General features: G+C 39.2%; 1 protein-coding gene across 2 annotated transcripts; it reads right to left on the reverse strand.

Moving 5' to 3' along the window:
- Window positions 1-6,814: 6,814 nt before the first annotated feature.
- ADGRL4 (adhesion G protein-coupled receptor L4) lies at window positions 6,815-82,576 on the reverse strand. Of its 2 annotated transcripts, XM_009565431.2 has the most exons (17): window positions 82,428-82,576; window positions 81,865-81,925; window positions 80,154-80,303; window positions 43,609-43,761; window positions 37,189-37,344; window positions 36,602-36,672; window positions 34,989-35,162; window positions 34,717-34,900; window positions 32,542-32,658; window positions 31,221-31,414; window positions 29,485-29,655; window positions 27,765-27,968; window positions 26,527-26,747; window positions 26,366-26,432; window positions 10,755-10,846; window positions 9,028-9,196; window positions 6,815-8,500 (listed from the first exon to the last, which is right to left on the reverse strand). In XM_009565431.2, exons 2-17 carry the CDS (start codon window positions 81,884-81,886, stop codon window positions 8,438-8,440), a joined length of 2,208 nt encoding a protein of 735 aa, XP_009563726.2. In that variant the 5' UTR covers window positions 81,887-81,925; window positions 82,428-82,576; the 3' UTR covers window positions 6,815-8,437. The 2 variants fall into 2 exon arrangements, with proteins under 2 accessions (XP_009563726.2, XP_053928708.1); XM_054072733.1 differs by lacking the exon at window positions 81,865-81,925 and having other exon boundaries at window positions 82,428-82,547.
- Between the last annotated feature and the right edge of the window lie 61,603 nt (window positions 82,577-144,179).

Below are 144,179 nucleotides of genomic sequence, written 5' to 3' on the forward strand. Positions count from 1 at the left end.
GTCTGCAACACACACAAAGAGACAATGAAGGCTTTGTGGGCTTCTCTTATGATTATGCTTTAAGGGCCCTGGGCTAATAAAGAAGGCATGCTGTACTGAAAACACTTGCAGTAAGGCTTTCTGTGTACAGACTCATCTGTTTAGTAACATTAACTGGCTTTCCTGCTTTCCCATCAGCACTGGGGGGGTTAATACCTTCCTCTTGGGCTGGCCTCCAGAGATTTTGCTCTTTGTGGCTCCAGATGGCTTTCAGAAATCTCTAAAGTTTTGCTGCCCTCATTAGTGACAGATGGGGGAGTTATAATTTGAAATTTAGGCTCACTAAAGTAAAGCATTTTGATATCCCAGGAACTCACAGAAGCACTCTTAAGTGTGCCAGTGGTACAGATCACAGAAAACATGCTCTCACATAATGCTAAACAAGAGAGTTTATTACCAACAACATCACTTTCTTTTCCCCTCCACTTTATCTCAGACTTCCACCGCAGCCTTCCCTGGGAGCCTCCTGCTTGGCTTTTTGCTGCTTCCCTACTGCCCAGCCCCCGGAATTCCACAGCTGGGCAGCTCACCGTGGTGGGCACGCTGGTAACAGACCTGGCAGTGCTTTCTCCTGGGCTCAGTCTTGTATGCCTCCCACCACCCCCAACGGCACAGCGCTGGCCTCCTGCCTCAGATGCTCACTTCCTTGTACAGCTGAAGATGTGCACTAATTCCATGCTGGCATCAGCCCTGCTAGTTCAGTAAATTTAGTTCAACTGGCACCTGCATAAGCTGAACTAGAACTTATCTCAACTGCTGCTTTTGTCATGAAAGCAGAGACTTTTTTGTTAGCTCCATGCAGCATGCTTGAAGAGCACATCCAGAGCCTGATTTCGTTACAAATTCCCTTCCTTTCTTCCTGCTATGGAAAGGAGAGTTCTGAAATGTGGCCATGCTCCTGGAGAGGATGTTTGCTTTGGCATCCAGCCCCTAACACTCATCTGCAGAACTTGACAGGTGATACCTCCAAGTTCAGCCTGCGTTGGCACTGCTCAAAGCCTGGAGAAGACACCTTTGCTTTATTGTCATTACTTAAAGCCCTTCCCTGGAAGCTCTTGTGTGCAGAAGAGATGTGGTACAACTGTCGCTTGTAGCGTTCTCCGTTAGTATTGCTTGAACTTGAATCTGGGGCAGGAGGCTCAATATAACTTGGAACATGTTATCATTTCCAAATGGGCTTGAAGTAGATGATATATATTTGACAGAATCTAATTTTCTGGTCGTTCAAGCCACTAAGATAAGGTTGACCACTTGGAAGCACAACTAACTTTAAAAACTGGTTTTATGTAACTATTGTACGCTATGTATAACTATATTCCTGTTGGTCCTTCTCAGCACAGAGATACAACACATGCAGAATATCTCTGAGCTGGATGGACTCAGAGGCTTTCAGATCCAGAGTGGTGCCACTTTTTGTGTCTTACAGCACATATGTTCCATGCACAAGTCTTTCTGAAGCAAGCAATACTTTTAAAGGAAGAAAACCACAAACAAACAGGACCAAGCCATGTGACAGCATAAGCAAGACTCAAACTTACACGATTTAATGTAAGCTGAGCAGAAACACAGGATCTTTCTCTTTTCCTCTCTTACTGTAAACTTTTTCCTGCTGTTACTGTAGAATTATGCTGATTCGCTGTTCTGTAATATTTTTAGCCTAGAAGTGTTGCACACAAATCATTCATTAAAAAGCTAGCATGTAGGGTATCATTGCCAGTTACTTTACAATTCAGCTGTTTTTTTTCGAAGTTTGTTTAGCTTCAGGGGAGACATCCTTGCAAACTGTAACTGTTTGATGCTTCTCTCATTTTCCACAATCTCTAAATCTGGTTGTTTCCCCACACACTCTTTCCTCCCCCCTCCCCTTTTAAATGCCATCATCTTCTCTTCCCCATCACTATTCTTCTTTTCTTTTGTCAAGTTCAGTTATTCAGACAGAAATGCATGTGTTTCTCTAGATGATAGCTCTCAACTATCCATTTTGTTCCAGAATTTATTCTTCTATTCCACCACCCTCCTGCCTTTGAAAACTGCATATTTGGGTTAGGAGACACTCATGCCTGTGTTTCATTACCCACCAAGTATCACCATTTTTACCCTTGTATCCCAGTTCTCTCTACCTCCCTGTCGCAGCACTAAGATACCTTATTCACTGCAAAGCCAACATTGCTCTCCAGCCCCCTCAACTTTGCGGTTAGTCTAGAGACAACTGCAAGTAGGTTGTGGATACTGGATACACCAAGGAGGTGAAGGTCTCTGGATAGGTACATCCTCATCAGTACCTGCCAGAGCAGGATGGATACACAGCTCTGCCCCACTCAGAGAGGGGCTGTATGCACCACTGCTTCCAAGAACAGCGATTCAAACCCTGAAGACTTTAGAAGTTCTATTATAAGCACTAAGTGCCGATTGTAACAATGACAAACCGGAGATGAGAGTAAGAAGGAAGGTTATCCTTCACTACCATCTGCACTGCAATTTCATTGAGGATATACTCTGCTTTTCTCTGCTTCCATGTGACCCAGCTGCTGAAGTGGTGTATGAGCTGTCTCCTCATTAGCTGGCATCTCTACTAAATGGGTTACAGCTGCTACTAATTTCATTTAGGGCCTTACCCCTTGATGACAGAAGCCATGACTTGTGCACAGTGGTTTGATAAGTCCTAGCTGGGTATTTGCACGTGGTATTTCTGCAGCCCTCTTATGCAACAAAGAACATATTTTCAGCTTAAGAAGTGCGACCCAATCTTTCATCACTAACATAAATGAGCTGATAGTAACATGGTTAAGGTGGGCATTTGTAAGTACGCCAACAGAAGGGAAAACCCCACATGCATTAAACAGGGACGAAATCAACAATGGCTCAAGAGTGGCAAGAGGACAACTTTAAATTTTGCTTAAAAAAATGAAAAAGGCTCATAACATCAGTGAATGAAAACCAGCTAAATGAATTTCACTATTAGTAATAAGCAGGAAACCCAGTGCTTGGGACCGTGAGTTTATGCAAATCTGTTATTACTGCAAATTGGCATCCTAAGACTCTGATCATGCAACACTTGCACATATGCTTAGCTTTATGCACATGAGCAGTCTCATTAATGCCAAAGACTTAGTCGTGCATAAAACCGAGCAAATGCATGAGTGTTTGTAAGACTGGGGTTTGAACACAGGGAATAGAAAACAAATTTACTATATCATCAACAATTATTTCTGAAACCTGTCAGAAGCCAAAGTGGTGCCAGAAGTCTACTTAGCATAGAAACATTCAAAGAGAGAGAGGAGTGGGATTTTGAAGATTGCTTACTTTAACTCAATCCATTAGACCCCATAATGGTGGGCCAAATACAGGAGGACATCATCCCTGCCCAGATTAAAATATAAGTGATTATAGGTATTGGAGACATAGTATTTCCCATCACATTTTACAAGATAAACTGGATTGCCTCTTAAAAACACAGATTTCAAAACTTAGTTATTGCAAAGAAAAGTTGGTTATAATCAACTTGGATTTGGCTAAGTTATTCAGCAGTATCTCACAAAAGTCTTCCAAAATTAATTTAAATTGTGTGAGGTTTATGTGGATTCAGAGCTGACTGCAGCATTTATACGGATAATTACAATAAATACAAAGACTTACATTGGAAGGAGGTGCCTTTTGCACTGCAATAAAAACTGGTGGCTAGTCTTAGAGCTAGTTTTAATTAGAATATTCAACAGTGCTTCAGAAAACAGAAGAGCTCCCTTATGTTATGAAACCTGACGAAAATATGCTATTTCCTTAGGAATCCAAAAGAGTAAATATAATAAAATTTAAGGACTTACCAGCAAGACAAGAGAAAACAAAGAGCTGTAAAACAACCTCTGTAGAAGCAAAGCTTCTGGCAAATTTAAAGGGATAGCTCTGGAAAAGGAATTCTGGGAAAAGTGAGACCTGTATTGTGAAGATGTAAAAATAAGGCCTCTACAAAGAAATAAAACCTTGTTATCACAAGTAGTGTCAGTCAGAAGTCTTATTTATGTTGCATGATAATTTCTGTATGCTTTTTAAACATTTTTTTGTTCCAGATTGAAAAAATGAGTACATTCTCAGCAGGTAGTTTTACCACTCCATTCTTTTGTTATGGGGTTGGCTTTTTTTTCTTACTTTTTGTTCTTTTCACCCAGTAGAATCACTGCTGTCAGCATTACTGTGTAACAACAATTATGGTACATCACATCTTGCAGCTTGCTTCACAGCAGCAGTTCCAGGACCTCCAGGTATGACGTGTGGCTATATTATCTGACTCCTGATAAAATCTGGATATTGCTAGGGCTCTTGGTTCTCAGTTGGGTTTGTTCGGGAGTGTTGCCATGGAGATAGAGGGTCTGAAAAAGGCAGTATGGTCTTTCACGTGGCTGCGGTCTATATGGATGGGCTGCCCACAGCCGTGGCCACGAGATCTGAGCTGGCAAGGAGCCAGGTGACTTGTGAAAATACTTTAGCACGTTGGTACTTGGTGTTTTGGTTGCAGTTAAAAGGAGTATCGGTGCGTTGATGACCAGCTGTTTTCAAGTCTGAATCCATCTCAGAGGCTTAATTTTATATAAAAATAACTTTGGGGGATGACTTTGGTGAGGTAACATCTTCACTCCTGCAATCTCACAGCACAGTAGGGCTGAGTGTCCTAAATGTACAAGAATACAGTGAGAAGAGTAGCGCAGGCTGGATCAGGTTGTTGAGTAGGAGCCCTCCTCCCACTGGCTCTTTCACAAAGGAAAGGAAGTTTTAAATTTTTTTCATGGGTTAAGTTTTGGCTACTTTTCTCTCATATATAAATGTTTCAAAGAAGGAGGTAGGACTTCTGTGATTAACTGGTATCTGGCAAGAGTGTGATTCTGAACTGGACTTCGAAGGATTGTTATGACAATGATTTAGAAAGTGGTATTACTGGTGAGAAGAGAAATGATGGAAGTGCACAAGCCAGAGGAATCAGCCCTGCAAATATTTGTTCATTCTGCTTAATGTCACCACGTGCACTATTGCTTTATTATGGCTGGTCCAATAAGATGCATGAGTTTGCAAGTTCCTGGCTTTAGGGCACCATCATGTTCTGAGAAGGACTGTAACAAATGGAGAGCAGAGAAGAGTCTGACATGAATTCCACAAGTACTTCTGGTTTCAATGCCTACCTGCTTCATTCCAGTAGGTCAAAAGCATATATGATGTGTTCATCACAGAATCGCAGAATCATTTGGGTTGAGAAAGACCTTTAAGATTGTTGCATCCAACTGCAAATCTAACACTGCCAAGTCCACCATGTCCCTAAGTCCCAAATCTACATGTCTTTTAAATACCTCTGCATCAGCAGAGCTCTGGCAGACTGAGCCTCCCAAAGGCTATGGTGATAATTAACTCCTAAATGTTGCGGTTTCTTTGAAGTACACTTCCAATTCTTTGAGGAAATAATTATTTCAGAATGAACGAGTCTTTCTTAACCCAGACCTTATTTATTATATTCTGAAGCACACCTTGAAATGCAACACTGAACACAAATTTCTCTTTGATTAGTTTAATGGAAACAATTTCTCTCTTCAGCAAGCACTTGCTTTCAGAGTGAAACCTGAACATTTTACTTTTATCTGTCTTGTCAATCATTGATTTTTTCTTTTCCTCTGCTGGCCTCACTTGGAGATGTCATATACCTCTCAAAAGCGTGTAATCTGAAAAGATGCCGAACAAAGTTTTTATTTTTCAAACCAGTCAACTAGTTACCAGCTGATCTGACAAATGTGTCACACAAATTTATTTTTGGAAAAAAATATTTGTTTAGCTGATTCACTGTACTGGAGTGCAAGTTTCCTTAACAAAATCATAACTAATGCCCAAACGTTATTTTTCAGATTTGATATTTCATATAATAGACTCATAGAATAATTCAGGCTGAGGCTGGAAGGCACCTCAGAGGGTCATCTCATCCACCTTCCTGCTCAAAGCAGGGTCAGGTATAAGATCAGGTTGCTGGGGGCATTATCCAGTCTTAAAAGCCTCCAAAGATTTTAACACAACCACACATTCTCTCTGGGCAGCCATTTCCAATGCCTGACTATCCTCACGGGGAAAAGGTTTTTCCTCATGTCTTGCTGAAACCTCTCTTTTTTTTTTTCATTTTACATCCATTGTCTCGCCTTCTCTCTCTCTGCTGGGCTGGGGCTCGTGTTACTAAGGGCTGTGACAAATAAACGCTTTTATTTGTTGTCAGTATTTCTGCATGCATTAGGGATGACAATTACAATATCCTTCAGGCTCTAAGGCAATGAATCTAAAGAAAATTTTTCTGCTCCTTGTGTGCTGTGCTAAAGATGAAAACTCATCCTTGCATGTAGGGAAAACAGAGTTACAACAAAGATCTGACCCAGAGACTGGAGAGCACAGTTTTCCTATAAAAGATATTCTTTCATTAAAAAGGTTGTTGTAACATAAACATTTTAGCACATAATTTCCTTCCATGGAACTTTTTCAATCTCACTGAGCATGCTGAAGTCATTATACATTTACTAGGGATGCTTCTTTGTCCAGACAGGCTTACTATAGGTTGCATTTATACAGGAGATTAAAAATGATTTATTAGTAGTTATCCTTCTAAAAATACTCCTGTAAGTAATATGCATCTGTATCTTCCCAAACCTGGAAGAACATATACAACAGGAAAAAAAATACAGCAAATAATTCAGGGCAAATAATATACAACTGTGAGAACTTTTACTACTGTATTTATTTAAATGAAGGGACAGATATGGAGATGTGAAAGCTAAACGCTTTAGTTTATTCACATATTTTACATTCAAAGGATCAATAGAAATATGTGGTTTTTTAAAAAAAAAGTCTCTCTTGTGGTTTCCAAAATTTTGACAGAGGCATGGAGTGTACTTTATGAAGCATGTCACTGCGGTGCCTACAATGAAAGCCTTGTGTATATGGAAAAGAGATAAAAACCAAACAAATTTGACCATTACCAAAAAAAAGGTTTCCTTTAATATAAATAAAATTCAGAGCATCCTTTATTTTAGCAGACAACACAACAACAAGATTTATTAACAACTATGTATTTACAGTGCCTCACTGGTGAAAATACTGGGCTTCATCTGAGATCGTAGGCACCTCCTGAGAAGGCAACATGGACCGAGGAATGCTCAGCACTTCAGATAAGCTAGGTGCTAAAAGGGTGAAATTAAAGCATACATTTAAATCTAGCAAGATGGCAAAGGTGGAACTGCTGATGCATCGTGTTTATGTCCTGATCCTGCAAAATGTGCACCTCAAATACTCCCTTTGATTTCAGGAGATCTATGTATGCTCCTAAGGTTAAACACAGGATAAGTCTTTCAAAACCGGAACCCTCAGAGGAGGACAACTGCTTGACTCAAAGATGCTATGAGTAGCAAAAACTGCTGTAATTACAATTTTATGTGGTGTGGAGGCACGTGACCTTGAATTTAAATCCATATTCTTCTGCATGGGTGATTTCTCCTACTTGACTTTTAATTTGGTCCTGCAAGGCCTGGATTCCAAGTATCTCTTATCAAGCGATGAACTTGTGAAAGCCTCTTCTCCACAGCCTCCAAAATCATAGTGCCGGTTTAGCAGATCTCAGTCTTTTTGGCAATTAAATAAAACAAGAACCAGATCTTTTTCAAAGTATTCACAAGATAATCTTTCACTTATAAAATGGCTGTCCCACCATTCTTGTATCAGACCTGACCTCAGCTCTTTAGATCTAAACAGTTCTTTAAAAGTTATAAAAATAAAGAATTGGTTAATATACAAATGCATATTTCAGAGTGATAAGATAATAATATTAAACAAATTCCTTTTTTAATCCACTTTAAATTAAAAGAAATGTTTTCAAAAGTCTGGGCTGCAGCAGATCTTTATCTATTGACTCTTTAATGGAACCCATTCCCTGCAGATGGCAATATAAAACTTAATGTAAGAAGCTCGTTACTACAAAAGGACAATGAACATTTTTCTGCTAGCAAAGCATTTCTTAAAATCTGCTGTGACAGTTGATTTTCGGTATCTTGCTTTCAAGAACTGCAGATATTTCTAATACCAGAAACAAAACTTAAGTCATGAAAAGTCTTGAGCTTATTTAGAATTTTGCTTCTTTCCCTGGTCTTCATTGGTATTTGTTTTGCAATAATCAGTTTATTTTGTATACAGTTTGTATACGGCATAATATAAATGCTCTGCATGAATACACAGGTATGTACAAAACCAGTCAGTAATTGAGTTGAGAGATATGCCTGCTCACTGGGTCATTTCCTACTTTCATGATACCGTATTTTTCTGTAATATCCATAACGACATTATCTAGATTGCTCCCTTCTTCCACTGAGATGCTCACACATTTTCCTTCTGTTTATCTCAAGCAGCCAAAACAGCACGGAACATTTTTGAACAACCTGTAATATTCTTCCTGAATCTGAAATAAAAATATTGAATTAAAATTTGAAATAGGTTCATCGGTAGATCTTTATGTCTTGTAACTAATTTTGTATTGCTCCCATCACTAGAAGTTTTATGGTGCTTTTGACTTTAGGACAGGATAACTGAAGAAATTATCATCTCAGGGTAGTGTGGGTAGCATGAGTCCTGATGCAAACTGGAAAGACTGGAAGTGATTTCTATTGCACGCATTGTGTTGTTTCAACAGGTTAATGGTGCTATAACCAGTTTTAGAGCCTTAAAAACCATTTTTACTTCTTTTCATACATGGGGTTTAAAACTGGGAGGAAACATGAAGGTAAAAATTGGGCAGAAGTTCTACCTCCAGTGAAGGCAACAGCAATATTTCCCCTCTTCCCTCCTCTCCCTGATCAATGGCACAAAGATTTCCTCCCTTGATCTAATAAAATGTTTGCACCACAGCTCCACTGCAGGGCTGCGTGCCTTCCTGTGTAGGTACACAAGACTGCCTGAGTCAGTCCCCACAAGGAATGAGACCCTTACCTTCCTAGAAAACACGCAAAGAAATATGAAGATGAACATCCCCTGGAATGCATTGAAGATTGTAAAAAGATACGCAGTAACTACAGATCCTTGTACGACGTGGAGGACCCCGAAGATCCAGGTAGCTCCGAGGAGGAACAGGAGAGCAAGAGCGCCTCGGGCACAGGATCTAGATAGGAAAGAAACATTGGGAACAACATGCGGGTGCATGCTTTTTTGCTTCCTTCACAGCTTTGGGCAGTGAATGCTGCCTAAACAATTTTTTCTCAGCTGCAAAGGCCTGAGAAGTGCAAATGCATGGGCTGCTCTTTAGGGTGTGCTGCAACACTGTGCCACGAATATGCTCACATAATCACTGCAGAAGAGCAAAGGAGTAAAACTGGAGGACCTTAAAACACTGGCTTCTTTAATCATCAGATATGTTTTCTCTGGTGTACTGCAGCACCATATGATTTGATTTAAATCCACTGTTAGTGTAATTCCCCAAGGAAAAACATATGTCTGTTATGAAGCACCCCCCTCTTCCCCCAAATCCTCCTCAAAAATAGCCCAGAAAAATGTACAGTATGCTCTTAGGTCAGTACACGTGCATGACATCAAAGGGTTCTCAGGCTGCCTCTCAGGTTCACTGCAGAAGACAGTGCCAGTTGTAAAACTAGACTTTCATTCTTTCTCTTTCAAACAATTTTTTTTTTTTTTTTATTTCAGAACACCAATACTCTCAAATAATTCCTGGGTCCGCATATTGATGCTTCCAAATTATAGGAACTGATTTGCTATGAGATTTTTTTTCTCAACGGGCCGTAAAGCCGTGCTCACAGACTTGAGCAAATTACAGCACGTTGCCTCAAAAAAGAAGCCACTGATTACTTTCTTTTTAATTCTCAGCCTTGTCTTTGCAGGACTTCCTTTGAACAACAGACATTTTTAGCACTGTTCCTCTGAAAATGAATAATTTTCAACTTCATTAAAACCAGCTCACAACATGAAGCTACAAAGGTTGACGAATAAGAGAAAGTAATCAATCAAACAATTGCTAAATCCTAACTATAAATCTAGTGCAATGCGTTGAAACTGCAGGAGTGTTCCTAAGCAACACAAACAGTAAGTTGTTTTCAATGTTCCCTGTAGTACACTTCAGCTTTTCCTGCACAAACGGTTTTCAAGGTCCCTATAAATCAGTTTTAAAGAGAGTGAGTTGATGGAAAAATCATAGCAGCATGCAAAGTAAAAATCCTGGAGAGAACCCTCTCCACCCCTCCCACGCGAAAGAAGCACAATGTCCTACTGTAGACTTTTTACAAATAACATGAATGGCTCGATTCTCTTATCACTGAATTACTTGTTACTTCAAGGCAAATATTTTGGTCCCAATTCAGACATAAGTTTTGAAATCTGGTTTGGCTTGCGTAGAGGCTGTTGAAAGTACTTAAGAAAAAATGGACAATTACTTTTTTAACCATGCCATCGAGCTTTACCCTCTGCTTGATATGGGCTACTCATTGTGTTCCTCCTACACCTCTCACACAACCCCAGTGTTACTGTAGAAGGTGTTGCTCAATAGGAATAAAGGTTGCAAAATCGATATGAGAAGCTAACAGAAAAAAAAAGTGTTTATTTTTCTACAAATCCAGAAGATTCAGCTGTTATTTTTTGAACACTCACTTTCATCTCTGTCTGAATTTAAACCTATAGAAGGTAGAATTTGTATTGAATGGCAAACTTACCTTATATTTTCATAACAACTAACTTCTGGCTTTAACATTGCAGTGTGTCGAAATACTTTATAAATAATCACTCCAAAAGCCAACAAATTAACCTGAGGGGAATGAAGAAAGAAAATTTTAGTTCAACCGGGATGCTTTTGAATTTCAGTAACTGTTACACATTTAAATGAAACAAGTCAGATAAAGTTTCTGTACATATGAAACCTACAGAATACAGTGCCGGAAGGGAAACCTCCCACCCCCACCCTTTTCTGAGCCACTTGTGCTAAAAAAATATAAGCCCTGTAATAAATATTCATCAAAAAATGCTGTAACTCTGCCTTATCTCAACAGTATCACTATCAACAGTCTGCAAATGTTTATTGATTTTATTGGTAAAACTCTTTGATTTCTTGCTGAGATGTTTTTTGTCTAAGTAGGAATGCTAAGAGAGGAGAGAAGAGGAGAGGAGAGGAGAGGAGAGGAGAGGAGAGGAGAGGAGAGGAGAGGAGAGGAGAGGAGAGGAGAGGAGAGGAGAGGAGAGGAGAGGAGAGGAGAGGAGAGGAGAGGAGAGGAGAGGAGAGGAGAGGAGAGGAGAGGAGAGGAGAGGAGAGGAGAGGAGAGGAGAGGAGAGGAGAGGAGAGGAGAGGAGAGGAGAGGAGAGGAGAGATGACCAAGAAAGCCCCCCCCTCCCCGGTATTTCTATTATACTGTTTCGTGTAGACCTTGACAAAATGTACGTCTTTTGTTGCTGAATAACATTAGTTCTGAGGTTTTTGGGGTGGGAAAACTTTCAAGTGGCACAGAAAAACTTTGAGGCTTACACAAAGACTTTTTAAGAAACTAACGTTGGTTGAAAGGCTCCTTGCTGCGTATTCTCTCTTATGTTTTATGTTTCTTTCATAGGTGAATAATTTCAGTGTGTTTCTTTCTTGCCTTCTTTATAATGGCATCACTTTATTTGAGTTTGAAACAGAAAAAAGCAAATAAAAGAAGCAGGTTTGCAAATGGTGCTCAATTATTGTTCTGAACCGCTGCTTGCTTGGCTAGGCTTCACTGATCTTTCATTTAAATTTATGCTGCATTCCTTTAAGAATGTGACTGGATTTGCTTTTTTAAAAAATCTTATTTTTCTTTGCAGAATTCAACATCAAAATCTATTGAAATGTTTGTAAATAAACCAGATTTTAGCTGGATGCTATCCTGATACTGTTTGTAGGTCCGTGGTTGTAATCCCTTGGTTGGTTCCTGTGGGTTTCCAGTTATAGAATGAATAGAATTAATGTCTTCTCCAACTTGTTCCTCCAGGAAGACTGTGTGGTTTGCCACAGTTTTTCTCCCTCCTTCTTTATCTTAGAAAAAATAATCCTCCAAGATGAAAACAAAAGGCTGCTTTAGGAGTACAGCATCACTGTAAAAAGAATCACTTTCATTTGTTAACACTTGTTATGTATGTGCTTAGAACATTTTTGTTGTGTCGGGAGGGGGAACCTGTTATTAAATGCAGGCTCTGCTTTAATTAGCTACATGCTCATATTTTAATACAGCATAATGTATTTACAATTTGATAAGACAGGAGACAGACTTGATTAGCAGTTTAGGGAATTAATCCTTCACTGAATATCTTGTACTTGCACTGATCGTGAAAGCTATTCTGAAGCTCCTTATATTTAAAATTGTAATCTATAATATCTCCTAAACCAGCAATTTTTCAAAGTTAATTATAAGTCAGTCAGCAGTTGTGGGTAATTATATGCATACTTACTTTTTATCTTATATTTGTTGGCGAATAATGTTTCATATAACTTGGAGTACACACTGTAATCTGCATAACCCACCTAATGTATTAATTAGTCTGAAAAAGGTAGGGTGAAATGTGATCAAAGTACCACGAGAACAGAGAATACACACTGTTACTTCTTTAGAAGCTGTTATCAAGATCGCAAGCACAAACCACACAACCAACCTTCCTCTCTGCTGGCCCATCACCAAGATCACTAATGTCAATGAGAGCCTTCCAACTGCCATTAAAAGGCTCTGTAAGAAGCTCTGTGGACCATTATCCTTTGGACACATAAACCAGCTGCAGAACTGGAGAGGTTTTGCTGAGCAAGGATGGGGCGGGCAATGGGCAGACGTGGGGCCTTGCGGCAGTGGGCTCCATTTCTCTTTGTCCCAGCGGGGCTTCTTTACACAAATACTATTTACACTGTCTGTTGCACAGGATAATAGGATTTGGCCCTCTGCATTAAAGTAATACCTATTAACTATGATCTTTTCATTCATCAATCCATTCTAATGGGAATAATCTGTATGTATCTGGGGAGCAGGAGAGGTTAACGCCGGCTTCTTGGAGTCAGATGCCAGAACACAATTATTGTACAATACGTCTCAGCCTTGCAGGAGGTAGTGTTACAGGGTAATGAGGGTGAGCTTAACTTCTGAAAAACTCAGTCATTTCCAAGATTTATTGAAGTCTTAAGTCAGTTTTTGCCCCGTTTTGAAACACTCCATTAATAAAAAATATCTATAGCAAAGTGTGTAGACTGCTTTTATATAATGTTCAGCCTCTCAAAAAAAAAAAGTAGCTTTTAGGCAAAATACTTGTTTTTTCTTTCTTTTCATCCTAAGTTAGAGCCATCTGGCCATGAACTTCATCCTTTCGGGGGCAAAATTTTGAACAACAAAGTAGTTGTAGCTGTCCTCTGATACAGAAATCCAGCAAAACTTGAAGGAAAAAAATAACGTGACTTGGGTAAATCCAGGAGGAAAAAAATAGGTAATGTTAATAGTGTGTCAAGTGCAGCCTAGAGAAAACTTGTAATCCAACAGGTATCCTAAGCTTAGCATGTTCTGCTTTGACCTGATACTCTGCACGTTCTTTCCTATGAACATACTGGTCGCCTCAGCTTTTTCCAGGATATATAAAGTTACAAGTTCCCATTTGATGGTGGGAGTGAGGAGGACTGAAGGGAAAATGGCTTAAATAGAACTAGTGTCCCTGAACAGCCATAGATATTTCAACAAATGGCAGGGGAAGTCAAATCACCCAAATGCCATGCCAAAGATTCAATGATTGAGGACATTTGATTTTGTATCCGAAACTGATCTTCAAATGAGCACAAGTGAAAGTAGCAAGCTGTAAAAGTCACCCAAAATAAGGACAGGCAAGAAATCAGCCTAAAGAATAGAGAAGGTACTGGGGAGACCTCAGAGCAGCCTTCCAGTACTGAAAGGGGACCTCCAGGAAAGATGGGGAGAGGCTCTTTATCAGGGAGTGCAGGGGTAAGGGAAGCGGGAATGACTTTAAACTGATAGAGGGGAAATTCAGATTAGATATTAGGAAGAAATGTTTTTAAGTGAGGGTAGTGAGGCATTAACACAGGTTGCCCAGAGCAGTGGTGGCTGCCCCATCCTTGGAGGTGTTCAAGGTCAGGTTGGATGAGCAGCCTGATCCAGGGGGAGGTGTCCCTGCCCATGGCAGAGGGGTTGGAACTGGGTGATGTTTAAGGTCCATTCCAGCCCACACCATTCTATAATTCTATGATTCTGTGAAACCTGGACCCCTGAACCTTCCCACTGGGGCACACTGAGGGACTTCTGGATGAGAGGCACTGAAACAGCTAAAAAGGTTTCAGCTGCTACTTATAGCCAAATACTGTGTTTTATGCTTACTTTGGTTGTAATTGCATGTTTTCATTTTTGTAATTAAAGCACAATCTTCAGCTCTTGTTGAATAAACCTTTGATGACGTTATAATTAAAGCTGCCTTAAGGTGCCAGGCAAGGTGAATGAGAATGAAATGGCAAACAGAAGGCATGCTGTCTCCGGAGAGGCAGCAAACTGGAGTAAAGCAAGATGTGCAGACAACTGTGAAACCGAGCTCAGGACAGGCTTTGCACAGGCCTGGAAAGGGCCAGCCTGGGGACCGCTGTTGCCACACATCGGCTTTGGGGACAAGTTACCTGTCTAATGAGCAGAGCTCCTCCACAGCTTTGGGCAAACCCAGAGTGTGAAATGTTGTGTGGTATGGCCACAGTTTTATCAAGTGAATAACGACGTTACAGTGTGACACGGTGAGTTCTTGTGCCTTTGTTTTCAGTGTTATTACATGGCTGAGCAGTCAGAGAAACTGCTGCGTGTCCTGAGAGGGGCTTCTCAGCAAGTCTAATAGGCTGAAAGGGAATTGCATTGATTCCAAGCCCAGAACTGAATTCTTTTATTTCACAAACCACCCCAAACTGCTATTGGGCAAACAGTGCACTCAGTCTCTACTATTTCACAAAGGAAACCTCTGACTTTACCTCTGCAAACCTAATTCTGTGAGGTGCTGAGCATCCTCAGCCACCCCCCATCCCCTTCCTCTGCCCTGTTCCCCAAGTGGGAATCAGATTTCACTCAGCACGCTCAGGTGCACTACAGGACTAATTTTAATAATTAATCTATTCCTTTTTATTTAAGTGGTTAATGAAAGACAAGGGCTGATTTAGGAACAGCTTCCACTTATAGCATCTTCAGGGAATTGTTTCTCCTGAAAGGTATTTGTAAAGGTATTTTTAGCTTTCTTAAATTCTAGAAACGCTGTGGCATATTTATGAACAAATGGTAGGGAAATTGAAATATGTTTATTTGAAATAGACATTAAAAAAGGGCAGTTATTAGGATCTCATGAAATTGGGATTCTGTAGGTACGGGCAACTGCATTTATGTATCTGTATAATCCAGGATAATCTTCTAGGAGCTACAAATCTGTATCAGCTAGGTTTTATTGTACACCCATGACTGAGTTGAAAGGGAGGGTGGTAAATGTTTGGTACATCTCTCTCAGAGAGGTCACACGTGTGAAGAGTCACAAGGATTTAGGACTTCAGAGTGACTTCTGGCACATTAAAGTAATGGCAGAGCTCCTGTTAAATGGTGAAACTCCTGTTGCCTCCAGTGTTTTCAAGACTTTCCCTCTACGCACCCAAGAGTTTGACAGTCTTGAGGGATTCAACAGCGGACACTGCCGTGGGTTTCACTCTGCAGATAAGCACTTGCATGTATCATGGATGCACACCGATAGATCAGGAGAGTGAAATTTTCCTGCAGCTGTGCTTTGGGAAATGTTCATTGCACAGTTCCCATGTTCACGGCTGTGATGTTGGTGGGTAAGATAAAGCAGGCGTGCAAGGAAGAGTTCAGAGTTGCCTGGAGAGGTACAAATCCTAGGATCAGTTCTGACCCACAGCCACAGCATCCCTCTGGATAATTTCCTCTTGTAAAAAAATTCACAGGAGAGAAAAAACAATTGCAAATTCAAAGAAATTTCCTGGCGCTTTCCTAATCATCTTGTCAACAATAAGGAGGTTTTGCCAAAGAAATTAGCCTGGGGATGTCTGTTCTGTTAATCACACATATTTTAAGATAGGGTGGGAAAAACTGTGTGTGGTGTTGACCTGTGCCCATCTAGAGCTAGGATGGCTCTGCAAATCTGTTTGCAGATTTGCACCCCTTCTTTTGTCTCAACACTACCATAGCTAACTGAACAGCGTACTTCTGCGTAGGTAACAAAGGGAAACTGTCCAGTGGTGGGCGGAGGTAGAGCAAGATGCTGCTGCTGCTTTGGCTTCTACTCCTGATGGATCTGGAACAACCACAGCAGAATTTCACCCATCCTTTGTTTGTACAAGAAAATAATAGGTTGTATGCATTATCAAGACATAATAATATTTACTTGGCTCTTTTTCCTAAGATAAGGATCTAGAAGAGTGCTGAGAAACAATCTCATCTATTGTCTAAGCAAATTACAAACTTCTCTGTTGATCACTAACTGTATTTTGCAAACTAAATAATAATATAAAAATGGGCATGTAGGTCCTAAAATGCTAAATGTTCCAAGCAGTTGGAGTTCTGCTAATAGCATATTGCTTAGCAACTGCTATATTTAAAATAGGTCCTTAATTTCACTGTTAAATGTACGTATTTTACATACTGGAAGAGTAACATAATGTTCTATCCTCAAGTAAATGAGATGTTAGTGCTTCGCACCACATGAAAATTTCTGTGTAGGTACAGAATGATAGTTATTTTTAGTCGAGGACTGAATAGTATCAAATACACAAAATCTAATAAAGCATGTAAAACATCCGCCTGCGAATAAAAATATTTGCACTCATGTTGAAGAGTTGTAGTTTTTTTCATAATTAATTAAATTGTAAGATACCAAGTGAAGTGACATATCATCATTTTGCCCCATCAAGGTAGCTGACAGCTGTCAAATTTGGCAACTACGAAATCTTTTTTTTCCTTCCTCCCTGCCTCCAGTTTTTTAAGCAATACAAAAAAGCACTTGAAAGCTCAGAGGGAAACGGTCCGTCTTTCATGGCGGTAGCTCAGTTAGCACCTGGACATCTGGTAAAATGAAACGGATCAGGATGAGAGGCTCTCAAGAAAATTTTGTCCAACATTTTTTTTTTTTGTGTGTGTTGAAAAACGTCAGTTCATTAGCACTAAAAGTCATTTTCTGTTTTAGTCCATACTTTCACCAGGAAAGTCTTCCTGACTTGGATAGCTTTACTGATTAAAACCAGAAAGGACACACCTGAACAATGAAAATCCCTGCTGACAGGGCATTTATCCAGGATGTAAGAGACATGGCACAGTTGTCTGTTGTACTTAATATTCATACTAGGCTATGACTCTTAGTTTCTGTAGCCTCCGGACCAACTATTCACTCCTATTGCTCCATCAGCCCTGCTGGATCTATTCCATGCCATATAAATAATTAAATATTCACTGGAGCAGGGAGACCTGGATCTCCCACATCCCCCAGTTACTCATCCAGGACTATCTAAAGATAGTTAAAGTTCTTTTTTTATATAACAGTGGAGAGATTGTTTAATATGAGAATGAGTTTTTGAGGCTATTTCCAATACATGTGTATTTATAGAACAAAAAAGCACTGGTAATTTCATATGTGATATCTTTGTGTAAAAGATACACTCCAGCCTTTCAAAAGTTATTAAAACACTTTAAATACCAGCCTTTTAAGGCTCTCTAGCGTTACAAAAAAAAAAAGAGAGGGTATAAGAAAGAGGCAGCTAATTCTAAAGATTCAGACATAGTAGTTCTGAATCAGTCTGAGCACTTTACATTCAAACTTCAAAAACGAACCCCCCAAATCATTCCCTTTTCCTTTCTTAGTCTCTGTCTCAATAATTGATGAAACCATCTATATGCTGATGTCAGATCTCACAAAAAAGAATGAGAAAATTTCTCCTGCTGCTCTCTTAGGCATATGCTTGAATTTTTTACATATATCACATTGAATTTGGCTCTTTCAAAAAATGTCTGAAGTTCAGAGATGGTGTAGCTGTATCAGTCTTTACTGTGACCCTCATTATGAGTGTTTGAATTAATGAGCTTGTGATGGTCTGAATTCTGCACAGAGAGAGCAATATATTTCTGTCTCTCTGGCTGTATGGCTAATGGCTGGGTAAAATGACAACATTCAGTGGGTCATCGTTATTTCAGTCAGGGGAGAACGGAATTAAGCTATTAACAATACAACAGTTTAAGCTTCAAAATGAAAATGTATGCCATAGTAATTGCATGAAATTGGACACAAGCTGGCAGTCAAACAGTCTGGGTTTGTCTCCTGACTGATTTATCTCATTATCATGTCCTCAGTGAATATACCTTGTTGAATACTTTAGGTATACAACAGCAGTCTTATTTGGGAGTAGAAAATGTAACAAAAACATTAACAAAGCCCCTTTAGGCTATATTTTGGAGAAATATTTTCAATAATGGAAGATTAGAATTTTATGATTCTAAGATTTTAATAATTTCACTTGGTTTATAAGTTAAAACATAGTTAAATGAGTATATTACAAACCGCGTCTCAGGAAATACATAATTTTTACATTTTCTTTATATCTGAATACTTCAAAGTTGTTCTTTTACATATCCTAAAAGCTGTTGATTTAGACTCAATTAAATGTTTAGTTTATACCTTTAAAACACATATAGCAAGCTCTAAATAAATTAATAAATAAATAGAGGGGATTTCTATATTTTTCATGAGCGTAAACAGCTTCTTAGACTTCAGGATTCAATGTTGTTTCTTGTTAGATTGCAAAGCTAAACACATATTGACCTAAATATGTTTGACTTAATCTCAGCTCTTCATCCAAGGGCACAAGGGATGAACCAATAGAGCTGTATCTGACCTCTGCCATAAAAATTAGTCCAGAAAGATCCAGTGGTAGGACTGGGGTCTATCTTGCTCTCAGTTTCATTAATGACTCAATTTAATCTTCTCCTTTTCCAAGAAGCTTTTGAGAAGGTGTATTTACTTGGGAATGCATAAATCAGGCTGCATCTTGCACCAATCCCAGGTGCATCAAAGACTTCAGACCACACATTACAACTGCCCTATGGTTTCTTTGCATAAATGCAAAACTATCTCAGCCTACGTCTGGAGTACTCTGCAAGCGTTCTGCAAAAACACTTCTACCTGACAAAGAGGAGTAAAATAGTTACATATTATCTTCTAACACATCTAGCTTCAGTGAACGGATGAGGTACCAGGAGGGAGGTACCATCAGGAGCACAACTGAGATGTCAAGTCTGACAACAGGCTATATTTGCGATTTTGGTGGTGTAAATAGTTGGCAGAAAGCTGGCCGTGCCTTCCACAGCTTGTCAAATACTCTAGAAGATTTGGCCCTTTGCTTTTTTGAAATATGCACAAATCTGCTGTGGATTTGGTCATGAAATCCCTTGCTGTAGCTTATGATTTTACTTAAAGTCACAAAGCTCTTCCAATGATCAAGTGAGATTTCCAAACAGAGTATTTACATGAAAGTACTACCGTGAATTTAAATTTGTTTCTCTAAATGCCTGTGAGTGATGAATCAAAGGGGCAGTAGAAAAGTAGAAGAAAATGTGCTTTGAGTGAGAAAACATGTAGTGTGGACGTAGTCATTATTTAATTGCTAAGAAAGTCCAAAAGTTGTCATCAATCTATATTAATTACCTAAAGAAAACCAATGATTCCCTTTCAATGACCAATGTAGGGTAAGCTACGGTTTATAGTAATTGTGCTTAGAGCAAGACAATGTAAAGAATCACAAAGAGCTTATTAGGCAATTAAAAAAAAAAGAGATTGGTTCAGATGGCTGTGTGGCTTTCCTGGAAAAAAAAATGAAAAATAAATCCAGAGGTTTAAAATAAAGTTTATCTTGCTAGAAAAGAAGGATGACTGGAACACTGACCTGCACCGAGGCTGTGGGATGTCTCAGGAAACCTGCACAGCCAGCTGGCACCTGCGGGTGCTCTTCCTTCTCCTTCCCTTGGCATCCACCTGTACTCCCTCACCTGCTGTTTCTGCGTGCTTCACTCTTGACAACAGAGGACACGCTGGACTTTTCAAGTCTAATGACCTTTCAGTGAAACTGAGAGAGAACCACTTCCTGCGCTTTTTTCTTATGACACAACTGGCTAAGTTGATTTTATCAAAAAAAAAAATAAAGCCCTTTTTATAAGGAACACCCTTCAAGGATCTTTGAGCCTTATTCGATGAGTTTGTTCCTATGTAACAACATGAGTAATTTTCCTAATGGCCAGAGCCTCTTTTTCTGAGTATTTCCAGGGACTTGAAGGAAGGAAGGAAGGAAGGAAGGAAGGAAGGAAGGAAGGAAGGAAGGAAGGAAGGAAGGAAGGAAGAAAGGAAGGAAGGAGGGAAGGAAGGAGGGAAGGAAGGAAAAAACCTTTATTTCACATGAAAGACTGCATCCATTGGTTCTGGCAGTATGGAAGCTGTGGTTTGGAGACTAAAATTGGTCCCGTCCACTGAAGAGGGCAAGTACTTTCTGACTCAGTGACTATTTAGCACAGCAGGTATTGTTGTCGCTGGACAACATTGCAGTGTGAACTAATATGTTTCAACCAAAGTTGGAGACTCAGTCTTTAATGCCACTGTATAATTAATTATCTCCACTTTATCCACAATGGCATAAGAAATGCAATGGAGATACCTTTAACAGAAACCACAGAGGGTCTAACGAGAAGTGGACTGCTATTCTTTCATAAAGAATAATAAAGTCATTGCCAGTCCCTGTAGGAAATTTATTTCCACTAAAAAGGCAGACTGAGGAACAAAAGTAGATATAAAAAAAACCATTTAAAACAGCTGTTTTCTGAAAAATGTACAGTAAACAGTACAGAGTGTATGTTTCTTAGATAGATGAGAAAAGTAACTGGGCATTTATCACAAATAACCCTTTGAAAAAATAAATCACAGAATTTTCCAAAGCATAAATATTCACTAAAAAATCTGAGATGGTGCTATGGTTTCTTGTGATGGAGGTCAGAGGACAAACAACTTTTTCAACAGTAATCCTTTGAATATCAAGAAATATCAGGAGTAATGAACATGAGCTGCTTCACTGAAGAACAGAAATGATAAAGAGAAGCCTAAGGAGGCAGTGTACTTGATTACACCAGTGTGATTTGATTTTTCTTTCCCTCTTTTCCTCTTTTTAAATGGGAGCAATAGACTCTCAGATCATGCTCAACATCGAAGTCTGGGAAAACATAAAACTTTAAACTTTTAGAATATTTACTTTTCCACAAGAAAGATGCTCATTTGAATAGACTAGATTAGAGTATTAAGTACATGAAATTTGTGAGCATATGACAAAACAGCAGAGGAATGGATTTGCCAGGAAATTTTTCTGCATTGATTGCAGCAGTATTACTAATCCTGAATCAACCTAAATGTACAGAACTGAGTAAGTATTAGAGCCATCCAATAAGATTTGATGAATGCACTATTCCATTAATTTTACCTTTTTTTTTGTTGAATAAATTATTTGACAAATAATGGTAAAATTCATCAAATAAATTATCTGAGGAATATATTTTTTAAGTAATCGACTAGCTCTAATGAATATGCAGGCAGTTCCTTAATGAAAAGCATTACTCTACTGTTAGCCTGCTTTCATCACTCAGATGTCACTTTTTTTTTTTGTATTTTGCCACTGCAATCTGTATATTTTATTCATTTACCCATTCATTTATACATGGGAAGTTCAAAACAGTATGGTTAATCAATCACGGCAATTCTTAGAATATTTTTGTTTTACTGTTGATTATTCATTACATTTATTGCATACAGGAATGCTTAATAAAAAGAACTTGGCTTTTCTGAGGACACCTTTCCAAAAATTATTCTTGGCTTCTATGTTCCAAGTCAAGTTTACAAGAATGTTCTGAAAATTGCAGGGCCCATTTATAAGCCATTTTTCTAGCTGCAAACACTACAATTACCAATTGTTTCAAGAAACCAAAGCTTGAAGCCAAGCCAGACACCTTCAAGATCCCTGAAAACACACACTAGAGGAAGAAAACAAGGAAAAGCGTAAAGGAGCCACCTCCTCACTGCACAGCTTTAGGATGTTTGGATAAAAGCCACAGAGAGAATTATTTGGATGGTGTTCAATTTTGGAAGCGTTCCAACCTCAAAGAGCAAGTCTGTATTTTTTTATTAGAGAGGTGATCTCAGCAAATGATACTGAAAAATTTATACTCTTTAATGGGAAATTGCACCTGTTAATGGTACAGTATGTCATACTTCGGAGTCCTGGTTCCTCACAGACGTGTGTCAATTTATTGTGGCAGTGACAGTGGGTACAATAGTCAAGCCTGCATGACTGTTAATACTGCAAAGCCGTAAAACAAATTATCATGGGTGGCTTTGAACTCGCTGCACAAAGCTCAACAGAACAGAGAATAGGAGAAGGCTGTGGGAGAGAGGTATATTGCCTATAGCTGCACTTGGAGTAGCAGTGATTGTCTTCCAAATTGTCCTTTTAATGGCATGTAGACTTTCATTAGTACAGTGTTCATAGTCTTTTCCCCTTCCAAATGAGGTCATTTCTACTGTCAGTTGGACAAATAAATAGCTGTCTCTCACAACAGGTACAAGTGGAGGGTCTTCTCCTGCATCCACAGAATTTAAATGGTGTTTAAAATGGTGTTTCCAAAGACGTAAGTGATACAGAGCAAAACCCTTCCATAGGTCTGTTTCCGCTGAACAGACAGTGAGCTGTCGTACCAGAGGTGGAGAAAGCCATGTAGAAGTCCTTAAATATGGGAAAGAATTTATTCTTATCTGATATAACATGCTAATCAAAACTGCAGCCACATCACCCTGCAGACAAACGGTTATTTCCATTCTACACACTTATTACAAGGACATTATTATTTTATGAGCGTATCACGAAAAAAAGGAAATGTTCTAGAGATTTTTCTTTTCATACCTTTTATCTCTAGAACTTGTATTTGCTTCAATCAGGCATGGGTTGTGGTGTGCGAATGTTTGTCTCTTAAAGCTTGTGATAAACTCACTTTTCCATTAAAAAGTTTAAATACTTGTTATAAATAATTTCTCCGTACTTGTATGCTTTGATCTAATCTACTGCATAGTTTTAACTAAAATGGTTGTGGTTCTAAAGATTACAAGTATTAGGAGGGAAAAATAAGTTGTAGAAATTATCTTCAGCTTGCAGCTTGCTTTACAAAGGTTTAAAAGCCCCTTTCTTTGCTAACTCCATCTAAAGAGCTTCTGACCCACTCCTTTTCATGTATAGTCACCAATACAATAATAATAATTTTTAGATGGGATCAATAAGACCATTGCTTTGCATTTAAGAAGTCTAATAGAACCTTAATATTAATAAGCAAACACCTTCAGAAGTAGTGTTACTGCTTAGGCAATCAGAGGAGAACATAGTTTATATTCGCGATAAACACATGACCTCCCTATGCTTCACTATTACCACAGATTTCAAGTCCAAGGATGTGTTTGAAACAATGTGTCCTGAGACAGAAAATCCATTGGTACAGAACCAGTTCTGTTCTTCATCAGTTATATGCTCTCAAAGGCGTATTACAGCATAATCCAAACCACAAATCTCAAGGGTCCCCATTCACAGAAACTGAAAGCACCATTTCGGTATGTGGGCATTTGTGCTGACAACAAATTTAATGTTTCTGTGCAAGAATCAGATTTACAGTGAGTGGCTCTCCAGAGACTTGGAATCCAAACTCTCCAGGCTACCTTGGAAAAACTGCGAGCTAATGCTATTAGTTGACAAAGTTCGGGATTAAAGGTAAGCCTGAAGCTGTCCGATTTTACAGCTTTCTGTAAGAGGGTTGTGGTGCCCTTTCTGGTTATCCCAGAACAAAAATAACATTTCCTTTTCAGAGTCCTTAAGTAATAATTTCTTTTTCTTTAATTAGCTGTGGGCAGACTGAAAATATTAGAAAGAGATTGACTTCTGTAATTAAAAGCACTTCCTGAGTGGCACTACTTTGGAAAGTGTTTAATCTTTGTTATGGTCCTACCCATGTTCAACAGGAAGAGTGGACAATGGGAAACAGAATTACTGCCACCAACGTGCCTTCCACAGAGCAGACATCTAACACCAGCCTAATCTTCTAGAGTCAGTGCCTGTTTTCATAAGATTTTCCATATTTTCCTTAGACAATAACCTGGATAGAGAGTGAGGAAATTACCCAGCTCCCTGTACCCTTTGAAAACATCGCTCTTGCAGTTCAGGCTTCAATTTGCTATCACCCTATCAAAACAAGCTGTCCAAATGCTCAAAAAAATAAGTCATACAGTAAATGAAGCAGATTGCTGAAAACAGGTTGCCTTTCATCCCAGGTGCCGTAGTGCATGGTTATGCAGAGACAATAATAAAGTTATGCAAATGTTGTGAAAGCAAGTTATTACAGAATAATTCCATCAAGCACAAAAAGTAGCAAACCAACCACAGAGCTCTTTGCTGTCTTTGCAGCTCTTTTGTGTGGCTTTGCTTAGCAAATAAGCAGGAGGAAAAAAAGAAATGATCTGGCTGCGATCCTCATCCCTAGGAGGACTCACTGGTGCATAGGGCCCCTGACAACTTCTGTCACCTTCCCTTTCTCTTTTAATTCACAGGGATTGCTGGAAGACCTGGAGTGCTCAAAGAATGGCTATGGGCTTCAGCCCAGCTTGCAGGATTTGCCTCTGCAACCAGCTAGACTTATATCAAAGATACTGCAGACCTGCTCTGCCTCTGCAACGTGTACCTAAGATCCTGTGTTAGGCGCAGCTCAGCTGGGTCTGAAAACAAAGTTACAGACAGACAAATTCAGGATGTTTTGTACATTTTGATAATTCAGTTTTCCTGTGCTAACAGTGCAGTGATACATCACCGTCCATAAATCTTCACCTGAAGGCAGATGAGGAACAGGAGTGAGAGTGACAACAGAAAAAAATCCCAACCCTGCTGCCTTCATGGAAGAAAGAGATAAGATCCAAAGAGGAAATAGGAAACTGTCAACTTAACTTTAAGAACTGTAAGAATTTCCTAGAAAAGGACGGTCTCTCCCCATGATTTTGTTTTATCATAGTAACCCGTAGGTTGTCAGGGCCATCTGACCCCAGAAGCACCCAGCCAAGGAAGGTTACGGTGCCCTGCCTCTTGAGGTCACCTGTGTGTCAAGAGGGTGAGACGGATAGGCATCATCCTGCAGTTGCATCTGGCAGGTTGCTCCCAGCCTGTCCCCAATCTACAGCAGGAATTTTGGGTGGAATTTGACCAGAATTCTACCTGATAGTTTATTCACCTTTGAAATGGCTAATGAGTTGAAATAAAACTGTTCTACTATCATCTCTTATGTGTTAGGCTCTGCCGCTTCTTCCTCTTTACAAATCCTCACATTTAGCACTGAAGAGCTTAAAAAACAACAAAGGATTATAACTGACTTGACCACAGATGTCACAAGGCCTCACCATTGTACCTTCTCCTCCTGTTAGCTCCAGCTATTGCCAGATCACTGTCAACCCAGTCAGACAATAATGCCCCATTACAATTGGAATGGTTTGTTAAACTTTATAGCACTTAGAAACGCTCCCGAGGCACCAAAAACATCTCGATTCAGAATTGAACATATAATACCTGCCAAATTTGCAGGTTTGAAACCACTTCCAATAAGAATTAAAAAGGCCCTCTTCACAGCTGAAATAGGGCTATCAATACTTGACTTGTCTGCCCATGTGAAATAGTGGGTTCTTTTCTCTGACGTCGCAATTTAGTTTAAAATAGCTTTGATGATGACAGGGTACATGCGAGTGATAAAACCATAAAGATGACAGTCTAATCTTACAAAGATGACTGATCGCTGATAAGAGATTAAGTCACAGAACATTTGAAAAAAACAGATTATCTGTCTGCTAGGATAGTGTCTGTGTACACCTCCTGCCGAGCTATGCTGAGATGCCAACGACATACAAAGATACCAGAAATGCTTCACAGAATTTCTCAAACCATTGTGTTAAAAGCAAGCAAGCAAAAAAAAAAAAAGCTCTAATCTTATATTGAGCTTTTTTTTTGTCAAATGGTCATTATTCAGGCTAGTAAAGTATTTAGATGCACAGCATATAAATAATTTAGAGGCACTATAAAAAGGTCTAAATTAGCCAATTCTGCCCTATAATTAGCACTCACAGCTATGTTGGCAATGGGTGGGTGATTATTAAACACCTTTTATTATCGTTTTTATGCACTACAATAAAAAATGAAAATTATACTTACGAGAATTATTAGACATGCTGGTCCTATAAAGCTCCATATAAAGTTATTCTTTGTGCTGAGCCAACATCTGAAAAGCAAACAGCAGAAAATGCCTTGAAATGTGCTATTGTGACTACTGCATCCTTAGGTATGTTGATTTGGACACAGAAACTGCAACTTACACTTCTGTAGTGCCATAGTACTTGTATCCCAGTGCAGCCGAGATTCCAACAACCACAGCTGGGCTGACATAGCCAAAGACATAGAAATTCTTGTGCAAGAAACCCTTGTTGTAGATGACTCCCACAACGATAAGGTAGAGGTGAATACCTTCAATGCACATCCATGCAAAAGCAGCTAGAAGGAAATAATGGAGTAATCCAGCAGTAATTGAACAGAAGAGCTAGAAATTCAATCAGAGAAAGCAAGAGTCATAATTCTATTAGTATGTCTTATAGTAAAATAACAGCATATGCACAGCAACGGTGGTCCAGCTGCCCAGGTGTAGTGCTGATTGACTAGAACTTGCTCGACACTCGCAAGCACACTTGCTCCTTCGTGTCTTCTGTAGCAATTAGTGAAATAAAGAGACGACGTTCAACATTTAAAATTGGTGCACGTCTTCCCAGAAAAACTACATAAACAAATTGACAAGATTGGTCCCGTAGTTACAGCCGAGTAGACTGTATGTTTTCCTGGTCTAGACAAAGTTCTTTTCTATAATTTTCATAACAATGTCATTACGCATCGCAAGGAATTATTTCTGAAATAGCTTTTGTCACTACAAAGTGTTTTCAGAACTATGTTTCTCAATCAATCAGTACTGGAGTGTTACATGAGGGATAGCAGCTCATATTTTTTCAAGTAGTTTTAAATCCTATGCAGCTGCTTAGAATAAGGGTATTTGGATGATTTATGCATAATTTAATTTCCTAAAAATAATCTGGGAGGCAAAACCCAAGAGCCCAGCTTTTACAACATATAACGGTGAGAGATTAAGACCTCACATATAGAAGTGAAAAGGGTCCTCTAGTCAATGCCTGAAATGCCAGCTCGGGATTGCAGCTCTGGCCTTGGCTTTTAGGGAAAATTGTCACCCAAAGAGCCACCTCTGTGGATTTGTACAGCATCCGAATTCATGGGAAAAGTGAAAACGCTTAAACGCATTGAGGCCACAGCCTCAGTTAAGGTGATAAAGTTTAAAAGAAGCCCTAAGAGCACAGTTAATATCCACCAGCTCAGATAAAGGTCCTACTTTTTTAATGACCATTTAATATTTCCTGTTCTTGGACTGGGAAGCCAGTGTCACTAGAATCTTCATACCAATACTAGGAAACACTGGAAGCAGATGGAAGAGCATAACGTATACTGCCTATTTACTTTACAACACAAAATCAAGGTACAAGTGAAAACTACCCACCTTATTACTGTTCATATTAATTCCAATGAGAAAAATAAGTTCTGCCAGGAAAAGGCTGCAGCAGAGGTTTTTGTGAATAGTCGTTCTAGTGCTCTGTATTTCACTGAAGAACCAGAAGGTAAAAATGCACATGGAGAGGCAAATCAACGAAATAATTATTCCAAGCTGAGTGATTCTTGTAAGAATGTTATAATTTGTAACACCCTGGGGGAAAATTATAATATAATATTTAAAAAAATAGCTTTGTACCCACTTAAGAAATACCTCATTCTATAAGACAGTCCTGTTATTTTCTACAAAATATTAATCAAAACTGTTTGTAGAGTTTCACTGCAAATGTACGTTTTGGATAATCGAAAAAGTATTGGGTTTTTTTGTGAGACAGATACAATTCTAGGGAAAATTAGTAATGAATTATAAACATTTTTGCTCTTGCATTTTCTGGTATTTCTTAACAAATATTTTTATTAACATCAGTATCTCCTAATATGATTTTAAAAATCAGATCATTTTAGTGAATAACAAATACACTGGCAGTAGGACATATATTAGTGACATGAACATTTTATAATGCAAAAGAACTTATCACATCAGTGAGTTAGATAAGCAAAATCGAATAACCGTCTTGCTGAATTTCCAACATGATTATAACAAGACTCTGAAATAACAATCATTTCAGATGCTATTCCAGACATGCAACGTGAACGTTCTCCAAAGAAACACAGGCTATTTTAATATTGGATGTGAATATTTTCTGTATAAGGACACAGTTACATTTCCTGCTTGGTATTTGCACAAAGAATCTCAAATACAAATACACAAGTGAGCGTCAGCATAAGAATAGTATTCAGCTGACCATAAAATGTATCAAGTAGGTGTTTTTTTTCCTAAATAAAGGACCAGAGATTTATCTCCTCCCAGCTTTCCTTTTCAAAATAACTATATAACTGCCTGCAAAGGTTTTAAATTTGAACTGAAGACTTAGGATGCTATTTAGCAACCAGGAAACAGCCTCTATCAGCGTGAAACTCACAGTGTGAGAGAACTGTCTCAATACAGTATATTCATGCTAATATTCTGCTTACTGTCTGTTCTGATACCTTATAAAGCTGCCTCCTGAGGCAGGATCCGAGCTCCTGCAAACCCCCGCATAGACCCTGGAGACCTATGGGGCCTCTTAATATAAGAAGGACATAAACTGAGTGGTCATTCTCATGATTTTGTGCTAGCCACGAACATCCACATTTAATAGTCATAAACTCCAAATTGACTATGCTGTTGCAAACTCTTCGGAGAGAATTTAAAGCAGATTTGTAGATGCCAAGGTTAGACAAATGGGTGGCAAAGTTTTGTGCGAGAGAAATTCAGGGCCATATGGTTACTGACCACCAATGAATGCCAGTTAAATCCCACAGCAGCCTTAAAATGGGATTTAAAATTAAAAGCAATGCACCAAAAATAAGCACAACAGACTGTGCGTTTGGAACAAGATACTTTGCTGCATCAGTGCTCTGTAATACTGCAGAAAGGACATAAGGAAATTCAAACACATATGGGAGGAATTTTGTTTGCTCTGTGCACAATAAATTGTGTGTTTGCTGAACAAAAACAAGAGACAACCGAAAGGGGGAAAAGTACAGAAGTTGCACCAAAATAAAAACATAAGGAATGAAGACGGGAGAATGTATTAGGTAAAACACTAAATTAAAATAGCACTTACAACAGAGCCACCTGAGGACATCAAAACAGCAAAATGAGTCAGATGATTACATTTGCATGAGATATGAGTGGAGTTGGAATGCGTCAGCTCACAGCCTTCTGTAGCCCAGTTGCCGTTCATTGTGTCTGCTGAGTAGTTCCAAAATGCACATTTAATATCTTTATCTGCAGTCTGGAACAGAAACAAGATGTTTTACTGATGGCAAAGGACAGGCTATTTCCCATCAAGAGACCTTTCTTACGTTAGCCAGCACAATTCATTATAATTTTTTTGTTACCTTTGGAAGGTTGGGAAACAAAAAGGACACTCTTCAAGGCCAGTTCCAAGCAATTAAAACATAGCTAGGATAGAAGCATTTTATCCACACAGCTAACACCCCACCAAACATGTAAACTAATCAGATTACTGAACCCTTCTGGCACTTGCAAAGGTGTTGAATTTTTACCTACTGAAAACATTATTAAATATACCCCCGCACCTGCTGAACATGGACTAAACCCCAAGGTTACAGCCACATTGCTTGTCCTGCTCATAGTCCCTTCCAAATGAGCAGTTTAAAAATTGAGACTTATTCTGTGCGTTTTACAGAGCAATCTGGGAGAAAGCCAGGGTCATCTCACACCTGCTACATCAGGTGCGACGACGGCGACGAATAAGACCATTAGCATTATTTATTACAGCTAGTGCTCACTAACACCAGTCACAGATAAGGTCCCTGCTGTACTGGATGCGGTATAAATATATGCAAATTTATATAACATTGATCTCTAGCTCAAATATTAGAAGGCAAATAATGAATGTAAAAGCTGCATAACACCTATCCCCACTGCCCACCTCCCTACAGAGTCTCGTTTTGTTATGATTCTGATAATTCTTTTTGGCATGGAAGATGATTCTTCATATATAAGTGAAGTCAGCAAAACATATAGAATCATAGAATCACCAGGTTGGAAAGGACCCACCGGATCATCGAGTCCAACCATTCCTAACACTCCCTAAACCATGTCCCTCAGCACTTCATCCACCCGTTCCTTAAACACCTCCAGGGAAGGTGACTCGACCCCCTCCCTGGGCAGCTGTTGCAGTGCCTGATCACTCTTTCCCTTAAATTTTTTTTTATGATATCCAGCCTGAACCTCCCCTGGCTGAGCTCCAGACCATTCCCCCTTGTCCTGTCCTCAGTCACTTGGGAGAAGAGCCCAGCTCCCTCCTCTCCTCAACCTTCTTTCAGGTGGTTGTATACAGTAATAAGGTCTCATACGTATACTGGTAATAAAACTCTGTTTTATATTAACGCATTCAGATTTCAGAAATAATAAAGTTGCAAACCTTTAGCTTCTGCTATTAACTCCTCGCTGCTACTTTTTGCAGGAATTTGGAAGCATTTCCTTTTTAACCATCCGATAAACTTTCAAAAAAACCCCTCCCAACTACAGAATCTTCGGGATCCTGTAATAGCCTCTGGTTCAGACACCTACATTTTATTCATACCGCAACCCATCAAAGATGGTGATGTTGCACTTGTATGAGTCTCATAACACTTTTCAGCTGCATCATGTTTAGTACATCGCACTCAGGATGAGACTGTCATCTCGTTCTCTAACAAGATTACATTCACATCAGCAGACAATAGAATCACGTCTCCATATATCACACAGCGCAGGCATGGTTACATCACAGAAAATAATTAGCTATCGTTTTGTTTTATTTGAAGTTTAGAATAAAAAGCCCCTTACCTTAGTATACTTTAAGGTAAATGTTATTTTCTCAAGCTCATAGAGTGTAGGTGGATTTGAGCTAATTGCAACAGCTATGACTGATGAGCTTACTGTCTGTCTCTGCTCTGAAGTATCTTTCGAGGAGTGGTTTTTAGGTGATGAAAGCAAAGAGCCAATATTGCTATACCGCAGAAAGACAACTGCAACTGTGCCTATCAATCAAACAGACCATGTTTAGTAGCTTGTTGGTTTCTTTTAGAAAAGAACTAAATTGAAGACATTTAAGGAAACAATAAACAATAGACGTTATTACTGCTGTGGCATAAAATATGCAAAACGTACGGAATCTTTGTGGAATTCTTATAAAAATGTTTTAGAGACAATGAAATATAGCTTTATTTAAAACAATGTAACTGCCATTAGAAATAAAAATGTGTGTTCGCATTTGAAATTCTAATTAGGTATATACATATATATTTTTTCAAGAGTAATATATACTTCTTGCTGTTCTGCAATTGGCTACACAAGTGGTGCCAAGCCTCAAACTAAAATGAGTCAGACTTGAGGTAAATACTGGACCTCTGTGAAATACCTGGCTTGCTTTGATTTCCATTACAGTGGAGAAGACACGTAGGGAAAAAAGAAATCAAACAGGATATTAAGAGCAGTACACTGCTTACCAAAAAAAGTAATGCTTTTTCTCCCTACCAGGTATCTCCATGGCACTGAGATAAACACATTTTTAGGCACTGATAGATGGCGAGATTCATATTAGCTGGAAGATTAAGACTTAAAACATCTTTTCTATGTTTATTAGGCTAGGAGGTTTAATTCCAGAGCTGTTTAAACACATTTATTTATTTTCAGTGATGGCAGTAGTTGTAAACCATTTTTGTAGCATTTTGAGGTCCAAACCAAGATCTAGGCTTTGCTGGTTTTGGTACTGAAGAACAAATGTTCTTCTTCCAGTGAGCTACTCTCTAAATAGAAAAGTGCAGTGATTTTTTGGAAATGGAGTAACACATTCAAAGAGCTGAAGAGGTCAGTCCAAAGTCACACAGCAGATCTACAGCTGAGAAAAGGATAAAACTCAGGTCTCTGGTACCAATATCCAGTGTTAAAACTGTCCAGATACTCCCTGTGCCTTTGGAAGCGTTAGAAATATCAGTCTTGAGACACTAAAGTGGTGGGAGAGATGGTGATTAAAATACCTTGACTATTCTGTAGTGAGCAGGGTTGAAGCTCAGTCTTGATAAAACACGTATTTTGTTATTTACTAGTCACTAAAATCTATCCAATGTGCTTATTAACCACTTAATATGTAAACTTTGTATCTTACCATTGGGATGAAATTCCTCTCTCTTCTTTGGAGAGATCTTTATGTAATCTCCCCCTGTGTATACATGAGGGTGAATGTGTTTCATGTGATGTGCATCAAAAGCAAAAACCTTGAGCGCTGCAAAATAAATAAAAAATACTGTACAAATCACAGATCCATTACCATAACTTACAGTTGGGTTAATAAATGTGCTACTGGATTTCATAATTACTGTGAATTTTAAGAATATATCATTGTGCCAAATATTTCAAGAAAAATGCTATTAATATAGCATGTTTGCTCAAACCTCTATGTTTTGTATTTTCATGCGTACATTTTGCTTTCATACTTTTTACCCTTTCCATGAGAAATATAGTCTTTTATTTACCTTGCATTAAATTAGGCACTGGAAAGAATAATGTAGGTTACTTTAGGAAGAGCTATTGCTTTATTAAAAATGCATTTCTGAAAGGGACCACAAATCACAATTATAAAAAGCAAAGCATAAAATTCTCTACTGAATAGTAACATTTGATAAAAGCCAATTTTTGAAAAGTATATATTTTATAGTTATCTATCCATGCTACCAAATGCACATTGCACCATGAAATAATGATGTGTCTTGTCAAAAAACAAACAAACAAGCGTCACCCCTCGGGACAAAAACTACATTAGAGGACATTGAGCTCTTTACTTGGTTCATTATGCTGCTGAGTTTCAATCACCCAGGATGGAAACAAAAAAAAAAGTCAATCAGGCCTTTTTTTAAAAACAAAACAACAAATCTGAAACTTGACTGATGGAGGAATATCACTAAGCTAGACCATCTGCATTGCTTATAGCGCAGCACACAAAAATAATATGAGCTATTCAATAGACCAGCTGTCAGAAAATGTTTGTCAGGGCGTAAGAAATAGTTTTCTGTGGCTGGAGTTTTGAAAAGCTTGTGGTTCAAGGGCTTGCACCGTAAAAAGCAGCGGAGAGACAGTGGTAATATTGCATGTCTTAACCCAAAATAGATGTATGGGGCACATGACCCCTGTGAAAAAAATATTCATGTTCAAACACAATAATAAAAATCTTAGTATTTGGGGTCAATTTGGAAAAAAAGCTCTTACAGTTTCCCGTTTTAGAACAAAAGCAAGACAAAAATTCAGTGACCTTTCAACAAGGAAATTCCTCCCATTCTCTCCATCAGCTTTTTTTTGTCACCGTGGTCTGACACTGCCACCAAAGGCTGTCCCCAAATCCTCTCTCTTCTTCAGTTTCATAGCCTCAGCTCCTCGGCCACAAATCCCTCCCTAATTTGTCATTACTCTTGCTAAGTTAGTTCCAGAAAGGTGACGGATGAACAGGTGGTTTGACCTGCCCCGGGACCAAAGGAGGAATCTTTGTCATCAGCTTATCTTATAAAACTATATACCAGAAAGAGGCACTGAAAGACTGTATGGAATCTAAAATAAGAAATCAGGCCATATGCAGTTCGAGTGCATTCAGAAAAAACAAAATGAAAGTGGTCTTTGCCGAAGGAATCTGCAATGATTTCTTAGAATTTTCAGAAGCAGCTGGTATTAGCCTTACTCTGCTCCCATTGAAGAAATGGTAAAACTATTATTACCAGAAGAAAATCAGGAAGAATTGTTGTGAAGATACCAGCAGACAGGGGTAAGGTAGGAGAGCAAAGTGGTGTAGTTGGGACTAACCAATTCTCCTTCTCTGAAATTCCTCTGAAAATGAGAACTTTGAAAAGAAAGCCATGCAAGATTGAACTCACCAGGTGCAATCCTTATTCCAAGTTAATTTATGATACCTTCACTGAACAAAAGAAGAGTAAAAAAAAATCTGTATAAAGCAAATTTGTCTAAACCAATTTTCATTCCACTGGTGGTTTTGTGCTTATAAGATGCATGGGATAATTTTGAGCATATAAGGTATATCCAGACTCAGTGTGACTATAACGAGAGATTGAAAGAGATTCTAAAAGACAACTTCTCACAGCTACTCACATTTTTTCTGGGTTCAATCTTCGAAAATTATGATACCTACACTGGAATTTAGGTGTTAGTTATGAAACTTGTACAAATTAACACCTGTGTGTTTCACATGACACCGTTTCTAATCTTCATAAATGTGGCGAAAACGCCTTACTGTAAATCACATCTAAAGTAAACCCTAGATTAATTTTCTTTATCTTACCTATGTCACTTGCGTTAGCATCTAGCTGGGTTGTCTTCTTGAAGTTCTGCGACACGAGAAGTGTCGCTTGCTCTGCTGTATGCAGCAGCTTAGTCAGGCTCTGTCTTTGGTTATCTACGGGAAGAGCTTCCCAGACTGTAATTTTGTCTTTTTGTAAGAAATTATTCACGGTGTTAACCAAAACCTGTAAATAAAAGAATATTTTTAAAAAGTAGTGTCATAAGCTATTTGCAGAGGCAGAAAATCCCCACTTTAAGGTTTGATCCCCTCACATTAATGGTTGTATTACGAAGCGCTTCATCGTCAGAAACAGAGGAATGCATGGTATTCAGCGATGAGTAAGACAGTGCTTCTACATATGAAATCACATCTACAGGTAAAAGCGGTCCCAAAGTATTCTTATTAATTTCTTGCAGCATCTCCAGGGGTGTTTTTAAATGACTCATCTGAAAAAGACAAGAATTTGTGTCTTAATGAAACGGGCAAAGTCACATTTCTGTAAGTAAAAGTAAATCCAATGCCAATGACTGGTTTCTGTGAATTGACATACTGGCTTTTAAGATGCTTGTGCATAAAATGAGGCACTATTTAAATCAACAGGTTCACCTATAAAGTGAAGATGCTACTCATGTGGTATAACCCTAACAAGCAACTATGATTAAAAACAAAGTCATGTACTATCATTACACTTTTCTTTTTTTTTTTTTTTAACTACTGCAGCTCAGTTTTCTTTATCCTAATGCTCCAAAATGAACTGGTAAATGTTCTTCAAAAATAATTAAATATCAGTGATATCGTTACTCTGTGGACTCTTCTGTTAAATTTTAGCTGAAGAGATGGGAGCAGATGGGCAGTACACGGTTGCTTTTTCCAAATGCAGATTATAAAGCATGTAGTTTAGTGAAAGTGTACTGCCTGTTTCACCTTCAACGCTTCAGTTTATGAACTGCTAAATGCACTTACATAAAACAATTAGTTTAAAAGGTAATAATCTAGGGAAGATGAGATGGTGATGAAGATTGCAAGTTTCAATCTCACAGCTGAATAAGAAAAGAATTCTTACTTCATGATACTGAACGCTAATGAGATTTTATCCATTAAAAAACCACCCCAACACCTGATTTTATAAGATGCATAGTTTCTGCTGCTGACCAACTCTTATGGATCCTGTTTTGACTTCGAATGCAACTAAATAGAACTAGAACACAGGCTAAAAACTAGGCTAAAATGTAGACATATGGTATTGGTTTTAATTTGTTTATGGTTATGTTTCATTTATCCTTCTAAATTAGACAATACTTTAGCTGTAGACTACTGAATACTGAAATCATTGATATTTCTAAAATTTCCTTTAGGAATTGCTGCTTCTGGTGAAAAAAAAATCGAGTCCAGAGTTGTTGAGTCTATAAATTCTATATGACTTTACATACTATGCTTTGAGGAGTAAATACACCAGCATCCCAGAATGCTATTGCTCCATTTTCTATTTTGTCATTTGTTGACATTACTTTTGTAAGCTATCTTGCTGCCTTTCACTCTGAACAAGCAAATAATTGCACATCAGTAAATGCAGCAACGTGTAACTTCAGAAATTACAGAAACAGCTGAGTGATTACCACACTTCTGAATTTTTCATGCATCATGACTCACTTGGCTGGAAACAGAACACACAGATTCCCAGCAAGTTATTATCATGATTTGAACATACAACCCAGTTCAAATAATATGAAATTATTAAAAGGACTTCTGTAAACATGCTTAAGTTCAATTGTATGCTTCAAGCATTTGTTAAAAGCTCCTTAAGAAACATTATAATTGAAATCACAGTTTCAAACAGAAACAATTAAAGGATTTGGAAATTAATCTAAAAAACGATGCTACTTACTCCAGCTAAAGTTCTATTAATATGTTCAGTTATACAGTCTTTGTATAACTCGCACTTGGCCTTCGGATTTTCTGTAGAAATTAAAAAGAATCTAATTATATATTGTAATTTAATCAACGCTCAATATACACTCATTGTAAAAGCTCTCGTCTAAGCAATTCCCCAAACCACCAGCATTCTGAATTTATGCATATAAGACAAAGCATGCCATTCCCAAACTGTAAAACATTATCTTGGCCAAAGTTACAGCACTGGAGCGGACTCTTAGCTTTTGTTTTACTCCCAGAAAGAATTTGGCCCCTTTCCTTAGGTCTTCCATAGATGAAGTTAAGAGACAGCTCAACTTTAGAGAGAAGCACGAATCTGACAACTATGAGGGGGTACCCATTATTTCAAAGGGATCTCATCACACTGTTTAGCAAAAATACATTCACAAAATGATTCTATTCTCCAGAAATGTAGACGCCACTGCCTTTCCTCTTTTTGATGTCTCGCTGATTAAGCTAACTGAAGATAAAGAGGCACTGGTGGGTTTCTCAGAAGACATAGCTCTGTAATAACACATAAACCTTTATAATATCATGTACCTTGGCAGGAAGTGCCATCATTTGGCTTAAACTGCAATTTTCCTGTGGATGGTTGATAACCTTCCTTACAGGAGCAGTTAAACCCTCCATCCACGTTTTCACATTTTGCATGATCTCCACAGGCAACAGTTCCTTCATTGCTGCACTCATCTACATCTGCAAATATCGTGAGAAATTGAATTCTTTATTAAGTATTTACAGACTAACACCTTGCTGCTTTGTTGATAATAGCCCTGCACACTGCAAGCGGTTTCACAATAAAATTTCATGGAATAAAAAAAAGCAAAAACTAAGAAAGCAAACTTCATGACAAAGCCCCTGCCAATTATAATACTTAAGGATTAGAAGAACAAATCATAATTGATCATATTTTTATATCACCACTTTTATTACTATATAGCACTGAATTGTTCATGTTTTGAAACGAGTTAAAATACTAATTCTATCACAACAAAATGCTCAGCATGATGCAAATCATCCGAAATCCATTTTCCAGAGATTAGACTAAATAGATTTTCTCAGCCTTATGATTCAGTCAGAAAAGAGAAAGAAAAATGCAGCCTTTTCTTTTAAGTCACAGCTTTAAAAAGATGCTACAAAAGATCCGAAATCCATCTCGTTAATCTAAGATTTAAGCTCTGTGCCCTTTAAAGTGCTTGGCATGTCTTTTTTTTTAGTTTTTTTTAATCCACATTTAAATTGCATTTGCCTAAAACGGCTTTTGTGCTTCTAAATAATTTGCCATTAGGTAGACGTGTTCAGTAACTGAGTGGGGCAGGGTCCAAGAGTAAAACTGATAAATTCCGGTAAGGGAATCCATGAACCGATCAATTTAGGAGAGCTAGGTACTAACTCTCTAGCTGGAATAGGGATTATTTTGCATTATTTGGTTGGCTGAGGATAAAGATCAAATAACTCATGGGAGAAAGCAAACTGGGAACAATACCAAATAATTCTGAAGAATGAAATAATGGACTGTGAAATGCTGTACTGGAAGGGAGAAAAGAGCAAAGAGCTTTGGGACAGGTATATATGAAGAAAAGAGTTGAATAGTGAAGAAGTGATACATGAGCAGATTTAAAGAGAACTGAATGGGTGAACTGCAGAGGAAGGCAACCTAAGTTTCAAACTGGCATGACGCTGAATTTGGGAAAGAAATCAGTGAAGACAGAGAACTGATTTACCAACGAGCGGAAGAGAATAGCCTTTCTTTGATTTGATAGAAGGCCTCTGTGCAGCCAGGTGGCTGTTAAGGACAGATAGAAAGAAGATACAGTGGTGTTGGAAATGCACCATTAGAATACAGGAAATATTTTTGCACTCTTAACACACAATTGTTGGTGGTTTTCGAAAAGTATTTTAACAAAAAAGAACAATAATATACGTGAAAGAGGAACAGAGTCGTGGAAGAGTAGAAAGGTGCTTTGGGTGCCTGTGGATATATCTAGGAAATGCAGAAAGAAGTCTGAAGGATACCTAGGAGCTATCTGCCTAGTTGGACAGCATTTTTGGTAACGTCATAGAACATTCTTTATTAATGGAAATGGAGCCTCTATAAATGATCATATAAATGATTTGGTTTGTCTGTTTGTTTTTTCGTTTTTATACAGGGCAACTGTAAAATGCATATCAACTTTTAAGAGACTATCCAAACAGTTTCTGAATCCTCACATTTTTTTGCTGTTTTGTGCTTAATTCCTCAGCCCCCTTTCCTCTGCTTGTAATTCTACAAGTCTTCCTGGGATTCAAGGAGATAGTAGAGATTCCATCTCACTTTCCCTTACTGAGCAGGGCCTCTGATTTGCACTTGAAATACTGTGTTTTAAGCCTGGAGTTTAAAGGCTCACAATGAAAGACATTCAGACTCCTGCATGGTCCAGGCAGGAAGATGAGGTGGGTCTGGAAGTGCATTCACCTTCCATGGTGCAACCACCTCAGTTCTTCAGTGAGCCACCAAGGAGGCTGTATTTGAATAGACGGGCGCAAGCATTGACGTTTACAGTACAAGGAAAAATTATCATTATCTTCATTAGGGCAATAGTTTGTTTCCATATTTAACGTCCTAAACGTTTCTCTTGAATGAGTTGAGTTTTACATTGTCTGTATTTGTACGGTTACTGTGACCTCAGTATTCATAGTCACAGAGCTGACGATGTCATACAACAATGAATCTGGCAAAAGTGAAGAAGAGGACAGGGGGGAAAAAAGCATGATATCGTGCTACACACAGGCTGCCTTATAATTAAATTCTGTCATTTAAAGACATAAGGCTAAAGTTCTTACTCATGGCATTCAAATAACCCCTCACATCAGGAAATTATAAAGCTCTTTTTGAACCAAGTGGGTGCCTGCCAGTGCCCTGTTGTGTGACTCTGTAAAACAGAATAAACTTTGAATCAAGTGAAGTGGCAAGGCTGAAAACCATGACAATAGCAGTTTGCATAGCAAGAGCACACATCAGTCTTATTCCAAAGATTTCTTTGGCCTTGTCAGCTACACAGAGAAGGACATGTACATCTTAACAAGATACTCAGCATGTAATGCAGTGCTAAAACACCAACAACAGACAACGAGCTTTGCTAAAACTTACAATGACTTATAAATAAATAAACATTTGAATACTTTCCAGACTACCATTGCTAAGTACCAGGTTTCCATGTGATTTACTGGTGCAACTATTTGAAAATTATTATGATAATTTGCCTTTCATGAATGTTTATTTTGATAAATTATTTATTTGTCATTATTGGGCAGTCATTCAAACTACCCTTCCTTATATAATTATGTCAGATATTAAGTGTTATGGAGGTCTTAATGAGAAGTCTGGATTTTCCAAAGCAGCAGCAGAAACTCCAGCACCAAGGCACATCTCTGGCAACAGGATGGCTATTTAAGGTCTGATAGACCTGTCTAGTATATGCAAATAGACTTTCTGCAGTCAAGTAGTTCATATGGAATGAGTCCATATCACGTCTACCTAATTTAGTGTTTCCTGGAGAAAACAAAAAAAAAATTGGATGACAAAATTAAAAGGCAATATGCCTGATCTTGCAAGGTACTAATCAACTTCATATCTTTTTCAGACGAAGGAGACTGTCAGGGGCAGCCAACAATTTGTAACGGTTGCAAGAACACTGCTTTTAAGTCCCTGCTTTGAAATACTATGTGCAGTAGCTGTAGGTTTTTGTTTCTTTATATTTTGCAGTTGTGCCTTTTTAACCAAAAATGCAATTGTTGGACCGCACATGGATAACAGCTTGTCAGTGCTTTCAGCAATCCAATTTTACTGGAGCTTTGGGGGCAAGGATCTCAAACCATCCTCCTTGATCTGCTGTGGAAGCAGGACTGGGCTGCCAGGGCTTGTGCGAGCAGTCTTCACAGACAACATTCCTGAGCAAAGGTTGAAGAAGAGCAGCTTTTTAAACAGAAGAACATTTGCCACAGCTCCGAAAAAAGCCCTGGCCTTTTAGTAAATATTCAAAACAAATCCTGGAGTTGAACTTTGAAGCTTTTATAATAGCTCCGATCAGAAAAATAATATCGCCAATACCACTTACGCTAGTGTGAAAATAGATTTATAACCTTTTATTTTATTTCTGTGCTTTGTCACTCCTCATTTACTGCAGCAGGCAAGGAAATTCCAATTAAATTAAAAGTACTGAGAACAGTTATTATGTGCAGTCTTGCCAATTACAGGATTGTACCTACATCGCTTTGATTCTTCACCAGTCAGTCAAGACAGCTTGATGTCTACATTATACCTTCTGCTTATTAGTAGCTTGCAAGTGATTGAAAAGTCCAATTGCAAAGGACTAGATGTTCCCTCCCTGTGTCTCCGTACTGTGGAAGGCAGCAGCATACGCAAAGTAGAAATGAAAAAGCCTACGAATGGCACAGGTAAAAGAAAAGTTAGGAATGTAGCATAATGCCATACCCCATCTACTGTGCAACTCCCCTGTCACGTACAAGAACGCGATGGAGAGTGGGTGCTTTCCCAGTACTCTCAGAAGAATCTGAAAACCTGAAGAAAACTACTAGCATGTTCCTGGGAAAAGGCAGAGTGACACAGCTGTAACTTTCATTTTAAAGATGGCCATTTTCACATTTTTACTCGGTTGACCAGGGTGAAAAAAGTAGGTTTATATTTCACCTTTTTATTTGAAGCTGAACATTCAATAAAATGTGAAGACTAAGGAAAAAGCATGGCTTTTACACAGTAAATAGATTTTAATAGCTGACATTCAGGACAGCAGAAAAATATCATCTTCAGAAATATCACATCTCTGTATTCCTTGTTTTTTAATTCTCCATTTCCTTTCTCCTTCTCTTTCTCTCTCACTTCTTAGCTACCAGCTCCTCCTCTGTCTGCAAGTTTCATTATCATTTCTTCAAGAATTCTGGCTGATAACATGGATGAAATACTGCTGACCCTCAACTCGGAACTTAACATTCAGGTTGGATTAAGGGTGAAATAATATTTCACAAAGCTGTTGTCCCAAGTTCCCTCTGGATTGAGTACCTTGAGAGTCATCATCACTTTGCATTCAGAAGCTCAATATAGTATCCAAAGAAGGGAGGGACGCACATGTGTGTGCACAGGGACTTTGAAATGGACTCAAACATGCAGTGATTTACCACACTTGCCCCACTGGGAACTCCAGGTATGTTTGATGGCATTTGATTGTAACCAACAGGCTGATTAATGGCATAACCTCCAAAATTCAATCTATGTATTTTTAAAGTTACTGCCATATACATTTTATATGTACTAAGAAGAAAACCTAAGACTTTGCAGAATCTGAAAATATTTTGGGGGCCCTACAAACTTGGGTCGGAAGATTACTTGGTAACTCCGTCCTCAGATTTGTACTGCATAAGTTGCATCGTATTTACATTAACAATTTTGGTGTTTGCTATGGCTGCTTATAATACAACCCAAAATATGTCAGCTGCTTGTGTGCGTGTCATATCTACTACTTGTAGCAGCAGATCCTTTGGGTACAAAAGATCCTATTATGCTTTCTCTAACAGATAAAGTGGAAATTAATTGTGGATCAAAAGGTTGTCCTTAGAACTCACTGCTTGGTAAAGTAATTGGTATACTTGGTTAATGAGAAAAGGTGCCCACAGGTAATTTTTTTATTTCAGTGTGAGTTTTGGAAGCTCTCAGCTCCTCCCATACAGATTTGAAAAACAGGAGAAGAAAAGTGGTTACCCCCAGAAGAGGAAAATAAAAGATCAGTCTGCCAGTAAAGGAAGAGAGAAAAAAAAAGAAATTAGCAAGCCAATAGTAAAAAGCTAAAGTGACACAAGAACATTCAGAGAAATAACTTTGAAGGCAAAACTTCTGAAACTGAGGAAATGTCATAACTTAAAAATCAAAGCCTGGACCAGAAACTGTGAGAATATTTACAGCTCAATGTCCTAAAGTTCTCAATCCCAGCTAATTTAAGAACGATTCATAGCAGCTGGATAAAGTAGAGCTCTTTTAGACGGATGTGAGCAATGGGCAAGAAATGTTGATTAGATCACTTTCTGGCTTAATACGCAGTCATTCTGCTGATATTAAGAGCAGTAAGAAGAGAGGTTGTCAGCACTCACCAGCTCACAGGAGACATATCTAGAATGAGACACAGTCAGCATAAAGGTGTAAAGGGCAATAGATTTATTTCTCATTTTCCCATTCCCTGAGGACTGTTGCAACATACAGAGAAAATTACCAGGAGTTTGAAAAAAGAGAATAGTTACAGTTCTTCCATTCAAAGGAAATCCTAAAGGATTGCATAGCTGTTCAGAAATAACATTTTTCCTGAGAACTTTTCCTCCCCTGTAATCTTGAATGTATTCCACCCAACTGCTACAGAAACAGAGGCTGATGGATGGCACAGGAGGTAGGATAACTACTGATCTTTCTCATTGCTTTTGATCAGACTTGAAAAATTACCAAAAATAGCCCAAACAAAGCCCCAACCAGAAAATATTTGGAGCATAATAGGTCAAACATGTAGGGAATTTTGTTGGTCCTAAATGACCTGAATGCAGAGCACATTGTTACTCATCTGTGTTTTAAGAGTAAGTCCACCTTGCTCACAGATCAGTCAAAAAGGGGCATAATTGGGTGGATTTGGCATTTCTGCATTACGTTAACTAGATATTCATTGCCTAGAAATGTGGATTAAAAATATTGTGAGCAGAGTCAAGATCGAAGTGTCATTGAAAGCAATGGCAGCTACTGTGTTATCAGTGAAAAGTGTGAGGCTGAACCGGAATATTATGTTTGTATTAGTCCAAATCGTGGGAATTTTATATCCAGACAGGAAGCTTCAAAAATCTGAAAGTACTTTGCTAGATTTCTATAATTATCAGAAAAAAAAAAAAGAAGAGAAAAGTAAAGCTAGCGAGCAGGCATTAACAACTTACCCACACAGGAGGTTCCATCATTAGGTACAAAAGTTTGTTGACCATTGCTGGATTTGAAACCAGGTGCACACATGCAGAAATAACTTCCCACCGTGTTTGTGCAATTGGCATGCTCTCCACACGGCTGAGTAGCATTTTCACATTCATTATCATCTGTGAAGACATAAATTATGGAGAAATATATTTGCATTTGCCGATTGAAGAAAACAGTAAAGTAAAAGCTTAATTTGGCCTCCAGTATTTTATTTATATAAGTTTTCAATGCTGAGCTGGCGCTCTGGCTGTTTGTCTGTATCGTTTTCCAATTGCCAGGGATGTAATCAAGTGTTCAGCAGAACCTTTTTTGCCCTCATCCTGCGTGAGTCAACAAATGACGAAATCAGTGGGATACTGAAGTGAATAGCTTAATTGGATATTCCCTTGGAATAAAGGATGGAGACAGTAGATGCTCTGCCATGGTTGTATTTGATAACTCTTTTTAGTACCCGCAAATCTAGAGAGTCATCCTGAGGTTGCATCTGGGCATTTAGAATCATGGAAAAACAGAGCTCAAAAGGATATAAAAAAGTCACCCAACACCAAAGCATGTTCGATATAGCTAAACTGAGAGGCTTTCTTGTGAAGGCCTTCTGTGGTATTTCTCAACAGTCCTGGAGAGCAAACTTAGGAAGTTTGTCCTACTGACTGATCTTAGTTTTCAAGTATATTATTTTTTCTTAGTTATCCCAATGATCTTAAACAGATGAGCAAGATTTATGGCTTGATCTTTACTCTTAGCAATTGCTCTGCTCCTAACCAGTTTTGAACCTGTAAAATTACATGATCTGTTTCACAGGACTACTCCCACACTCTCTACGATAAATGATAAAGGAAAGATATACACAAGTTTTAAGACTACTTCCTCTCTGCAGAGTGCCCGCATGTGTTATCAGCGTGAAAACGGGGATCCAGCTAGCTTGAGCAAAGGTCAGATGAAACCAAACTCATTCCATGAACTGGATAGTTCATCTTCTGCAATGACTCGGTAAAACTGCTTCCTCTCTGGAATATTCCAAGATCCCTGTCATCTATTAAATAATTTTCAGACCAAATGTGAGAAAAATTACAAAGGCTTCCTTATTCAGACATGTATTAATATCCTCAATACTGATAACCCCATCTTCCCAAATAGCCCATTTCTCCCAAGCTTCCCAAAACTCTAAAACAAACAAATCAACAAAACCCTCCTAAAGAGGACAGCGAGTGGAGTTCTGGGTTTTCTGCATTGCAAGAAAGGAAAAGAGTTAAAGGCTTCCTGAAGACTACTGGGATTTTGTTCCTGTTCTCAAGCAAAAGGTACTCATAACATGATGGATGACAGGAAAGAATTCTAACAGGGAGAGAAATAACAATTTATTGCAGAAGAGGAACGATTAAGGAGCATGACAGGGACAAGAAATATGACTTCAGAAAAGAGGCCCAGGGATGAGTTTCAGAAAGGTGCTTCTGCTTCCTGATGGTCAGTGTTCTCATAAGGTGTTTACAGAGATAGTGTACAGATAAGTAAAGTGTCACGCATGCCTGGGAAACAGAAAGATTAAAGTACATCAAGAGCTGTAAAGCATTTTAGGAATACATCTCTGCAACATAACATAGTCCCAATGCACAGAATAACACTGGAAAAAGATTTTTCAGATTTTAAATCTGACGGGATTTTGAACGTCACTCAGAGATGCAAATATCAATTCAGAACTGCAGCTTTCCTCAGGGGAATTTGGGTCAACAGTATCAAATGGATTACACTCATTATAACTAAAATTGAATGTAATTTAATGAGGAATCCAAGTATAAAAGCACTTTGCCAACACACGTCAACAATATTTATTCTACAGCTTTGGTATTCATGAGACTGCGTCAGAGAAAGTGTATGATTTGGTCTTAAAGAATGCCAAAGTAAAACGAATTTAGTTTAAGCAAAATTATGAGAGAGAGGAAAAAATGCGGTGTTAAACCAAGTTCAAAAGCTGAGCATAAGAATCTCAAAAATCATTTGGCACTTGGCATTGTGGGGACCCATCCCCAGGGCACTTTACAAATCTTAGTAGCAACGTCCACTTCAAATATCCTTTGATTGTGTCTCTGTGTTTGGCTCTTATGCAGTTCCAGTTTCCTTCCAGACCGTTGTTATTTCTTGACAAAAAGAAGTGGACTACACTATTTTAGCTACCAAGTTAACCTTGTGTTGGGAAAGTATTGGGACACAAAACCCCTGTGCAGTGCTCCAGGCTTGGGGAAGAATGGCTTGAAAGCTGCCTGGCGGATAAAGACCTGAGGGTGTTTGTCAACAGCAGACTGAACATGAGTCAGCTCACGTGGCCAAGAAAGCCAACAGCATCTTGGCTACTATCAGGAATGGTGTGGCCAGCAGGACCGGGGAAGAGATTCTCCCCCTGTACTCTGCACTGGGGAGGTCACACCTCGAATCCTGCATTCAGTTTTGGGCCCCTCACTATAAGAAAGACATTGAGGTCCTGGGGCTTGTCCAGAGGAGAGCGACAAAACTGGTGAAGGGGCTGGAAAATAAGATACTAGGAGCTGCTGAGGGAACTGGGGTTGTTTAGCCTGGAGAAGAGGAGGCTGAGGGGAGACCTTACTGCTCTCTACAACTACCTGAAAGGAGTTGCAGAGAGTTGGGTGTTGGTCTCTTCTCCCAAGTGACAGGTGATAGGACAAGAGGGAATTGCATCAAGCTGCGTCAGGGGAAGTTTAAATTGGACGTTAGGAAAAGTTTCTTCGCAGGAAGGGTTATCAAGCACTGGAATGGCTGCCTGGGGAGGTGGTTGAGTCACCATCCCTGGAGGTTTTTAGAACTCAGGTAGATGAGGTGCCTGAGGACATGGTTTAGTAGTAGACAGGTATGGTTGGAGTCGATGATCTCTAAGGTCATTTCCAACCTAATGATTCTACGATTACAGATCCTAGAAAATAACATATGTTGAATTCAGAAAGCTCATGGGAAGAAAGTCATGGAAGAAAAGGACACTGATCACTACAGAACTTCATTCAAAGTAAAGGAGGAACCGGGCTGAGAAGGGAAAAAGCTATGGGCTGCATATGAGAACCATTGTTTGGGATTCGTTTTCTAGGAGCTCAACTATAATTCAGCAGCAGTACCTTTTTCAAGTGGTCCAAAATGTTTATAAGCAATATTAATATGACTCAGGCAGTGGTCATCAATAAATTCTTTACAATTACACATATTTAACTCTACTAGATTACTGGTGTTTTTCCTCAATATTTAGGATGTCTCTGAGGGGTTTAAAGCTGATTGTATCACCTTAGAAGACTTGCCCTGAAACAAGATTTTTGATAATTTGAGAAACCGTTAGTACATCGAAGAAGAATAGCAGAAACTTGTACTGCAGACACAAGAACAGATATTTTAAAGAGTCAAATTCATAAGGAGAATTCTTTTCACTATTCTCATGGTCTAATGTAATACTGGGCAGATCATACGAGGGGATAATTTCAATGGAAGTGGTATGTGGTCCAGTAAATTAACAACATAAAAGTTACTGATGTAAGTGGGCCCAGGGTGGTTCTTGCTATGGAAAACTACTGGTTTAATGAGAAAGCCAAGCAAGGAAGAAGTTTTCAAGAAATAAAGGGGTTTTATATACAGTTTGATGGGATGTGTTTAAATAATGTAATTTATATATCAACAGTGACAGAAAAAAATCTCTTCTAGTTCTCTGTTTATAACTATTTGAATTTTTTTTCTTCAGACAGCTTTTCAATGCAAAGCCTAGGATCTTAAATTAATTTTCCAGATTTTACAAGATTTATAATATTATTGGATTTGTAATTTAAAGGATGTCAGTACCACCCCCCTGGATTTATAGATGGAAAATGTTTTAAGTATTTTCTTAAACACAACTAACAAAAAAATTCTGTCTATACAGAGAGGATGCTTTAAATGACATAAAGCATATAATCCTACTGCTTTGTTGCTATCTGATTAAATTATGTTATTTGCATTCATTGCTGGCACAGATACCCATTGAACACTACAAGCAGTATGTCAGGAATGTACATTCTTTTAAAGATTTTTTTCTTTTTTTCCAGTAGCTGATGAAAAACTTGAAGACTTATAAACTAATTTGGCCAAATGACAAGGTTAATTGTTACGGCTAAGTGGTAAGGTTGCATTCAAGTCTGTTTGATACACAAGACATGCTGAGTAGGTGAACTGTCTTAGGAAATGTTATTTTCAGGGGGTAGGGAGCAGATCTTTTTTTTTTTCACGTGGCAGTCCTATGTTATTTGGATTGCTCTAAACTCTTTTCACTGAAAAATCCCAGTCTGAGGAAGGTTATAAATAGTTTCCTCAGAAATCTGAGCTAAAATAACCTAAAGATGGTTCTCGATTTTCACCTTCAAAATGCAGCTACTGTGTATTTTACTATACATAAATGTAATTACGGTTAGAGGGAACGGGCTGCTTGCTGCATTTAATAATTTCTCTACATGTCTCTTGAAAACATATAAAGATGTTAAAAAGTAAAAAATTATAGAATGGCTTGGGTCAGAATGGACCTTAAAGCCCATCCAGTTCCACTGCCATGCCATGGGCAGGGACACCTCCCACTGGATCAGGCTGCTCAAAGCCTCATCCAATCTGGCCTTGAATACCTCCAGGGATGAGGCAGCCACAGCTTCCCTGGGCAACCTGGACCAGGGCCTCACCACCCTCATAGTGAGGAAATTCCTCCTTATGTCTTGTCTAAATCTACTCCTCTCCAGTTTGTACTCGTTGCCCCTTGTCCTATCCCCACAGGCCTTTGTGAACAGCCCCTCTCCAGCTTTCTTGTAGTCCCTTCATGTATTGGAAGGTCGCTAAAAGATCTCCTTGGAACCTTCTCTTCCACAGGCTGAACAACCCCAACTCTCTCAGCCTGGATTCTATTGGATTATATATATATATATAATATATTGGGATTCTATTTCCCATGTGGCATTAAAAGAAGGAATTAAACCATCAATAACTAATTTTGCCCCAATCCAGGCCTTTTGAAACCAAGGCTGGAGGCCTCTAGGGCATACCTGTCTATCAAGAACGCCAGTGGTGACATAGGGCTGGGGACCAGTATCGGACACAGTAGTCTGAAAAAGGGACAGCACTGGGTAGGAAGGAAAGGCAGCCGGAGTGGCTGGGGAATACATTGATTCATTGCATCCGGCTGTTCTCTTTTGACAGCAGCCTCTGCTGCCAAAGCTGCTATGGAGCCTCTGGGGGAAACTAAAACTACCCTTCCCTAGAGTAACCCTCATGGGAGAGCAGTACTTGAAGTGCCTCACTTAACCCCTCAAAAGCAAGGAAATGAAAGGCTTCCTGTAAAACAAATTCCACTGCTACTCACCCTGCTGTGCTTAGCTTGTCTGGAGGTCTCAGAACAGTGGGTGATCTTACATACACTACTTCTGTGCTGCAGGACTGTGCGTCTACAGCCATCACAGCCGGAGTTAAGAATAGCGATACCATTAACAACCTTTACTTTCCTTCTTTGTGATGTGTTTCCATTAATGGTAATTTAACACAATTTGTTTATGATTCTCCAAAGGTTCAGCGTTCAAGTTTGGTCTAAATCAGCATGAAAGAGCAGATGCTTAGAAAAACCACTTGAGACTGCAGAACTGGGCTGGAAATCTCATTTAAATATGAATTGCTTTCATAATGGGCCCGATTCATCTTTGTCCTGCACTGAGGCAGGGGACTGTGCAGTTGCTGCACAGGAAATCTCGCTCCTGCAAGCTCTGTCCTGCTATGATTTCATAGCCCTCTACCTCCCTGCAAGAGCTTTTCACAATGCTTTCTTGGGATGTTTTTTCACCAGCTCTTCACTGGTTTGAACTTGATGGCTCTGCAGATAGCTGGACTCTTGAAAGTCCTCAGTTCAGCACAAAAATATTTTTCCTCGCATTCTTCACAGTCTGTGTGTATATGCGGAGAATATTTTAGCTCGGCAGTTCTTTTGTGGCTGGATGAAACTAAAGAGCCTTACAAAGAGCCTCCCATAGCCCCTGTTTAAGGCACAGGGCAGCACAGTCCCAAAGAAGAAAGAAAGGCGTGTTCCTACATGTTCAAAACACACTCAGATTGAGTTTCAGAGAATGGACAAGGTTCAGAGAGGCTACTATATTATCTAAACTGCATCTTTTATCTCTTGCTGGTGTTTTCAGACCTTACAAATTAAACATGAAAAACATTTATTGTTGGGTAAGTGCCAGCAATGAAATTGTCATTTGTTTAGCCACACAGAACAACCTGCCCTCTCAACACTTGTGAGGTATCAAAGAAATAATCTATAATTTGTGATCACTCGTACGTGAAAAATAAGGGTGGTGTGTGAGTTTGTGTATTGTCCAAAAGTGATAGTCCTTGGCTGGAAACAAAACATTCACCCAGACATGCATCTGCAGAAATTTGACAAAAAAAAGGAACAGAATGCTCAAATTAGTGAGGCAGAAGAATGGGGGGGAATTTAATAGCTGTTTAGTGGCCCTGTCGCATCTCTTTCCTGGCACAGCCGCTCCTCACTCACCGTAGATGGGACCTTAGGGCTGCACTGGATGGTGGAGGCTCAGCAAGAAAGCTTCAGCTGCAAATCTACAAGTGGGAAGCTTCGATTTGGGGGTCTTATTTATTCTCTGTCTGCCACCCCTTCCCTGACAGGATCACGAGGGGAAGACCTGTGAGCACTATGAAGATTCACCCCTTCTACTACCGGCAACACTCAGAGCTGGTCAGGCATCCCCTGCTGATGTGGGGAGTGGGGTCTCAGGGCACCTGTCATGGATACGGGTGAAGAGCACAACTCACGTTGCAGCTCAGGCACAAGGGACCAGGAGCTGCCACTCACTCTTCAGGGAAGCAGACCGTGACCTCCTTGCACCTGGAGCACTCCAGGCTCCCCTTCTGCCTGCCTTCCTCTCAGGAACGTGGCATTAATTCACCAGCTGAACACCTGGCCTGATGAGCTGTTAAAATGCAAAGCTAAAGGAGAGAAGCTGTAGCAGAGTAACGTCAGATACTGTGAAATAGAAAAAAAAAAAGCTTAGATGAAGATGGTCTGCTGGAGTTATCAGGCTGACTTTGGAGGTGAGGAGTGATGACTGGGTGAATTCTCTGGAAAACTGATTATAGACACTGAATAGGAGGGGGTTAAAACAATAATCCCATTTTCAGTTCCAGTAACGTGCAGTTCCCAGTTAGCCATACTGTGAACTCGAACAACCCAAGGCTCCCATCTGACAGGATGTGAACAAGTAAGACGTCACCACACAGATCCAAACATTTTGGTCCCAGGCAAGAGATAAGACAGAAGGAAAACAGCTTAGCAAACACTTTGACTAAGGAGGAAGAAAACCTTTTAGGCAGTACTTTCCCAGCTTTCAAAACAAAAAAGAAAAGAAAACATATTTATTCAGAAAACGCAGCCAGGAAACAAATGTCCGCTTTACAGCTTATATATGAAAACCACTGTGGTACCATCATGGTATGGGTAAACAAGATGTGAAAAAGGGTCTAAGTGAGAACAGCCTGAATGAGGTGGAGCAATGCTAAGCATTGTCTGATGAGCTTTATCAAACTCACTACAACTACGCAGCACAGGCTATGATGAGAAATAACACTGTTCTCTGTTAGGACACGAACTTCAGTCATGCAGGGTCTTGAACACCATGTGGCAACAGCAGCATGGAGTTCCCACAGTGCTGGGAGCACTCAGATACTTGTGAAGGATCGCTGTGCTGCTCTGGGAGTATTATCCATTGTATTATCTCCACATAATACAATGGCCAGTTTCCAATATTTGATGCCAGCAACACCGAGGCGTGTGGGGTCATTGCACAGACGGCATGTGGTGGTAGACAAAACTGAGAAAGTACACAGAGCTTTAATTATTTGTAAAGAAACTATCCAGGCACAGAACTAGTTGTACGTTAAAGGTACTTTTAATTGAAGTTGAAGTAATCATTGACTCCTGTTGTTTGGGGCTGTTCATATTATATACCCGGGAGCTCTTGTTGCTGAATTCCTCCCCAGGGTGGGGTGATGGGTTTGAACTAAAAGGCAAACTGAGGTTCATCTCTAACTCTGACAGCTTCCCCTCAGCGGATTTGCTCCATCACTCCTCCTTTTGGCAGGCTCTGAATCAGCAGGACCGTTCCTACGTTTACATGTGAACAGAACATGGTCATATCCAGTTCAAGTGTATGGAAAGTCTATCTCCCTAAGAGGGCCTGACCTCAAACTCGCAAGTGTCCAAGGAGTGGCTTCAATTCACCTGCGTCTGTGCTTTTACAGAAGCAAAGGGGCAAAACCTGCCAAGAGCAGAAGTCAGGAATGAAGACCTTGTTGCTCTCCCTTTTCTCACCCCACACAGATCTAATTGCCAACACCCAACCTCAACATCCTGGCAGACATCCTGTGTCAAGTCTCCTACTCGAGGATTAGACAGAATGTAATTGAGACGCACCATCGGTTTCTTGGTGGCCTCCTGCAAAAACATGGGATTAAAACAAAGTGAAGTGCAGCTGAATGGGAGTATGATGGATTTGGACCGGCAGCAGTGCGCAGGTGTCAATGTTTTTCTGAGTGCTACCAGCGAAAGGGGTTTATAAACTTCCCTGTTATTTAATTACATCATTCCCAGTCTGGGTTTCACTTTTGTTGCTAACTTGCTTGCTTACACCGAAGCTCATCCTTTAACTGAAAAATAAAACGGCACATGTACAAACAAAATATTTTTGCTTAAAGAAAAGCAAACAGCACAGAGGTTCCACACTGAGAGGGATTTGCCAGCGTAAAACTATGCCTCCCGCAGAACTGAATGGGCAGCCCAAGTAGTTCTATTTCAGCAGTGAAAATAGAACCAGATTTAAAAACAAAACAAAACAAAACGAAACAACCAAACAAAAGCCTCAAAACCAAAACAACCCCCCCAAATCTCTATAACCAGACAGGATTTGCATTGCAATTTCTTGCAGAATTCACATTGCATTTTCCATTTATCTTAAACGCTGACAATAGAGTTGGCACCATGAAAGCAGACATATCAGCATGTGAGGCTGAAATCTTGATTACATTGTTTAACCCCTTCTTCAGTTTATATAAATAAATGTTGTGATTTATTCTGCATACACATATATCCACAGGACTCCAGTAGCCACCGTAGAATAGAATATAAATCGAAAATGGGACTCAAAGTTGATGTTCAAGTCCCATTTTACCTGGTTCTTGTTATTTCCTGTACTGATTTCTGAAAACTGCTTGCAGAACTTTCTGAACCGAAATGTATAAACTCAGTATGGTATGATATTTGTCTAAACCTAAACTTTCTTTTCGCACATTACAGCAGAATTTGTGAACTGCCTTCTTGTAAATAGTTCCCCAGTAGCTGCAAAGAGATCGCACACTACCATGCACCGTGTCTTTGGATCCATCTGAACTGCATCCGATAGACGTTAAATGCCTCTAAAAAAGACAGTACAACCATATCAGGACTACTCTATCCATATCTAATCCCCAACAGCTACTAGATAGATGTCTCCTACAGCCACACAGCTACACAAGGACTGTTGCTCAGGGGTTGTGATCCCTCTGGTTTCTTTAACAACACCTCATCTAAGAGCAAGTAAAACACAAGGCTGGAAGTCAGGATGAACATGAGTTCCTGCATCTCAAATTTCCGGACTACCTTCCTGCCCCTGGAGAGATAAATTCTATGTTAGTTTATATTTACCACTTTAGCAGCATTTTTAGAAGGGAAAAGAAAATCTGAACTCTACTGAAATGGTTTTTGCTAAATCATGTCGTAACATGATAAAGGAGCTTCAGTAGGAAGCCTTTATCTGGGCAACAAGGATAGATTCATATCTAGAAAGGACAGTCAGGCTCTGTGTTTAACTAGAAGTCCTTCTTCACTCTTTTGAATCTGCTATGTACAAACAGGTGGTAATTATAAAGCGCAGGTGTCATTGTACCACACTATCTTCAATAAATTTTGCCTTCAGAAAAATAATTTGCTGTAACATATCTGATACAGTATTAAAAACATCTATTGCTTTTAGCCTTGAATTCTGCATGGTGTTCAATTTTGGATTTAAAAAGCAGAATACAATGACAGGTGGTTAAAATTGCTTTGAAAGAAGTAATAGCTCAAATAACATGGAAAGCCATGAACAGTGACTGCAGAAGAAGTTATTTTTTTCCATTGTGAAACAGTATTCATTGATTTCTGAAACCACAGGCTAATTACGTTCTGAGTGGACAAAGCACTTTAAGAAGTCTTGTCTGGGCATCAGAGACATTGAGTTCACGACATACTTTTGTCAAACCCAAGTTACAGTACTCAAGGCAAGAGCAGCTTGATGAAATTTGATTGCAGTACTATTCAGGAGGTTAGATAAGGTGACCTAATGCTAGACTGAGATGCATGAAACCACATAGCTCTAAGTTAACATTAAGTTCAGGTCACTGGAAGAAGGTAAAACCAATAGCAAAGAATAGAATTATTTTTTTTTTTTAATGTCAATACTGTTTCATTCTTGTCAAAAATTACATGCTAACCAAGCATCTTCTGCAGTGGCCCACATAACTTGCACGTGGCTTGGCGGTAGTGAGGTTTTTTGTATTAGCTCTATTTGTAAGTTATCCCATTTAAGTGCTTTGGAATTCAATAGCTTCACTACTGGATAATAGACTAATTCACAAAAGGAAATAATTTCAATCCATAACTGAGAAAAGCCATTAATTACTGGAAAACATCCAGTCTCCAAACCTGAAGATAGCAAATATGGTCTGGCAAGGAGGAGACAGTTAGACTGAGGAATTCTACCCGGAGGGAAAACATGCCAGCATTACTTCGGCTAGACTAATGACTTCAACAATAACCACTGAAGTATTTCCAGCTACTGTCAATGCTGTAAGTATTTAACTCCATGGTGAAAGTATCTTGACTACTGACAGTAATATTCTCCAAGACTGAGCCCAGCGGTTGATTTCTGATAACAGAATTCACTATAAAAAAAAAGTGTTTGTGTCCATCTGTGGTGTTATTTTCTTCTGATGTGATTTAAAGCTAAATAAAGTGATGCAACTGGAATTAGGAGTTATAAAACTCGGAAGAAGTTAAGTCTATTGTACTACTCGGTGTCAATTAAAAGGCTGAAGATTTTTTGGTAATCACAGTCATTTTCCCATAAAACAACCAAATATAATCTTAGTGGAATTTGTTCATTTGAAAAGTATATAGCCCTCTTCCTTTCTGGAGCAAGCTCTTCCGAAACCCAGACTGTTCTAAAGGCCATATTTCATCTTTCATCTCTCCCTCCTGAACACCACAGCTTTGAAGTGTTGGAGTACATGGTCTCCTCATGCCAGACAGCTTTGGTAGAAAGAAAGGTCCAGAAAGAGCTCAGGCATACAATCTGGAAAACTTTAGCTGCATGTCAAACGGCAGGATGAGTTCACCCACTCGGGTCCCTTAATGAACTTTGAAAGGGAGGGGAGTATACAGCATCCCAATTCAGTCCAACGTAACTTTTTCTTTGCTGAATACACCAATGACCCTGTTCTTCAATAGTCATTACATACCAGGTTTAAATATTGTTTATTTGTAATCACTGTTGTCTACATAACTGTCGTTTCCTAGTGAGGGTGTTTATTCTTAGATACGAAGGCCAAGGACTTTATTAACCCAAAGGTATGAAAGATGCTTTGTAGGCAAAAATATAAAAGTTCCATTAAAACCAAATCTACAATTTGGACAGAAGTATTACTTATAACAGGGGATAACGTTGAACTGTGGCACAAGGCAGAACTGAAAACACTTTCAAGTTTGCCTACCATAACACAACCTGCCACATAAAGTGTTATTATATGCATTTTATGCCTGGGAATGCTGACAGGTGGGAGGGTGTAGGCATTTTGTGTGAATGCTCTGCATCTTTCTGAAGCTACGCCTACACCACACTGGAAGGAGTATAGAAGCAAGTCCTACTGCAAGCAGCAATGCTGTGTTAGTGCCGCTCTCTAGCCAGGTTAATTAGCCTTTTAAACACAGTCTCTATTAGCCTGGGCAGCACACCGCTTGCTGTTGCTGGAGTTGCTTTATCCAGTACTGCACTGTGTCAGCTAAGCAGACACTCCCAGACAAAGCCCCAATTACGAAACAGAAAACACTGCTGCCACTGATTAAAGTGAGGACTATAATTTACATAGTAAGAAGGCAGAAGGCACAGGAAAGCAGAATTGTCAAAAGTACTGAATAAAGGTATGTAAAACACAACAGATCGCCCACGGGCTGCCCTGCTGGGGGGCCGTTAGAGGGGGAGGTACTGCAGAAACCTTCAATAGTATTTTTTTAAGTGTTACTCAGCTGTAAAGTTCTGAATTGGAAATGCTAAAAGCTAGCTTCCCATCAAATCACTCAAAAAAAAAAGTAGCTTCCCTTCATTTATTGAAATAAACCTCTCAAAGTAAGCGTCTAAATCTAAGTTCAAGCAAACATAATCAAGATAAACATCTTGATTATCAAATAGACAGAACTTGCAGAAGCATTGGGTAGGTGTTTACAGCATGTCAAGTATCCCTGAAAATCAGGCCACTTATTTGGTACGTGGAGAAGAGCTGCAAGATTTCTTGAAAGTTTTTGGCAAAAGAAATGGTTCAGAAAAAAAAGCAACAGTAAAGACAGTTACCTTATTTTCAATCCTGGAAAACCATTACATCACGTATCAAATGTTTTGTTCATTAAAAAAGTCATTGCCTTTTGTCCTCTGCACCCATCTCTGGATGTACCAGCACAGGCAGTTCTATAGGATATCCTCAGTTTTTGCTTTGAAAGTTCCAGCTCAGTGAAGGCACTGAAGATCCCCGAATAGTTTGTTGGGAAAGGTTCTTTTGTGCTCAGATTTGTTGCAAATCTTATGTATAGCAACCATTAAACATTTGTTTTGTTATTCAGTCAAGTGGAGTAGGTTTAATTCTCCAATCTAAATACAGAATATGCCCAGATAAAAGTAGCATTTAAAAGACCTCTTTTTTTCTCCAAACAGTCATGCTGTTAAATATGAAAACACTGGATTAGAGCTTTAATTCTTACTCCAGCTGCCTTGGCTCCAGATCAGGCAGTGTAAAAATCAATCTCCAGGATCTCCTCCAGAGACTCACTGAAAGATTTGGGATAGATGGCAGCTGAAGCCAGGGAAAACAGCAGGTTGGGGATGGGACGGTAGCGCACACTGTTGCAAACAGGGCAATGCCATGCTTTGGAGAGGCTGACATTTACAGAGGGCTGACCGTTGTTCAGAAGAGGGCCTTACCAGACCTGAAATCAACCCAGGAATCTGAATAAGGAAAGGACATTCCTTTTCTCTTAACTGGCGACATCCATGTTACATCTGTTAGAAGCAAGTGTCAGAATCCACCTGAGTTAAGGCCCAGGAAAGAAGCACAAATTGTTTTCTGAGCGGGTCCATTAAACTGCAAGATAATGATGGGTTTCTTGAGGAGGAAGAAATGTCTTTAGAACTTCATTTGGTGTCTGTTTTAGCCAAAGGCTGCAGTGTTGTGTTATTTTATGTTTAAAGCTACCCTACTCTGACAAGCCACTGAAGTCTTTAAAGTCTTCTCATCTTTATTGCAGACAGTACTTTGATCTCAATGCCAGGAAAGGTCAACGCAAGAACTTCAGAATTAGTCTTGTTTACATCCAACATACAATACAAATAAATGAGTGTGGCAAGGACATCCCATGCAGATTAAACAAGGCCACATTTTTCGAGTTCTACTTAAAATGTTTTTATTATTGCCAGCCATTGTGCGAGCGATGTCATCATCAAATCCAATGAAATTCACTGATTGAAGTGCTTTTCTCCTCAAAATGTTTCATCAATCATAACCCAGAACGGCTCTGTCATAGGATAATTGCAACTTGGCATACCAACAAAGAGCATCCAAACGTCCTCAGCTTCCTTATCTATACAATGGGCAGGGATGACAGCCGTTTTATTAGCTGAGATATTGTTACTCCCATCAGATAAAATAGTGTGTTTTGTTGCTTTGATGTTTTCTGTCACCATAGCAGAGCTGTTGTTTTCAACTGCATGTTTAAAGAAGAGCTGCAGTAGCAGCTTATGTTTCTTCACAATAACAGTGCCTACAAACATCTCAGAAACAAGCAAGGGGTGCACTAATTGCATTTTATCAGAGAAAGATGGGAAGAGCAAACAGTTTCTGCCCTGGCTATTTCTGGTCAAGACACAATTGTGGAGGCATCTCTTGTCTACATTTATTTCCTTGAGGAAGATTAGATCACTGGAGAGCAAATTCCCTCTGAATGGACAGCCAATTGAGAAGCCACTCAAAATGATTTCAGCCATCCCCGTTCTCCTGTCTCCACATAGAATATTATTAATCTGCAGAATATTTAGTGGATTAAAATAACATTTGGGGTAGCTGCTTATAATTAACGCTTCTCCACAATAACTACAACTATTATAGCAGTCAGAAATATGTATCTTACTTCCACATGCTCTGTTGGATCACGCAGGCTTTGAAGGCTAACAAAAAAATCCGTCATGCAGAGCAATATGCAAACCCATTTAATTTTCTATTTAAATCCTTCCTGACAGAGTAGACTTTCCTTGAATTTCAAAACAGCAAGCCTGTTAACCAAACTCTGGAGGTGGAAGAGTCTGCTTGTCGACACCAGGCTTATCTCACTGTACTATCACTTGGGCAATAATTATTTGAAGTGCTGTAGACACAATTTAATAATTCAACATTTGCCAGCTGCTGCTGAAGTCTTTCCATCTATACTAAGCACGAGAAAGGGCTGTGGACTCTCTAATGGACTGCATGACAAATACCGTCCGTATCTTTTACGTCAGCAGTGCCCTAGCACACCAATTTCTGCCGAGTGATGTTGTTGGGATGATAATGGGAGCAGCGCAATTGGGAGTCATCAGCCCAGCAGGAAATCTCATCTTTGGTGGCTACTCAGCAAGAGATTGCCCCCGATAACCAAGGGCAAAGTAGACAAGTGTAGATTGTTCTGGCAAATAGAGGCATCTCTGTTGATCTTCATAGTTCTACACATGTAATATGCTGCTAAGAAAGCAAAGAGGCATTTTCATTGGTGCTGAATCCATCAGGCCTGACATAATAACTCCCCTCCAAACATTTCCCAGATATAAAAGGAGGGTTCTGCCACATTTTTCCTGTTCTATGGTGCTCTTTCTTCTTCTGGAAGGCAGATCTTGCTTCTTCCTTTATACAGTAGTCTCCACTTTACTGATTTTCCACCTCCATCCACGCTCCTGGAGCCACCTTCTCAACTAGAGGTTGTAAGCTGGATACACCATTGGAGGTGTGACCTCGAGAGAGTTACAGGTTTCATTTTCATGTCTTGACTTTGCTATGGACTGTTGGTGGAAGCCCAGGGAATCACTTAACCTGTTTTTTTCTCAGTTGCCCATCTACAAAATACTTCTACTTTTTCTGTTTCAATTTAAACCAAACGGGCACAAATTCCTAAAGATCACATGAGCTTCGATAGCAATATGAACTCATTAGACACCTTGGCGTTGCTTGTGTAAGTGGTAATAAAGAATCCTAAGAAATGAAACAAATGGAAACCTCCTTTCAAGCACTGCTTTCTGGAATGCTTTTACTTCAAGTAAAGAATGGTGCAAGAATAAGATGCGTAGACAGAAAGGTATCTTGTTTCCCCATTAAGAAGAAGAGCTAAAAAAAGAAATTCTTTCCTGGATTCAGGTGGTTGGGAGATTTAACCCTGAATACCCTTTTGATATTGCTAAGAAGTTACACACTGCACGTGCTTCTAAGCTCTGTGCTAAACCCTGGAAATGATGTGGAGACACAGAGTGGGGGTGCTCCAGCTCCTTCAACAGATGTCCCCCTTGTAGTAACCGAGCAACACATCTCTCTCAAGCAGACTAAACCCCTCCTAAAAGCAAAAGTTCTTCTTCTGTGGAAAAAGTTGTCTAGTATAGAATTTAAGATAAAAATTGTGGCCAAAAGGGAGGGTTGTGATAGTTTATTTTGAGTAGAATTGCTTGTAATTTTTAAGTATCAATGGGCACCTCAAGGCTATGATGCTCAGGGCTTTTGAAATGCCTTTGCTATATGGAACAAAAATATTTATTATTTTTTTACTTGAATTTTTAACTCCTGATGTCACATTAACAATGGTCAAATATACACGACAGAACAAAATCCAAGTATCAAACTCATAATAGCAGAAAACTTCTACTTAAATAAGAGAAAATCATGTGTTTTCATAGTCTGCTGGTTTGCAGGGTACACACATACATGAGATCTGATTCACAGACTTATAACTTGGCAACAAAGCTTCTACAAACCCACCGGTCCTACCACTTCTCTCATGAAATTCTTTGGCTTTTCGATTTCACATACACACCTTGGATGTGCCACATATCAGACCACTTGAAAAATCAATAAAATACTAAGAATTACACAGCAGAGCTGCCTCATTTTGTTAATGCGTCTTTAAAAACCTCATCACAAGAATCTGACAGACGATAAACTAACAATAAAGAGAAGAGAGACTAGCAAACAGTAACTGGGAAAGTCAAGAGAATTACTCATTTCACTAACTGTATGCGTTCCTTCAAACAACAGCGACTGCCACACTTCAGACTTAGAGTTCCAACACCTATTGACAGGCTTAGCTCATGTCTACCTACTTGCTTCACAAAGATAGTGACTGTATGAGTGCCCCACCTTGCTGTCTGTATTTAAAAACATGGAAGAACTTGCACTTACCCACTTTTTTTTCTCCTTCTGCTGCTTATTGCCATGATGCCTGCCTATATTTTGAAGCGGATTGTCAGTGGAAATCCCAGCACTGTTTACACTTCCTTCCGTTTTAACAGCTAGTTCAAGAAAGAGGTAGGAAAATGGCATTTGGAGTATTGGGGCCCAGGAAACTACTCAGCTGCAATAAAAATCTGGTGTGTGTGTCAGGTGTGATGAGTTCTGGGGAAAATCAGAAACTTCCACAAACGAACTGCAACTGCGAGAATCACAATAAGGTGATGGAAGGGGCTCTTGAATGAACAGAGTGCTCCTTGGTCACTTAAAGAGGATCATTCAATTATCTAATAATGAAACCTTTAGATAATGAAATATTTTTTAAAAGGAGGAGGGGAAAAGCCAGCAACAAGGACTTTGCTTGAGCAGATGTAAAACAGACACATCTGCCTCCCTTGATACTAGCAAACTGGCTCTTTCAATATGCTTCATTTGTTCTCCTGCCAATTGCTGATCTCTTGTCAATTTACTCTCAAACTTGGAAGAAAATTAAATGGTTTATGGCATATTGGTTTCTGTATTTTGTCTTTGAAATGCAAAATATATGTTTCGATGATCTTAGAAATGTTTCCCATCTTTGAAATCTTTGCAATTGTAAGATGTTGGGTTTGATCCCCATCTGGAACATAAGGGCATAACTCCATCTAACTAAATTAAGCTGGGTAGTTTATCACAGCTGGTGATCTTGTACATACTTTTCCACAGATTAACAAAGAACATGTCATATACTTATTTCAAAATATGCAGTGTGAAGGGGAGTGACTCCCTATATGCTTTAGGCATGCTTGAAAATGCCTATACTAGATGATTGCCTAAAAACGTTTCCTAATAACCTTAAACACTCAAAATGAAACTACGGAACTGTCATCACAGCAAATCACAGAAGGAAAGAAAAATGATAGCAGCATTAACTGCATCGGCCACCTGCTCTATAAAGGTTATTAAAATGATGGAAACAGTATGTTGACTATGCCATACATACAGGCTAAAACCCCCAGCAGGTCCAATATCCTATGGTACAAGTTGTAATTTATGTGCCTATAATTTATATTATACTATAATTTATACAACATTTATCAAAATGCCAGCTGGAAAAGACTGGCTACAGACCGAGGTAGTCTAATTCCTTGCTCTGTGTCTACTTACATCTTTAGTCACAACTTGACTAAAGGATTTTGGCACCAAAAGCTGGAGTTTGACAAATGCCTGTGTTGTGCTCCTTGATATCCTTGGAACCACCTTTACCCTGCCAGCAATAAGCAATCCAGTCTCTATTTTTTAGCAATGCCTCAATTCCACTGGGAACTATTTGCCAAGGGGATGGAGTCTCGTAAGTGCAATGTGCCTAACACACCTATGGGAACCTGTGCTGTGCTCAACGCAGCTGCACCCACTTTTATTCACACCCAGGAAAAGGCAAATGAGAAAGAGAAGGAGGCAGTGGCAATGTCTTCTTTATCAACAATGTTTTAGCATGCAGGAGTTTAAAGGCAGTCCTAAACAAACCTGCTCTCCTCTGGCCCTGAAAGCACCGTAATCACCCAGATGCAGTCAGTTCCTGAGCAGAAACGCACCCCATCCCTCCTACTGAAGCTACTCCAGTTGGCAAAAGCAATTCAATCACTCCAAGCCCATGAGCACGTCTCTCCAGCTGGGCAGGCAGCGTCTTCATGCGGGAGTCTTGATTTCAGGTTCCTGCCCTAGGGATGCCTAATATATTTTATCCAAGAACTGTTTAAAGTAAAATAACCTGTCATATAAATGAATGGAAAGAGGCTCATTTTCAGAGCTGCTGCCACTATGGATGGCCAATATAGATGAAAGTGCTTACATTTAGGCATTCTTGACTGAAAACAATGGCTTCCCTCTCTTTATGCTAAATTCACCCATCTGTAAAGCAGACACATTACAGTTTACCTAACTCAGAGAAATGGGATAATACAGCTTTGGCAAAAGAAAGGCTCTATCACATCGCTTTACTAGACATAAAAAGGTAATGTGAATATATGATTTTAAATCAACATTAAGATAGTGTATACTCCGGGACATTTCTGATATTGCTTTGGCTGGATAATGTAATACATTTTCTAACAGATCTCTTGCCATGCTTGATATTCCACAGAGCCAGCCGATGTTACAAGATGTACATAGCTAATCTGCTGAGAAAAGAAATCATAAACAGCGCTTTATCCTGCATTATTTTATTCATGAGAGCATTATTCCAGTCAGTGCAATCCTGAAGTATGGGCTGGATCCTGGGATCACATAGCCATGCTGATGTACCCCAAGTCAGTCTGCTTTAAACATTCTTTAATTCCAAAGGAGGAAGATGGTGCAAAGTGTTTAAAGCAGTCATAGCTACTTTAAAACTTCCTTATATTTTTTTCCCATTTCTTTCTTTCTTCTTTTGTTTGTGCATAGTTGTATAAGGAAAAAACTCATTACACTATTACCTATAATTTCCTAAGTGAGTAGTCTGAGTAACTGCATTGGCAGTTTGTTTCCAGGGTGGAAGTGACAGCATCTGCCTCTCTGATTGTCCCCAGAACAGGAAGTCTGGCTTTCAGGAGCTTTCAGAGCAGGCACTCAACACTGCAAGAAACAGGAATCTCTTGGGAAAGTTTATGTTTTTTTTTTTCCAGAAGCTGGACTGAAACTTTTGTAATATGTACAAAGTGCCCACACATTCCTTGCAAGTCAGCCATCGCGTATTTTCAGTAGCATTATTTTCACAGGATAATCCTTAGTGATATAGAAAATGAAACATGTTATCTCTTTGATGAATGTGTTTTAAAGTCCAAGGATAAGTGCGGGTAGGCAACACAAAGAAGACAGTAAAGATTTGCAGAGCAGTGACAAGAGCTGGCATAAAAGAGAACTAGTTTCTTTAGAAGTGGCTTCTGAGGGGTCATCTCCCACTATAATTTAACTGTACTGATCTACACTTGTGCAGTATATATAAATTAGTACTAAAACTTTGTTAGACACCATTTCTGGAAATTATTTGAGATGTAGGTCCCGAGGTCATGCAGACATTGTCCAGAAGATGTAGCTAGATCAGATGCTGAAAGATGTCTCCCATGACAGTCCTGGATACTAAGCCACTGTTAAATGTCTGTCTTGTCACAGATTTACTCTGTATGTGCTTGAAACTGAACCATGTCACATATTTGGCAGGAAATGTAATCCCTGCACAAAGAGGATTTGATCCTTGGTGTGATCCTGCCGTTCTCAGGCAAGAATAGCTCTCGGTAAAGCCACTGAGAGGTCTGTCCACGTATTTCCATTTTGAGTAAGGGACAAGCCCCAAACATGGGGTTACAGTTCCTATTCCCAGTGATCCCCATGGCCTAGATGCCATGAGAAGAAATGGGCTACAGATACAATCTGCACAGTGCACAAACTTAATGCCTACATCTGAATCCATACAGAGAAATGGGATTATTTCTTTGTTTTCCAAAGCCCAAAGTGGCATGTGATGTGAACAGCAGCACAAGGATTCCTATGAAAGAGAGCAGGGTGTCTCCTGGTTTGACCAGCACCGGACAAAATCACTGAATGAATAACACTTCAGGAATCCTCCTCTAGAGCTGGCAGCTCCAGAACGCCCAAACCAAATCAGCTCACAGTTTTGAGACTCTCTTTGACTTCCCCTACTGCTTTATTCTCTTCAGACCTTATGGTAGTCCTTGTCCCCCTCCTAACAGCCATGTCATGCCTTTCTGTCCTTTCTCTCTGACTGTATCGTCTAGATTATAACTAGTCCAAACTCTTTGCCGTTCCTTGAGCTCTGGTGGCACTGATGCCCCATTGCTGAAGGGTTTGCATTTGGGAGACGCTGCCCTCTTTGCCTTCAAACCCTAAGTACGAATCTCAGCAATTGCTGAAGGTCTTCTGAGAGAAAGGAGAATAGAGGGAGAGTGAACCTGCAGTTATATATTGGTATCGTTCGTAGAATCGTAGAATGGTTTGGGTTGGAAGTGATCTTAAGGATCATCCAATTCCAACCCCCGTCCCACAGGCAAGGACACCTCCCACTGGCTCAGGCTGCTCAAAGCCTCGTCCAACCTGGCCTTGAACACCTCCAGGGATGGGGCAGCCACAGCTTCCCTGGGCAACCTGGGCCAGGGCCTCACCACCCTCACAGGAAAAAAATTCTTCCGAAGATCTAATCTAAATCTCCCCTCTTTCAGCTTAAACCCTTCCCCTCATTCTATCCCGCAACTCCCTGATCAAGAGTCCCTCCCCAGCTTTCCTGTAGGCCTCTTTAAGAACAGGAAGTCTGATATAATGTTTCCCCAGAGGCTCCTCTTCTCCAGGCTGAAAAACCCAAACTCTTTCAGCTCTCAATCCCTTCTAAAACAATGGAATAAATATTATGAGCATAAAACTCGTGGAACCATGACCAATAAATAGTTTGTATTTTCAAAGAACAGATCGTGCCAGACAAATGTAATTGCTTCTTCACCATTTTCTGGATTAGTGTATGAAAGGAACAGAGTGGCTGTAGTGTAGGATTTGATACAGCGGCTCACAAAATCTTATTAGAAAAATAATTTATAATGTCTTGGATAAGAGTGCTGTCATGTGGATTGAAAACTGGCTGAAGGAATGTAAACAAAGGATAATGAGTCATGACAAACAGTGCTGCACTGAGCTGTGAAGAGGTATCCAGTTGGGTTGCCACATGAGTTGGTGTTAAGCCCAGTTTTATTTTACATATTTATTAATGCTCTGGAAAAAGAGATGAACAGCCTGAGAATTAAATTCACAGATGATACTAAATTACTAGATGTTGTTAACACCAATGAGGACAGAGATATTATATAGGGGGAAAGCAGAGAGGATGGGAGTGGGAAGAGTCAGTGACCAGGTTTACCTATACAAATATATGAGGGAGGGTTTTATGTCCCAGCTGGTAATAACGGGAGCCCACTTGACAGACCAGCCAACAGCAGTTTACATCTGGTCTGTCAAAAGCTGGAACAGAGAAATAACAACAAAACCAGCTAAGAGATAAGTATTAATTATAACAATTTCCCAAAAATCCCCCAAAAGGCTTCACTCTCATTTTCTAGTTTTTTTCTAGTCTCAATAAGTTTCAGCATTTGGGATTTTCTAAGCTTTTTGGCTGCATGCTGTGGAGTAGCATGTAACTATGTAATAGGGAGTCATCTGTCTTCACATTACTATATTATGTCGCTTTTCTGAGAAGACTTAAGTGGCAAAAATCTCTCCATTTTCTTTGTATACCTTGTGTACTTACACTATTAACATGAAGAAAACAGAAGCAGTAAAAACTGACATGGAGGTAATAAGCTCTTTCAGGAATTTCACTCTCCACAAACAACTCAATCCCCCCAGACTGAATCTGCTTAGAGGTGTTAAAGAAAAATTCTCTAGCATCAGCTGCCTGATTGATCCCACGTTATAGAATGAAAAAAGATTTTTTTCAAGCACTATACTCTATGTGCTATGTAGGAAACCTGTGAAAATATTCTATTGTCCTCATCTATTTTAATCAATCTATGTCCAGATTGCTTAACTACAGTACATTTTTGTTTACTTCTTATCCATGTATAGACCACATTTGTACGATGAATTGGATATGGATCTAAATTTTGTGAATTAAGTTTTTGGACTTTTTATCCAGGTTAAAGGAATTCAGATGGTGTCAACGCTTTTTAAATGTACATAGGCAGCACGGTCTATATATGTATGTGTATTTATAAAGAGTCTTTCCCTACTACTTTATAGCCCAAGAGGTAGAAAAATCTAAATAGAGTGCCAGTCTAGCAGTCTAATGAAATTTTGCCGCTTAAGATAATGTTACCCAAAATGAAGCCAAGAAAAATAGATAGGAACACCTTACATAAAAATGCTTCTGCATACTTGCAGCAAACAAAACATTCCATGAGACTTGCAGCTGTCGAGTCCTGGCTTCCTACTATTTTATAGCTTGAGTTTGCTTAACTTTGATGGCTACGGAAATGCAAGCTCCAGGTCAAAGGAAAATTACCCTTCCATGTGGATATTTCAGTTTTGAGTTTACAGTGTAACTTTTCACAACAGGACATTGATGCCAAACTTCAAACTTTTGAAAAAAACTTTTTTTTTTTTTTTAACTTAATGAAAGGCAACTGAGTTCAAAAGGTACTGAGGATGATCACATTTTGATGTCACTCCCACAGAAAACCTTGGCACATCATCTAAAATGAGGCCACCCATTAAAGATTTCACTGTTCTCTGTTTTTCTTCCTTGCTGGTAAAGATTGATATAGAAAACCGGAGAAAAATCAGCCTGAGAGGGCATAAGTAATCCACATGAAGGTGCTTTCAGGTTACTTCAAGTTATGACAAAGGATGACTTCAGCAGACGAGTGAAAATCATGTTTGGCTCCAAGTACAAATCCTGAATGCTTTAGGACCTATTTCAGCATACTTAGCATGGTACAGAGCCGAGTCCACTAACGACTGCTGTGAGAGATGAAATGAAAGATTTTGAAATGTCTGTCACTGCCAGTGGCCACTATTTTTTTCGTATAAGTATCCCCAAAGAGACTACTAAGGGAGTAAGGTTAAAAATCTCTGGGGAGTTTAGTTGTAGTAGTATCGAAGTAAACATAAATTTTGGCTTTGTACAGTGCTACTACTTACATGACATGAAACAGCAGAGTGTGAATGCTTTGTTTTTTTAAGGGAATGTTACATCTCATAAAATTCTTAGGACTGGCAAGGGAAAAAAAGTCCCTGGGCCTGAATCTTATTTGATGAAAACTGTTGTAGTAACTTTGAAAATAGGGAATTTCAAAGATGATAAAAAGTTATTTGTATGAGTTCAATTAGATTATAATTTTCTCTTTTGTTCTCAATAATTGAATACATCTTTTCTGTGGAATATTTGCAGAGATTTTTCCTTCCACCAAAATTTGTATGGAAGTTAAGCTCAAATTTGCCTCGAAAAGTTATGTCGAGCTTGTTTCTGGCAGCAATCCGGCAGCATCTTTCAATCTGCACAGCACTGTGATTATCTCACAAGTTCACAATACTTCAGTTCTGAACCATACTATTTTCCATAGAGGCAATATCCTCAGTGCTAGTCTGAATGATCTGAATGTTAAGTGTCTGGCTCTGGCTGGATTCTCTACATTTTCTGTCCGTGAACACGTAGCACATGGCCCTTGATTACCACTTTTAAATTGATCTGTGTCTGCTATGAAAATATATTGCTTCATAAAAGTCTTTCAGAGTATCAGCTTCCAAATTAATGATTTTTCTCTCAAGCTCTGACTTTGAGAGCTTACAGTACAGAATCGTGCAGTCCAGCTACTTGAATCAAATTGAAATCCATCCATCTGCAATTCAGATCCAAATTCTTTCAGTGCTGTTGGCTCATCTCTAGGTGAAGAGCAGCTGTTGTCCTGTTAAAATGACTGTAAATAATTCTAACTTCAAGCTTCAAGAGGGAAATTCACCCTGCTTCACTGGGGACCACTTAATCCCCAGGATGTTCCTGGTTTTGGTCTTCGGCTGGTGGGAGCTGCGTAACTCTACTGTAATCAATAGAGCTGTGCTGCTTTCCACCAGGTGAAGAATCAGCTCACGGAATTGTGGTGCTGCACATCATCTCTGCAGCCAGCAGGGCAGAGCGTCGTGGGTTTGTTATGCTGACCAGAACCCCTGATTTATTGTGCTTATTGCACAGGGTGCTTGCACCCAGATACTCCACGTGAGGAGGTGGAAAAGGCAAGGGTTTCCTTCTCCTACTGTAACCGTCTCTCATTTTGTATCCCCAATGAGCTCATTGTTGTGCTTTTTGAGGGGTTACATGCATTCTGTAACACAAACAGTGCCATGCGGGAGAAAGATTTCTTTACAGCAGAGATTCTATAGTGGATGAAGGAGGAATTTTCCAATGAAAAGAGGTGGGTCCTAACCAAGAAGGAAAGTATTTGTTAAAGCAACTGTATCAGAATAGCAGACGCATCATGATGTGATAGCACCGTCTGAAAGGATGTTTTGAATGGATCTGTCAGCAAGTATTCTAATAGCAAGTCTTCAATTTCTGCTTTATGGGGGTTTTAACCACCAAGAAGAAAACATAAGTAACAAGGAGGCATTTAGGAATTGTTTAGTGTTTGGCTGTTCAAAGAAAGAAAAAAAGCCCTCCACATGCATTGCAGCTAATGAAAATTGCCATTATGGGTTTTTTCCTCCATTTGTGGATGTTAAACACTGTAATAATGCAAAGTCCTTATGATTTTCTAAATCTTCTCAATAAGGAGGATATTATCTACTTATTTAATTACCGAATCTCCATCGGCAAGGCACTGCTACCCCCAGCAGCTTCAGCCCATTCACATAGTTCCCCTCCCTAATTAAAGGGTCTTTGCAGTTAAAAATAAAGTAATAAATCAATCAAAAGCCCAAACTGCCAACAGATGATAGGGGGGAAAAAAAGCACTTCAGGGACAGATTTTCAATTGCTCAGCACCCACAACTGGGATTATTCTTTTGAAACAGCTCGGTCCTCCTTTAGGCACCTAGGATAGAGCTAGACAATTCAAAAGTGCTCGACAAATATTTCTTTGCAAATTCCACCCCTGACTGTGGCTTTGTGTCCTACTGCCATTGTGGCTCACAAGAATCAATCGCCAGTCACCTCCCTGTTGGAGGGGAGTCATCAGCATCACCCCTTCTGTAGGAAACTCTAATGAAATACATTGCTGTACTCATCTGTGCTCCTGCCATTGCTTACTGCAACAAGAACAGAGGCAGCAGGTATATCAAGAGATTATTTTTACCATGCTGCCAGTGAAAGCGGCAATAGCTCTGCACTTGGAATTCTGTTGCAGGGCTCAAAACCAGATGTCCATATTGCAGCACAACCCCCCTGACTGGTTTGAATATCAAGCTCAAACGTGAAGGCAGCTGTCTGCATTGCATTCCTTGAGGGTAATGTGCCATTGTCACCTTAAAAGTTTTCTGAATGTTCATCAGTCTAAGGCCAAAACTCGAGTAATAATTCAAGAGCACTTTACAGTTAATAAAAGCTGCAATAGCTTTCTCTGAGAACAGAGAATACAGCCCAGAGGCCTTTTAGCACATCCCTCCCCTCCAACAAGAAGCATTTGGCGGTATCAGCATACTACCTGTTTATTCAAGAGGATGTACAAAAAGTTCAGTTAACAGTTCTTTTCTCTGCAGCCCACAGCTGTGTAAATATTATCCTAGCCTTTCCTTTGACATCCCTCTTAAGTCTCAGACCTCACGTGCAAAGGCACAAACAGAGCTCAATGCTCCTGTCCGCCACCGCTGTGTCCTGACACACCTAGGACTGAATTCCTAGCTTCTCCTGTGAGAGGAGGGATGCTGTATAATGCACCCCTGAAGCGACCTCATTTTCTAAAGGCAGCTTTGCTAAGAATTTCCTGGATTTCGAACACGCAGCTGAGTATGATGAAAGCTTTGTGGAATCAATGTACTAAGATTTGCCTGACAACCCTACAAAAGCCACCATATCACAGCTCTGCATTGTTTATGGCTGCTACCCTGCTTAGTTACTATTTTGATTGGCCCAGATGAAAAGCACTGTTAAGTTTTAGAAAGTTGTCCTCATCTCTGCTTTCAAGTCAATACATTTTTAAAGGGTATTTGCCTTTCCCATTTTCTCTGTGGTAGTTAAGGAGATGAATTTTTTTTATGTATGCACCAGATATCCCTCAAAAATGGGACAGAAATTGATATTTTTATATTGCGCAGTGGGTCATATTTATGAATTGATGTGTGTTTTGTCATAGCTCTAAATAATGAAATGTTTTGGGCAGGTATAAAAGGCTGAAACCTGTTTGCCTGAGTACCTTCATCTTCCACTGGTCTGCCTTCTGAACTTCTTACAGGCTGATTTTGGAAAGGCAGAGCTTCCTCGGGATCGATGCTACCCACCTAAAACAAAGCCTCCGCTGTAATACAATTTTCCACCTACTCCTTTTCCATCACCACAAAGAACTGGTGTCAGGCTCAGAGCTCCTGTTTAGGCCTGCAGAGCTTAGCTGAACTTCTCTTTCAGTTCATGCCTACATCCCGACAAGTTTCTTTGCTGTTTTTTTGGGGAGCCTTTGGTGTTACAGAGATCAGTGGTGAAGACCTTCATGTGATGCAGAGATCACTGCTGCAATAAGTTGCTGCCCCCCATGACACTCCGGTTGGAGCTGGGCTGTGCTGCCCTCAGCCCATTGGAGCTCTGGGAATACCCGAAAGCTGTTACAACATTAGAAGCGCGGTGAGGATCACTGAACTCTCTCCCAACCTAGGACTGAACATGAGAAGACAGTGCAGTGCTCATGGAAACAGACCTGCAGCTCCTCCGCACAGACGGAGCAGGCTGGAAGCAGTGGTGTCCAAGTATAGGATGAATTAATCCTTAGTCTTCCTTTGTTAACTTTCTGGGAATGAAAACTGCAATACCTCAGCCTAATTTCACATTCTCTAAAATGGAGATTCAGACACTTCGCCACAAATAAGCATCAAATATATAAACATGCAAGTCACCATCTATGCTTATGTTCTCCCTCTCTGTACCTTATGTAGATCGCTGCCTATGTGCATAGCTTTCATTACAAATAAAACATAAAAGCCAATGCATATCCTGAAGAACTATTTTTCTTTATAGCAACACCATTACAAGAAGCCTACTAACATAAACAAAGATTGGACCCGGCTGGTTTTAAACAAATAACCATTTATTGTCAAGGCTTTTCAGGAGCTTTGTTTTTCCTTTTGAGAAAACACAGTCCTGTGCCAACCTAACAAATGCGTAACATTAAATAAGAAGCAAAATAATGGGACACCCTGCCACACTAGTTTATAGACAAGTTTAGACTGTCACAGTTGTACAAGTCTAAACTGTAAGAGACAAATCCTGTTAAATAAAGCAGATATATTAAATCGAACCCCACCAGTGGAGTCCCTTGGGGCATAGCTGCTGTTCTTAAACACTACAACAGACCTTTTAAACAGGAGGATGCTCAGGAATAACAGCTCAAGGGCAGAGCAGCATGCAGGAGAGCACAACCAGAGCACCTTTTGCCTGTATCATCACATAGAATCATAGAATTGTTTGGTCGGAAAAGACCTTTGAGATCATCGAGTCCAACTGTGCCTGTCCACTACTAAATCATATCCCTGAGCACAGGGCAGGGAGCATCTCCTGTCGCAGTGGCCGGGAGCATAGGAGAGAGCCCTAAAATGAGCAGCAGGGCTTTGCGGTGGGAAGATTAACCAAGAAACCCCTGTGTCTCTGCTCAGAGCTGTCTGCTCGCTCCATCCCCTGCACCGCAGCAGGTGAAGCTCCGGCCCCTGCTGCTCCTTGGATATTAATTCCACCAGAAATCTCCATTTTGAAGTTAGCGTGAATCTCTTCAACTTAGCCCGAAGTAATCACACAACAACCTATCCATTAGACAATGAACAGAGATTATTCAGCTTCCTTGTACCACAGCGCAGCAGCAGCTTCCTTCCTGCCCGTGATTGTGGTTGTGATTAACGGCGCAGTTCAAGGTGAAAGAAGAATGCGGTTCCAGGCATATATGGCTTCCTTTAACCTCAGCAAAACACGGTGCCAGATATTTCAATTAGTGTGTACCAAGGTCACAAAATCAATTTCTTATCGCTGAGAAACACACATACTGTAAATTTCATTTTCAAGCCATAATCTCTAAATTAAATCTGTGTACCTAAAAAATATACAGTGCAAAATTGCGGCCCTTCAGCCCCCTCCTCCTCCTCCTGCAGCCCAGCAGCATTTCCACAAACATCACCTGGCTTTGTGCTCTATATTAGAGCACAATGTTTGGTTAGATTCTAATCTTCTTGGAGACCGTCATTATCTCTTTCTTTGGCAAATAGAGGCCCAAAGTGTCAATTACCTTCTTAAACTCTTTCATACACCCAGGGCTGAGCAGGGGTTGATATTTTGTCTGCCGGCAGCTCAGTCGGCAATTTTTCACAGTCATACACAGAAAAATTGTGCACCAGCATATCATCCTAGATAAATTACACATTTCAAATGAGGTTACAGACAACTTCACCACTGCTGGCCAGTTTGTGCTGGAAGAGGAAAACAAACAAGCAAAAAAAAAAAGCAAAAACAATCCTGAAGAGAACGCTTTTTCTACTGCTGAACTCTATGAGTTATTGAACAGAGACAAAAATAAAATCAGTATGCCAAACCGGTCGAATATTATATGGAAATCAATGTCGCAGCACAGAAATGACAGCGTCGTATCGCATGTGTGTAATTCCTTATGATACTTTCCTTGTTATGTGGGTAACACTAACTTCACAGCCCCAAAGGCAGCTGCAGGATCCGAGAGCTGCGTCAGGCTCGACCGTGTGCAGACTTGGGTACAGGATATGTCTCAAGGAACTCAAATTTATGGAAGCAATTTCTTTCCAAAAAATCCTGGTCTTTCTTTATCAAAAGCTGATTTCAAATACAGGAGCGCAGAACAAGTAAAACCGACAGTGACGTATTCATAGTATTCACACACCTACTTATACACACGTCCCTGTGTTCGTTTTGTACATTTAATACATGTATGACTACACATGTTCTGGAAACGTCTTCTGTCTTTTCACTTCAAACTAGCAACTAGGCAGGATGTATTGTTGCTGTTGGACCTTTTCGGACCCCTTCAGATGCTAGAGATGCAGGAAGTGAATTATATCTCTGGCAGACACAAAGTAAGCAGACTGACATAATAAGTTTAGAGCTCCTTAAATGAATTTTCCCACATCCTCTAAACATGTAACATATTGATTGATTCTTAGGACCATAAAGTCGGATGAAAAGAGTATTTTCTAAAGAAAGGAAATTAACATTATTTGGCAAGGTTTAAAAGGCATTTTCAATTAAACAAATAAGAAACCATCCATATGCAGCTGATCAGCATGAAAGTTTGGGTACGTTTCTGAGAGAGACAACTAACTCTTTTCTACCATGTCATCTACAGACATTTCTAAAGATCTTTTTAGATGCAAACAGGACTAGTTTAAAAGAGAGACCGGGTATGATTAAAGACGTAACAAGAGGAAGTTTTCTTTCTTCCTGGACAATTAAAAAAAACTCCTTTGCTGTATTTTAGTCATGCTCAAAGTACTGTGTCAAGAAAATGTAAACAAAAAACATGGTAAAAAAGAGATAGAGCTGTGTGTTTTGTGTTGTTCCCCCCCGCCCCAGATTTGAATGCTATGAGTCTATCATGGGTTTGGTCCAAGTCTAATAAAAATGATGGTCAGTCTTACAAATTATTGCAGTGACCAGTATCTCTGGCCCAGGCGAACGGTGTTTTCTGGCAGTAGGAAGAAGAACTAATCCTCTGAAGACTTCTCTCTGCCTCGTTCAGGTGAGAAACCGGGAAGGATTTGTTCATATCAGTAAGAGAACTGGATTTGGTACTTTGAATGCATAAAATGCTTCAAGTCAAATTTCTATGGACTCAGTTATTTACAAAGGTAAGACAACTGGAGTAAGACAGCCTCCACTGTGTCTTATACAACAAGATTGTATTGTTACTTCAAACGTATTGCACTGCTTTTCATCTGACTAATGTTCTTATGCATCACCAGGCACTGTTGTAACACTCTCCCCTTTCAAATTCCCGGTCTACTCTTAAACACGCCAAATAAAATATACTTTCAGTAGTAGATAGTTACAATAATCAATTTTAGTAGTAAAATGTAAAGTCAACTCTACAGAAACACTGCTATGACTAACAATCCTAGCCAAGGGTATGGCCATTTTCAGGAACATAAATGTAGCTCCATCCTTTGTAACTGGAAGGCAACTATCAGGGAAGTGATTCTGCCCCTCTATTCCTCTGTTGTGAGACCTCATCTGGAATACTGTGTCCAGTTCTGGAATCCTCAATGTAAGAAGGAGATGGAGCTGTTGGAACGGGTCCAGAGGAGGCTACAAGGATGATCAGAGGGCTGGAGCACCTTCCCTATGAGGACAAGCTGAGAGAGTTGGGCTTGTTCAGCCTGGAGAAGAGAAGGCTCCGAGGAGATCTTATAGTGACCTTCCAGAATGTAAAGGGGGTACAGGAAAGCTGGAGAGGGGCTATTCATAAAGGCTTGTAGGGATAGGACCAGGGCAATGGGTATAAACTGGAGAGGGGCAGATTTAGACTGGACATAAAGAAGAATTTCTTCACTATGAGAGTGGTGAGGCCCTGGCCCAGGTTGCCCAGAGAGGCTGTGGCTGACCCATCCCTGGAGATGTTCAAGGCCAGGTTGGATGGGGCATTGGGCAGCCTGATTTAGTGGGATGTCCTCCTGTGTAGCACATCCTGAGTTTTCCAAGCTGTCACCCACTGTTTTGAGTCCTGTTATTTGTGTTTGGCTAAAACATATCTTTGTCCTGCTGTGCTGTGCTAGAGCAGCTGCAATTTGCCTTTTGATAGCTTGTGGTAACTGATCGCAGTGAAATGAATTTAGGAAGTGTGTGGATTGGATCTTCCGTATCAGTGATTTCAGACTATTTGGTAAACACAGAAGCGACATCCAGTGATGTATGCCTGCTGGTAACAAAAAAAATTCTCCTCTGGTGATCCACCATTTGGATTAGATCATTCTCTATTGAAGGGCACTTCTGGATAGAATGAAATGATTATACACAGCAGTTTTACAGGGTCATGTTAATTTGAAAGGTAAAAAAATCCCTCAAAATTGTACACCAATCAGGTGCTGCAGAATCGCAATGGTGACACCAGTGAATTGAAACAAATTCAGTAACTGCAATAGAAGGTGATGATGGGACACAGTGACATCACCTGAGAACAAGGAGCTGATGTCTGATGGGAAAGTTCCTTTTTACAGCTAGCAAAAGGCAGAGAGTTGGTCGTATGACCCTCAGTAAAACAAGAAAATACGTTTGTGTTCAGATATTGAGTAGGCTTTCAATTTGATTCAGCTGAGTGTACACAAATTGCCCTCTGTTCTAAGAGGGATTCTGTATTTTGATATAAAACACCACTTTGCACTGATGTATTTTTTGCCTCTGGAAAATGATAAATCCTCCAACAATGCTCTTCAGAAAGAGAATCAGTGCCTTGCTTCGGTACAAACTCTCCCTGATAGCTTAAGTCCCTGCTCACTATTTCTGGAAGAGCAGCAACTGTTTTACAAGTAAGATTGATTAATTTTGCAGTATAATTTGCAAGTGACATTTACAAGGGAATATTGTGCGTGGATATCTGGGAAGGATATTGTGTTCAGACTTTCCTTGTTGCCTGCCTACCCTCTTGGAACAAACAGCGCTGCTTTATTTTCCTTCCGTATTTTACAAAGTTAAAGTAAACACTGTGATCACACTGTTTACTTTAATTTCCTGCAGTGTGCCAGCAAAGCAGCAAATTGGCAGTCAGCAATCAAGAAGCAGCCAGTACTGAAACAGCAGAGCTGCTTAGGAAAGCATCGATGATGCCAACTCATTTTTTTTCCTCTGTTTTAAAAATAAAATATTGGCTTCTATGAAGTCTTACTTCCACCCCAATCTTCTCTAAAGGATCTGAAATTTAGTTTGTTTCCTTTAATTTTCGTTTGGAAGAAAGCTGGGATTATGAGTAACACCTAATTTACATGGCCAACTCTTTTTATATATAAAGAAAAGTGGCAAATATATGGTATTTCTTTGTAAAAAATCCATAGCATTTTTGCACAAGAGGAAGTTAACTTGTGTATAAATCAGTCTTATCTGGGTATATTTTTATTTTTATGCCAAGAGCTCTAGCTGTGCTACTTCAATTAGGTGTATGATAATGTGAAGCTCAAGCTTCATGCATTACATTCAGGATATGCATCTGCCCAAGAATGGAATCTTAAAAGGCAAATAGTTGTATTTTCAGAGGCCATTCTTTCTCATCTTGTTCTATATAAAGCAAGGAATATAAGTACAAAAGAAGAAGTAAGAAGAATGGGATAATATTTTTTACCTCAGAGGTGTAAAACTTGACAAGGTGACTCATTTATGGCTTTCTGGAAGATACTGTACAGAAGGAATTTATTGCTATGTAAGTTATAATTCCTATATATAAAAAAGGCCAGATCCTACAATCAGTTATTCTCCTGACTATGTGCATTCCCGCACATATTTTTACTGAAGACAATGAGATTATGAAGAGGATTAGCTTTTTGTTAGACTGGCCAAAGTATGCCTTCAGAAAGTCCAAAACATGACCTAATTTAAAATGGTTGAAATCTTGTGGGAAAGATTGTAAGAGGATAATTATTTTTAAAGCCATGACTTTGACACCAGGAAATTAAATTCATATCTATATGTCTTTATCTATACACAGCAAATCCAATAATCTTGAGCTCTCTGCAGTCACTTAGCCAGCTGGCAAAGGGAGCAAAGTAAAAACTAACAAACCCCATTCTAAAGGTATGCTGACATCAGTGATTCACGATTCATCAATAATGGTGCTAGGAAATAAATGTAACAGGGCATTATTGCCTTTTGCAGCACAGCAAACTCAAGGGAAAATGTCTAAGTGTATCACATTGAAAAAACAGAGCTAGCAAAGAAATAACTTTTACAAGTATTTAAGAGGTGCTACGAGCAAGTGAAGGTAAGAGAAACAAACGTAAACCTTTTAAATACAGTGAGATTGTACCTATAAATAAAAAGGGACAGTTTCCCAACTTATAAACCTTGAAGGACTAACCTGAAAACTAGCTTTTTTTTGTCATTCAACATTTTCACAAGGAGAAAGAATTTGAATTGTTTCCCTTAAAAAAACAGCGTTGTGGTTTAATTGTCTACCAGGATAAGCACAATGATGAATCATGCAAAATTATTAATGTCGTTGACAGTAATTACAACTCTCACAACCTATCTAAATAACTAAAAGGGCAAAAATGTAAACACGAAGTACCATATATACTCTTTAGAAAATGCCTGGTTTAGCACATAATTGATGATCTACTTTGAAGGTAACTGGACTATCATTGTAAAAAACTGAGACTATTTACTGAAGAAAAATGGGCAGTTATCTCTGGAATAGGAGATACACGTGCTGCTTTTGCCACACAAAGCAGCAAGATCTAATACATCATTAAACAACCGAGGCTTTGCTTTACGTTTTCATAGCTTTAAACTATTTATGATAGGGTTTAGCCTGTATTTCTAATCCTTTTTACAGCCTAACCAATTAAAAATCAGTTTACTTGTTTATGCTATTAGAGGACTACTGCATAATATTAATAATGCACCATGTAACAAGCTGCCCTAGAGAAACTTCGTCTCTCTTCCAGGGACAACAGCCACATAGCTCTGCTATAAGCTTTGCTGCTTAGCTGGAGGGTAAGTGACTTTGGAGGTTGTTGAGGTATTTTACTAGAGAAAATCCCAGTCTCCTGGCATGAGGCTTGCTTCAAACCATTGTCACTTAACTGCAAAGCACCGCAAATACATTTAGTGGATGGTTTTCCTGGCCTGACAATGGAAATTTCATTTTAAAGATTGAGTTTCCAAACACTTAGTAAAATTTTTCATAAAAACTTTGATTCTCAAGATTTGTGAAAGTGTATTTCACTGTACCGAATTCTCTTTAAATGATTGATAAATGGTTTTATGAATTTTGAATGCAGATTCCCCTAAGAAATACAGGCAAAAGAGAAAGTAAGAAAAATATACTGTATGAGAAAAAAGAATATGGAATGTAAGATAAATCCATCCTCACACAAATGGATTTAACAATGCCATAATGGGTACATGTATAATGGATGAATTTTAGAACTTCAGCAATCTCATAGAAGAACAATAGATATCTTTACTGTAAATTTAATCGATGATTCATAATCACGGCTTTCTGGAAAAGTACAGACAATGCAGTGAATATCAGATCATGGTTAAATTAGTAAATGCTGGTTTGATTTTTCCAGGTAATACTGCTAAAAATTGACTTGGTTTTCTTCTTTCTCTGCATTATTCACAACCGTAGGCCCTTGACTCTGCAAACCTAATGTGCACTTAACTTTCAAATCAACCAGCTTACTCATGGTAGTAAAATTGAATTAGTGCAAATACAATAGCGGAATGGTGAAGGACATTTCTTCTTTTCATTTGACCTGTTCAATAGACAAATAATGATTGACCTATATTTAGGGCAAGGTTAGCATTAAATTCAAGAAATATCTGTAGTGACTACATGACACGTGATGCAAAGAAGAGGCTGAGAGAACAATGTTTGTTCAGGCGTAAGAAGACAAGGCAAAGGGGAAATCATACTGCTGTCTACAGCTACCTAATGGGAGGTTATGTGGGTTTATAGAGGAGATTAAGCTAAACTATCATAAGAAATGTACAGAGGTAAGTGCACTAGAGGCAAAAGTTACAAGCTGCAACAAGAGAAAACACAAGCAGATACCAGAAAAAAAATTATTCAAAATTATGGTGGTTGGACACTGGAACAGGGGCCCAGAGAGGTGTGCAATCTTCATCCTTGTGGACAGTCAAAATCCAGTTGGATAAGGCCCTGAGCAACCTTCTCTAAGTTGGGTCTGCTCCAACTGGGGAGGTGGACCAGATGATCTCCAGAGGTCTCTTCCAAACTAAATTGTTATAAGATTATTCTGATTCCTTATTGTTTATATTTCAGCCGGCCGTATTTCTCTCTGAGCATTCCCAGTTTATAAAAGTGTAGGCAGCTTTCTTAGGAAAAAGATCTTTGCTTTCTATATTTTCAAGCACACTTCCAAGTACACCATGGCAAATGGGCTATAAAAATCCAAACGAAAGGTGCCACTGAAGTGCCTCGGTTACTGCTAAATTTCCCAAGACGAAAACAAAATTTCCCGAGTGAAACACAAAAACTGACCAAACAGATGGTTAATATTAATAACTACTTCTCAAGACACAGAAAACTGACAAGAGTCACGTGAATTACAGCCTGCCTGCAGCTGGGCATAGCTATATCTAAGAGTGGAATTAAGTACTAGAGTTATTCGCAGTGGAGAACAACTCAAAATTGAAGGCAGGGAAAATAGCCCTTCGGATGGAAGATGAAGGCATCCAGAAGCAGACCCTTCTGCAGGATTTCTGGCATATTTCCCTTGCAAGCAGCTGTAATGGGAAAAATAACACTGGCTTCACATGGCAGGCATGTCTCTGTGGCACACACACCTCCTCAGTCTTTTAGACTAGCCCAGGAGCTGTATTATTTGATCATGATCTGCTGCTGGGAAGAGTGGCTGAGCGCTGTGCGCGTGTGGGTGAGATGTAAAGCAGCAGTCATGCCAACTCCAGGCTTCAGAAATCCTGACTCACAAGGGACTTTGCTGAAGCTAAATCAGAGACGATACATCAGCATCTCTTATGGAAAAGGAAAGGACCAATACTTAAGGTGGAAAACAGGTCACACTCAGCTGGAACGTATGCTAATGCCATATTAAAATTCTATGTTGAGGGAAAGCTGTAGAATTTCTCAGTAACTGCTAAATTTTTTGGCTTTGAGAATGTGTTAGTGTACGATATTGTGACATACATACGTATTGTGACATTTAATCCTTGAGCTAACGGGTTCTTGAGTAAGTTTTTCAAGCAAGCACTCAACGGAAATGCATATAAGTAAAATCTGTTTACCATGACAGAACGTTATGCCGTTTCCCGTATATCCTTGGGAGCAATAGCAGCCTGTCGTCCCACCCTGAACTTCACACCTGGCATCTTTGTGGCATGTCATGTTGCAGCTCGGAGAAGTGCAGCCATAGTCCAGCAGACAGAAAATGAGAACTGAAACAAAGGAAAATCAGACTTGTTTCTCTGTCTAAAAACTTCGTTTTGAGTTCTAAAACCAGATTTGGGCAAATTTTAAGGATAAAGTTGGTGTCTTCTAATAAATTTCACATCATCACAGATGGTGCAGGATGGGGCAAGAGCCACCAACTGCGGGGACTTCTTTGGTGAAACTGCCCAGGGGCTAAAACCAGTTGGCACTGTGAATGAAGAACTTGTGTATGTGCTTAATCAGTATAAAAATGGTAAATCATGTAGAAGTTACTCAGTGATCTGGAGGAAACATTGGAAAGGCTTTCAAAGCTCTATAGTACTTTCCAGAAAAGTACAGACTTTATATGCACTGTGAACTATGTACTAATTCTAATCCAACGTGCCCTATGCATATCAGGTAAAAATACCAGAGGTTTCCCCTGATCGGATATATTATTTTTATAAGCATTTGCATAATTGTGTAGTTAACATATATCCATAGTATGAGAGATTAAATTGACGTGTTGTGGTATTTGCTGCATTATGGAATTAGGGTTTAAAAACTTCTCCACATTACTTAATCTCTTAAAATACTCTTAAATAATAATACTTAAGTAAAATACTTAATCTCTTAAAAAATTTCCCCATTTTGAAAACACGGTCATCTTTTTTCTTTCCACTGAATAATTCCTAAATGGTATCACTACTTTCCCATTGCATGACTGCATATGGTTTTCAGCACAAAGAAAAAAGGATCTCCACCTCTGAGTAGACTAATAGCTCACTGAATAATTATACACACCCTGTAATAAGCTAGAAATGAGGCAGTTAAATCAGAAGGGAAAGCAAGTTTTTTACTTTATAAATCGTTAGCAGGACATAACAAAAGATGCGGAAAGCAAAGCCCTTTTTTTTGGATGCTGTCTACGCCTGTAGTTCTTCTTTTCCCTACCCAAATATTATTCTGGGTATTTGTTAGCCTAGTGTTACAATTACAGGTTTCATTGCTTCAGGAAATCCCACTAAGGTGATGTTTTCTTGGACAAATTGAAATTTTATGAGAAGTTCAAAAGGCTAAAAATGACACATTTTTTTTTTAACAATTACATATAACCCAAATCAATTTAGGTATCACCAAGTTTCATCTGTTTTTGAGAGAGAAGACCATTTTACAGAGATTAAGACAGAAAGCTGGGGGATTCTGCTGTCATGTTACTGTTCATAAAATAGGAAATCTAAAAATCTCCAAAGCAGACAAGGAGAGAGAAGGAAAAAAACCCCAAAACAAATGCACAATGCTTTTTTTTAATTAAAAATAAAAACCAAACAACCAAACCCACAGTGCCATAAAGACTAGCGTTTGTGGGATTTGGTTTTGGGATGATTCTAACCATGCAGTTACTGAATTCAGGAGCAGCACTGATCAAAGCTACAGAGACTTTCTGTCCCATGTACTCAGCAGCTTTCCACGTCTCCAGCTCATTCATTTCTCTCCAGCCCCAGCATCGCTGTGCCCATAGGTCTCCTTGGATCCCACTCCCTTCCCACCTGGCACTCGCTCCCTGGGGAAGGAGATTTCACCTACCTAGGAATGGAAGCAGTTTCATTGGTGATGCTGGTGCTGTGCGGTGCCTGGTGCAGAGCCCCTGTGTCACAGAAAAATATTCCCTGCCTTAAAATGTACGACCATGTGCAAAACAAGCACGCGTGCTGATCAGGAAAGTGACGTCCTGGTGCAAACGCTGCCCTGACACTGCCCCTTGTCCTGAGCTTCACGTTTCCAAAAGCTCCCAAGACTCACAGGCAGGACAGGTAGGGTCAGAATGGGCTGAGGTCTTCTGGCAAGTAGGGAATAAATGAGAAGGGAATAAAGGAAGTATAAGAGCAGTAGGAGCCTGGGATATCAGAGAAGATTCAGGGTTGAGTGGGTCAGAGGAGCATGGATTAAAGGAGCTGCTCGGTAGAGGAGCTGGGGCAGAGGGATGATGGAAATGAAAGGGGTGAGCCGCAGTCTGCTGGCAGAAGGAATAAAGCAACAGCAGAAGAGTGGCGGAGCAGATCAGGGAGGGTAAGGAAGAGGTGGAGGAGGTTAGTAAATAACGCAAGGTTTACAAACTCAGAGGTAACCATCTACACGCTTCCTTCCACCTTTTCCTGGTGAGCTGAATATATGTGAGTCCCAAGACCCAGTTTTTTGGAGGCAATCTCGGCTGACTGTGATCGCTCTTCCGACTGCTTTCTTCGGTTTTGAGATAGATCCTTACTGCAGCCAAGCAATGTTGCTTTAAGGGTAGTGGCCTGTGAGGAGGTACAGGAAATCCACTGAACTCTGCTTTGTGAGGAAAACAAAGACGTATAGGCTGGGAGGAAAGAGGCAGGAAGGCAATTGTATGGCCAGGAACCTTAGGAGCCGAAGTTTCTATGGGTTCGTGGAACAGAAACAGGGTGTTGTGTAATAGGACATATTCAAAATAGCCAATTTGCTAAAGCATTTGGCATGTCTTTGTGTTAAACATGAGAACAGTTCTATCCTCATTATAGCATCTTAATCGATGGTACTTATATTATGCATGGTCATGGCAATTTTTCTCTAATCTTCTTAGATGATGTGTGTACCGTCCTTTCCCAACTTCCTGGAGATGACGACTTACATTGTAAAACAAAAGCATTGATGTATGCCTGTTTTTACAGTCAGAAGCCGAGGGACGTGCACAAACAGGCAGGCTACTGGAAGAATGGACAAGATCCATAAACTAAATAAACTGGACATAAGGCTGAGGAGTGTCATTGTGACAAAATGTGTCATGTCTGCCTAGAAAGTTTTGAAATTGGGATTTTGGTAGGGAACTGATGGGAAGGCATCGATCTACTTTTAGGAATTGTGTGTGGATGTGGCAAGATTTTTTCTAAACTTGTTAGGAACTGTTTGCTCACCATCTTTTCCTGGCTTCATGATTGCTGCTAGTTGGAGTTCAATGGGTTAAACTCTACTTAGGCCAGAGAGGTGTGAGGCATGTAGAAATAGCACGTAGGTGTCTGGTTGGCATAAAGTACTTTTGTAGCACCTTGGCAAAGAGAGAGGAAGCTCCAGTAAACCGGATGTTAATTTTTCATGAACGGCAGAGGAAAGAACAAAGGGTCCAGGTGTAGGAATGCCGGTTTTCTCCTGTTTGATTTTGTTGCAAGGGGGCAGGACTTAAAGGGGAACAGAGGAAGGGACCAGAAGTTAGTTTGTTTTGTTAAGTTTTCCTGTAATCTAATGCACAGAGACACAGAGGAACAGAAAGTCAGATAAACCGAGGGGATCTTTGGTCTGCGTGTCCTGTCCTTCATGCTAGCATGTGCTGTATTATAAACTTGGCTTGTCTGAACTAACTTCCAGAGCTGGCTGGCGAATTTCAGCAAACTAACACTAGCTAGGTTTGTAAAGTCTATAATGCAGAAATTAAATCTTATTGGTCTCTGTCTTTTTACTCCCCCAAATAAGCTACGAGGTGTTTAATAGTAAGCAAGTGGAGGGAGAGAAAGGAGTTACAACATAAAATTTGGGTCTGAAGAGCTGGAAACCTATTTTTGAAAAGTCAGAGGTACACAAGGTCCGACATGGAAAGAACAAGACTGTGTCTAACTATTTCTATTTATTAAGAAAACTAATTAGGATCATCTTCAAAATAGTTCTCTTCTCAGTGGACACACAGCTGCACATGATGCTGCCAAGGTTCGAAGCAATACTGCCGATCATTTTCTGAGTGTTGAGGATCTCCATCCTTTTTGCTTTCACTTCTACTGACAAAAGAATGGGTTGCTTTGAGCATCGGCTTGATCTTTTGGAAGAGGTAGAAATCACAAGGACCCAGGTCTGGTGAACAGGGTGGATGCTCAAGCACAGTGATGTTATTATTAACTAAAAATTGCTTAGCAGGCAAAGTGTTGTGGGCTGCCACACACTGACATTTTCTGACAGAGGTTAAGAAGACGTCTCTATTTGAACACGCATCCACTCATACAGAGTGAAGTGATAGGGCTGAGCCTTGTCTCACTGTGACAGGTTAGAATGTGTTCTGTACCCATCTCTTTGTCTCTCCTCTCCTTCTCTTTGCTTCCAAGCTACAGGTTTAGCATCTGGTTTTTTTTGTGTTGGACCTCATATGTTTCAATTCCATCTTGACACCAGCTTTTTGCAAAGGGTGTTCAGATAGACTGGTTGTAGAGCAATTTGATGAATAGTAGTGGCAGTAAATTTATAATAAAAACTTTAATTCCCTTCTGATTCAAGGCCTAAGGACACAGGATAAATTGTGGATGACTCAGAAGAAAACTGTAATCTCATTATAAGAAGACAAATGCCTCCTTCGCTTTTTGCTAGAAAAGCTTATGATAACTTTCTTTTTAGCAGTCAAACTCATCAAGGGGACTGTGCAAATCACTCCAGGATAGTTTCCATTTGGAATAGTATTGCTGAAACACCTACTCCAGTCCCAGACGTAGTGGACAACATTAAAGGCAGTGCATAGGTCTAATAGGCAAATGGTTTACATTGTGACTGGTGAGGAGGGAGCATATAAAGAAGACAGATATGAAAGAACAGAGCAAGGACAGAAGGAGGAAGGTTAGGTCAAGAGGAACTCTGGGTGATAAAAGGAACTTCGATCAGATTTAGAAGGCAATAGGGAGACAGTGAAGAAGAGGGATTTAGGAATATCTTAATGAGATCTCAATACTGGGAGCAGTGGATTACCTTTGCATTAGACTACTTTAAAAACTGGCTAATGTGAGTGTCAGTTAAAGGCTGAAGACAGTAAGGTCGCAGTAGGCATGGATGTGGAGAAGGATGGACTTGACAAAGATTTTATGAGGAGAATGGAGAGAAGGGAGATTTCTGAGACATTTTGGAGATTAAACCAGGAGGATTTACTGATAGCATCTATTGGCATATAGGGATAAGGAGTTAAACAAGTGGAGATGAGCAGGTGAACACATGAGAAAGCAGACACTTTCAAATTTGTGCTGTCAAAATTTTCAAAATATGCTGAGAAAAAAATATTGAGATGTCACAAAACTGAAGTATTGATGGGTGCCTTTCTTTATAGGCAGGGAGGAGGCACATGCACAAACATGCATATTCCTGGAAGACTGGAGAATACATCTAACCCAAATAAAGAAGGTACGAGAAAGTGGAACGCCAGTACTGGAGAATCCACCTCTGTTTGTCTGAAAATAAAGAAGCTTTAAAAATAAATGGTTTGTGGAATCACTCCAAAAGACAGCCTTTCCTTTCTTACACATGGGAAGCAAACTCTCAATTCTATACTAAATGTGTTTGTTTTATAAATGGGCTCATTTATCTCTGCAAGACTGAGTTAGGAGGGAATAAGCAAATGAATATACACAGGTTAACATGCTTGACTTCAAAACACACATTTTTGATTACAGTTCACCGTGATTACAATATTTTATTTGACTTTTGTATTCTCAAGTTGATTTTTTTGCTGATGAACTGATAGGAAGACACCGGCCTTCTCTTAGAAATTATTGGGTATATTCCAAGCTTTTCATTGTAAAGTAATGTATTTATTCACAGTGGTTTTAAAGGTAATTGGGATGCTGATTGTGCAGACAATGCTATGAAACTTAATACCCGCAGATGATAAGGGAGGGAAGTTAACACTTCCCTGAGCTTAGTCTTAGGTAGCTTTCAAGAGAAAATCACACACAAATATAGAGCAAATGCTCATTTCAGAAACTGCCTATAGTACCAACAAAGGAGCAAAACCTGAGCAGAGCTATATCGGGTGAGGTTCCTTTCAATAAACATAAGCATGATCTGCTGTAAAAGATACTTATTCCTTTGGTGTGACCAACTTTGGATTGCTAGCTGGATAGATACCAAAAAGTCTCACCACTTCTGCAGTTTTACGTTTCAGTGAGGAAAACCAGGTGTGCTCTATCAGGATATATATTGCTTCCTCAAATTACAAATGCAGTATGCCATTGGATACTTAGCAAGAGCCATCGTCTGATGGGCATCTTACAAATGTACCTGCCATAGGCTGCAGACCTCACTCTTAGACCGCTAAACACCATCCTGAGAGGCGATGGTGAGTGTGTATCAGACTGAGAGATCCTGAATGCTCCAGGTAGGGTTCATACATCTTTAACCTCCTTGCTGTTGAGTTTCACACATATTCAGCACCCTCAGACTCCGGTATCTAACCCATCAACAGTCTGCTCCAATGTAATCTACTCTTTATGTGCAGAAAAGCCACAATCATGTGCATTCACACACATGTTTACCTCTATCACATAAGTACCTATGTGTGTCTGTTACTGAATTGGGCTGATAAATACTTAATAACAGTAATAAAATTGATCATGGTCTTTCCTTTGCTTTTTTTTTTTTTTTTTAAAATGACTGTTCACTTGAATCACCAAATTTGCTGCCAAAAGGAAAATGGAAAGTAAAGCAGACTGAGGATGCACAAATGCTTTGAATAAAGCTTTTCCTCTGATACTTGGGTTTATATAATTTTTTTAAAATATCAAACTAATTTATTGATTTCAAACCAAATCTTAGCGCTTCAACAATTTGGATCATTTTTGTACTGCTTCAGAAGTGTTTAATTTATCTTAGTCACTAGAGCAATTATAGTTTCTTTTCCTTAGTCAATAAAATCTGGATACAATTGAAAATATACTTACATGTCAGATCAAAATAATGAATTTCCCTGGTTGGTTAAAATTATTTTCAAATGAAAAATTCAGGGAAAATGCTTTTTGAACACAGACTAGTCTATTGTAGCAGAGCCTACTTCAGAGGACTCTAGCCCAAAAGCAGTGTTAGCATCTGTTTTGTAACTGCCTCACCTCACCTTCCTGTCTGAGTGCCTCATGAATCCTTATCGTTTTATGTGCAAACATCATATTCCATCTGAGCATACAGGGCTGAATATATCTCTTGGGATGATGTAACTCTAGGCAATTCTGAAGCAATAAACACACAAACACACATAAATATATGCATGCACACATCCTACTAAATCTGCGTTGCTATGTCCATCTAAAGGAAATTGTCCATTTCAGTGTTCAGAGTCAGTTTCTTTTTGCTCTTTGCTTTACTTAGGACGAAGTCATGCAATGAAGGTATTGAAAGGGAATGCAATGTTTCTGAAAGTCAGATTAACTGCCCTGAAATTGGGTTCTGTTTCCACATCTGCTATAATACAGAAGAGATGTACAGACTGAGTATAAAGATCCTCGCAGCTAAAAGGGATAAAGTAATTCAGTTTCTATGTCTGTTTATGTTCCCCTGGGACCGGTCATGCTATGGCAGCACTAATGATAGTCACATCTCTGCAGGAGGAATAGCGCGAACCCTATGAATAATTACACCAATAAAATGCCAGATTATCAGTTGCTTTTAATCCACACACATTTTATAGCAGAGCATCTTAGAGTATAATGCTGCTAATACGTTAACCACCAGATAACCAGACTAGCTCCTAGAAGGCCATAATTTCCTCTTCTTTGTTTTACTTGCATGGGAGAAGAGTTATGACACTTCTTGCTCATCTATTGTACAATCTTTGGCTTGAAGTAGTGGCAGTCACTGTCCTAACCTGTCCAGGTATTTACCTCCCCAACACCCCAGTCCATATTCCTGCAGGACAATATCCCACAAAACCATCCTGGATTTTTTTCTCCTCAGGTAACAGGCTGGAAATTTGTTAAATTATGACATAGGTTTGGGTCCTTTTGGAATGAACTCCCACATCTTTTGAGAAATTACTAGATCCTAAGCAACCGTCTCAGGATTTGGTTTTACACTTCCCAGGAGCCTTCGGTTTCCGTGGGGTTATGTTATGCAAAGATGCAGGCCCAAAGGAAGCAGAGAAGAAGGTATGACCAGCTGGATGTTGACACAGGGATGAAGAGAACTGTGGTCAAATAATGAATACTCATGAAAGTGAAGATGCTTTTTCCATCCTCTCAGTCCACACAGTTACAGATGTCCAGGTCAACAGGTCCTGGAAGTGCCAGCTCTGTGCTGCTTTTGTGCTTTGCTGTTCTTCTCCCTGTCCTGCCACGGCCAGAGCCCTCTTCTCCCTGCCCCCATTCCTGCCTCCCCACCTGCTTACAGCTGCATCCCTTTCTCCTTTCTCCCAGTGACTCCTCAGGAATTCGTGTGTTTCCTATCTGAGAACGCTTGTAGAAGGAAAAATGCTTGAGGACTGTGGCAGGGAACAACATAATACTTAGAAGAGAAAAATATTGAACCTTTAAAACCACTTAGAGTGGAAAGTTCATCCTATAAACTGCCAAGAGTGCTATAAGTCAACACAAACCACCTGCGTTAAAAACAGCAATTGTATCACCATTGACTTTTTGCTTTATCTTTTCCTAGGCAGAAGGTTCTTTGTGCTGCATGGGCCTAGAAACTTGTTACTCTGAAAAACTCTTTCTCTGTGATATCATGTCCTTCGTTCAAGGTTTCAGGAACAATTCACTGGGAAGTTGAAAAGTTTGGAGAAAAGTTTGCGGTAGTCCATAGAACACAAGTGAAGTTCCTCCACTCAATGACAGCTTCAAAAAGCCCTTGAGAGAGACAAGAGCAGAAGGAACAGGAGGAACAAATCTTCGGGCATCCCTGTTATTATCTGACTGCTTTTCTAGCATCTCAGTCTCTTAGCAAACCACATTGTTTATGAGGACTGACTCCAGAAAGAGCTCTGCTTATAGCAGCACTATATGACAGAGACTTCGTAGCAGCTGCAGAAAAGTTCAGGCTTTGTTGCCACCTAGGACCACAACTCAGAGCCATATTCTGTCACTTCTTCGTACGAGAATATTATGTTTTCTGTGGTGTTAGGGCACTGATTACTGAGCTCTGGCAAGGCCTGTTGAAGTGGTTCAACATTAAAGCCTGTAGTATGCTGGTTTGATCCTCTGCTAGAGACCACCACTCCAACAATTTATCTCAGCTGTTTCAATGAAATGCTTAGCATCTTAATTTAAACCTAAGTACACATTGCTGAATCTTTCTGTCTGTTCTCTCGTGCCAGCTGCTGGACTGTGGTGTGTCTGTCTTGAAGAAACTCAAAATATGCCCATTGCAGAGTCACATATGATTTTATGTGATGCTGATTCTCTTTTGACTCTAAAAGAAAACTGTTCAACTTACATCCTTCAGACAACTTTTCATGTGTCTCTCCTTTCCTCTGGAGTTACTTATATTGACTACATCCTTTCAGAGTTGCGTTTTAGCTGAAATTGGTATAATTCCATCCCTAACAGGATACATTAATTATAAATAAATAAATAAATCTAGTGATTTATTCTCCAGGTTGGACTCTTGTAGAAAAGTCTAGAGGTCATCGTTTGTATCTTACGTTAGCCCTGCTTATGGCTGAAGTAGGGCTGAAGAGATCCTTCTGATCCAGGTTTGCCCTTCCCCAGGAATGGCTTGAAGCCTTTTTCCTGTCCTCACTGCTGCTGGACAGTATGTTCATCCCAAGTTTAGGATGGACAGTATGTCCATCCAGAGAGTTTAGAGCTAATTCATGCTCCATCCATACATACAAGTAGTTCAAATGATTACTTCCAATGTTCATTATCTTGTACTCGTCTGCATTGAACTTCATCTGGTGTCTTGCTATTCAGTTACTCAGGTTTTATTAGCTCCTCCTGAAATTCCTTACTTTGCTTCTTGGTTTATATTAACTTAAATAATTGTGTATTGTCAGCAAATTTCAGCACCTTGATATTCATCCTATTTCCCATATCATTAAATATGAGTGGTGAGCAAATAGCAGAGGAAATTATTCATGAATATTCATTTGAAGTTAAAAGCAAATTCCATTTTGACAGTGATCGTGACTAGCCCTTGTTCACTTTCTGCAAACAGGCGAGTGCTAAAGATTTACTAGTGCAAATGCATGTGGGAAACTCACATTTTCCTCTCATATACAAGTAATTCCTCCAAACAAAATTCAACCTGCCTGTTTGCAGGCAAATCTCACGATTCAGGAGTAAAGGGGATATCTCTAGAGAGGGGACAGAGTCCCAGAAGCTATGAGCATGTTTTGGGACAGCCATCCCCTTCTTACGCAGAGACAATCTGACAAAAGACAAGTAAGGAGAGAACTGCATTTCTGACACATCCCATCCACCATCTGTATCCGCACCCACCCAATGCCAAGCAAAGCTTGCTGTCCTGAACAGCCCTGTGTTGCCATCTGCACTGGCTTCTGACCAATCCCATATTTCCAACTGTTTTGGCTTATGGGTTGGCTGTTCCACGCATCCTGGCACTGTGGTTGAGTCCCATCTGGTAGGGGATTAATGGACTCCCAGCAGGTTTGGTGGTACAGGTGCTACCTGGTATTGGTCAACTGAGCCATTTGCGACTCCTGCTAGTGCTCTACCGGCCACAACATCTCTGCTCTCCTCCGCACCTACGCACCCAAATAAACCCCGGGCAGGCAACCGGGCTTTGAGGGACACTGCTGATCTCAGCCATTTTAAGAAGAAACGGGCTCGCTCACCCATACAGTGGAAACTGCACTGCTGCCACGAGGCACAGCTTCTTTTTAAATGTGACCCCATGTATTTCTAAAACAATGTCAGATGTGTCATAAATCAAGACTATAAAAGAATGAACCATTTTATAATAGCAGTTATGAACTGGTCCAGTCTGTTACCACTTCTTTTATGTGTTGCACAGCAGCGCTAACCTAGACCAAGGTTACCTTTGAAATCCATGCAGATGCTACAAAAGGAAAAGAGAGAAGCAAAGCCTGTGAATAAGACAGGGAATCTGCAATACTGTGGCAGAGTACATGAGAAATATCGCAATAGCTGAGAGATTAAATTGATTTCACTTCCATATGCCAAGAAGAGGTTGAATGGAGGTAGCTGATGAGCAGTTTAATTTCACTCTTCCTTCCCTTATTCCTTATTATTTTTAAGTAGCATTGATACTGTGTTAAGTGCGCATATGAGGACAAGAAGCCTCTTCGGTTGCTCGAATAAATTCAAATCTATGCTCCACATTACGCTCTGCGTGAACACAATGTCAAAGTTCCGACACACGCACACTCACAGAGGACCATTTGGCCTTTTGGGTGATTAGCCTAAATTGTTTTAAGGTCTGTTCTGTGCATTAGTATAATGACAAACCCAGCATGGAATATCTGCAATGCTGAAAAATCAGCAAGAAATATGGATTTTCCTCTGTCATACATAGTTCACTATGTGAACACACAGGTATGGCAGGCAGTTCCTGAAGAAATTCTTGCCTGCAAGCTAAAGTTAGTGGAAATTTTGCTTATGCATGGCTGTGGGACTGAAATACAGTGGTCTATTCATGTATAGCTCGAGCTGGTACACTGAAGGCTTCACTTACTAATTCAGATTTTTCAGATTAACTTTTTAAAGTATTTTCAAAACACACTGCTGCTCTATCTACGTGGCATCGTCAGTACTGATTATACCATACGATACAGCTTTTTCATAAGGTTGCAGGAAAGGAGACGTGCAGATATTCATATGCAGCTTCCTTCACAGAAATGCCTGCATTTAAAGTAAAAGGAAATTAATACGAGACTCCATTGTTTGGATGAGAAAGTGCAAAGGTTCATGACTAAATTAACGTAATTCTAATTTTGACCTTTAGACAAAGCATTCGAGAGCTTTCCAATGATGACATCATATCTACTTGGTGCCTATGCCTTAGCTTGGTTTTGTTCACTTACTTAGGAATAAAATAGCTATAGATTTAGAGTATATGAATGATATGCTATATATTTTATAACCCTAACACTCATCATAGTTCCTTTAACTCAAATGATGATATCCTGGACTGGAGCTCACAAATCCCTTCCCTACAGCCTTACAGTAATGATCCTAGAAACATCTGGGCATGCAAACACACATGGATGAGAAGTTCCAGTGTATTTCAGGGCACTACAGGGATGTGAGAGTTGCACATGTACATTTGCTATTCTATATTTCACATTGTTTGCCAATCTCTATTCCTTAAAATTCTCCCCTAGGTATCTCAAATTATCTCTTATTTCAGTATTTTCAAAGCCTCCCTATCAAGAAGAGAGTTTCCTTGGAGATTTTGAGAAGATTTTGAGCTCACTGATGTCAAGGGAACTTTGCTGCTTTATGTAAGCTGAGGATCTGGTCTGATAGCCTCATCTTTGTGAATACAGAGCAGGATGAATTTATTCAAACTTATGAAAGCCACATGAATAACTTTATTTGAACAATTCTGTTGTATCCTCTCTGCATTTACAGTGCAATTTAGCAGACTGAAATTAATTTTTCTTCCCTGATTATGTTTTCTACAGACACTGGAAAGGCTGATGAGTACAATATAGTTTTAAATGATGTGCCTTGTTTATGCTTTTTTCTTTATGGTCCATTACTGCAGGATTTGAGTGGAAGCATATGATTATAGTCTTAGGTTGTCATGCAAATGGACTCATTTTGTTCCATTTCCCATTCCCCTTACCATGCCTGTCAATGCAACGGATAAATCTTGCTCTGTGTTCTGTTCCTCATAGACTTACAAGGCTGTCATCAGAGTGGATTAGTCTTCCGCCTGTGTTATCACAAAATTCTCTGTCCTAACAATGACTTATCACTGAATTTAAAGCCTGATATACTTTATACTCAATCTGTAGACTTAGTCTTGCAACAAAAATTGTAATGAGAGCTAAAAATGGTACAAAACTAATCCATTCTTATCACAGTCTTTGAATTGTAATTTCATGGATTTCCTTGAATACAGCATTTTACTGAACAATACCAAGAGAGAACATGGTAGAATAACGTACTTGAAATTTCCATTTTAAATGTCACCTAAAATAAACTTCCAAATTGTTTAATTAAGTGACCATAACTGCATTAGAGGTTATTGCCAGCACAACTGCTACACAAGCAATTCCTTTGATAACAGCCAGGATGTGGACAAACTATTACTCAACAGCGTATAAAAACACCATTAAAAATAATGATAATGGTGGGACTTAAACCTAGAATAATACAAATTTTAGAGTTATTGCTTCCACATATAATCCCCTAAATCTCCCCTTCATGCTTACCTCTTGCATGGTTTTTAAATTGCGGTGTGGTTGTTACGCATGCTTGTAATTTATTCTTTTCTCAGAGTTCTCTCACTGGTCTACATTATAAGAAAAAGACGTTTTTTAAGCAGTTCTTTACAATATATATTTATGTGTGTGCCTGAGATGCTAGATGAAATAAGAAATGTTTACTATTTCTTGCTCTCTGATGTAATGTATAAAAGTCTAAAAAAGCTAATTTAAGCTACTCTAGACAAAGGTAAAGTCGTCTAAACTTTAAGCTGTTTTGGTGCTTTATTAGTATATTAGACTTGCCTATATTTTAATATGAGGAAAAAAGCCAGTGCTAGACTATGTTAAACGGAAGAAAGGGCTTCCACAACACTTCCTAAAGCTGACTTACAGAAATTCCCATGTTAACCATTTCATTTACAGATTCTGTTTGTTGGACTTCATCGTCGGCAATTTTGGCAAGAAACCCAGCGCAAACTTTTGCGTGTCAGCTCTGTGATTTTCATGTCCTTGCTTTATGAGATACCTCTTAGAACTGGCAGGAGGCCTGAGATTTGCCGCGTTACACTGCCACGATGCTTCTCCCATAACTCAGCTGTGCTTTGCCAGCTCCATTTCGAAACTGCCATGAGAGCAGCCTGGAAGACACACTGCTCACTTACAGCAGTCTTTAATATAAACAGGATAATGCCTTGTATTGGCACTCGCACAGTCGGATGGATTTGGCTTTGTAGCTTCGGAGGAGTAGCATTATGGTTTCAGGAGAAGGAAATCTGGAGGATGAAGTAAAAAGCAGTGTGTGGCTTGTTTGGTTTTTTTTTTTTTTGTCCCCGTGGAGGCATTTCTTTACAAATGCTTTTAGAAAGTATCACACTGCTGCTTTACTTGGCGAGCTGCGAATGCCTGCTAGGGTGCAATCCCAGGAGGAAAGGCAGGACTGAAAATTTTAGGCTGGAGAAGGTGATGATGCTGCTAAGCTGTTCGGTGCTCATTTGAAGTGACAGAACATCCCTGGGAAAACCCTTTTTCTTCCCCAAGTTTCAGGTGATGGGACAGCCTCGTTGCCTACAATACTGAAGGAGGCTAATCTTAAAAGGCAGCAGCAGAAAGCAGGGAATGTACTGGGTAGTTTGGATATTCCCTATAGGCACTAAGCAAATTTAGTTAGGCACCTAATATACAGTGCTGTCACTGGATGAGAAATGACTGCCTCAGAAATGGAAGAAGAGCTGATCAGAGGGACAGTTCAAAGGATGAAACCTGTCTTGAAATAAGCATGCAAAAATAAACCATTTGCTTTGCCATGAGCTCTCCTCTGACGTCCACACCCACAGATCTCACTTTGCACTCACAGTACAAAGTATGACCTAAAAGGTATTAACATTTCTTAAGAAGCATTTCTAGTTCAAAGATTAGGAACTCCTGCTCATCAATGGCAACTAGCCCATCAATGCCCACATCTATACATTCTGGTTTGTGCATGCCATGCAGCATTTTAACCCCGATGCTCTCTCTGCATTTTAGCACTGACGTACAGCTTAGTCTCAGGACCTGGCTTCCATTCCTGCCTTTTAAAAGCTCCTCAGCACACTCTTAGAAATTTCTTTACCATGAGAGTGGTGATGCCCTGGCCCAGGTTGCCCAGAGCAGTGGTGGCTGCCCCATCCCTGGAGGGGTTCAAGGCCAGGTTGGATGGGGCTTTGAGCAGCCTGATCCAGTGGGAGGTGTTCCTGCCCATGGCAGGGGTTGGAACTAGATATTTAAGGTCCTTTCCAACACAAACGATTCTATGATTCTATGACTGTGCATGAAGAGCTCTCATTTGTCTGCCAGGTCATATAATTTATGATCAATGTTAAAAGTCTCCTTCCAGCCAGACCTCGGCATGTATGGAGAAAGGGTATTTTTTTCCCCCTTTTTGGTATCTTGGGAGCCTGGCACGTTTTCTTGGGTGCCTGTTCAGTTAAAGCAATTTGTGATAAATTTCCCATTGTGTTGGTAGTCGCATTGGTAGAACAGCTGGCCAAAGTGCTTTCTATTTCCCAAGAAAATGAGCAGGTGTTGGGAGCACTGACCAAAACTTAGTCCTGTCCTGTCTTTGCTCACTATCACAGACCACTCTTCCTTTGAGTTGGCACTGGGAACAGGAGCAGGAATTACCATCTCGGTTTTATTTACTCCAACAACATCTTGTAGATGTTTGCTTTTGTGACACACTTCCAGATGGGACTGTGCATGCAGCTCTTTGAGTCCCAGAGCTCTACAGATGCCCAGATGGAAGACTAGGGAGCACAACAATCAGTGTGTAATTGGGTAAGTGATAGACCTGCTGCAAAGCAGCATTACCTCAGCCTTAAGGAGGATTAATTACCAAAGACCTATGATGCCAATTAATTCTCTTTAAAAAGTTGTGTGTGGATTCAAGGCACTTTAAGTTAAAGAAGCTGTAGTTAATTCAACACAATGCGCCTATATAAATAAGCAAGAGTTGCAACGTATAAAGCACGTTATATATCACACCATGGAAGCATGTGAGTTATTTTTCTGGAAATTTATTCTGCAAACAGTAAGAAACTGATCCCCCTGCCACCAGAAACGGTCTTCCTAAAGCAGACTGTAACCTCTAGTTTCGTCTCAAATACAGCACCCAGTGCTGAATACTGAATGTGAAGTTTGATCCCGAAGTGCTGATAAAATACAGCTGATTTCTCAGCTTAGGCTGACAAGATTTGTTCATGCTTAAAAAAATAACATCTCAAGTGACAAGCCCTCAAGATTTCAAAGGAAGCCTAAGAGACTTTTGTTCAATCAGAAGGTAACAGAGATGCTTTTCCTGACACATCGCTGCAGTCTCAGTGGAATAAGATAGACACCAGGGAGGGGGGAAATACTACTGATCAGGTTAACATGAAAACTTTCTTTGCAAGTGCTAATTGGAATGCAAATCTTTGTACCATAAAAAACCTGTGCTATGAATAGAGCATCGGAGATTTAATTGATTAAACCTGTCAGTTCCTAAAAAAGCAGGAGATACATGCTCTGATATACTTGACTCTCCACAGATATATTAATAGGTATACGGTGTTTCAAGTTCCTTAGAGATGCAGGTATACACTGTATATTTTTACACTTAGGTGTGTTACCTGTGAAAGGCGCACAAGAAAGAGTGTGATTCACAAGGTGAGCTGGAATGTGCCTGGCAACGGGGTGCTGGCGCTGCCCCCCTTAGCTGAGCTGTGGAGGCAGCAGAGCTGTACCCCAGCAAGAGGTGGGGCTGGCGGAGGCTGAATAGCACAAAAGTACAGAGGTTTGCCATTGTTCCATGAAAGAAATTACAATCAAATATATTATACATAAGCCTGTGAAATAGCAGGAAATAAAAAAGAAAGAAAAAAAGCACTACCTTAGGCTAACTGCTGGTTTCATTTCATTGCCAAATAAGTTCTAGCGCTAATACGATGATATTTTTTCCAAATTTTCTGCTGGAAGAAGCTAACCAATATATGAATCAAGTGCTGAGTGATGCACTCACCTTTGTAGGGGTGTGACAAAGTGTGTGCAAGGACAACACCGGCCCATCTGCACAATGCTTATCAGTATGCAATGTGACAGCTTCCCCCACAGCTGCTTTCTCATTACGACTCAGGTGGGTTAGTTTCAAAAATCATATATGCAGTAAGTCACTCTACAGATGTTCGCTTTCACCCTATGAATCCTCTCCGTTATTCCCTGAAAGCAAATTAGATTTTTCTCAAATCCTGCACCAACATTTATCAGAGCATGATTGGGAACTTTTCAAAATTACTGTAATTAATGGAAAGCCTGCAAAATCCTTACCAATCCAAGAGCAAGTATAAAATCCTGCAATGAAGTGTCATTAAAAATTATGGTATAAATTAAAGCTGAGCTAGAATGTATTTGTTAATTTTCCCTCCAACGCTCAACTAAATTAAAAAAAAAAAAAAAAAGAACTTTGTGATCCTGTAATCCAAAACAACAAAAATTAGGAATATAGCATGATGCATAGTATCATGTTATCTCATTAATTGGCTGATATATAACTTGTGGTTTATTACTGGAATAATACTTAATAGATCATGCTTGCATTTTGTGTTGCATACCTGATCTCACGTTAGAGCTCAGAGATTTATTCTTTAGAGAAGAGAATATGAAAAGAGGAAATAAAAAAGGTAAATTAATAGGCTTAGGTTTCTACTCTGTGTATAAACACATGAGGCTCTTCTGATTTTCCAGTAATTCTAAGAAACCTGAAATAGTTCCAAAAAACCAGAGTCAAAATGAGAAGGCATGAACTGCCTGAAAACATAACACATCGTTTTAAAAATTAAAATAGTAAAGGAAAAAAATCTTCAAATAGATTTATCCTTTCAATTTGAAATACTGAAATATCAAGGTATTGAATCAGAGCAAAGCATTTGGACTTCTGTTTCAGTTTTTATTTAAATTTCCATCCATCTCCTCTTGTCATAAACAATTCGGAGAAACTGAAATGGAATAAAGGGAAAATGCATTGCCACCCAATCAGTGTTTTCCAACAAAACTTGACCTACCTCTAGCTTTCTCCTGATACTTGGCAAGGAGATTAATTTATTTATGAGTTTTTCAAGTTTATTTTTTATGTTTTTCTAGGAAAACACAACCACAATCGAGGGAGAAGTGCCAGCATAAATATATTTGACAGCTCATAGAGAGATAACTCGCTGCCATTGATCCTGCTGGTTAATAAAAGCATAAATTTACCCTGCGCAGTCCTCCTTCTGAGGGTAAGAACAGTTAGGTTTGGAGTAAAAAGTGAGTGGCTTGTCATCACGAAGGGGCGTTGAGGTTTTGTGGGTGCGCAGAAGTCATTGACAATGTTTTGGAGACCAAAGTTCGAAGCCACGGTGGCAACCAGTGGTGGGTGATGAGGGGGGTTGGCCCAAGCCAACATTTCATGGCCAAAGCAACCACAGCAGCATGGAACTTCTGAAAGGTCGCACACCTAAAAACTCATCACTGACCTCACCCAAACCCGCCTTTGTGGTCAGGAAAAACGAGTCCTGGGCAACAAACCTGGCTGCCCAACCATCCTTCTGGGCAATGTGCACGTGGCAGGGACTGTGAAATACAAACCACGTCTCCCTGTTTAGGGGAATCTGGGCCTGAAACTTGTGTAGTGTGACTCTACCCAAAATGCCTTAGCAGCCCGGTTCAGGGCTCAGAGCATTTCAGTACGGGAGCAGGGTATAAATATTGCTATTTAATTAACGTTATACAATATGTTTCCTATATAAGCTGACATAACTGTCTATATTTCAAGTGGTAGGTTTATACAGCAATGGTTGGAAACGAGCAGATTTACTGCAAATACTACCATAAATAAACTTTCTCAAACCAACATTGGTAACACAAACAAACGATTATGTCTGTTGTCTGAAATGCAGCAAAAAGCAAATTTGTGGCAGGTGTGACACCTGATAGCTAAATTGAAATTTATAGAATGCATATGGCAGAATTTCATTTTTCTTTTTCATTTAGTGATCAAAACGTAGATGACAGACAGTGCAAAATGAAAACAGATGAAATGAATTTCTGCATGGATCCTGCCAAGTTTCATTTTCTCCACCAGTTCTTGGAAAGCCCAGAACCTATTCCCACGTGGACGGCCAGAATCTGCAGATTCCGCTCTTTACCTCTTCATCCTGCCATCTGATAATTCACCAGATCCTACGTGCTGTGGAGTAATTGTGAAGACAAGTCTGTTTATTATGGCATCAAGATCTTTCTGTCAGACTCGAGAGTGTAATTTTTTATACGGAGTATAAATAAAATATAATAATATATAAATATATATATATACATGCACAGGTTAGTTATAAAACTTTTCAAAGTCACAGTCATTATAATGCTTTCTCTGATGCAAGTAGAAAGACTGGATAATAAATGAAGTGTAATGGAAATTTGATATGAGTTTTTAAATGTGTGCTGAGGTAAAAGGTGAACCTAGTTAACTAAGCAACAGATCCTTTTACTCGTCCGATATGAAACAAAATTCTCTGTGGACTAAGTTTCAGACAGGCATGGAGAATTTATTTTTAATCAGCTTTAAAATACAGTCTATAATAAGCATGCCCTTAGGCAGTTATACTATGCATGCCATCATAAAAAGAAGAAAAAGAAAAAGCTGAAGAAAAGCGGTCAACTAGATGCTAAGGGGTTTTTTTGGGTTTTTTTTTTTTTTTTTTAATCTGTGGTTTACTTTGCCCCTGCTGAGGATTCCTGTATCATCTTCTCATCCTGAGAGTTTGGCAAAGCCACTCAGCGGGTGCTGTATGTTGGGACCCACAAAAATCAATATGGGAGATACGAATGCAATTTTTAAAAGCTAACGTGTGAAACATTAAAAATCCATGCGGTATAAACCATCTATAATCTTACCAATTCCACAGCTCATATGGATCAAACACAGCAGAAATGGTGGTATATTGCACACTAAAGTGAAATAACCTTTAAGGCTGAAGATTGATTCTTCTGAGAAAATTTTTACACTATGGTTTATTAAGCACTTCAGATAAAAATAACGTGACTTCTTATAACAGGGAAATACACTTTTGAAAGAAAACAACTGGACAGTGATCTTATGAGCAAAATGAAGGGAATTAAGCTCATAGGGGGAAAAGTTCAAAATTTATGCCTTTAGAACAAAATAAAAGAAAATTATCAGATAGTTATCTTTCTAGAGCATAATGTCATTCAATTCCAGCCTTGTAATTAGGATATACCAGTTGGAAAAATGTTTAGTTTTCTTGAAGACAGTGTAATTCATAGAGCATTAAAATTATTTTCCTTAAAGCTTTATATACCTCTTAAGTAGCTGACAAGCTCTAGTGGTAGGAAAAAAAAAATGTCAGAGTTTTCGTGTACTGAAGTTATCCCACTAAAATCAAGGCGACTGGGAAAAAATTCAGCAAAATGCATACGCGTGCTGCAAACTACCCCAAAAAGATGAAAGACGGGGAGTATTTCTGTCTTATCTGTGAACTTGAAGAACAGTGAGATGGGGGGCATGCCAAGGTTATGTAGGAAGTGTTTGCAAGACAGGATCTAAATATACATCTTGGGAGTCCTAGAGGGCACAATATCATCTCATTTTGAATCCAAGTACTCTAATTCACTGCACTCTTCCAAAACAATTATAGCCTACAGCATACGCACAATATCCTTGAAAAAAAAATTAACATGTATTTTGTATACAATTCCTAGCACAATTATACTCCTACCAAACTAGCATGAAATCAATAATAAATAAAGAGATAGGTAAAAGCAACGATGGAAACATTAAAATGGAAAATCCCAATCAGAGAATTAAAGCAGCCATTCCGGCATTCAACCCTGTCAGCTTGTCCCTTGTACTGGTCAACTGGAGGAACAGGGCGAAAGCATCAAAATATGAGCCTACTTGGATATGACCTCTGTTCCTGTACAAATACATACACAATGCCTCAAAAGATGTGTACTTTTAAGTTTGCCATAGGAATAATTTATTTCACAGTTCCTTTCTTAATTATTTCACTGAGCCCTATGGAAGTCCCCTGTTTAAACCTTTGCTCTGATACGAGGTCCCACTTTTCATTATTTAACATTTTAGTATTGTGTATTTTGTATTTGAAGAATATAAACTAAAACATTAAACCCCTTCTCCTTCAGAACAGAAGCGTATTAAGTACAGAACAGATTTGCATAAGACTTCTTAAGAGAGAGCGAGTGCGATTAAAAATGCCCCTAACGCACATGCTAGAAGTCAAGAACTGAAGGAGGAAAATGAGATGCTTAAAAATACAATGAACTCCCGTGTGTTGTAGTAATAAAGGGAAAAAGGAAAAGTAGAGAGTTTTAAAAAATGTCCAGGGGAAGGAAAAACAAAAGACTAAGAAAGATTTCTGAATAACAGAGAAGGGGAAACAGTGACCAAGGATATAGGCATGGCAAAATTCCTGTGTAAATACTTCTTTTCATCCTTTTAATAGGAAAGAATCAGAAGCAGAGGTGTGTTGGGAGTAAAATCCAAGAAACTAAAGGGAAAATGTGAAACTTATCTTCAATAAAGGAAATGTAAGCACACACTTAAGAGTAGTTAACTAAAGAAGACTTGAGGGCTTGAAGGGATTTGCTCCCTTGGGACAAGGAACTAGCAGAGATGTTAGTAGGGGGCAGCTGATAGATTTTGCAACCCAGGCTCCTCTACCCAAATGTTGAACAAAATGTAGTGCTTGACTATAAACAGAGAGGAAAGGATGAGTGACCGGGACATGTAAACTTTTAACCTGACTTTTGTTCCAGGTGAAGAACTTGAAAGGATCACGAAGGAATTAATTTATGAGAACTGATGGAGCGGAAAACATCTCCGTGAAGTCGACCTGGGTTTGCTGAACTCAGGCGAACGTTATCGATTGACTTCTTCCATACATAAAAAAAGGATGAGGTAAAATTAATCTGGACTTCAGCAAGATGTTTTGATCTAGTTGCAATTAGAAGAGCAACCGAGATAATGGAGATGAATTACTGTCTCAGGATGATGATATGGTGGAGGGTGATTGGTTTTCAGATAGAGTATTATTAAGCTGAGTCACGGCTCAGCTCAGCCTGCACTGTACTACATAATCTCTAATGATTTTAAGGCAGTGATTAATTTGGTCTTGATCAAATCTGTTGTTCGAATTGAGAGCAGTAATAAATAATTATTTCCTTAGAGCTGATGTTATATACATTAAAGGTGTCTGAGGAGGATTCTGGGTCTTGGTAGAGCATCAGCTATGAGCTCTTATGTCAAGGAGTGAAAGAGGTGGTGAGTCACAATTTATAAATCCATTTCTTAAGTGTTATTTAGAAAATGATTACAAAGATACTGATGGGGGAAAAGGAGTGGATAAAGCAGGGGAAGAATACACATAAAAAGGCCGTTGAAAAGCCAGTTTTCTCCTGGGATGAATAAGCGGGGACATAAGCTATGCTTATTGCATAGTAATGTGTACCTGCACGAGCTGAGTACAAAATGCTACCAAGCAGAAACTCCTGGAGTTTCTCACCACTTTCAGAAGAGTGACAGACTGCTTGCAATACTGAGTGGGAGAATTCAGGTCACTAATATTCCTTGTCCAGAGAGAAGCTTCAAAGCAATTCTAAATTGCCTCAATTGCTTTTAGAATATCACAAACTATGAATTTTATGTCCAAGTGCATTTTTTTTTTTGTAAATAACATAGCAAAGGGAGAAACAGTTCATAAAATGGAAATTTAATGCGAAATGCAGATTTCCCTGGTTAAAATGGAATTGAACCTTCCTTATCCACAACAACCCTACAAAAGCTTTACTTTGCCTGCCAGTGATGCCATTCCACATAGCCCCATCCATTATCCTCCATCACAATGCCCAGGGCAGGGAATTGGAGAAGATCAAAGTATATTATGACTTAAAGGGTCAAATAATTAATTTGTACCTGCGTAACAGCGAGGTTCAGCAGTGCCTCTTGCAACACACTGACATTGTTACTGCTGTGGTGGGTTTCAGATATTTCTCCCTGAGTAGGGAACAGCCTTCTGGCTGGTTGGTCTTATTGCTTCCCTGGACACCTTTCTGGTGTGCAGAGTACCCCTAGAAGAGCAGAAAACAGCTTATAGGCAACACTGATTACTGTGTGAATACTCTGAAGCAGCCTGCCTTCTTACACCTGGGTTAGTTTGACGGGGGGAAAAAAAACTTTCAAAACATGAAATTCTGGCAGTAACAAAGTTATACTGATCTGCCTCAATCTGCTCATTCAGAAATCAGTCAATCTGATTCCAGCCCAGTTCTGCTGGGACTGGAATACTAGGTTTTGTTGCTTGATGTTGTCTTGATTTTTCTTTTGTATATACAAAATTTTGTATTCCCATCCCTCTGAAAGGATGTGTCTTCACTTTTTCCAGTCTCTTCTGCCTGTCAGGAAACCACATCAACCTCTCAGTGTTTAATGCAAAAAGAGATTAAAGGGCAAAGACTGTGGCTTTCACCAACATTTTCCATGACTCGTATTCTCAGTGGTCGCTACTCGACAGTAGGTACCATTTCCAGACTATTTCTCTCTGCTTTCTTAGCGTCTTTTCTCCAGGAAAATGAAGAAGAATGACAACATTTTCTTTTGGAGTGTCTGCCACCCTGATGACAAAGAAAATGAAACTAAGCTAGCTTTATTTTAGCAAATTAACCATATGCCTGACATCAGTGGGAGATGTGCCCTGTTGAGAGAGAATAGCCCTTGATTCTATGGAGACATTTTCCAGGCTATGGGCTTGCCTTCTGATCTGCACACAGAACTTTTATCAACGCTTAGTGGTTTGTTGGAACTTTCCCCATATGTTTATACTGATAAATACCAAAGCAGATATGAAAAAGGAGAAATGTGGCTTTAGCCTTAACTGCATTGAAGGGACACATAACGTAACGTATCGTAATCACAAAATTACAGGGTTGTGTTCGAGAACATGGTGATGTTCCACATTTCTTGGTACAGTTGAAAGACAGAAACATCTCCTTTTCCTGTCCATTAGAACAGACAATCCAAAGATTCTGACCCTGAAACATTTGTGCACGTTTAATTTCTGCAACTAATAGTAATCAGTCTTTTCCACTGCCCTCATCACATATTTAAAGAACAAAGAATTCATAAAGCCAGAAAAATGAGTCAGGGTTTATGTGAGTGAAATGAGGTCCAGAGGGATGGAGTGAGTTGCCGGGAAGTGACTATATATCAGAAGTAAAATTGAAGTCAGATCTCTGAGATCCAGTTATCCAACTAAATCACAAGAGCACATTTCCTCTATTGAATCATTAGGAAAAAAGTGAGACTGAAGAAAAACTTAACTTCAATTTGTTTGGAAACAAAAGTAGGTACCTTTTTATTCTATACTTAGACCTATCAGAATCAGAAGGAATATCCATAGAAACAGCCAATGGAAGATGTGATTTTCTGCTTGATTGTTGGTCTTGTTTTTCTCCCTTAAAAGCAGTTCCTAAAATGGTCTGTCTGTCCTTTTTATCTCAAATAGATAGTTTGAAATACCTGTTTGTAGTGAGTTGAAATCACAATGTAACTACAATTTTATTACCATATCTTTTGTTCCTTGGGTTTCTATTTCAAGGGGTTGATCAAAATTAATGTGGTCTTTCTACCCAATGGCATTTATTTTGGTTATGAGATTAGAAATGTAAATTTGCAATAAAAGAAGAAAATAGGAAGCTGTTTTTAATGAATATTTTACACATGACTAATTAACAGAATCCCCTACAGGAATTTGGAAGTAATAAGGAATTGACTGAAAATAAATTAAAAATTAATAAAGGGGTCTCCAAACAACTTTGTTTATGAGCATTACCAGTTGCATTCTTAGTTATGAATATTTCAAGCTGCTTTGCTATTCAGGATGTTTTATTCTTGGAGTGTTCATAATTTTAGAGGTGATTATACAAAAAAAGAAAAACAACGGAAAACAAAATGTCTTGAAATGATAAAACCTACCTGGGGAAAACTTGCTAATGTACAAATAATGGCTTAATATCCATTGTTTTTGTCTAATAATACCTGCAGTATGATGTTCCTCTTAATCTTCACCTTCTAAACAGTGTGAACAGAAATGCTCACTAATTCCTTGAGAAAAACAAAAAACTTTTCCAAGATATCATTGTAAGACAAGAACTGCAGACACGCAGCTCAGCGCAGTCATTCATAATCGTCAGCTGAGCCTAGAGAGGGGCTTTGGTGAACACACGGACTGCTGCAGCAATGGGAGCTGGTCCAACACCAGCTTGTGGATGAGGGTGCAGCATCAGAGCTGGGATGCCAGGCAGCAGTGGATAAAATTTGCACAAATCTACTTCACCAATGGTAGAAAGCATGACTACCGCTTAGCTATTCTGTTCCCTTTTTCTCTACTAATTCTATACATCAAAGTGCACTGCAAAACAATAGCACAAAAAAAAATCACTTCTTTGCAATATATTATAATATATAATATAGTAATATATATAATAATATATATATTATATATGTACTATACTATACTATATATATTATATATACTATACTATACTATACTATTATATTATATTTAGAATATATAATAATATTCTTTTACATGAATATAGCATAAATGTAATAGTTTTAATCTAAGGCATGGTAGATTTAGACTGGATATAAGAAAGAATTTCTTCACCATGAGAGTGTTGAGGCACCGGCCCAGGTTGCCCAGGGAAGCTGTGGCTGCCCCATCCCTGGAGGTGTCCAAGAATAGGTTGGATGGTCCTTGGGCAGCCTGAGCCAGTGGGAGGTGTCCCTGCCCATGGCAGTGGGGTTGGAACTAGATGATCTTTGAGGTCCCTTCCAACCCAAACTATTCTATGATTCTATGATTCCATGTACCTGTCATAAAAATTGTTATGGGCACTTCCTCAGAAAACTTAAGCTAAACTGTCCAGCATCTTTAGCTGTGGAAGGTCAGAATATAAACCTTAAGAATGGAAAAGAAAAAGAAATAAATAACTGCTTCAAAATAAATCACAGAATCGTTAAGGTTAGAAAAGATCGTCAAGCCCAACCATCAACATCCATAAATAGACCTGCTCCACTGTTAAATGATCCGAGAGGATCCAATCGATCTAGGTATCCTAATACTAAGGACAAATTACAGCAAAACTATAATAAAATAATAAACATTGAGTGAGGTGTGTTTGTTGAAAAAACTGAAACCAAAGTCAATCCATGGCATATTTTACACAACTGGTCAGTTCTTTCTCTCTGAATTATAAGGACCGAAACCTCTTCTTGGGTCATATGCTATTGCTGGGAATGGAGTTCCAAAATGCAACACCTACGAACTTATTCTTTTTTAAAAATAATGTTGCTTCCTGAATATATCCAATGTTCATAGAGAAAATGCTTAAGGATGTATTTTAAGAAGTAAAGAACAAACATGAAGTTCCCTTAGTGAGAGCCTGAAGATCACTGCCCAGAATAAACTGAACGGCATAGTATTTTTATGAAGTTATCCCCTCAGAGTAAGTTTTAGTAAAGAATGCCTTTGTTTTCGTCGTTGTTATTGTAGTAGCAATAATAACAGTAACAATAATAATAAAAAAATAGATTTGGTCACACAAAAAAGAAAAAAAAATGACACAACCTAATGTAAGAAATACTAATTCATTACATCAGTGACACAGTTTCTCTGTAAACAGCAAAAGATCTTTCCCAGCTCAGTCACTGTGAAGTGTTTAGGTCCCATTTTGCTTCAGATTCCAGGAAACCACATCTGCCAGAGGGTGTGTGTCACTGGTGTTTGGTGGCTCTCTTCAAAGGCTATATCAGACAAGGTGCATATGCCATCTGAGCTTTTTCCTCACCCAGGCAGGCAGATGAATAGCAAGAGGATGCTACTGCCTCCTGGGACAAAATTACCTTGACAGAAAACAAGATTACTATGGAAAAGAAATTCCACCTGCTTTCAATTCACTGGTTGCTTTTACACTTTTGTTGCCACCTGAGAAGTATAAGGTAGCTTAAATCCTAAATTAGCATATTGGATGTGAGCTCCTTCCTTGGAGATCTCTTGAGAATAAAGAAAATGATGATTCCAGCATTGTCAAATATAAAAGTTCCCTTAAAGTCAGTAAGAACCCATTACATTTCAGTCACGACTGTTCTCATCACAAAATTACGTTTCTGCTCCAATGCATGGAGGCACTAAAACTTCTCCATCAAATAGAAGAAGACTATTTATTTCCCAGATAAACAGCATGGACTAATTTTGTTTAAGCTTTCTAAAATAGAAGAACTTCCCTGTGTCTTTTAGGATGAAGCGCGCAAAAAATCGTGGACATTTTGCAATAAGATATGGCCCTAGACACATTGAGATGAAACCTGGGAAAGCTCCTAAGCCTCTGAATTCCTATCTGAGCATCGCAATCTTCAGGCATCGTGTGCTAGTAATTTAAAATAACACTATGTACTCTTGAAAAGCCAAGGAATTTTCTCCGAGTGTGAAGATACCGGTTAGTCTCTGATCTCTTTTTTTTCAATGCCCTCATCTAACAGAGAATGATCTAAATAAAAATTCAAACAGTCTTCATCAATCTGTAAATGTGATGTGTTTCTCAAAAATAAGCAAGCGATTATGACGATTTAGCTATCACTAAAAGTTTTTAAATAAAACCTAAAATATGTCCTTATTGTAAAAAGAAATTACAGTTTCTGAGGTTTATTGATAAGGGCATTTATTAAGGACTTCTGAGCTGATTTGCTCTTTTGAAGATAAGCTCCAAACAACATTTGTTGGATATTCATTATATTCTCTGCAGCCTCCCCTTCCTAAAGGAAATACTTTTTTTATACTTTTTCTTTTTTTTAACGTAGAAATTCACCTTGAGTGCTTCTGACTGGTTTGCAAAGACTAAACCAAAAAATAGGTGAAATTCAAATACCAAGAGTTGCCAGTAATCATTGGCAAGAACTCCAGTTACTGGCAAGAACTTTTTATTGAAAGAAATAACACTCATCATCTTGTTTGGAATTAACGGCTATGGCTGCAGTAAGAGTGGAGCCGTGTGGCAGGAGCTCACCAGGAGCGCGGTGTGACCATCAGCATTAATAGGGCTGTGGTGCTGGAGGAGTCAGCAGGTAGTGAGCGAACAGCTGAGGAACAGTTTGATTCACAGATGCTTCAATATTGCTAGAAAGGCTTGCGGTGAAATTCATGGATGTTTTACAAATAACAAACCCATAGCTATACCAGCTGTGAATAGTCAAGTTGCAAATAATAGTTTGAGGGTCCAGGCCAATTTTCCCCAGGGCTACAACGTGTTGTAGTGGATCACTGTGTGGCTCTGCATTATATTTTCCCCACAGGAGTGGTGGAAGGAAGGAGGTACAGCCTCTCCTCGCTTCCTTTTAGCACCCCAGACCACGCGCACTTCCCACCATGTGGCAGGAAAGTGCCAAATTCAGCTGCGCCTTTATTCAACCGGCTGAGAGATTGTACAAATACTGAACATCAAACCTCTCAAACCATTCTACCAAAGAAGTAAACCTTTCCAGTAGGTAAAGGAAAAGCCAAATGAAAAGATCAAATACAGTTCCTGTTTGACGCTTTGCAAAAGTCCTTTCATAAAAAAAACAAAACCAAAATTTGTATATATTTGTATATATTTGTATATATTCCCTCAGGTTCTGACGTATAAATTCTTGAGAAAACACTGGCAAAACTTTCTCACAAGACACATGTAACAGGGACATAAACAATAAACCACACTTCTCAGGTCCTATTTTTTTTAGTGCAAGAAAACTGGAAGCAGACAGAATAAACAATGAAAAGTAAACAAAATTTTTTAAGTGTCTCGGGTATAACTTTTTGGGTTCTCATCTTAAAACGAGTCTCCATAGCAGATATTACAGGGGTCAATTCTATATCTAAAACAGGAGCAAGTAGGTGATCAGTAGACGTTGTAATAATTCGGACTCACAGTTTTGGAAATTATACAAATTATCATTAAAATGTTCTCTTATTATTAAAGAAGAGGAATTATTAAATGCTGGAAAATAGCACGCGAGACAGGCTTATAAGAACATACAAACCATATATACACTGAGTCATGCTCCATGGAAGCAACATAATTCCTTTTCTAAAAGAATGAAAATAAGGATCAGTAATGATTTGAAAAGCAGAAGTCTGTCTATGTATAAAGAGCTAGAGATTATAAAAAACAGATTGAAAAATGTGTTTAATTGACATTTCTAGCATCTGTTTTATTTTCATCTTCAATTAGAAGCCAAATCCAAAGAAAGGAAGTGTCCTGGCTCTGCGTCAAGTCAGATTTTTTTCTGGCTTCAGTTTGCTTTTATCAAGCACAGTTTTACTGACGTCTACCTATTTATTTATTTTTATGTCCTAGTGTTTTTACAGCACATTTTTATCTTGCATATATGGGTGAATTTTATATAAATAATATGCTTTTATATGTCTGCTAAAATCTATAGAAATGCCACGAAGCTCTGAATGCCAGCAGCAATTTACGGCATCTGCTTGGATCCATCGTCTCTCCGATATACAGTGAGTCTTGAGTCCTGGCACAAGCAATGGTCTGGAGCAGTCTTTTACTTCAGCCTGAAGTAAATGAACATGATGAATGTTCATGTTCATCCATGATGATGAATGTTCATCATGTTCATCATCATGAATGAACATGATTTCCTTCCCTATCACAAATCTAACCCCTAGTATATTTGTCTCTCTGTAGGCACTCTCTACTCCATTTTCTGTGCTTTCCCAGGACATCCCACTTGCGTGCTGTCCAATTCAGGCTGGTTTTGACTTAGTGGGTATTTCACCTTCCCCTGGATGTTTTCTCTGAAGCCTATTTCAGTCAATGCATCTCTCTTGAACTTCTGGGGAAGCGGTGATGAACTGCCACTGACCACAGTGATGGCTGTAGTGGATTCCACACCCGATTAGAAATATTCCAAATTATCTGGAGCTCTATAGATCAAAATTCACACCCTACACTGATTCAGGAACCCATAAGAAATGAGTGCCTGTTGTCTACTTACTGCCTGGAAGTCTTGCTACATGGGCAGCCTCCTGATATATGATTTAGCAAAGATACAGATGTGTGTTGGAACCTCGCAGAGACAAAGGTTTGGATCAGTGAAACAGGATCCTTATTTGCAAAGAAAAGGTCATAAGATGTGAACAGGTGCCAAGTAATTTTTGTCTTTAACAACATTACAGTGACAAAGACAGAGCTTTTTAAAGCAAAACCTGCTATTCACCGTGGCAGTGAGTTCAAATAAAGTGTACTTTATTGCTAATTTTCCTTGTTGCATTACTCAGGGATTGTAACGTCATTTGCTAGTGCCACCTGCCCTGTTCAAACACATTAAAACAACGATTCTTTTCTGTTTTCTGAAGAACATAGCCGCTTTGTCCCTTGATCTCAAACTTTTATTAAAAATCATGTTTGGATGTTTGATTTGTTTTTGCAACGAGTAGGCAGGCAGTGTTTTACAGTTGGTTTCCATAATCAGATATTCACTTCTATCATTCACTTTTAAATAAAGCATAAAGTGTAGGCGTGGAGGGAAGGTACAAAGCTATTTTAAAATGAAGCACGTTGATTAAAAATGAATAAATATGTTCAAATAATGAATCTGACTATAAAAGAAGCCAAAAATCTACATTCCAGTGCAGGCTACGTGAGAGAAACACAAATGTTTACCTTACATTTCTATTTAACTCCACTGAAGGTATTCTCAGTAACAGTAAAATAATGATATACCCTTTTCAATCTCTTTCTCTTATATATGTGCTCATAGATATATGTATTATATGACGGATAGATATTAGTATTGGTGTTTCTTCCTAAAACTTTGATGCAAAGCTCAACCCAGCAGCCTGGAAACTGAATCACCTCATCTCAGTGTTTTCAATGAATGGTATTTCTGTGCTCACAAGAGCTGAAACCCAGGAATTAAACCACGAGTGAGGTTAAGTGCTTACACCTGTCCTGCCTGGGACCACCCCGCTTTGATACCATATTTAGCTCCTTATAAGAGATAATTAAGCCCTAAAAGCATTTTCACTGAAGACCTTTGAACGTTCACGTACACCGCATCAGAGAAGGAACATGTAGCTTGCAGATCAAGAACAGTCCTTGAAACTGCTCCTCTATTGACTAAAAACTAGAGCAGAGTCCATTAGACTGTCATACGAAATTGATTGGGCATTAAGCTGAAAAATCCATGTTTAAATTCTTGCCTTCATGCAAGCTGGCTTTATACCTGGACTGACCTATAGCAAATAGTCAAGACTTTAAGAAATGGTATGAAGGACCATTGTGTAAATGGAAACTTGCAATCGATCAGAAGAGTTAGCACTTCATTGATCAACTCAGATGAGAAAAAAGATCTGTAAGTGCAATTCTGACTGTCAGGGGAATTCTCACACATTTTATTTTACCTGGAGCAGAAACTAAAATGTCTGGATTCCTCAAGGTTTTGGAGCCGAATTTAAATATTCAGCAAAGCATTAAAATACTGCCCTAAAACAATCTGTAGCCAAAATCTCAGGGAAAAGAAAGAGCTGAGCTTCTGACTGTCACAAGCGTTTCTGAACTGTTAACAGGTTGTAGCAAAACCAGCTTGAATTTCACACAAAGTGAATCAATTTTTGCATAAATATTGGCAGTTCTAAAGTTACACAGTAGGTATAAATGCTACATACTCGCCAGCATGAATTATGGTATCGGATATATATAGCAGTTAAAAAGATATCTATTAGAAGAAAGAGGAGAATTTCACATAAAACCTGTATAACTGATAGGATTGGATTTTGGCCAGTAGAATCTTTTATCCAGCATCTTATCAAGAAGAAAGCTCTCCTTCCTCGGGAATAATACACTGAGGAAAGAGCGCTGGAGATACACTGAGTGGTTTCTTTTATAAAGGGTGTTGCTAATGACTCCTGATTTAAGATTGGGTGGAGATTTGCATTTGAATCAAGGCTGAAATCCCCTTGTTTCACACTTTAATGGTTGAGTAGTCTCTAAATTCGGCACAGTAAACTTCAGAGGAGATTTTTCCTTGTTGTTTTCTTTAGTAAATATTTACTACATAGTTATTAAATATTTGCAAAGCAAAGCTGCAAGGGAAACAGCTTTTGTCTTGTGTCTTGCTTTCTTGGGTTTTACTGCAAACTTCACAAATCCATAAGTGTGTGTATGTGTATGTATACACCACACATCCCTTCATGTATCTTTTATCTGGGAAGTTACTGTCATCAGAGACTGTTCTAGAAATTCTAAAGTAAACAAAAAGTGCTATTTTGCTAAATTCATCAACCTGCTAAATTCATCAACCTGTTGGAGCTGTACGTAGAGGACACCCTTCATCCAAGCTCTTATTCTGCGTCCTTTGTCCCCTGGGCTCACAAGTCCTTTTTTGATGTGTGGAGCTGGGAAGTTTATCACATATATAATATTATTATTTCTTTTTATTAAAGATCGCTATTACAATCATGGATTTTTATGGTTGCACTCTTCGATCCATAAAAAAAGACTCAATCATAACTGTTATGAGAAAATAACTTTCAGTTTTGTTGTAGAGACGAGCAGCACGGTGACAGAGAGCTGACCCACAGCTAGTCATAAGGACTGGAAGAGTCAGTTGTGATACTGGATAGAATTTGAGTCAATTTTTAGTTCATTCATTCCTGCTCTGAAGCTTTTCTTTGCAGATCTGCTGTTAGCCACGTAACTCCTTCACATATTCCCCTTTTTCATTCTGATGATCAAAATCTCTTCTGCAGGACAGTCCCTACCCAACAGGCTTCGTTACTCTGATGTGAGTTGTTTGCTTTGTACTAAGCCAGAAGAAATTCATCAGACTCAAGCTATTCAAGAGGTGAGGATTTCAGGTAGGCTAAGAAATCTATGCTTTAAGGTGGGAAGGGTTAAAGATGAGGCCAAAGAGAGAAATAATAAATCAAATGCTAGCAGAATATTAGGTAACTTCAGAGCTTATTTGCCTTTCACAGCCTGCGTTCTGGGATGTACAATCTAATAACCCTATCCATGGAAAAGAAAACACAACAAGCAACGAATCTGTGAGGACTTCATACTGTATAGCAAATATTTGGTTTACTATATATTATTACAATTAGATTATGGATAAAAAGTGGAATTTATCTTTGTTTAAATAGAGATGGATAAGCACGGGAGTAGACTCAGATCAAACAGCTTGTGGAAAGACTTAACACTGTTCTTGAGAAGGGGAGCAACTAGAGAAAAATGAGAGAAGAACATTTAAAGGGCTCAATAGTACCTGACTTCAGAGGGAGAGGGAGACAGACAGCCTCCAAAGAGAAGTGAACTTAGGGTGCAAGTGAGAGGTTGCCACATCCTGCCCCATGAGAATAAGCACTGAAAAGCTGTGTGCCAGAGGGATTTTCCCCTCTGTCCATCATATTTCCTCCAGTTCCTCCACTGTTCTTCTGTGTGAAAGACCCTTTTTTTTTCCAATATCATAAAAGGACAAGAAGAGATAAAAGCTGGGTTCAGGAAGTTATGCTGCCCAGATAATGACCCTTTCTTTGTTAAAATTCCTAAATGTGAAATCCCAAAGAGAACAAATTCAGTCTCTCATCTTCTATTTCCCTTCCTCTTTTTGTTCATGCTGCTGTCAGTCTCTTTGACACATTCTTCTTCAAACACTCCCTATCACCTCTAATATTTCCCGAGAAGGAAACTCTTTTATGTTCTTCATCATCATGGAGACACCATACGTTTCTTCAGGTCAATGAACAACTTTCTCTCTGACCATTCAACCTGACAAATACATTACACTCAGATTTGAGAAGAAAATAATACATCTATGACCAAGATCAAACAAACCCCATACTAACAGTGTATGATTCACTCTGGGCCCTTCACTCATTTCAGTGTTATTGGAAATATAGCTTATCAACATTAACTAACCTAAATATTTTTGTGCTTTTAAAATCGAATAGAAATTTTAAGATACTGGTTATCTGTAATCTAGACAGCCTTTGATTTTTTTTGTCATAGTTTCCGCTGATATAATAGCATTTAAAGAAAAAATGCTGCAATTCCAGGCATAGACCAAATGAGTAACACGTGTAAATTATCCATCTGGGAGCTCTAACTGGCTGCAAAAGAGACACCACTGAATACTTTGTGTTATCGCAAGTGACAATGAAGGGCTGCAGGTCACGGAAGGGAAGGCAAGCAACCTTCGGAAAAGAGCCTGATGATATAGTATAGGCAAAGTAGTAGAGAACCAAAGCAGTGAATATTTAGATGTAGGGCTGTAAACAAATATTTCCATGGTAACTTAATTTAATTTTTTTTTGATGGAAACACTGTTAAGACTCCAACAAAATTTACACTATATATTTGTCTTGAAGCCTTTACTTAGGTAGGGGCTCACAATTAAATTCCTATCCTGCATCAAAGACCAAAGAGACATCTAAACTGAATAAATGGTTCATGCTTGTCTTAATATTTGAAGGATTAGGGCCATAAAGGGTGTGGCATACACAAGTAGGTAAATAATATGAATTTAAGAGACCAAGGCGAGTTATATGTGGGATTCTACAGGCGGAAGAACATTTCATTGCGATGTGTATAGTTTACCCAGCTATTACATACTATGTGCAGCAAAGAAGTCAGGAGGGGATAGGAAATTACCTATGAAAAACAGGACAGTCAGTGTCTCTTTTAAAGTACCTGAAAGCTGAACAGCTTTTAGATGTCATTTTTCATAGACTTGTACAATATTACTGATAAATCAATATTTTGTTTGTTTTACTAGAAAAACTGTATTAACGTGCAACCTGAAAAAAGTCACTATTAAATAATCTGTGTCATAAATTCCTGACCTGAACCAGAAAAACTGTCAGATAAATACAGGCATTTCATGAAACTAAAACCAGATAAGTGGAATTCACAAAATACCTGAATGGACTTAGCATCAGATATTGCATTTTCCAACAATAAGAACAACAATAAGAAAATAATACTGGTGGTTCACTGTAATGCAGAGAGATGCTGAGCTGCTGAAACATGCTTTACTGCTGTATTTTTTCCCATAAACGTTCTAAAGATATCAATCTTCACAAAACTTTTTAAATCCCTGGGACTTCTGTGTAATTTTTACTTTAAAGGAGGTATTTTTAAAATTTTTAGAATGTTTTCCAAGTTCTGGAACTTTTCTTTTGTGCACAGAAACATCAGCATGCTATAAAATCTGTGAAGTCGAAATAGAGTATGGAGATACATACTTTTTGGGGCAAATTTTGAATTACTGAGAGATGGAAATTCAAACTGTCAAAGATTTAGTTGTCTGGCAGTATATGTAAGATGGTTTCTGCTCAAACTTTAATAATCAAATCATTCCATTAGCCCATCTCACCTATTGTCTTATTCAGATCAATCTTTCTACCTTGTGACAGTGTATTTTTGCTTTGTTAAGCAAAATAATATTTTCCACACCCAAACCCACACACATGGAATCAAATCTGGGGTTGAAAAAAAGTGTCGAATAATAAATATGCCAAAACCCCAACCAAACAAAGTAAAAAAACCTCACTGAATGGGAGGAGGGAACCTACTAACAAATTCAGGCTGACTTATGGAAACCGTTTCAGCCAAAAAATGAAACATTTTGTTTTGACATCTTTTGAAACTGAAATGTTCCATTTTGGAAATGCCAAAATCTTTCACTTTGCCATTTTCTGAGTGAAATTTTTTGAATTTTTGTTTTGTAATTAATTATTTATTTGAGAAAAGATTCAACTGAAAATGGATTATACGAACTGGAAGGGTGGCAGAATAATTTGCTGGGGGAAAAAGAAAGCAATTTTTTGCTTACCTTAAAGCAAGCAAATGAAAGGAATATTTTTCAGTTTTCAATATTCCTGGACCTATACTTTTCCTGTATTTTTTACTGTGCTCTTACATCTACAGAATGTTCAGTTATAGTGAAAAAATAAAATATGTACTACAGTCCATTCACTTTCAGTGGACTCTATCAGTTTACCTCATCTGAATCCCTGGATCATGCGTTTTATTGAATGAGCAAAATCGGGATCCTCTATAATCTCTGTGGAAAAAGGAGAAGACTAGGGAGAGAAAGGGAATGCTCTTATCATCAGAGCCAGCGCGCGCGTGTGTCTGTGTCCCTGACTGTCCATCTAGTCCTCCCTCATAGCTGATCTGCATTTTCCATCTGTTCAATTTGCTTAAGGAGTAATTAATTTATAGGCCGCTTCTGTCAATACAGTTAGTTAGCGAGTAGCTGTCATGGGAGTATCCCATCGTTTTAGGAAGCAAAGGCAGTGAGAGACTAGTGGGACGATAGTTTGTGGTTGTCAGATGAGATGAAAATTCACGGATGTAAATATTGGTATTTTGTCAGAAATTCATCATGGGAATAGGCGCAGGATATTGTATCCATGTTTTGCTGATAGCAAAAAGATAGTCACATCCCTGTGGGAGCCGGCCACCGGAGAGGGGAAGGGCAATTTACTCTTACATTTACAAGACCTGCTCAAAGAAGACATAACCGGGCGTGTTTTTTTGCTCTTCATACTTTTTAGAGACAAGTTCTAGAAACCATTAATGTCCCTGCCAAGTCTGAGTTGTTTTCTTTCTGTTTTTAAAGCAAAAGAAATATTCCCTCATTGATTCTCTTGAGACTTTTGCTCCCACTGAACTCTGGTCCCATGTGAAATTCCATGGTTGCGTATTTTGTAGGCACTTTTGGTCCTCCCACTAGAGTGGGTCATTCATTCATGGAGACAGTGATTGGCAAATCGGGCTTGAAATGCCACTGCGCTTTCGCTTTTATTAACCACCTTTGCATGATGATGATCATCCCTGTGACTCAGCACTGAGCATTAGCGAGCTACGCGCAGCACTTCGCTGCAGTTGGTGAAATATTTGGGCTTCCTCCTCTCCTCCCTGGTAACTGAGGTTTCTCTCAGATGGAGAGAAAGAAAATATTAACACCTGGAAACATGGGGAAAACAAACAGAGCATTGTTGAGCTTCACTATGACTGAGAGCTTTAGTAAAGGCAACATCAGTGCAATTAGGGAGTAATCCAAAGCCCATTAAAGTAATTGGGAATCAGTCCACTGACTCAAATAGGCTTTGGATCAGGCCCATATTGCATATCAGAAGGCAGCACTATCTGAGGGAGATTGCATTTCAAAGTGTGAATAACACTGCTGCACACAGCTTTGCTGTGAGGAATTCCAGCTCTATCACATTTTCTGTTGCTGGCATCCTCTTTTCATCAACATTTGCCTTGTAGCAGATTGTGGTTATTATTCTAAATCCAAAGTGCTTTTTGAAAAGGCAGCATCATCATCCACGTAGATCTGTTGATCAGCTCTGTAACACGACGGGTATGGCCACGGCTGATGCAGCGCAGTGATAAAAAGACACTCAGGAAAGACATCATTTTCATATCCTATCAATTGTATAGACTTTTAATATATTTTTTTAGTTCTGATCAAAACTGTCGCTGTAAGCATCAAAAAAGACACAATGATTTGGGTTAGTTGCTCAGAATGCCTGCATGTTTTGTAGAAGCCCAGTGTCAAAAGGCCTTTAAACGTCCATACATTTCTCCCCATGATGCCGTCAAGAGAAGGAAAGCAGCAGAAAGTACTCTAATCAATAGCAACAACTTTGTCCCTAAATACATTACTGGTATTGATTGCTGCCCCAGCTAATTATGGTGTGTCAGGACAGGACAGAATGTTGCATTTCCTGAATTTAGGATGAAAGAAAAGGGAGAGCACTAGGGAAGATGGTGATAAACACAATCCCTTCACCAAATTCTAGCACATAACAAAGTGATGTTTTTCTTGCTTTTGTTTCCAGGTGGATAAACTTTCCTGTAGGAATTATGCCCTTTATCTGAGGTTTACACTTATCATCACCCATCACCCTGTGCAGACCTGTCATGCCTCGGAGGTGCTCAAGGCACCCCTGTCCTGTTGTGTTGGGGAACTTTGTTTTCTGCTATCTACCTCTATGTCTAATCCTACTTTGAACAAGGAAGTCATAACGACAAAGAAAATATAAGTCTAGATGGACCAGGAGGAAGGGAATTTCTAGGTTCATGTTGCGTTCCCACCTGAGTCACAAGACAGTTGTTTCCTGATTTCCCCTCACTAAGCACATTTCCAGAGCTATGTTTGTGGGAGAGGTGATGTAAGGCTAAGAGAGTGATGCTCATCATATGCCTAAGCAGGGGCTGGGAGACGAATGAGAACATATTTATGAAAGATAAGTAAAAAATCAAGGTGGCTACTTAGCTTGACACATGAAGGTGAGAATATACACTCTGTCATTCAATCTAACAGGCAAGCAAAGGTGGTGGCCCTCTGGGGTTGAAGAAAGCAAGAATGGAAGAGCTTATCAGGCTAACAACAAAAAAAATTGGTGCAGGTCATACGGAAGAAAAGTCCTCTGATGGGGGTGGTTTTCCAAAGCCTTGAACAAACTAGCCTTGATATATCAAGCCAAATGAGGCAATATTATTATTGTCAACTAATTTTCATTGCTGTCTTTTTGCTTTAACAGCTTTCAAAGAGATTTGCAGAGGAGGTCTGTATCAATATCTGACAGACAGACAAAGCAAAGGAACAATACATGAATTACACTTGAAAAGCCTGGATGCTCTTTGAACAAGCCAAAGAACAGACAGAAATAGTGAGGAACAGAAGATGCATTTCTTTTTTAACCCATTTATGACGCAATTCAGGATAAAAATTAAGTTAATTTTAAAAGCAGGAGAATATTCCTTTATCAAATTCTGTGTATGGAGTATTAATGCTTAGATATGAGAGTTTAAAAAACCCCCAAATCCTCTAGAAATGCTGTTGCTGAGAGCGTGAAGTTTTGCTACTGGTAACAAGTAATAAAATATGGAAAGCCAAGATGTAGAGAGTTTGCAATTTGTGTGATAAATATGCATCCTCCTTCACTCGGCAGAGAAGATAAATTTAAATTCTCACTTCTTCAATCCAGCTGCATCATTTGGAATTAATTTCCCTGAAGAAAAAGCAAGGGATCAAACAAGGTTGATCTCTGTTACAGTCACTGAATAAAATTGAACTTGATGCCAAATATTAACAATCCTTGGGCATAACCAATGGTTGCAACAGCAAATTTCTGACTCAAGGCAAAATGTGTTAGCTCTTAGAAAAAGACTTGGATTAAGTCTATGATCTGATTTGCAGATGAAGCATCTAACACAATTATATTCTAATGAACTCACACGCCGGAAATGGACCATCTTTTCCCAGGTTGCTTTGCGATGACATCCATTGTCCCTCTTGGAAGAACATAAATAAGTGTTTACACATCTGTACCTACTTTCTCCTGAGGACACTAGAGTGACTTACAAAAATGACTTTACCTATTCCAAGAAATGAAGAATAGGTAATTACAAACTGAAAGAAAACTGTCGCTGGAGTGAAACTCAGAAACAATCAGCTAAAATGTATTCAGGCAGGAAAATTATTCTCCAGCGGAAACAGCACCAACAGTTTGGACATATAGTTTGGACATACTTGATTTTATGCAAAGCGGTCAGGACCTCAATTTCACATTTTACGTTGATTCACTTTGAAGAGCTTATTACCCTGAAGAGTTTCTGTATCTTTCATTTAATGATAACCAAATACTGAAGTGATGGTTTTGAACAACCAGTACTGCTTCCTATAGCCAATTTCTTTGCCTATTTAGAAGATCTGATGGGATTACAGTAGAAAGTATCATAACAAAGTGTTATCATAGTGTGAAGTAAATAAAATCAAATTAACATCAATTTAATTATGAAGACAAATGTCTACAATAAGTTCTTAAAGTAATTTAGCTCCACTACTTTAATTGTTAATTTGGATTAATTTTCTGATAACCATATAGATAACCTCTTATCCAATAGTGGTTGATTAACAGTATTTTTACTTCTGGGAAGGGGTCTCAATGACTATTTGGAAACAGTGAAAGGTGTTCATTACAAATGTGACGTGAAGAAAGCTTGATTATGTTTATGGTAAAACTGGAAAAAACTAGTTTTTGTTATGATAAATAAATCACAGATTTGTGTTTTATTGGCCAAATCCTTATATTTATGAGCAAAAAAAAATAAGATAAATCACTAGAGAGCAAAAACTCCCATTTTGTTCCTATTGCAGTAAGATTTCTTATTCTGAATTTTCTTTTTTTTTTTAAATAAAGTTTTTTTCCTTACAGAGCACAAAAATATTTTATTTTAAAATTCAAAATGAAATGATATAGCTTTCTTAGAATTCTCCTCTGAGCAGAGAAAATTAGTTTGATTAATGTTTGGGTTGAATTTGTGACTTTGGAAGCAAAAGTTTCAGACAAAAAAAAAAGCAGCTCCAGGTTGTGAAAGAGGTGTCCATAAGAATGAGCCGGTCTCACACCGGTTAAGTATTGTATCTATTAAATGGATAATTTAACTAGACAATTTAACTAGGAAGCATAGACAGAAGGATTACGACTGGATTAATTTAATCCCATATTAAATTCAAGAGTCATGGGCAATATAGAAGGAAGTGGGTGAATTATCACGAGGTTCTTGAACTCTGAATAAAAATAAAAGCAGAAATAAATGAATCAACATCCAAAGCTTTCAAGTATGGTCAAGTCAGAGAGTGATCATCTTGCAATTTTAAACAATTTTGATTTCCACTAAGGGCAACTTTCATCTTCTATTTTATCCATTCTGAAACAAGCTGTTCATATCACAGTGTCAGGCATTGCCCTTTTAGAAATGAAATGTTTTCGCTCAGATTTAAGTGGAATATTAGTATGAACCCACATTCTCACACCACATACATACTCGCATTCTCAAAATGATTCCATAAAGAATATATTTTAAGTCACAGAACAAAATAAAATGAGCTTGTATCTATTCTTTGTATAGCAGAAATTGATTTTAATGTTCCTTCAAAGCGCATACATCACTTACACATAGTGCTTCCATTGGAATTTCTGCAAAATTCACCTCCCTTCTAGTAGAAACAAAAAATACTGAATGTTGCTACCCAAAAGCACATGGATCATAAAATGTGGTGACTGATGGATGTAGGCATTATGTTAAATGACTGAACAGGCGTACTTCCATAAGACGGTTTGGGTAGATCCTTTTATTTACTGTGCTTTGCTATTAGCTTCTTTAAGTTTTCTGTCCTTGTAGGATATTGTTTTTAATATTAGAAGACCTGAAGTAATTTCCCTATGCTGTCTCCAAAAAGACTTGGTAAAGAGACTAATCTGGAGATGAAGGAAAGAAAAAAAGACCCAGGCACCTTTCGTTTGCTATTCACCAGCATTTCTATTTAAGAGGTCTTCATTGTATTTCAAAAAGGCAATACTCTTGCAAGAATGTATAAAGACAACTTCACCTTCCTGCTTTCTTAAAATGTTTTCCCAAGGCAGCTGAAGGAAACCAGCAAAGAGAGAAATATAATTGTTTTGATTTCAATAAAAGTAACCAATTTCACCTCTCAGGTCAGGTGTTATGGTGTGATAATGCCATTTAGATGCAGAGTCATTTGTAAAGCAACAAGAATCTTTATAGCCTAAGGAACAGCGGTCCAGCTCTTTAGCTGGCATAAATCAGCACAGTTTCACTGAAGCAAATGGAGCAACTCTGATTTACATAAGCTGAAGACATGGTCCTTTATTTCTCAGAACCACATTTCGTAATATCCCGAGGATACATTTGGAAATAAATAAATAATGCAGCACTGTGTTGTTCACCAAGCAAACTCCTCTTGCTCTGTTGAGCTAACACTCGAGCAATACCCTTACGGTAGGCAGGCGCTCTTAGCTCACAATTTCACAGCAACATAGACAAAGCTTCAGTTTAACTTCAGAATATTATGGAAACTATTTCCCCACCTCAGATCTCTCTCATGGAGGAAAATCAAATGAATACTCAGCACCAGGTTTTATTCTGAAGAAATTGGCCACTGGATTGACATCTCATGCTCGCAGGGAGTATGAGACTCAAAATCGTACTGTAATTAGTGTTTGATGAAGACAGAACACTCAAAGCAGGGCAAAACCAAAGGAAAACAGAAGAGCAGTGTTACAAATAAAACTGGTTTACACTAGTTATCAAGTGCTATAATTTAACAATATGAGAATTTTCTATACTAAACACCAGTGAGTACGTGGGAGCCGTTGGTAATTCCCCCCAGGCCCACCTGTATCCCATACTTTAAATTAAGGAGAGAGAAAAATATATTGGTTTAAATTTTACAACAATTTTGGCCTGAAGCAAACCACACATTTTCCTCAACACAAATCAGCTGCATTTAATTCCCCAGACAGCTGGCGTGAACACAGCCTCTCCACAGGACACCTGAATTACAAAATTAGCACATTCAGAACTCTAAATCACATTCCATTACATTAAGCCCTAAGGTCCAACATTACCGAGAAAGAGAATAAATTGCAGAACTTCTCCTGTATTAACCCTCTTAGCACACTCTCAAAGTTAAATTGCCCTTTCCTCCCCTTTAAAGAGACATGGAAACTTAAACACTCCCTCCTGCCCTTTCTCATGTATTTCTCTTCTTGCCAAGCGGCGCAGTTTACAGGACATAAATTGAGCGTCTTGTCAGAAATTCACATTCATAAATTAGCCCATCACAAACTGCTTTGACTCACTTAGGAAGTTTGCAAGTGAGTGTTTATGCCTGGTCCTTCAGACAACGCTGACACATCTACTTCTCTTTAGCAGCGTTCCCTTACGGTGTGATCACACACTTTGCGAAAACAAACGCGTACCGATTGCTTTTTTTATTTCCAAAAATACTGATGACAAAGTAGTCATTCCTGGGAGAAGTGATATGAGTTTGTGAGACAGTTTTGCTCACAGCTATACAGCGCTGACCTGATCTGATTAATGCAAATTTGCCAGTTCTTACTATGTTAAGATTATGAGATTTTTCTATTGCAATTAGTACGGATTTTGATGTTAGATATGGTACACTTAAAGACTAATGTTTTACAAGCTCAGCTTTCAAGCCAATAGATGCAGATGATTAAAAAGATAGTGAAACAATAGCAGCAGGACTTCAAGGAGGAAGAATAGGCTCTGAAAAAATGACAGTTTTGTGCTTTTCGAGCAAACACTGTTGTATTTGAAAAAGAAGAGTTTCCAAATTTCAGAGATTCTTCTTATCTTTAATTATCAAATATTGACGTAACGCTAAGGTATCTCAAACAGGTATAAAATACATATGCATTAATAAAATGCTGATATTGGGAATTTAGTGCTCTCACTCATCCACCTCCCAGCAGCTCCCGGGCCGTTGTGTGTGTGTCTGCAGCAGCCAAGCTGCCTTCAAGGACTCGGCACAGTCACAAGTTTGAGCATGCCTTGAGCTGAAAGTATAATCAAGATTCGCTGGCATTTCCAGTGAATTTTTGTCTTTTGGCCATTCCCTGCTTCTAATAACCTCATTTTGCAGCATGATAGGAAGAGGACTGAATTAAATCATTACTGGCACACCCAGCAACAATACCTGTTGCTTGAAATTACCTCACATCAAAATATTAGCAACGCCTGCACAGAAACGCACTGAATTTCCATTCAGACTTTGTTGGCTGTCACACAGAAGACAATTTTTTAATGGTGACACTAATTATTTATTTACCTGAGATGACTTGTGCTGTGCTAACCCCACCCAGTCAATACCGTCCCTGCTCCAAAGCGCTATAAAGCTATAAATTGCTATCGTACCCTTTCAACTCCTTTAATCTCTTAAACCAATTATTTCTGAGGAGTTTATGACTACGTGTACATACACAGTGCTTCTTTCCCCCTTATTTCTCGTTACAGATATTGAGTTACTATTTTAAGGGATGCCAGAAATCCACATCAGCTATGGCAAGGGGTGCTGTACCTTGCAGAAAGTTTCAGTGCTTGGAGAATGAGAATTAGCAATGACCTGGTATTTATCACCAAAGCTTTCTTGGCTGCATCTTTGCAAAATGTGTTTTATAAGCAAATAACCTGTGTAGTTTAAATTCCATTTTAAACAGTAGATGTAAAGCTTGTGAAAAACAGACCGAAACAAATCGGTTATGCTAAGAAAAACCACTCTGGCAGCTACGCTTGAATTTTGATCCTTTGTAAGACCGGCAAGGGTGTTGCAATAGTTAGTGGAGTGACTGGTTTATAGAAGTCTGATCTGAGGGACTAACTTTCTGGTCAATGCAGCCGGGACTCCTGCTTAGGCTGTGAGTTACCACTACCTTTAGCGATGCAGGTGGACTGCCAGTCCCTTGTCTCACCCTGCTTCAAGAAGGTGAGACATCAAGCTCTGGGAGTCAAAGTTTGCTGAGACAGAGACTTTTGCAGGTGCATAAAGGCCCACTGTATTTCAAAAGCAGACAGCACAGGCCATATAAATATTTAGGGGTCTGAACAGGCTGGACTGCTGGGCTGAGACCAATGGCATGAGGTTTAACAAGACCAAATGCCGGGTCCTGCACTTGGGACACAACTCTACACAGTGCTACAGACTGGGGGAAGAGTGGCTGGAGAGCTGCACGGAGGAGAAGGGCCTGGGGGTCTTGGTTGACAGTGACTGAACATGAGCCAGCAGTGTGCCCAGGTGGCCAAGAAGGCCAATGGCATCTTGGCTTGTATCAGAAATGGTGTGACCGGAAGGTCCAGGGAGGTTATTCTCCCCCTGTATTCGGCACTGGTGAGACCGCACCTCAAATACTGTGTTCAGCTCTGGGCCCCTCGCTACAAGAAGGATGTTGAGGCTCTGGAGCGTGTCCAGAGAAGAGCAACGAAGCTGGTGAAAGGGCTGGAAAATGAGGAGCGGCTGAGAGAGCTGGGGTTGTTTAACCTGGAGAAGAGGAGGCTGAGGGGAGACCTCATTGCTCTCTACAACTGCCTGAAAGGAGGTTGTAGAGAGGAGGGAGCTGGGCTCTTCTCCCAAGTGACAGGGGACAGGATAAGGGGGAATGGCCTCAAGCTCTGCCAGGGGAGGTTCAGGGTGGACACCAGAAAAAGATTTTTCACGGAAAGGGTCATTGGGCAGTGGCAGAGGCTGCCCAGGGAGGTGCTTGAGTCCCCATCCCTGGAAGGGTTTAAAAGACAGCTGGATGAGATGCTCAGGGACATGGTTTAGTGGTTGACAGGAATGGTTGGACTCGATGATCCAGGAGGTCTTTTCCAACGTAGTGATTCTGTGATATAAACTCAGCAATTTAGCTACCAGCACTCAGAAACTGTCACCTAAGGGAAATGGACAGCCACAAAGATGTGTGTATCTCACATGCCTAGGGAAAAGCAGAAGATCCGTGGATGTTCCTACATTGTTGGGCATGTCATGTGGTGGGCTTAGAAGGAATATTACTTTGCTTGAGGGTCTTCTCTTGCCTTTCAGAGCAGAGTATATAGCTGAGCCCTACATCTACTATTCCCTGCTAAGGCAAACAGATGAATTTCTTTGGGCTTACGCCACACCGTAAGCTTGAGGTAGGTAACACGTGCAGAAACTTTGCATCAGGAGGTTAAAAAAAACCAAGCATCATCTCCAACATTAAGAAATCATATTGTAGCAGAGGAGAAGAAAAAAAAATGATAGTGCAACAGTTGTTTGAGAAAGGTAGGCAACTCCCTCCCCAAGAGTGACGTTTAAGAAAAATAGCTACTGTGTATTAGTGTTTAGAAAAGAGAAATTAAACCATGTTGTCATTTGGGCTGTGGGGTTTTTTTTTTTGCAGTGAACATTGAAGGCATAGTATAACTAATGAAAACTAGCTCTATATTGCATTGCTGGATATTCCAGGAAAGGATTCATAGAATTCAAAGGACTTAATGGAAAATAATAACAGGCAAAGAGAACAATTTGCAATAAGTGCAACAAATAGATAGTAATGAAAGCAAACTGGATTCAGCCTAATCTACTGAAACTAAACTCTTAGATGAGTACATGGAAATAATTAAAATTACTGATTGCATGGGGGACAAGAGAATAGTAAGGAAAAACAGTGAACTGAAGGACAGAAGAAACAGATGTTTTTGCAAATATGGTATGGTTTCGGCTTAGTGAGAGTACGAAAGTGGCAGATAATTTGAATATAAATAAAATATCTATCATAAGCAGTGTTTCCAGTTTTTTTTTCCCATGGCTTTTGCTGTCCTGTTAGTCAATTTGGTGAGAAATTTATCCTTGGGCATACTTTTTGCCTTCTCTGTCACAGTGGATCATTCACAAACTTCACACTGTACAGAGACACTGGCTTATGACATTTTTTTATGCCATATTCTGTTACTATTTATAAACAAAACATAAACCGCATTTTATAGAAAAAAACAACTTTAACAGAATTAACCATGAGTTCTCACTCATGGTGAATTGTAATGTCCTATACTAGTCACTGCTAAGGACAACGTTAGTGTTACGTTATAGAATTCTGATATCTTTTCTCTCCCAGTCTGTACAGATTCAACCAATGCATCTTCAAAGTCCATGGTGTGCGTCAGCTCACGCTCAAGAGGCCAGCAGTGACGGAGGACTGAGATACGCTGCCTTTTTGCATTCTTTATCAGCCTTGCCTAGGAGAAAGAATATTCTTTACTGCAGTCCAGTAGCTGTGAAAATATAATCGAGTATTCAGTAAGCATCCAACCAACATTTTTTATGAAAAAATAATTCAAAGGATGCCTACAAGAGGACAGTGGGAAGAATAAGGAAGAATAAGGATCAGAAAGCTTGGGTCATATAAATGATTCTGCCGTCTACTGTTCTGCTCGTACCTCCTCTTTCTGTATTAGGTTCCTGACATCTGGAGGAGTATGGGGGAAATTACTCTGAAGATATATGTTGTGACAGATCATTATTGCCATCAGTATATGACTTGAAGAGGAACACTGCAAACCAACACTTTTGTCAGCTGAAGCATTTTGCCCCTCCAAGCTGAAGTTGCAATCCAACTCTTCTTCTTCTATTGTTTGGAGGGAAAAGTACTTTCTTACTTCTAAAACACAATCAAATAAGGAATTAGTAAAAATATTACCTAATCTGTACCTCTCTACTCTGGGGGAATCGTGAGTGAATTAATTTATCAGAGAATAGATCATGGTTTTCTGAGAACAGCAATTACATTGAAATTGTTAGAAGAAAATGTTTCCCCATTCTGATGTAGAAATTCCATCCTCTGAAATGTACAAAGCTTCTGGGATGTCCCTTTCTGTCCAGACAAAGGCAAACTTGCCTGGGATATGATCTTAAATTGGTCTCTAATTTGGTAACGCATAGGTTCCTAAACAGTAACAAATATCAGCACAGAGCCATGAAGGTGATTGTTGACATCTGCTATATGAAGAGATGCTGAGAGCTGGGACTGTTCAGCCCGGCGAAGATACAGCTCAGGGGGATCTAAGCAATGCGTATAAATGCCCAAAAGAGTAAAGAAGATTAAGCCAGGCTGTCTTCAGTGCTGTCCAATGCTAGAACCAGGCGTGATGGGCATGAACAGAAATACTGGGAATTCCACTCAAACATAAGAAACTCCCCCCCTTCCCGTTTTTTTTTTCTCTTCTGTGCAGGTGATAAAATGTTGGAACAGGTTGACCAGAGAGACAGGAGTCTCCATCCTTGGAGATAGTCAAAATCCATCTGTTCATGCCCTGTGAAACCTGCTCTAGCTGACCCTGCTTCAGCCAGGTGTTTGTAGTAGCTGATCTCCAGAGGTCCCTTCTCACCTCAACTATTTTGCTATTCAGAGGCCAGAGCCCAGTATGCATTTTTAAAAACCTCTCAGAAATTTCCTAGGTGGAAAAAAAAAAATAGATTTATTGCAGCTATAAACTCTTCTGACACTTGATGATCTTTACCCTGATCAGGTCCTCAAATTCATAATGAGAAACAAGGACAGCACATTAATTTCCTTTTCTTAGGGATAGCAGCATCTCCTGAAAGAACAGATTTCTCAAATCCTATATAGGGATAACAACGCTGTTCAGTGAGAAGACATACAAAATCTCGATGAAAACAATTAATTCCGCTGATGGTATATAAATAGATGTATATTAAACTAGGAAAACATCCACATTAATTCATTCTTCTTTTGCCAGAGAACTCATAATCTGCCCCGAGGGAACCACTCGGTGATCTGCTGTGATCGGCTCAGAGATATAGGATGGAAAGTTTCTTCTTCGTTCCCACAAGCCAAGAAAGGATGAGAGTGAGAGAGAGACTGAAAGACAAGGTGTCAAAATTCCCCAAAATTTGCTATCACAAGAACAGGAGATAGCTGAACAGCCTGAAACCTGATACCCTAATGTGTCAGCTTCAATGCAATGTGTTACAGACTCAGCTTGCAGAAAGCTGTGTATCCTATTATTTTAAAATACTGCTACAGTAGCAGTAAGGCTAATTAATCACATTTACATAAGGCATCGAAAGAGAGCAATGCTGCTGGGAAAGTGATTATAGCAGTCTCTAGTATTCAGAAACCTACTGGTTGTTGGTGCAGTGACCATGCTGTGTGCAGGACCACAGAATCCCTGGCAAGAACAGACATAAGAGAACCCTCCATTGCGAATTCAACCTTAGGCAGCACCTAGTTGCATCAGATGGAGTCAAGAGCTGCAAATAACAGCATTTGTTTTGCCCTATTCTTGCAAAATAATCTAAGATTCTCAGATAAAGCTGCTGTACTTGCATAAGATGAGCATTAGTGTAAGAATAATCTTCAACTCAGTATTGAACTTTGACCCTGGCTGTCTCCTTTGTACTGTGCCATCAGTGCCAAGAGAATGAACAGCTATTTTAGCAGGGCAGCTGGAGACTTCTTTGATGTAGACAGTGCTATGCAGCCCACAGTCATCGGGAATGCTGCAGGGAGGTCCTGAAAGAAAGGTGTTTGGTAGGTGTGGAGTGAACGGTGGTGGTGCAGCACAGCAGGCTCAGAAGGATCTCTCCCACGTAGCATACTTTAAAAAATCCCTTTACTTCCCTATGTATTTAGGGATCATCATAGAAGCAAAGATCTCAAAGAAAGTCAGCATGAAGCCTACTCTTTCTCCTTCTTTGACCACGCATTTAATACGCTACGGCTAGATCATTGTCATCTAGTATTATGAGCTTTCTATGCAGGCACTGCACAAGACAATTTTTGGACAATAATAATTCTGTTGTTAGAAAATGTAGAGTACCCCAGACGTCTGAAGAGGTCATACACATCATCTGATAATGCGTTCAGATGAAGTAATATTTTTTCTTATTTTATAAAGATAAAACAGGTCAAACTCTTCATGATCATTGTTTAACCCAAAGTATGACTGCACCTTAGTCACAGGAAAGAGTGCAAACAACTAGTGGTAAAAAAGTCTCATCCTCCAAGAATTTTACTTCTACAAAACTTTAAGACAGGAGCCCTGCTCTTTCTTTTTCTAGAAATGAGTCCCATAAGACTATTGGGTAAAACAGTTCAACCAGAATGATGTAATATGCAGGATGTTTGCAGGCATAGGTTCAATATGAATACATTGTTCCTTATTTATAAACATGTCACTTACTGGCACAGCTTCACACGTTTTTGATGATGAGAGTTGCTCTTTCCTTGGCAAAGCAGCACAAATTCATTGCAGCAGGAGGAACCAACATCACAAGATTTCAATGAATAGAACCATCTTTGCATGACTCAAAGCTCTTACTCAGAGTTACAGCAGATTGAAGAGATAAAGCAAGGGAAAACCTTCCTGAAATACAGGAAACTCGCTGTGAAAGACTTGGATTTAGGATGAAATGGAAAATATATGTATATTCTGTGGTGTATTGTCTTATTTTGAAGTCAGAATTCTCTTGTGGGTTTGTCTCTGATCCCTTCAAATTATTTTGATGTATACTTGTATGCTTAAAATTATTTCTCCTCCCTTTTACTGTGCTGTCATGTTAATGGATTCATGTGTCACTTTCTATTTTCATTACAATTTCTGTCAGGAACATGAAAAACCCAAATGTCTTCATAATTTGTAAACTACCACAATGTGCTCTCTTTGGCCTGACCTTGTCACTATTGCATAACTTCACTGGTCAACTATTCCACTTCTTTTCCCTCTCATAGCATTATTATAGTTGAAAATGAGAAGACACTTATCATTGACCAGTCAATCAAAAAATACACACCATTTAGAGACAAAAATAACAACCTCTCAATTAGTTTCATAGAATTAACACTCATTATGATAAAAGTCTCCCGAGATAACAATTGAGATCAAGACTAATAAGCAGACATTTAGCCGTTCCTCTGACAAAGCCGGTAATAAAATTAGGAAATGGAAGAGTTTAACGCAATCACAAAATTGCAGTTCCATATTTTCCCCCTCAGAACAGAAGATATTTAAGAGGCTTCCATCTTTCTCTGTATAGAGTCAGAATACACCTCATTTTGCCACTGCTGTTGGCTGAGGTGTAGATCTGGCTGTAATTTGAAAAAACGTCTTTCCCAAGATACTCGATGACATTTTCACATTTTTGGACTGGCTCTCTGATGGAAAGCATTATCATTTCACTGTTATGTTGTTATTTCTTGCAATGGTTTTAGTTTTCCTCATACAGTTTCTACCTTCAGATGGAATAATTTTAAACCTGACAAGGAAAGGAAAGGAGAGTATTTTCTTTTTTTTTTTCACCAGTGCCCATAGGGTGCACAACAAGGAACTTGATGCCCACAACAGTAACAATAATATAAAAGAAATAAAATAAGTAATAGATGTGACAGAAACCTATGCTCCAGAACTGGCCATAAATCAGTGAGATCTGAGGAGGAGGAAGCCACTGGGGAAGGCTGCTTTATTATTACTATGGGAAAATCAGACACTAGTCATTTAGTACCTGATTTAAGGTAACACAGGCTTCTAAATGAAAAATTGTCCAAGGCAGAAGATTTTTATTTCTGTGAAAAGGAGCACTGTTATCACAGAATCAGTGGCTATCACAGAAAATCATAGCCAGACATAGTTATGAATATTTGTGGGTCTAATATCCTCGACAAATGTTTAAGCTGACATATCCTGGCTCGTATAAAGATTGCATCACTTATTTAAACAAATGTTTAAAATCGGTTAAACATTATTATCAATCAGTTAACATTTTCCTCAGTAACTTTAATCAAGACAGCTTTCTCTCCTGCCTTGTAAAAATCTCCATCTGGAGATCCTTCCCAAGATATTCCCTGATGCTTCACCTTCTTTTCTCTGGTCTTCACAGACCACCTCTGCAGAAAGCCATGAGAAAGAGAAAATGGGTGTATTTTTGAAAGAAGTCAGCTGATTGTGCCGGTCGCCTGATGGACATTAGATTGGAGGACCCAAGGTAGGGAAACAGTGATCGGGTAGAAATAACCTTTCTTTCCCCTTCTTTTTTATTCCAGGTCAAGGAGCACAGATTTGAAATGAGAGCGTGGCCTTTGGAAAATAAGCACCTAAACCTTTTAGTCATATGCTACAGTAGTTCAAGATTATTAGGTTGCACATTATTCTCTTTCTCACTCGAACAAATCAATTTACTGCTTGACAAATAAGCACATAATGCAAAATGCCAACTTACAGATTGGTATCATTAAAGCGAGAGCATGGTTCTGTTGGCAAGGGACCATATTTCGCCTACATTGCAGATCTCGGGGCAGAAAGCTTTGTTTGTACAGGATATGTGACCCATTACATCTGGTACACTACAAAGAAACTACAGATACGGTCAAATAGGACTGAAATGAAAGTGGAAGTACTCGGATTGTCATACCCATACCACAAACAAAACTATGATTCTTCACGGGCATGTCAGAGTTGGGAATTGATTTGTTATAACAGACGCATAACAGAAAAATGGCAAAGCTTTTTTTCATGGAAAGGGATTTTAATACCTTGAAATGCAGAAGTCTCCAGTGCTCTGCGTTTAGAAGTTTTAACTAACTAGGCAATATTCATTACGATGCTGAGGACACGCAAAAAAAATTAAAATCTCATTGATTAAACTTATTAAGGTCGCATTCCAGAAATCTGACAATAATTTAATAGGAAGATAGGGAAAATCTGCCCTTAATATAGATGTTCTATAGCAGTTTCAAAGATTGTAATCAAAACCTGGGAGGAGAAGGATTAAGTTAAGCTGTGTCTCGAGTGTTGTTTCTTTGGTTGTGCTGTTGTAGTATGGTTCTAATACAGAAAATGCAGTCTACGCTTAAATTATTCAAGCTTTTTCATCAGGAAACCAAAAAGTCAATTTAAAAACTAGGGAAAGTTTTTATGAAAACCAGAGCCCTACAAATAACATTGACTCTGTGTTACAAGGTATCAAGCTTTTCCTCATTGTTCTTTTTCCTCAATAAAAGAAAAATTTAAAATTTATATCTTTCAGGCCTGATGAGGCCCTGTAAACAAACATAAGTATGCATAGCACTGTTCCAGGTTGGACGTCTGTCATTCAAATCACTGTCATGCCGCAAGCTACCCTGATACAATCAGAAGGGAAAATGGAGTTAGTTAGATGGGTTTACAGGATGATGTCTGCATGAGTGACAGATGTTTGTGCTCTAGCAACATTATGTTTTATTATAGAACAATTGCTTCTAATAGCTTTTACGTTTATGTTCAATGTGTTGCAAATTCGCATCCGTACCTTAAAAAGAAACAAAAGAAAAGAACAGAGAAATATTGTGAATCGGTTCCTCCCCTCCCCCAGATAAAAGCATTTTTTTCAATAGAAGGTAATTTGGGCAGCTGGTGAACTGTGGAGCTCACCAATCTAAGAGTTCTCAAACACACACAACTGTGTCTTCATGGTTCAAGGAAGAACCAACATTACACCCAACAGGATTATCAATCACCAGCTGCACAATATCATCTGTTGTAAATTGGGAGCCTGATTAATAACAGTGATTCAAGCATGTTCCTTGAAAATTGTGGTCTTTATTGACTAACTGGACTGGTGACTTTCTGTTTTCATGTTGTTTGCACTCCATTTGTGCTGCTTTCAGTTACTGATACTGTATATTACTATTTCTGTTATGATTGTTTTCCACATTATATAAAGTCAATAGTGAAGTGTCAGGTGAAGCCGGTAAATTTTTCATCAATTGTGTAGAAGACTTGTTGCCCTACTTTTGATTTTCTTTCTCATTTATCAGTGGTTGTACTGCAACTCTGTTTTTTCCTCTTGTCATCGTGGGAATATCTAGAAAACAACTCTTAACCCCAGTGGTTAACACAGACTTTGAAGATGTTTACCTTTTTAAAATTGTGCATTAAACCCAAAGTGCTGAATCAATATTTTTGGAGGAGTTTTGTTTTTGAAAATAGAATAGTTCCGGAAAGCTTGGCTCCCATATTAGGATACATATATCAATCTTTTTTAATCTGACTCCAATCGAACCTTGTGTACTTTTTAAGTGATAAAATTCAACCTATGGTTGAAGAAAGGGACTTTGGATTTCTATCCCTCGATTGCGCATTACATTTTAGGAACTCTGCGGAAAAGTATAGGTCCAACTTACTTAATCTGTTTAGGTGTTTTTTTGTGGTTTTGTTTTTTTTTTAACTCTGTAAATTCTATTTTTAACTCTTTCATTCTAACCTTATTTCTTCAATCTATTTTCAGGAGTCTTTCAGAGAACTGACAGAGCTGACCCTCTGCTTCTGAGGTACTGTTAGTCCTTACAGACTGCAATAAACTGAAGAATAAACTATTTCCTGCAATTTCCTCAGTACTACGAGGCTGAAAAAATAATAAATCATATTAATAGACATGGAAATTCTTTAACCTGTGATGGAAATCACACACTCTGCAGAATGCCCTGTAATTATAAAAAAAACGTAAGCCTACTCGTTAGATACTGAGAAAAAATAAATCCATCCCATAGGCTCTTTACTCTCTAGGTCAGCTTCACACTAGTCCAACTGCAGAAACCATTTTTTTATGTGCTTCCTATATGCACAAGAGGATATCAGCCGAGACTGTTATTTCACACTATATTCACCACCACATCTTTAAAATTAATAAGTGTAACATGATACCAGGAAAAATTTGCTATGAATAAAAATAACAATTCAAACCAACCGCCCAACACAACCCTCGACCAAACCTCATCTATTTTAGTATTGTAATAATTAAATTAATACTAACAAATTCAAGACATTTAGGAAAGCAGACCTCATGAATGACAATCAGGTCCAGTCCCTTGAAAATCTATAAAAATCGTGACCTTGAAGCAAGATGCATACCCCTAAAAAAATAAAACAGAAAGAAGCAGAAGCCAAAGGGCCATGTCATATTTTGGTGGGAGTTTAATGATGACTGTCCACGAATGGCTTTTATGAACATATAATTAATTTAGCATAGATCGTCTCTGTTCTTTTCAATTGTTAGATATTTTCTTACTTGTAAGAACTGGAAGTCTCAAATTTCATTACAATTATTTGCAAATGAGATTTGCCTTTTTCTAACTATTTTATTGCTTAGGTGGTCTGAAAATAGAGACAACATCTTCACAGTCACGAGTGCAGTGTAATAACCTCAAATTTGCTGGTGCTGTGACCTTCTGCACAGGCTGCGGTGCTGCAAGGTGAGGGGAGCCGAGGTCTGCGTGTGGCATCAGCACCACAAAGAACACCTATCCCACCTCTTTGGCTGGATAGTCCCCAGCACACATCCTGAGGCTCCATCCTGGCATGCTATTTCTGCACTTCTCAAGCCTCCATAGGACATATCCCAACAGTTCCAGGCTAGTGTTACAATGGATAAACTCTGGTCATATATTCTTTTCTTTATAGGAACAGAAAACAAATGCATACATCTCTGTGAGATCTCTACTGCTGTCCTCTAACCTAATCACAGCAAATTCATTACACTGAAGTTTCAGAGAAACGTTTCTAGACTGCAATGGCTCTTGGTTTTCAAATGACGCTTTATAACTTAGTGTTAACCCTCTCCTCAAGTCATGGTTAGAAGTATTGACACTTTGCTAATTAAACAGAAAGAATTGCACAGGATGACCACTACAAAAGCACACATGGCGCATGGCTGCATAACAAAACCCTGTAATTATTTAAGACATACTATTAAGAGACTTCTGCTCACATGGGACTCAAGTTCCTCTGTGAAGAAAAGGAATAAAACGGAGAAAGAGTGAAAAATGCTGAGGGCCTCATTGGTCTGTTGGAATCTACAGGGAGGACAGAGAGGAACCCCAGGTGTGTCTAGAAACTCCAATGACTCTTAAAAAGTCCAACACAGAAGACTGCTCTTCCAAAAATTCAGATGCATTCCCAGGAACTTAAAGGAAAGAATATGTTTCTTGGAATGATGTTTTCTTCAGCAGCAGGAAATCATTTGCACTGGAAAACCAGCAAAAGATTTTGTTAGAGGGAATATTCATCAGGCTGAAATTGTTAGAGACACGTTCTCAAGAGCTGTAAATAATAGAAGAGGAGCTGAGGCCTAGAAGCAAGAATGTTGAGAATCATAGAATCACTAGGTCACAAAAGACCCCTTGGATCATCGAGTCCAACTATTCCTATCTGCCACTAAATCATGTCCCTGGGTTCCTCGTCTACCCATCTTTTAAATAAGAAATCTCAGTACGAGTAGGGATATTCTAGAAAAATATAATTTTCTAGAAACTATTCCCAGATGTGTGGTATTTTGAGCAAAACGCTCTACGGTGAACCCTGTAGCATCAGTGATTTAGGATATGATTCAGTGTCCCATTGAAGGCAGCAGGAGATTTCTGCTGTGTTCAATAGGCTTTGCTTTGCACCCTTGTGGAATGGAAAATTCAGAGCGTAATTTGTAGCCTAAGGTAGGTATGCAGCCAGAGGAGGAAAAACACTGCCTGCAACAAATCAACCCACAACCAGGCCAGCTGCCACAGAAGAAAGAAAAGATATAGCCAAAGTGACAGCAAGCAAAATATCAGGCATCTATGGGCAGACAAGCAGGTGGGCAACATCCAGGAAGAGACGCTGCCAGCAGCTGCCCCAGGAGCACCAGCCAACATCACAGACCTCCAGGAGCAGAGGCACGGATAAATGAACAGACTAATGCACTTTAACACAAGCAGCCAACACGAGCTGGTGTGACACCTCAAGGGAGCTGGGGTCTATTCTGGCAACAAAAAGTCGAGGATGACCAGACCCGTTCTGCCCCAGGGGTCACTCTGAGTAGCCTGGCCAAGGCAGGGGTATTTTAAGTCCATAGCTGAGTCACTCAATAAAAACACCTCTTCTACCCCTCTCTGAAACGTCAGCGGTTAGGCTGACCCTGCCACAAAAGTTCCCAGTCCTGAATTGTTTCTTGAGCGTTTGCTTTTAACTCACGGCAGCTGCTCAAAGCTGCTGCTCCCGGAGTCCCTGTCGCACTGCGGGTGAGGATGCGCGGAGGCTGCAGGGCGGCTCAGCTGGCGGTGCTGTGGCAGGAGTTTGGCACAGCTCTCCCACTCTCGAGTTTACTCAGGGATGTCTCTCCCTTTCTGCAGCAACTTCGGGAAGCCGTAGCCTCTCTGCTGGGCTCCCATCACCTACCGGTTCCACACCACCACCACCAGACAGCGACAGTACTGGCTTCAGAGAGGAATATAAAACAGAGGGAGCTGTATTTGTCACTGTGAAATAAATTCACTGCTGTGCAGACAATACTAGCAATATCATTATAAAATACCGATGGGGACATTTACATCTTTCAACACACCTACCTCACGGCGACAAGTTTAAATGGGACTGAAGTGACACCCTGCCTGAACATTCAGTGCTTTACTGGAGCACACATGGGCAGCTTTGATTTCCACTGCTATTTGTGCCATGTGGGAAGCTAACACTGCCCATATTTCTGTGCAGGTTCTAATTTATTTAGGATATGCAGTAGGAAATATTCAGCTTGGCAATTCTAATATGCAGTCCCCTACAGTCCATGTGATTCATTTTTTTTTTTCTAACTGGCTGGTGTTGCCCTCCTGCTGTATTAGCCTGATACTGCCCTCCCGCTGCTCTGTCCACCTGCTTCGAATTTATTTCCAAAATACATCATTACTGTAGGATCCTCTCCCCGAAGGGGAACAAGTTAATAGGTTTACTCTTCTTGATGTACTCTTAGATTCCTTTTGCTCTACAATTTGGCTACTGACTACTCATTTTTTTCATTTTCTGTTTCTAAGCTGAGGATAAAAATCCTCTAGCCAGAGAAAGGTAACCTGAATGGAAGATACTTTAATCTGAACCCTAAAATGGACACATACGAACATAATTCACATGCTATGATGGGTTCTGTTGTAGTGCTTGTTTCTTTGGAGAAATATACTGTGTAATTTTTTGAGGTAAATCCCAAAGTAGACCAACATTCAGAACACATGAAATGCCTTCTCCTTCTTCCCTTCCAGAAAAGACCTGTAAATTTAACAGGGAATGATAACCTCCCTATAAAATATCTAAACTGCCCCATAGAAAATAAAATAATAGAATTTCATTGAATGGTTTTAAGCAATTTGTAGAAAAATTACATCTTTATTAAACCTTACACAGGCATTTCTATACAATCTGATTGGTTTCAGGCTTGTTAAATTGTATGCTTTTCTCCAGTACGAGACCCTAACAGCCCCAACTCTGCACCTATCCTTTCATATATAAAAATTAAGTTTATTGATACTTTCTCTTTTCTTCTTCTAATCTAAATTATTATATAACTTCTTGCAAACTTGTATGGATTTACTAAGAAAACAGTTTCTCATGGTGTCAAAATGACCATTTTTCCTTGAAACGCGTCTGTGTGTACACAAATGATGGAAGAAAAATCTCATATTTTCCAATGTAGTCGAATAAACCCTTACTGAAAAATTAAGGATTTCTGGAGAGAATTCGACAGAACAGATGTATGCTTTCCCCAAATGAAAAACATTCATCTGTTTCCTAGAAATCTAAACAACAACAGCAAAACAGTCACACAAACAACTTGTGAGGGTTTTTTCCTTCCATTCTTTTTCCCCACAGATGGTTCTTATTTTTATACAAATAGGGGGAAAATGCCACAGTGGAAGTTTCTAAATGAAGCAATGAAGTGCAATCTTATCAATGAAATTTAAATGGTCTCTGGGATGAAATTTTGTTTTATACAAATCTGCCCAATTGTACATGAAAACCGTGCTAAACCTTCCTTACTAGAACGCTGCATTTCAGCCTCCCTGCTTCTACTTAGTCATAGTCTGATCTCCCTATCAATTCATTTTTTTTTCCATTTCTGCTACCTATAGATCATTTTGCCTGGCTCCTATAATATGGATTTAGAGCTTGCGGTCAGGAACTGATATGATCCAGAGCAAACTTTTTTGATTAGATATTTCTGTTCCATGCTCAGAGCAGACAGGAAAGAAACGCTTTTTAACATCATGAACAGCGCTTCCCCCCATGCCTGTAATCATGCTTTGCAGCCTTAACACTAAAGAGTGAATTGATAGGAAAGAGTTGTGCAGAGTATCAAAAATCCCCCATCCAGAGTGGCAAAATAGCTTGATGTAATTAAGTATTAGGATTAATTTCTTCATCCTTATATTTCTCACTTGTCCGTTTGAGAGATGGCTCTCTAATTAAATTTCACTTTGGTCACTGTAATGAAAACAATATCATCTAGGAGTCCAGCCATAGTCAGCCTGTGTGGATAGCAGCGATAACGCCGGGTAATTGCAGGATTAATAACGAGCCTTTTATTGTGGCTGAAAGCAATGTAACAATATAAAGACTTCGCGTAACTTGAAAACATAGCCACATTGTACAATATTGCCACCCTGATCACTTTTTCCTTTTCACTTTTTTTTTTTCCCCAAGCACAGGAACAATGAGACTACAAAGGTATGATTGTTCCTAGGTCATATTCTCCTCTAGGGTTTCCAAAAAGCAAGCAATGCTGCTCAGGCAGCTCCAGTAGTTCTGTGACAAAGTAGAACAAGTTTCAATAACTGCTGTTATTCCTCTTCATTTACAGCGCAGGCCACGGGGTAACTGTTTAATGTGGTAGCCAGTTCCCTGAACTTCTTGTACATGTGCTGAAACATGAAGTATTTTCCTAATACTTTGAGCTTCTTGAATAAGTGCAGGATTTCAATTTTTTTTTTTTTTTTAAATAAAACCTATGGACCAATGCTCTACTGAATAATCTATCTCTGGAGACAGAGTGTCTGGACAGTAACATCCTTCCTGCGTAGCTGGGACACTTCACCCTCAATTAGGGAGAAGTACCACTCTTTTGCTGTTGAAAAAGGGGTAGGAACTAGAATCCAACCAACCAGCATGCTCAGCTAAGCTGCTATGGATCTTAATTAATGTGCAGGACAGGATGCAGGCTTGGTCAGTTTATCCGTGCCATTTGGGTACGGGATGGATGCAAGTGAAACTTGAACCTAATCTAATAGGTATGTAAGTTGCATGAAAGAAGCTTCTAAAAATCCCTGCGTAAAACAATCTTGCGTTAAACAGATGGACTGCCAGAAGAGCTTCCAAATTTACTCAGACAACTGTGGAATCCCCTTGCACCTCCATGGGATCCATGGGGAATTTGGCACTGACTGGAGAACATTCCTCCTCTGCAGCCCCCGTTCCTATCCCACCTCCTCCTGGGTGCCGTTCCCCCATAAGACTTGTTTTCACACATTCATCTGCAGAAAACATTACTTTTATCCCCATCATCCTTATGAAATCAGGGCTCTTTTCCCCTTCCTGCAACGGCATTTCAGTGGCTGTACCGCATAGTTGCCCAACCCAAAGAATTATTTTCATAAATAGGTTAAAATACATAACCCTAAACACAGTTCCGCCTGTTTTACCCGGGGTAGTTCTGCACAGATTATGTCAGAATCTGGCTTAATCACCTTGATGAAAAAGTATTTTTACCAAAGCAATATTATTTAGGTAGAAATGAACAAGTTGTATCAATGTAGCAAATTCATTAATCCACAGGAAGAATTCTGAAAAAGTGCGTTCTGCAAAACTATAAATGCACTTAAAATCACTGTTAGGCTTTCTCTGGGGTCATATACAGTGCATTTACTCTTCCACATCCTCTTGACTTTCCTACTTATCATCACCCTGTACAAGAATTCCCCGTGTTAGGACACTTCATAGATCCTTCTTACAGACCTTTAAGGTCAATCTGAGGAAAATTAACACCACTGCTTTTGATTTATCCTTCTAATCGTATTTCACTCTTACCTTTTTTAAGAGTAGTTTAGTGTATACATATCCAGTATGAGAATATACCCAATTCTGGCCATACAGTATCTTAAGTTCAATTGACTATAAAAGCTTGGAACTCTTTAGGATGTGATTTCTGTGACATTTTTGATTGGCAACTAAATATTTCAAAATACTGGCCAATATAAAAGCTACCAAGTCTTTGTATACTGTACCATTTTAGATATGGAAGAGCATAACTTCTTCTATGTGCATTAGCCCCATACATTTAGTGGAGACCAAACTGAGTTTGAACAGACCGGTATGTTTGTAGGTGGGTGTGTGTTAAATCCTGAGATTTTAGCACTCAAAGACACAAACTGAGTATTAGCGTTATGCTTCTTCAACGTAGCTTTTTGTATTTGTTTAATAATAGCAAACCTCTTAAGCATAATATTTTGAAAGACATGCCATGACGGATGGTTTGAAGCAATGTTTAAAAGAATTTTTCTGTTTTACAAATTTTGTATTTTCATGAAATAAAGATCAAAACCACATCTGAATTCTATCAAACAGTTCCCTCCTTCAGAACAGAAAATCATAAATGGCAGCTGGTTTTTTTTTGACATTTCTTAGACACTTCTGCTCTTCTGAATGAAAGCAGAGAGATGCTGGAAGACTGCTGAAGTGATATCAGTAATGTAGGAGTGAAGTATTTTAATTGTGGAGTACATAATATATCAGCAGGTATGAGAAAGAAGTGTGTGCGTGTGTGCCTATTTATGCCCATACACACTACTGATAGACAGAAAGAGGGTTCATTTGTTTTCAAATAACACAAGATCCAAACGCTTTAGTGAATGGTATTACTTGGAACACACTCCTTATCATAAAACCTCTTGAAACAAAGAGTATGGTACTTCTAGAGTTTGTATATCCCCATCACTCAGAATTACACAGCTGCAATGACTTATCATTGTGCCACAGAAATAACAGCAAGAGACTCTTCCGCTGTAGCATGGAAACAGTTACTTTGTGAGAACACCGACAGTTTGACTAATTTCTACCGATAATCTCTGTCCTGACATCATATACTTTTCCGCATCCATCTGCGGTGAAATAATATTATAGAAAAGAATCAGAAAATACACGTGACCACCGAGGCCTGAAACTGTTGCCTAGTTATGGAAGACTTTGCCACGATTATTATTCTTTAAACCCTTAAGCAACCATTTTATTTTTCCCCTTTACATTCTCCGAAGTCAGACAAGCTGCTCTGCAGGAAGGTTATGTGCTGGCAGAAAATATGCATGTAAAATTCTTTTGTAATCCAAACACAAACGTACACACACTGCATTTTTATGGTATTATTTTTTTGAAGCTGAATGTCATAGATACCGTACAGGATGCGCATGGATTAGAAAAGGTACTGAAACACCTCAGCTTCTCTACACGGGGGGAGAAGCATCTTCTCTGCACTCCTGTAAGACTGACATGATAGACTGCTGATGTTTCCTACCTTCGGGGTCCAGCTGTGACATCCGTAAAGCAACCATTGAATCACCTCTTTTTCTTTAGGAGTTTCACAATGTGAAGGTTTCTTTGTGTTGCCCATATGGCAGCAATCTTTTCAAAAGCCACTTTTGCTTTGCTGCTGACAGTCTTTGCAACAGACAGTGAGTAGATTTCAGGAGAACTACTCTGCTTTCCACTGCTTTCAGTGAGAGCAGAAGCAGGTTCTCTCTTCCCTGTGTAAAAAGCACTTGGCAGAAGCAACAGACAAGGTTTTAAACTCCTATCAACAGCTCTTCGCACTAATACTGGTGCTGATGAAATTCTCCCAATTAAAAACTGATGGCGTGAAACAGTAACATTTTGCTGCAGTGTGATTTGGTGAAAAGGTTAGAAGATGAGTAAGTGTTAAACAACGAGTGCAATATCATCTCCAGGAAGTCTATCAGAATTGCGTTATTCGCTTTAGGTAGTACAGGAACTTTTCTTTGCCCCGTGTTCAGCATCATGCACAATAAAGAACAGGGGTGCCTCAGATCCTTATTTTCTTTCCCTAACCACTATTCAGTGGGAATTGCACATATATCCTTGGTACGACTTGAAATCTGCAAGAATTTCATTTTTTTTTTTTCAGTGATTTCTTGAGTTATTTCGGGGACACAATTCATATTCCAGCTACCCAAGGAATCCTGGTCCATCCCACCGCAAGGAAGTCTGTCTCCAAAACAACTAAACGCGCTCAATATCCTTATTTATCCTGTTGGGTTTCATTGCAAGATGCCATGAAACACTGCTCGCCAAATGAATTGTTCATGAGTGTTCCTGTGTCCTCATCCCTCTCTTAGTCATCATGTACAGAAGAAACAAAATACTTCTGCACTGGTTAAGCTCTTTTGTGGCCAAAGAGAGAAGGAGTAAGACTTCAAGATACATTAATACTCCCACAAGGAAAATTAGTTGCATGCTTGGACTAATTTCACCAGGAGCTTCAGGACAAAGGAGCAGCACTCAATGAACAGTCGTTAGGGGAGATATGTGGGTGAACAAATAGGGACTGAGAAGGCTACACTTGAGTCGGATGGATCTATTCACATCCAGATACCTCCACGGCAGTGACTGTAGTGAAAAATTCCCTCTGGGCAAGGACTAGGAGTTCATGTCCAAAAAACATGTTTGTCTGCACTAAGGAATAGCTGGCAGGAAGCATTATATAACAAGGAAATAAACAACAGGTCATGAGTATCCCAGATATTCATAGGTTGGTATGGATTTCCAGGGCTGGAGAACAAGTAAGGAGGGAGACTGTGACAAAGGCATTTGTGAGAAGGGACAGGGTGGAGAGCACTGGTGCCTCACTAACTTATTTTATGGTTATAGAGGAGGTGTGTGGGAATGGGAAGGCTGGGACCTGAAGGGCAAGTACCATCCTCTCTCCTGTAACTCGATAAGGTAGGAATTCGGAAGTCAAAGCTCTTTACACTGTATCCCTTCTTAGAGGTGCGTGAGGCTCCAGCCCAGATCAAAGCAGCGAATGTATTGCAAGAGTGAGTCTGGAAATGTGGAGGGCCCAGGAGAAATTAATAATAAATAAAGTACACCTCAAAGGAAAACCCGAGCTTCTTCTCAGAGTTACACGCAGCTACATGAAATCAGTAGGAGCGGCGTGTTTATAGCTGTGAGCAGAAAGCAGCCCCGCGTGCCCGGGCATTATCAGCCCTTTATTCAAGAACACAATACCTGCTTGATAATGCATACACTGTTTTGTCATTAGTTGTCAGTGCAACTCCCAAAACAAGTTGTCCTGCCGTGGTTTTATAATCATGGGAATATTCTCAGCGGTCCTATCAGATGGGTTTTATTCTGGCTCCAGACACCTCTGGAAAAAAGCCTATTGAATCACACCGGAAACCAGGGCAGAGTTGACTTCCTGGTGGACTCCAAACAATCCAAAGGTTCTCCTTGTTAAGCACAGCCTGTGCTCTGTTATTTGTGCAATGCCACACTGCCCTGCAGCCCGGATAATCAGCTCCATCTCAGCAACTCCACCCCTACCAAAATGGGTAAGGAAATAGCAGTCCATTGTTCCAGAAGTTCATGCAAGGGATTTTTTTTTCCCCTTTTCTTTTTAAATAAAATTTAGCCACTACTTTCAAGAGATAGCAGTGACCTGGTTGCTGAAACGCCTCCTTAGTTCCCTGTTTACCTCCTATTAGCTAGAATAACAACACTGCTTTGTTTACTGGCAAGCAAAAGTGGAAAAAACGTCTATATGGGACAGTTTTTCTACTATTAAGTCATCTCCTTAACAATAATATAAAAAAAAAAACAAAAGAAAAAAAAGGAACCCAAACAAAATCTCCCCTTTTCCTATTATCATATGGAGAAAATACATTCCAACTCTGAGGCAGTACCAAATGCTTCAGCAGATTTCAGAGACTTTGAGACACTGACA

This window comes from Cuculus canorus, chromosome 8 (assembly GCF_017976375.1).
Source record: "Cuculus canorus isolate bCucCan1 chromosome 8, bCucCan1.pri, whole genome shotgun sequence".
NCBI classification, from domain to species: domain Eukaryota; kingdom Metazoa; phylum Chordata; class Aves; order Cuculiformes; family Cuculidae; genus Cuculus; species Cuculus canorus.

Bases quoted from the DNA above. Each gene is read 5' to 3' on its own strand.
- ADGRL4 (XM_009565431.2), bottom strand. From the start codon at position 81,886: ATGAAACTGCTTCCATTCCTAG. The intron at 29,656-31,220 runs GTAAGGGGCTTT...TTTCTGTTCCAG, and splicing joins TTACCTTAAAGTATACTAAG to ACTGCAGATAAAGATATTAA. The intron at 26,433-26,526 runs GTAAGTTGCAGT...TTTGCTTTTCAG, and splicing joins TACTATGGCACTACAGAAGT to ATGTTGGCTCAGCACAAAGA.